Raw genomic sequence first — 134,864 nt, forward strand, 5'->3', positions numbered from 1 at the left:
ACACCCAGTTTCCAAAATGCAAAGGTTCTGCCTCTGTCTTATGCGCAGGGGCAGATCATGTGCTGATGTACAGTCACCATATGAAAAATGTGTAAAACTACATGCTGCATACATGTGCGAGACGCCCTCATTTCTGTGGGTCCCACCTCTTTTTTCCCCTGTTTTCTCTGTTCTGTTTAGTAAAATTAATAGAGGCGAACACATCTTAAAAGAACGAGGCCCCCACTGCCAAAGTGTTGCTCCTCCAGAGTTCAGCAGTGGAACCCAAAAGGAAGCTGGTGCCCAAATGTCAGGAGGGGGAGGGGAGGGGGCAGAGGCTGCAGCCATCAGAGTGGGCACTTCTTGCTTGTTCCAGTGTCTCCATCACCTGCAGCGAGATCCACTCCTCCTTTGGTGCCTGAGGAGTTTGTTAGAGCCAAAGTGGCACAGTGGTTAGAGTTCAGTACTGCCGTCTACTTCTGCTACCTATCGATTGCCTGCAATTTGGTAGTTCAGATCTCACCAGGCTCAAGGTTGACTCAGCCTTCCCTCCTTCCGAGGTGGGTAAAATGAGGACCTAGATTGTTGGGGGCAAGAGGCTGACTCTGTAAACTGCTTAGAGAGGGCTGTAAAGCACTACGAAGCAGTATATAAGTCTAAGGGTGATTGCTATTACTCTTCCTTTTCTCCTCCCTCCCTCCCTCCCATAACTCTAACCCACTGCCAGCAGTTCAATTCTCACCGGCACAAGGTTGATTCATCCTTCCCTCCTTCTGAGGTGGATAAAATGAGGACTCAGATTGTTGGGGGAAATGGGCTGACTCTGTAAACCGCTTAGAGAGGGATGTAAAGCTCTGTGAAGTGGCATGGAAGTTTAAAGACTATTGCTATTGCTTTCCAGATGCACCTTTAGCATATCCACCAGCTGGGATGCCGCCAGAAGCAAGGAGGAAGTCTGGGACACTTGGACTACATATTCCATTTCCCAACCTAACATGATTTCAGGCAGGAATGTAAGACATGGTGGAAGCTCTAGTCCAACAGAAGTGGAAGACGCCTCCCTCCCTCCCTCCGCTTCCTGAGTGTTGAGCCTTTGTCCAGGGTGAACATTCAACTCTACGGAGTAGACAGGCACCTGCCAAAGATCCAGGTGAGTGTTGCTGGCCTTCTCTTTCCCTTCCCAATTCCCTGCCCCTTTCGACCCTGGGTGACTGCCACGTTTCTTCCACCAAGAGAAAAGCACTGGAGACTAACATAACATAGATGCAAGGCATATATTTGGTTTATTAAGAACCTTTTTAAAAAGTGGGGAGATTGTGAACGCCTACATGATGCAGGAGAGGCCCGTTAGGCCAGCCCAACCGCCCTCTTACTTGAGCACCTGGGATGGGGAGCCACCGGTGGTGGTGGTGTTCCAAAGGGTGTACAGGTAGTCCTCAAATTCCGACCACAATTGGGACCAGCATTTCTGTTGCTACGGTGATTTTCACCCAATTCTATGACCTGTTTTGCCACCATTGTTAAATGAATCACTGCAGTTAAGTGAATCACATGGTCATTAAGTGAAACTGGTTTCCCCCTTGACTCTGGGTGTTGGAAGTCTGCCGGGAACGTCGCAAATGGTGACCACACGACCCGGGACTCTGCAACCCTCGAAAATACATGCTGGTTACTAAGCATGCAATTTTGAATACAATGAACGTTGTGATGGTCGTAAGTGCAAGGACTTGTTGCCAGTTGCTTTTCTTCAAGGCCGTTGGAGCTTTGAACAGTCGCTAAATGAATGGTTGTAAGTCGAGGATTAACTGTAGCATAAAAACTAAAGAGAGTGGCCCCATGACGCTGTGGCCTCACACGTCCAAACCCAGTGACGATTTCACTAGTCTGAGTGTGACCAGGATGACTCAGTTTCCCCCCATGTAGATTTATGAATCAATCACACTGGAAGGGGAAAAAGAGAGAGAACATTTTCTGCCTGGGGTTGGTTTTGGCCTTTCCAGACTAAGAGGTTGCATTCCAATAAAGGGGGAAGGAAGAGACAAAAATTAAGCTTGATTTATGAAAAGGCAACAGTACTTTCAATTAATAGCCAGAAGACAATCCTTTCCTAGTAATCCAGTAATCTGAGACCACGGAATTCTGTCAGCATTCCTGCAGAAGAAACTTGATCCGGAATCTATAAAGTGCATTGCCCCCCCCCCAAAAAAAAGTGGGGAGATGGACCCGGGAAAGAACAAGCAGATTCCAGTCATCCCAGTAGATCAAGGGAGGTTCAGCCCAGAGGAACAAGGAACAAGCTGCTCAGCCGCGTTCTGGTTTCCCAGTGTCCCAGGACCTTTTCCATCTTCCTGCCTCCCTCCATATGATGCAAGGAGACATTTTGGCACATGGCAACCGCAGGAGAAGTGGGGATGGGGCCTTGACTTGGGAGAAGGGAAGGGTGGTGCCATGGCAGCATCCTGAGGAAGCTGAGCCCTCTCCCATGCAGGCTCAGCAGTTTGTGCCAGCCTGCAAAAGGTGCCCGCCACTTTTGTATATCCCTTCCTTCTCCTGCCCCCTCCATGGACAGCATTCAGCCCGGCGTCCCACTGTTTCTTCCTTCAGCCCCGCCCTGGGAGCTGCTACAAACTGTCTCACAGCAGGTCAAGGGCAAGTCCACCTCCGATGCTCTCCAGAGAGATCCTTGAGACAAAGGGACAGCTGGGAGAAGAGTCTCAGGGGAAGGTCGGGCTTGCCACACCTGGAGGAAGGTCCCTGAAAGGGAACCAAACACAGGATCCCCATCTCTTAAGAGCCTTTCCCCGTCAGCCAGGACATGTCGCCAGTTCTGCAGAAAAGACAAAATGGGTTATGGCAGCCTCCCTGAAGCCCAGCAGAAAACAGCAACACTGGCCGAAAGGCCTGGCCAGGGGCGCAGGTGGACCAGCCAGTAGTTCAGCCAAAGCCTTTATTATATTATATTATATTTATTATATTATATTATATTATATTATATTATATTATATTATATTATTATTATATTATATTATATTACATTACATTACATTACATTACATTACATTACATTACATTACATTACATTATTATATTATATTATATTATATATTATATATTATATATTATATTATATTATATTATATTATATTATATTATATTATATTATATTATATTATATTATATTATATTATATTATATTATTATAGTATAGTATATTATATTATTATATTATATTATATATTAATTATATTATATTTTTATATTATATTATATTATATTATATTATTATATTATATTATATTTTGTATTGTATTGTATTGTATAGTATCATTTAATATTAATATTAATATTAATATAAATATTAATATAATATTAATATTAATATAATCCCAGTAAGGGTGTGGCTAGCTGATGAGAGCTAAATAGCTTGAAATAGATCTATACTAGTCTCCCCTTATTTATCAGCAAAAAGTGCAACCCACACACAGACACACACACACACACATATATATATATATATACACATATACACATATACATATACATTCATATACAGGGCGGGGCATAACCTTTCCTAGGGGGTCACAGCAAGATCGACAGCAGTTTACAACTTCCGCGACACCTCATTTTAAAGCCCATAAAAAACGAATTGAATGAGCTATAAATGTTAAATTTGCTTTAAGAATGGCTGGAAAATTCGATTCGGAAGAACAAAGGATCATTGAACAGAATAAAATGCATTGCCTTTCGAGAGGCTCGCGATGCTGGAGCCAGATCTCAATTCGCCAGATCTCAATCCGGCAGAGAACATTGGGGCCATAATTAAGGATGAAGTGGAAGCTCTGATGATTCAGGAGCGCAAGGTCAAAATCGATATTCGGTTGAAACTTTGAGAATGAATTTGGAAACTGTGTTGAAAAATCTGGAAAATCGAACGAACTGTTTGAAGATTTGTTGTGTTCTTATCCACCTCGTTTGAATGCTGTTCGAAGGGCTAATGGTGGTCATACTGACTATTAATCGTGTCAATAAACTCAGTTTTTGATGGGCTTTCAAATGGTGTATGACTTATTGTGTTGTTATTACAAGTGTTGCTGTGACCCCCTAGGAAAAGGTTATGCCCCGCCCTGTATACATATATGCATGCATACATGCATACATACATACACACACACACACACACATACATACATACATACATACATACATACATACATACATACATAAAACTAACAAAAAGAAACAAATAAATTAAATATAGTACAATATAACAAACTAACCCCCCAACTCCCTCACACGAGCCATTGAATGGGCTCCATCCTGCTCTGGGTTCCCGCGGCCCACTGGCAGAACCAGGTCTTCATGCCTTCCGGAAGAATGTTAGAGTGGGGGCCGTTTTAATCTCTGGGGGGATGATGTCCCAGAGGGAGGTTGCCACCACGGAGAAGGCTCTTCTTCTGGGTCCCACCAGGTGTATCTCCCTCAGGGATGAGACCCGCAGCATTCCCTGCCTCCCAGCTGTGATGGGTCGGGGAGATGTGACCGGCAAGAGACGGGTCCCCTCAGATCACCTAGTCCCCAGCCATGAAGGGCTTTAAAGGTGACAACCAGCACCTTGAATTGCATCCGGAAGCAAATCAGCAGTCATTGCAACTCCCGCAAGAGAGGTGATACATGTGCACACCGGGGTCTGCACAAAACCATGCGGCCCGTTGCATTTTGTACCAACTGGAGCTTCCCCACGTTGGGTCATGTTTTGCTCCCTGGCACGGCTGAAGACCTTTCAGGGAACCCGAGAAATTCTTGGCCAGGAAGGGGGTCACGGGAAGAGTGCTGCTGGGGGGGTGTGTGTGCATGGGCATGGCCAAAAGAGAGGACCTGTTTTCATGATTCATCATCTGATCAGCAGCCAGCCTCCCTGCCCCCCAGGAACTGAAAGCAACATTGGTGCTCCAATCCTTCCTTGGAGCCAAAATTGAACAACTGGCCCAAAACTACAATGGGCTTCCATCGTGAAGAGAAAAACCTGGACAGGCTTTCAAGTTTCTGTGATTAACTCTGCATCGATCAAGAGGAGAACTGTTACAAGAGAAATAAAGAGAGAGAGAGAGAAAATTTCTGGAATTTTCTGCCATTTCCCTCAATTTTCAAAGCTCCTCGGAGTTTCTTGTGTCCCCCTTGCACCAAGAGAATCAAGATGGGGTTATTTGAGACTCCTCCCTGAGGCTTGCTCAGGATGGAGGAGGGGATTTCTCCCTCCCTTAATGGCTCATCCTTCCTTCCATAGAGTTGTCCTTGATGTCCCTTACAACTCCCAGCCTCCAGGGCTGTTTTTTACCTCCAGAAGCACAGGTGTCAGGTAGATAGATAGATAGATAGATAGATAGATAGATAGATAGATAGATAGATAGATAGATAGATAGATAGATAGACAGACAGACAGACAGACAGACAGACAGACAGACAGACAGACAGACAGACAGACAGACATGATAAACAGGTGATAGATGATAGGTGACAGAGAGAGAGAGAAAGAGAGAGTGAGTGAGTGGTAGATAATGACTGGATGGATGGATTGAGGATAGATGATAGACCGACAGATGGACAGATACTGATAGGTAGATAAGTGGGTAGGTAATGGATGGATGGACAGATAAATAGATGAATGGGTGGGTAGGTAGGTAGGTAGGTAGGCAGCAGGCAAGCAGGAGGCAGGCAGACAGACATATCCGGAGCACACAGGTCTCTGCCTGTTCCCAGCTGAGCACTGAAGGATCCAGAACTCTGCAGAAAAGCACCCCTCTGGCCTCTTTTAACGATCACTGAATAATGAAGCTGTTCTGCACATATCCCTCTTTTTTCCTAATAAAAAGCAGAAAAGCTTCTCAACCCAAGGCAGCCCCTCCAAATGCCTCGGCTGGGCTGTGGTCCCAGGGCAAACATACATAGGCACATACATACCGGATGAAGAGCCTTAAATCGTAGCAGTAAAAGAGAAAGAGGAATGAAAGGAGAATAGGTCAGGGCCCCTTCCTGCATTGTGAAAAAAGAATCAAATCCACTCCAATCTAACACTGAATAGTATCAACCACTTTCTAAACCGGGGGGGGGGGTGGACCCCCGAATTCTCGGCAGCCACATATAGTCCCAGCGCCCTTTTTGTATTCTTCCCCCTCCCTCCCCCCATGAACTGTAGTGCCCCCAAAATTATGTAATGCTAAATTCTGTTGCCAAACTCTCAGTGCAAGTTTCTTATGCAGATATTTGTTGTGGCCTTGTTGGGTGGGGCGAGAAGAAAGCAAAAATGCAGAAGCCACTTTAGAAAAAGAGGGAAGAATTCAAAACTGGAGACCATTGTTCACTCCCTGTTCCTTCCGCTCCACTCTTCGGTCTAGGAAAGCTAACCATTCAAAAGCACCCCGCTCTCCATCACCCCAAACCTCACCTTGTCCCTGTTCTGAGACCCCAAAAGTAAGATTCCTTGGCCTCTTGTCAATTCTGCTCATTAGAACAGCTTATTCCAGACTTAGAATGAGGCACCCCCCAGGGCTGTCAAGCAAATCAAGGCCACCATCACCGCGCAACCAAAGCCCCATCCCAATTTTACACATGGGGTATGACTGAACAAGCACCCTCTTGGCTTGGTGCAGCCCCCACCCTCGCCTCCAACACGGAAAGGGGCAACTCGCTGCAGCCCACCTACCACGATCAACTCAACACGGGATAATTCACCATGGGACAATTTAGCAATAGCAATAACACTTACTTATATACCGCTTTCCAGTGCTTTCCAGCCCTCTCTTAGCGGTTGACAGTCAGCCTATGGTCCCCAACAATCTGGGTCCTCATTGTACCCACCTTGTAACAACCGAAGGCTGAGTCAACCTTGAGCTGGGTGAGAATTGAACTGTTGGCAGTGGGCAGAATTAGCTGCAATACTGCATTCAGGAAGGAAGGAAGGAAGGAAGGAAGGAGGAAGGAAGGAAGGAAGGAAGGAAGGAAGGAAGGAAGATAGCACTAGCACTTAGACTTATATACTGCTTCATAGTGCTTTTATAGCCCTCTCTAAGCGGTTGACAGAGTCAGCCTCTGGCTCCCAAAAATCTGGGTCCTCATTTTACCCACCTCAGAAGGATGGAAGGCTGAGTCAACCTTCAGACGGTGAGAATCGAACTGCCAGGTTGCAGGCAGCCAGCAATCAGCAGAAGTAGCCCTGCACTACTGCACTCTAACCACTGTGTCACCATGGCTCAATTATTCATTAATTAAATTGAATAATTGAATTAAATTCAATAATTAAATTGAATTTAACAAGTTAATTATTTAAAATGAATAAAAATATTTTCATTGTTGTCATTCACATTTCACTCTGTCCCTCCTTTTGCATCCTTGCTTTAATGATTCTGTCCCACCATTTCTGTAATGCTCGTGTAACTCTTGTCCCGGAGCAAGGTGTCCTGCGGTCAGTTGGCCATGGGAAATTGTCATACATCCCCACCCCCACCCCACATGTGCACACTCCTGATTCAGAATTAGAACAAATAATCCTTCAAATCTCCTTCTTTCCAATCTCCAGGCTCTCTCCTCGGGAAAAAGAGGTAAGCCCAGTGTAAAGTCGCAAGAATGATGCACTTGTGTTTCAGAGGGTCAGGGAAAGCCACAGGGAGAGTGGTATGGTGGCCTAGTGGTGGAGCTCTTGCCTCACAAACAGGAGGCTGTGAGTTCAATCCTAGTTAGAAGCAGATATTTCTCTCTCTGGGCACGATGAGAACATATCTACTGAAGAAAACTCCTCATCGGCAACAGGGAGGGCATCTGGCCAGTAAACACTAAGCTCCATTCAGTTGTTCAGACTCCACCCCACAAAGAAGTTGATGAGATGAGGGAGGGACACAGGAAGCTCACACTCGTGTTTGCCAAAGGCTTTTGACCCAACATGTCTGCTCCATGCGGAGTGGGAGTGGCGGGGCTGGAAAATATGCTGAGAGTTAATCTTTCTGTGGAGGAGGAGGAAGGCGGCAGCTACTCAAGAGGACTTACTCCACGTCTCGCTTGCGGATAGTCCTGCCAGAGCCCATGACGTCGGCCACCTTGGAGACCAGCGGGTCGTAGTTCATGCTGGCCACGGCCAGCACTTCGTCGCTCCTGGAAGAAAAGATCAAAGGCTCAGAAGTGGAGGGTAAAAACCGCTGCCAGCTGCCCAGGGTGCATTTCACACAAGGCAGGAGGTTCCAGTGGAACCCAAGGGAGCTTTTCCTAGGCGCTTTGCTTCTTTTGCACCCAGGTCTGCTGAGTTGATCCAACGAACTGTGATATGAATGGAACACAAATGCCGACTAATTATATTTGCATGACTCACTTCATTGACTCAAAGAACAAGCTGGCAATGGTGGCATCTCTGGGGGATGGTCAAAAAAATACAAGATGGCTTTTCAAACTCCCTTCTGCAGATGGCGCTGTTCGGCAGCAACAGGTAGGCTCCCTTCTAGGAGCAGCTGCTTTGCATCATTGGCTTATTTGAAATCTGTGGCCTACCAAGTACAACCGCTAAGCCAGGAACTGCATATCTTGTTTGTATTTAACTTTAGAACCTGACCCAAAGATGCTTTTTTCAGGAGGCATAACTGGACTTTCTTGTTTTTTCTTTGAAGACATTTCGCTTCTCCTCCAAGAAGCTTCTTCAGCTCTGACTGGATGGTGGGGAATGGAAGGATTGATATTCCTTGCAGACAGCTGGTCCTTTGCATCCTTTTGGAGGGTCGTTGATGCCACTTGGAGGTTTTATCTGTGTCCTCAGGGTCACCTGAGTAGTGCAAATGGTTCCTGTAGTCTGTAATTTTTCCTCTGGAAATTTAAAGGAATATAAATCCTTCCATTCCCCACTGTCCTGTCAGAGTTGAAGAAGATCCTTGGATGAGAAGCGAAACGTCTTCAAAAGGAAAAACAAGAAAGTCCAGTTATGCCACCTGAAAAAGCACCTTTGGAACAGCCAGGACCTGGATGGCTGAGGATCTCTATACACTTTTAACTATGCAATTTGGGATGAAGACCCTTGGAATGGTGTGGGGGGAGGAATGGATTTCCAGAAGAAAAAATGCAGACAGGAACCAGGAGCATCACTCAGGTGAACCTGTGGACACTGGGAAACCTCCAAGTGCTTCAAAAGGATGCAAATGGCCAGCTGTCAGCAAGGAGTATAAATCCTTTCATTCCCCACCATCCAGTCAGAGCGGAAGAAGCTTCTTTATGAGAAGCCAAACATCTTAAAAAGAAAAAACTAGAAAGTCCAATTGCCTCCTGAAAAAAGCACCTTTGGGACAACCATGACTTAGATGACTGAGAATCTCTACTGACTTTTGGAATCTGACATTTCTCCCCGCTGAACATAAACAGCGAACTGAATGCAGCCCAATATTCAAGTCAATTAAAATTCTTTGGAACTTTGGAAGCCTGGAATGGTCCTTCTTCCAAAAAAATTTTAGTACCCCTTTCTCGGGAGATGATCTTCGATCTCAGAATTCCCCAGCCAGCTATGCAGTCAGGAGAATTCTGGGAGTTGAAATCCACCCATTTTAAAGTTGCCAAAGTTGAGAAATACTGTAAATCTGGAGTTTCATGGCCCAAGTAATAAAATAAAATAAAAAGTTCTATTATTATTCTTTGAAGCTAAAATCGATTGCACAGATTCAGCCAGCTTTTGCAACACCAACAAGCAATACACAAACAGCTGTATTTGCTTATTATAAACAAACAGTATACCATAATTATGCAACCCCCATCATGGTGGCTTTTAAATTAGAGCTTTTCATGGGCACTTACTTAGTGTAAAAGGCTACAAATTTAAGTTCGTCTAGGTCTCCCCGAATAATCACATCATCAAATCCTTCTCCATGACCTAGAAAAGAAAAGCAACATGTCTATGTAGGAAGCACTAGTTTCTTTTTCCTATTTTAATCTGCTGTTTTGTTTCTTTTAAAAAGCATAAAATATATGATAAGAAACTAATTAATACTACACATGAATTTAGAGCATTTAGAGCATCTTGAAACAAACAGACATTTTTAAAATGTATTTCACCACATTTTTATGGAGCATTACAACGTGGCGAAAACAAAGAGAATTTTGCTGCAAAGTGCAGATGAGTCGACCAGGTGCAGAATTAGTTCCCTTTTGGTCAAGAGTGGAGAAGGTGACATTTTAAGGCACCCTAAATTAGATACTTTCTCCAGCCATTCAAATCTGGACTTAGTTTCATAGCACAAATCATACACAGACGCAAGACTTCTGCATTTTTTCCAAGCTTTCTAAGGAAGAAACATGATAGCTGTGGATTTTGCCAATCTGCCTGAGTGTATTCTTTTTTTAATTTATCAAATATATGTGGTTAAATAATGAGTGACTCTGGGCAGCAAACAATGAAATAAAAACAATAACGAACATTACAAGAGTTAAAAACAAAGTACCTAAGAATATCAAACAGCCCACCACCTCCCAAAAACCAGAAAGGCAACCAAAAAGCAGGTCTCAGCACCGCACACTCTAATCCTAAACTTTTCTTCCCTCACCTGCATAGCGAATGCTCTTGCCAAACATGGCTGTCCACAGGTAAGGGACGGTGCTGATTTCGGTCCCATAGGCCAGCATGTTCAGTGCTGCTATGCGCCCTGGGATGCAACAGAGAATGTAATAGAGAAGTCAATCAGGCATCTGAGTTAGGGTCTTTAGAGCATATCAAAACTATGTTTGTTTTGCCATCAGGTGGTTGTGTTTTTAACTATGGATTATTTTAGGCAAAAGGACACTAAACAACTTCAGTCAAATGAGAACTATGCTATGTTGATGATAGTAAACTCATTAAGAATCTTTGACCTCTGATATGAATATAAGTAATGACTGTGGAAGAGATGCACGAAAGCTAATTGTAACCAATTGACACTTTCTACAAGATGTAAGATTATTTTTTTGTATTGTTTATTTAATAAAAATAAAAATTTCTTGCAAAAAAAGCCCTGTTTGTTCATTATTTGAATGGTGTAAGCCAGGGGTCAGCAACCTCTGGAGCCGCACATGGCTCTTTCATCCCTCTCTGGTGGCTCCCTGTCACTGCTCGGCTCCACAATTGATAGGGCTTTCAGTTAGTACAGGTAGAGAAAAAAGAACACCATGCTAGGAGGGGACTCTATGGTGGGGAACTGGACTTCCGGTCAGCACAGGAAAAAGGACGCTGTGCTAAGAGGAGGCTCAATGGTGCAGGAACCAGACTTCCAGTTGGCTCCAGAATTGAATGGGGGTCTTCCAGTTAGGACCTTTGTGGCTCTTTGAGTGTGTAAGGTTGCCAACCCCTAGTGTCCATTGTTTCTCAACTCTGGTAACTTTAAGATGGCTGGCCTTCAACTCCCAGAATTCCCCAACCTGGCTGGGGAATTCTGGGAGTTGAAGTCCATCCATCTTAGAGGTTGCCTAGGTCAAAAAACAAACCATGTCTTCATTGGCTGTTGCATGCAACAAATCCATCCTCTGAGACAAGAACACTGCAGAGACTCTAGCAGGCCTTTTTATTATTGTGGGGTAAAGAAACAGCATCTCGGGATCCTGCCCAACTTTCTCCCTGTCCCATACACAAAACCGTAGCCATTTGGAGGGTCTTTTTCCTGCTTTCCTGTTTGTCAAGACTACTTAAAATCCTCTCTTAACAGCTCACTCCTACCTTCCTGTTCTGACCCCCCTCGTCCCACACCAACACACACTCCAAGCCGAAGATAAGTTACGGCATTTAATTAACAGACAGACAGGTTCTTGGCAGCAAACCAGCACAGATAAGACTTGGCAGCTATCCAGCCTCCCAAGCTCACAATAATGTTCTCCGACATTAGTTCCTGCGTTGACTTCTGCAAGAGGGGCATGTGCACAAGCAGTCCTTTTATAGTCTGGAGAGGAGCCTAATGACCACCAGCTGAGTGCAATTACCTCCTGTAATTGCATAATTGTTCCTTCTGCTTATTAGCTCTCCGATGCCGGGCATCTAGGAACAACTCCCTTGTCTCCTCCCCACTGCTGACGTCCAGATTACACCCCCTTGTCTCCTCCCCACTGGTGGCCAACCAGCCTCTCTGCGCCCTGCTCTGAGTCGGAACCCTGTCCAGGGTCCTCCACATCCTCCAAAGCCAACTCATAGGGCCCCTCGCTGTCGGAGTCTGGTGGCAGCTCCAACGGCTCCTGCTGGGCCACAACACTTCCCTATCGCCAAGTCCAGCTCTACACTTCTTCCCAAATGCAAAGTCTTAGACTCCAGTAGGGAAAATCTAAAGATTGGTTACAGTGACAGCCTTCTCTTTTTTTACAGCCCACCCTGCCCTGCTGTGCTTGGAGGTGGGTGGGTGTGACTTTGTGTGTGTGTGTGTGTGTGTGTGTGTGTGTTGTATGTGATGCATCAGTCCTGAACAAGGTGGAGCGAAGCAAGTTTTAAAACCAGAACAGAGGGAGGTTTATTCATAGGGAAAATGATTGGGAAAGGCGAAGCTGAACACCCAACTAGGCCTAGGACAGTCCTGGGCCTGGGAAGGGACCACAGAAGAGGTTGTTGTCCGTCCGTCTGCCCGTCCCCTCCCTCTCCGATATCTTGATTGTCCTAAACCAAGACAGGCTGCAGCTACCCACCCATTTGCTAAGGATTTCCCAGGGTTTCCAGAGGGGAAATGGAGACTTCTCCTCCACCACAACACCCACCGTGCATGTGAGCCATCTGCCAGTGGGGAACGTTGGTCTTCTTGTGGTTCCTCAGTGCCAAAGGAAAGGCCACCGCGTCGCCTGCAGCAAAAACTCCTGGAACGTTGGTCTGCATCATCTGGAAAGGAGAGAAGAGCTCTGTTGGGGGAAGGCCTTGCAAGGGGAGGGGGAACAAGGAATGGTCCATTGCAGGAGGGAAGAGGGAGGGAGGGAGGGAGGAAGAAGGAAGGAAGCACCAGCTGAGCAAGGAAGGAAGGAAGCAAGGAAGCAAGGAAGCAAGGAGCAAAGGAAGGAAAAAGCAAAGAAGGAAAGGGGGAAGGAGCGAGGGAGGGAAGGAAGGAAGGATGAAGGAAAGAGGGAGGGAAGGAAAGGAAGGAGGGAAGGAGTAAAGGAAGGAAAGAGCAAGGGAAGGAGGAAGGAGCAAAAAAGGAAAGAGGGAGGGAAGAAAGGAAGGAAGGAAAGAAAGAAGGAAGGGTGGATGCACTATCAAAAGATTTCAAAAGACAGGCAAAGCAACCAGACAGAATCATTTTCTTAACTTTCTCAGTAGCTTTGACAAATCTGATTATTTGTGTAAACTCTAAAAATGTAACAATAGTCAAGTGATGACTAGAAATAAAGATGCTGAGGAATACCTGGAAGCATCTTTAGGAACTGCTCCACAGCCAAGTCATTTAGTTTTTATACCTGTTGCATCCTGATAGTTTTGGCTGAGTTTTTAACGGACAGTCCCATGACACTTCCTGGTTTTCAGCTGCACAGGGGAAATAAATAATTAAGAAATGGTTTAGCTCTGACTGAAGGAAGCACAGCTGCCTTGTCCTCGTGCAAATATGGACAGTGAAACAGGGAACCCAGCCTGCTCCTCCTCTTCAGAGAGCCATATTCACATGAAGAGTGGATATCCTTGTATTCTAATATTTCATGCTTACACAAGGGTTGTAAATCTCTTCTGACTGATCTGACCTATTCCATAAATTGTGGGGTTATTAAGCCTGGTTTGTCCATTTTTCAGCTGATAGTTTTACTTAATATCCTTAAAGATGAAGCAAATCTCAAATGCAAAAAAGCAAAACAGGCAAAGCAGCTGATAGATTGAAAATGAGATGAAAGCAGAAATAACAAAGAGGAAGGGAAAAGTGCCCAAACTAAATGCAAGAAGAAAAGGAGTAAATTTAGAGTAATGCAGGGAACAGGTCATAAGGAAATCATAGAAATTAAGAGAAACGTTTATACAAACAGGGACTCTGTAAAACAATAAGGCAAAGATCTACTGGAAAGGTATGAAGAACAGGTGTGTGACTGTACAGATAAACCGTTAAAAAGATCCCCAAATAAAGTAGGAAGATTTTATCACTAAAGCCAGATGTTCTAGAAATAAAGAAAATTAGGTCTTAAAACACACTGCTAGCAACCAAACTGCAGGAGTTGGAGAAATTAGCAGCAGATCTGTTTAAAATCATATAAAAAATTGCAATTCAGCTAAGCAGTTGTAGAAAACACAGCAGTGGCCCAGGGACTGGAAAATATCCATTTATATTTCAATACCTGTCCTGTGATTGACCCACATTTTTTAATTAATACTTGGAAGAGAGGCTGCCCAGACAAACTAATCTTCCTATTTACTTTTGTCAGTTGCAAGATAAAAAAATCCTCCAGTTCTAACCCCGTCAGATAATTATTTCTCACTTTGGTCTTAGCAGGTGCCTAATACTGTTAATCCTCATTAATATGTAACCCTCCTTTGCTGATAACAAGGCCACTCCAGGGGTGGAGGTGGGGAGATGGGGGAGGGCTTTAAATCTTTCCCAAGGAAAGCAGCCCCTTTGCAATTCCTGCCCATGGCCCACTCCACAAGGGAGGCCCTCCTGGGGTGTATCCAGAAAGAAAATCTTTGCCATAAATAGAAGACCCCTCTTAATAAATCTTTTTAATTATGCCTTTAGGGTTCACCTTTTTTTGATATCCAACCTGCAACTGCATTAGCCAGCAACAATTCCCAAAAGACCAAGGCTAAAGAAGGTTGAACATACCCAACGCTTTCCCTTACCTGATATGCTAGGGAGTGTTTCCAATTCAGACCTCAAGAAAGGCAAGGGCTAGATGTGACATTAGTCAGAATAGAGCTGGAAGGGACCTTGGAGGTCTTCTAGTCCAACACGCTCCCTCTCAAGCAGGAGACCCTCTACCATTTCACACAGGTGGCTGACCAATCTCTTCTTGAAAGCCTCCAGTAATGAAGCTCCCACAAACTCTAGAGACAAGCAAGCTCTTCTCCCGGTACTGCACACACATCCACACACACTTCTACTCAGATAATTTCAAATGAAGAGACAAGAGCTCCACACAGAACAAACCACCTCAAGTTTGACTCAGGAAATAATCAGGGACTAAATTTTACTTTAAAATATGACATGGAGGTAGGGATGCATGCAAGCATGCATGTATGCATGGATGGCCACCCATCTTGCCTGAAACACTTCCACAGGGTGGAACTGTGGATTCCTTGGTGCCCTTTGGTGATTTGCGCACCCCACCCTACCACACACTGATGGTGTTCCCTAGTTGGGCACTGCAACGTCTGCAGGGAGAGCACCAGCACAGAGAGCATCAAGGACTCCATTTAGCCTACTGATTGAATTACCCAATTGCCGTTGGGGAGGGTGTTTATTATTTTATTATTTTTATTATTTCTATTTCTTCTACATTGTGTTTTTATTTTCTATAAGCCAACTAGTGTCACTGGGAGTAAGTAGGCAGCTATATAAATTTAAATGAATGAATGAAATGGATGGATAGATGGATGGGTAAAGTAGGTGGCTATATAAATTTGAATGAATGAATGAATGAATGAATTGGATGGATGGATGGATGGATTGAAGGGATGAATGGATGAATTTGATGTGATGGATTGATTGATTGAATGAATGAATGAATGAATTTGATGGATGGGTGGATGAATCGAATGGATGGATATATGGATGAATTGGATGGATGAATGAATGAATGAATTGGATGGATGAATGGATGGATGAACTGGATGGATGGAATGAATGAATAAATTGGATGGATGGATGGATAGATGGATGGATGGATGGATAGATAGATGAGTTGAATGGATAGTTGGATGGAGGAATTAGATGGATGGATGAATTGAATGGACGGATAGATGGATGAACTGGATGGATGAATGAATGAATGAATTGGATGAATGAGTGAATTGATTGAATGGAATGAATGAATTAATGAATTGGATGGATGGATGAATTGAATGGATGGATAGATGGATGAATTGAATGGACGGATAGATGGATGAACTGGATGGATGGATGGATGAATGAATGAATGAATTGGATGGATGAGTGAATTGATTGAATGGAATGAATGAATGAATGACTGAATTGGATGGATGGATGGATGGATGGATGAATGGATGGATGGATGAATTGAATGGACGGATAGATGGATGAATTGGATAGCTGAATGAATGAATTGGATGGCTGAATGGATGATGAATTGAATGGATGGATGGATGGATGGATGGATGGATGGTCCAGTGCTTAGCCAACAGCCCCCCCTGCCCCCGCCGCCACCACCTCCTCCCTGGCCGGCCTGTTTGGCTGCTTCTAGGGTACCTTGTTCACCACGATGTAACCTTTGGAGTCCAGATGGACACCGCTCTGCTTCAAAAAGCCAGTGGCTGGAGTGGCTCCTGCGCCAAAGAAGAAGGGCATTAGCAGTGGGAGGGACTCTTGACCCCCAGCCCCATTTATTTCAACCACAGAAATGACCATTATCAAATACTAATTACTCTTGACCACTCCATCTGCTTTATAAATCATAAAATGATAGATCATCCATATAAACTGGAGATAATACAAGTTTAAGTCCCAATTCAATTGGTGCTTTGCTTTAAGTCCCCCCCCTCTTCTTTCCTCTTCCCCCTCCTATTTTCCTTCCATATTACAGTTTTTTAGCTTGTAAAAAACTTTAGGTGATGGTTGCTCTTTGGTGGCCTGTAAAACATTCTGGCTTTTTGGTGGAATTAAAATGCTTTAAATAAACTAAAATGTAGCTTATTTTAAATAAATAGTTTAAATAAACTATTATTTAAAATATGCTATAGTTTAGTATCCCTAATACTGATAATTCCTTACTGTCAAAATCAAACACTTTTTGGGCTCCCCCATTATGTCATCACTTCCTTCTCACACTTTCTCATGGCTTCAGAAGATCCTGGTTTCTGTCATATGAAATAATTATCCTATGGAAGGATTTCTCGGAGTGGTGCGGTGGCCCAGAGGTGGAAACTCTCATCTCACAATCAGGAGGCTGTGAGTTTGATCCTAGGTAGAGGCAGATATTTCTCTCTGGGCCCAGTGAGACTATATCTGCTGAACAAAACTCCACATTGGTGACAGGAAGGGCATCGGGTCAGTAAACGCTCAGCTCCATTCAGTTGCTTTTTTGTGAATGAGCCAATGTCAACTATAATCTCTCTACTGACTCTTCTCACTCAGCTCTGTAACTTACTTCAGGGACAATTTTTGGGTCACCATAGAGAAGTATTTTGCCAGGGCCCCCTTTCCAACTTAATCATTGTTCTAGAATCTTCAGATGGTCCCCCATCCAAAAATCCCCAAAGTGGCTTTTTTTTTTCAAACTCAGCAAATGTCAGGTAAATGCTACCCCTGATGAACAGAAGAGCTGTATAATTAAAGTAAGGGCTGTCCTTGTGGGAAGGTCAAGGAAGAGTCCTCAAACATAGGGGCACTCAGGGACATCCCCAGGGGGTTATCTAAAAGCTTAAGATGTCCAAGAGCAACTGATCAAAGCATGTGTGATGTCTCTCTTGGACGATTCCTCCGATTCTTCCTTGGAGTCGGATCAAGGGAGGATGAGCTCATTCCTGGCATGTCAGGAAGTAGGTTATTAATGACTCTGAACAGCCTGCCAAAAGAAATTTAAAGGATGCTTCGGAGGGTGGCAGCTTGCAGGTGTGGATATCAGTGAAGAAGAGGAGCAGGAGCTGCCTTCTGCAGTAGATTCAAGAGCACGCAGGGCAGAGAAAAGACGAGAGCAATGGAGATCTTCCAGATTTCTTGGGAGAGGCCCTGCCTGTCTTGATGGGCTGCACTGGAAAGCTATTTATCATGGCAGGCATAGGGAGGCGTTGCTGGGAATAACACATTGGGTTTATGGCTGTGTGTATTTCCTCGTATGTCCTGCTTGACTTTGTACCTTGGAGACTTTGAACTTCTCTTACCAAGTGAGCTCTCGTAGATGTCCTTTCAGTTTTCCCTGGTAGATTTAAGTTTGTTTGGTGGACTTGGTTGGTTGGAGCAACTCTCTACTGTTTTATGGACCACCGGCCATTGCCTGGTGGACTAATCCTGGCCTGCTTGTGGCTGGATTGATTTGGGACAGTTCTGAGGTTGGGTGAAGGGAACTGCTGGGGAACATCAATAAACTCTCTATAAACCATACTTACGTGTGTGTGATGAGTGGGGGCGCAGCATGTGACACCTGTAAGAGTGAGCTTCGATTGGGCAGTCCTGGTGCCATTTTGATCTTCTTCAGTCCCCGCAAAGGCCAACCCAAAATACTCCAGCACTTACCTATGCCGATCACGCAGACGTCTGCCCGGAGTAGCCGCCACTCTTCAGCACTACCTCCTTCAGCTTTGGGGAAAGGTAAAATGCAGCAAATTAAAAAAAAAAAAAAACCCCTTCAGCTCAACAACATATTGAGCTGAAGCTAGAAACATTTCTGCTAGGAATTCTATCTAAAATTTATAATAAAGAGAATGCATATTTAATCATTCATGTATTAACCGCAGCTAGAATTGTATTTGCACAACATTGGAAAAGTGTAGAGATTCCTATTGATGTGAAGGTGATATGGTAAATATTAGACTGTACAGAAATGAACAGATTAACATTAGCAATTAAGGGGAAAGAGCAAACTGATTATTATATGATATGGGAAGTGTTTTACCAATGGTTGGAGAGAGAAAAAAGGAGTTTGGAAATGAAGAAAGCTAAAAAATAAGTAGGCAATAAACTTAGATAGATATAAATAAGATGAAAACTGTTAGTATGTGTATGATGAGAATTACGATGTTTAATGTTGATATGATATTATTACTAGAAAATATTAAGAAGAAAAATGGAGAGTTCTATAACATTTAAATGCTCAATATATTAATACTAAACTTAGGGAAATACTGTTAATATGAATGTGAAAGATGTGGCAAAAAAGGAACGAGGTTGCACAGAAATGTTTGTACCCAAATGACACATGGCATAAGGAAAGATGGTATGTTTATTTTTGTAATTAACAATAATAAAGCTCTTTAGAAAAAACCCAAACGCCTAAGTGATTTCTTGTTACAGTTCTGCTTGTCTGTGAAGATAGAAAGCTAGACACTGCTGGGTGTGGGAGGCTCCTCACCTCTCCTTGGGTGGGTGGGTGGGTGGATGTGGCTGGGGAGTTTCAAACAGAAATATCCTGGCTAGATTTGAGAAGGGAAAAAAAATTATATTTAACTATTTTTGGGTTTGCAGAAATACCACCCCAAGAAAATAAAAAGTAAGAACTGGAAGAGACAGCTACAACAGTAGAAAAAGAAAGAAAGAGGGAGGGGAGGAGAGGAAGAGGAGGGAAGGAAGACAGAGTTGCGGAGAGGAAGATGGAAGGAGAAGGAGAGAAGGTAGAAAGGGGAAGAGGAAGAGAGGAGTAGGGGAGAGGTAAGAGGAAGAAAGTGGGAAGGGAGGGGGGGAGAAAAGAAAGGGGAAAAGAAGGTGGTGTCAAAACAGGAGGAAGGGATGGTAAATAAAGCAACCCAAATAGTATGTTATAACCCTGTAAATGGAATGACAAAAGTATAAGAACGACGAATGTAAAAAAGAATAATAACTATGTGAATGTATACCTATAATTGTACATAGAGAACAAAAAATAAAAATAAAAAACTTTAAAAGAAACCAGAAATATCCTGGCAACCTTGCAAACTCTGAGCAACTGAAAACCATCAATTATCTGAAATATTATAGGTTCTCCTGCTTGAGCAGGGAGCTGGACTAGAAGACCTCCAAGGTCCCTTCCAGCTCATCCATTCTATTGTTCTATTGTTGTTCATCCTCCCCAGAGGCTCTACGCCTCTCTTCCACCCCTCCTCAGGTCCAAGGAAGTCTTGCAAACTGCCTCCCCAACTGTGGACTTCCTCACTCTGTACATGGGCAGAATCCTAAACTCTCAAAATGAGGCCAGTGGAGGGCTGGAGGACTTCCAGGTCTTGGCTGCAAGGGCTGTGGCTGGTGGGGCTGGCAGTCCTATCCATAACAGGGAAGTGCTAGGAGACAGTGGGCAAAGATGAGGAAGGGCTCTGTTCTTGATGTTCATATTTTTATTTTCTAACTCTCCCAACCTCCCTCCGAAAGAAACAGGAGGCTGCCAAGATGATGAACCAGGCATCCTGTCTAAAGAGCTGCCCTCCCAGGCTTCCCCCTTGCAAAAAGAAATATCTTTTTCACTCAGCGATTAATTCCAAAGCTTGCAAAGAGTCTTCTCCCCCCGCCCTGGCCTGGCCTCCCCAACCAGAGGCTCAATGGAGGGTTTTGAGGGGGCCCCAAGCCTCACTAAACTCCATTCAATCAATCAATAAAACTGGGACCTTGGAGGTCTTCTAGCCTACCCCCTGTCAGCAGGAGACCTATATATATATCAGAGTTCCCCAACCTTTCCGTGTTGGAGCGAGGAAGAGAAGGAAGGAAAGAGGGGATTATTTTATGGGAGGGGCAGGTGCATGTGTGCATGTGTGTGCGCGAGCATCTGCGAAGTTTGCAGCAATGCTCGTGTGAATGGAGCCAGACCCTCCGGGATGCTCGTGCAAACATCCATTGAGTGGGGATGTGCACGTGTGTAGATGTGATCCAGTGTCGATTAGGCCATAGCTGCGGCCCACAGGTTGGGGACCCCTGCCCTATACTATTTCAGAGAGGTCCCTGTCCAATCTCTTCTTAAAAACTTCCAGTGGTGAAGCACCTCATTGTCCTCCCTATTGGGAAGTTTCTCCTTAATCTCCTTGATTGGTTTCCATCCATTCTATCCAGCAAGAAGCAGAGCCAGCCAAATGTATAGGCTGAAAAATAGCTTTTATCCATCAGACATCTACACAACATAGCACCACAATCAGGTTTAATATGATAGATTTGCAGGGCCAGGGTAACATACATGTTTATACCAGTGTAACATAATATATTATATATATGTATGTGGTAATGTGTGCTAGTTATAGTTATTTGGGTTTAGGGATTTCTTTTTCTTTTCTTTATTGAGTTACTAGCCATAAACCTTGCATTGCCCAGGTATTTATTTATAGGGGGAAATGTCTGGACCAAACATTTCTAATGTTGGATTTTACCCTTACCAGAGGGAGCCCCCTTGTGGAGTATTGTGGAGTACTGTGAAGCAGTTACCATGGCAACTCCACTGTGCTGTACAGTAGAAGCCATTTTACAGCAGTACAGTAGAAGCCATTTAAGGCACAACAGGCTGTATCTTAACAGAACACCCACCTACCCATGAGGAGTTTTAAGGGTGTCTTATCCCCGCAATATTTTTTCAGTGTTTAAGTCATCTGTGTACCAAGTTTGGTTGAAATTCCTCGAGGCGTTCCAGAGTTATGCTGGAACATACACACACACACAGCCATTTTTACATATATGGATGGAGATGTATTTGGCGTTTTCAGGAGGGCTGTACCAAGGGAGGCTGATTCAATTTTATTGTACACATTGACAATAAAGGTTTGGTTTGATTGATCCATCCAACTCTACCTTGCCCTCCTGTTCCCGCAGTTCTGACACTTCGGTCTGCATGTAGAACTTCACTCGGTTGTTTTCAAACATCTGTCCCAGAGGAGAAGGGGAGAGAAGGTTGAAAGACATTCCACTCAAAACAAGGTTCAATCCTCCCCAAATGCCCCCTGCAAGGAGCTGCCTTGCCTTCATGATGGCTCGCCCAACCTTTCCCCAAAGAATTTCTTGAAGGGGGCTTCTTCCAGCTCCACCACCGAGACTGAGTGAGCCTTCTCCGAAAGGTAGGCAGCCACCTCCATCCCTGCAAAAGGCCAGAGGGAGCAGAAGGGTTAGGGAGCCACCGCAAGAAAGACCCAACACAAGCTGAGAGTGCAGCACAAAGGCAGACGATCCAGCTGCTGAAACAAGTCAACTTGGGCAAAACGAGGAAAAAACAGCAGCTAAAAACAGAGGGAGAAGCCCCCCTCCTCAATCTCCAACTTGGACACAGAATTTAATTTTCAAGACTTATTTAGCCTGTGTCCACATACTGTACTAAATCATGATTTCCTTAATCATGGTTTGTGCAATAAACTACAAACAGCAGGATCTGCTTTGCATGCTAAGTCATAAACCATAGATACCGGGTTTCCTCAAAAATAAGATCGGGTCTTATATATTTCATTTGGACCAAAAGACCTATTAGGCCTTATTTTCAGGGAGATCTTATTTGAGGGTAACTGCCAGCCCCCTCCCACCATCTGCTTGCCCGCATTCTCAACAGCTTTACAAGGCTTCCCAAGGCAAACACACTTTTGCCTGAATGGAAAAATGACTGAGACTTGAAGCTTTGTATGCTTGCAAGTGGGATGTTTTAAAACAGAGTAATTAGCAAAAGTGTCCCATTTGCAAGCAGAGAAAGCTTTGTCTCCATCTGGGCAAAAAGTGTTTGGGTGCTTAGACGGTGCTTGGGATTTGTTCCATTCCCAAGCACCCCATAGGAGCCCAAACACTTTTTGCCCAGATGGAGAAATGACAGAATACTGGAAGCTTCCTCTACTTGTAAATGGGATGCATGCAATTAGCAATAGAGTAGAGTAGAGTAGAGTTATAGAGTAGATAGAGTAAATAGAAGACCCTGTTTCCTTGAAAATAAGATCTCCCCAGATAATAAGCCTAATTGGGTTTTTGAGTGCATGCGCTAAAATAAGCCTTCCCCCCAAAATAAGTTGTCCCTGAAAATTTTCAACACAGCAGCAGCCATGAGGTGACTACCCTCACCGCCTCCTGCACCTCAAAATAATAAGACCTCCCCAAAAATAAGGCCAAGTGCTTATTTCGGGGGGGGGGGTTTCAAAAGAAAATAAAACCCTGTCTTATTTTTGGGGAAACACGGTAGAATTAGAATTAGAATAGAATTCTTCATTGCCCAAGGGTGATTGGACACCAAGGAATTTGCCTGTGGTGCAGATACATAAAAAGACAAGATACAATTGTCACGAATCATAAGGTACAGCACTTAATGATGGTCATAGGGTACAAATAAGCAATCAGGAAACAATATCAATAAATCATAAGGATACAAGCCACAAAGTTATAGTCCTGCAGTCATAAGTGGGAGGAGATGGGGGATAGGAACGATGAGAAGACTAATAGTAATAGGAATGCAGCCTTAGTGAATGGTTTGACAGTGGGGAAGGAATTATTTGTTTAGCAGAGGGACGGCATTCAGGATCTCTATTTCAAAGTATCCCGTTTGCAAGCAGATGGAGCTTTGTTTCCCTCTGGGTGAAAAGTGCCTGGTGGAGCCAGGCAGAGGAAGAGGCACAGGGGAGGCGATCCCAACGCACCATCCACTCTGTCCCACCATCTCTCAGCTTGCCCGTGGCTGCACTAGGCAGGCACCTGCTCGGAGTGGCGGGATCAGCTGCCTCTCCCCTCCCCCCATGCCTCTGCCTCCGCACTCGGACTTAACTACGCTGTGTCAAAGGACCAGCGGGCTGCTGCTGCTGCCGGACACTGTCATCCCCCCATGCGCTCGCTTCTTGTGCTGCCCCCAGGCTTATTTTTGGGGTAGGGCTTATATTAGGCCCACCCTAAAAATCAGACTAAAGCTTATTTTGGGGGCAGGTCTTATTTTCCAGGGAGACACAGTAGTAAACCACGCTACTGCATGCTAGACTCAGATGAAACAAACCACGTTGTGAATCAGGTGAGCTTCCCAGGGCGTCTAGGCAGCCTTTGCTCACCCAGGAAAGAGGCTCCCACCACCACAGCGTTTTGCCAGTGGCCACTTTGACCACCCGGTTGGCATCTTCCACAGCACAGATGGTGAAGACGTTCTCCACTTCCTTGCCTTTGCAGCTGAGCGTTTTGGGTCTGGAAGGAGAGATTGGAGAGGTCAGGCCAAGGGAGCCTCTAACGCAGTGTTTCTCAACCTTGGCAACTTGAAGATGTCCGGACTTCAACTCCCAGAATTCCCCAGACAGCATTCGCTGGCTGGGGAATTCTGGGAGTTGAAGTCCAGACATCTTCAAGTTGTCAAGGTTGAGAAACACTGCTCTAACGGTTGAAGAAGGGCAGGTGGGAAAACCAGGGAGGAAGTCTCCATTCCTGGCCCCAAGCGCCCCAAGCCAAGTTTGATCAGGAAATGACTAGAATTCTGGCTACCCAGTTAGAGTAAAAGGCGTCACATCTGAGAAAGGGAACTGCAGCTCCTGCTTCATCCTTTTCATCCCTTTTATTATTAGGTATGTTTGCCGCCTTGAGTTATTTATAAAATAATAAAAGTGGGATAAAAAAAATTAAATGACTAAATAAAATTGTTCAGTCTCCTCTTGTTTTATGGCCAGCATACACCGCTCTCATCCTACACCCGTGATGGCGAACCTATGGCACATGTGCCAGATGTGGCATGCAGAGCCCTCTCTGTGGGCGGGCACGCCATCTGCTCTTCTGCTTTCTGGCATGCCAGCCAGCTGGTCTTTGCAGGCACCAGAGCACTGGAAAACAGCTTAAAAATGGCCCCAAAACAGCCAAAAAAACAAGCATGCATGTGCTGGCCAGCTGGTCTTAGGGTTTCCAGCACTCTAGTGCACGCACATGCATGCGTGTTCCGGTTTGGGCACTCAGCGCCGAAAAGGTCCTGCATCACTGTCCTACATGGTCTAAAATGGTTTAGGAAGGCAAGCTGTTCCACTGGTTAACTGTGCCAAAGTTTCTCCATAGTTCCATGAAATTTCATCAGATTCCACAAAACTAATTTCAATTTCTAAGCCATGGAATCTTAGGCTGAAACCCACTGATTCATCTTGAAGATACCACAACATTCTGAAACGGTCTGTCAGACCCAAACAACCAGATCCACCCGTGAAGAGTCCAATTAGCTCCTTCATTACTCACGTCTATTACAGAGGAATCTTCTCAGACTTTGCACCCAGGACAGACTAGAGAAGGTTCAGTGGCATTCAATGGGGATCAGACCTTGCCTTCTTGTGATTAATTAAAGTTTCCAGACTAATTCCTCACTTGACTCTCCCCCTGGTTCAGCCAGTCTCTCTCCAACACATTTGGGGTGCATTAAACCTCCCGCACCTGAAAAACAAGACCTCAACACCTGGTGCAAAATCTTTAGGGCCACCTACGTGTTCCCTGTTGCCAGCAGCAGCTTGTTGTACTCCATCTTAAACCCATCCTTGAAAATGGCCGTCTTGTTCTTGACATCCACCGCCACCACCTGAAACAGGAAGGACGAGCCATTAACAGTAATTTCTTAGCTGTTTTTTTTTTGGTTTTTTTGCCCATCAGACCAACACACACCTACAGAGTTGTTGTGGCCTGTCGGCTGCCAGCCCCTCCAGCAGCTAATTTAGAGGGGAGGACGAGGAGGCGGCAGTGGCATGGGAGGCCCGAGGGGGAAGTGGGAATGGAGCTGGCAGAGAGAGGGGGGCAGAGGCAGAGCCTGGGCCATCCATCAGCTCTCAGATGGAGAGTCAACAGCCCCCAGGTCTGGAGGGGGGCGATGAGGAAGAGGAACAGCCGGGTCCAGTGCCTGATGCATGGATGCACAGAAGGCAGAGGAGAGGAGAGCAGTGGAAATCTATGGGCTGATCCTGGGACAGAAGAGCCACCACTGCTAGCAAAGCCCCCTCCTCGCCCGCAGTCCAGCGGAGACTCTGGTTGCTGCTTGGAACTTGGCAGCGACGGAGTCTCTTAACCGGATTGCGCCTCTACGGCCGCTCCGAGGCCGTGGATCCAGGAGGGCTCCTGGTTTACTAAGGAACTCCGGGAGAGGAAGCGCCAGAAGAGACGCCTAGAGCACCAATGGAGATCCAATAAATCCGAATCGAACCGAGCACTTTAACCATCTTGCATCAGAGAATACATCCGGGCACTCAGGACGTCGAAAAGAACTTACATTGCCACTCTGATGGCTTCCGCTGAGTCGCGCCCAAGCCGCCCTGTTCAGGATAACCCGCTCCCTCCTAAATAGGAGGGATAAGGGGGATCCTTTGCAGGGCAGGGCTGAGGATTACGTCCAGTTTCTCGCGGACAAAGTTGCTCGGTTTCAGACGGACTTGGACTCCAATTCTGCAGAACCAGCCGAGGCACTAAGGGATAATCTGGTAGGCCATCGCTGGGTTGAGTTCCAGGCTGTTGCCCCTGAGGACGTGGACAAGGCCATGAGAGCTGTAAGTGCCTCCACATGTGTACTGGACCCGTGCCCCTCCTGGCTGGTTGTTAACAGCAGGGAGGTGACACGGGGCTGGATCCAGGCGGTTGTCACCGCCTCCCTTCGGGAGTGGGTCTTTCCCCTGCTCTTAAGGTGGCGGTGGTGAGACCCCTCCTGAAGAAACCATCTTTGGATCAGCCATTCTAAACAACTATCGTCAGTCTCCAACCTCCCCTTTGTGGGAAAGGTTGTTGAGAAGGTGGTGGCCTTCAGCTCCAGCGGTCCTTGGAGGAAGCTAGTTATCTTGACCCATTCCAGTCTGGCTTCAGGACTGGCTACAGCACAGAAACCGCTTTGGTCGCATTGACCGATGACCTCTGGAGAGCCAGGGATGGAGGCCATGCCTCCATCCTGGTACTCCTTGACCTCTCAGCGGCTTTCGATACCATCGACCATGGTATCCTTTCTGCGACGACTGCGGGAGGTGGGGGTGGGAGGCACTGTTTTACAGTGGTTCTCCTCTTACCTCTCGGACAGGTCGCAGTCGGTGTTAGTCGGAGGGCAGAGATCGACCCTAGGCCCCTAACATATGGGGTGCCGCAGGGTTCGGTCCTGCCCCCCCTACTTTTTAATATCTACATGAAACCGCTGGGCGAGATCATTCGGCGGCACGGGATAAAATACCACCAGTATGCGGACGATACACAGTTGTATCTGTCCGCCCCGTGCCAACTCAATGAAGCGGTGGACGTGATGAACCAGGCCTTGAGGCTGTTAGAGACTGGATGAGGGTTAACAAGCTTGTGCTCAACCCAGATAAGACCGAGTGGCTGTTTGTGCTTCCCTCCCACTAATTTGGCAAGTGTTCATCTCTCAGGCTGGGGGTCAAATACTACGCCCCTCAGGACAGGGTCCGCAACTTGGGAGTCCTCCTGGACCCACAGCTGACTTTTTGAACACCATTTGTCAGCTGTGACCAGGGGGCATTTGCCCAGGTTCGCCTGGTGCACCAGTTGCGCCCCTACCTGAACCGGGTGGCTCTCACAACAGTCACTCGTGCCCTTGTGACCTCTAGGCTGGAGTACTGCAATGTGCTCTACATGGGGCTGCCCTGAAGAGTATTCAGCGACTTCAGCTAGTCCAGAATGCGGCCCGCGCGAGCGATCGTGGGTTGCCCTCGTTTCACCCCACATAACACCTATCCTCCGCGAGCTACACTGGCTACCTGTCGATCTCCGGGTACGCTTCAAGGTGCTACTTGTCACCTACAAAGCCCTTCATGGTAGTGGATCTGGGTACTTGAGAGACCGCCTACTGCCAATTACCTCCACTCGACCAATTAGATCCCATAGATTAGGCCTCCTCCGAGTTCCATCAGCCGGTCAATGTCGACTGGCAACCAGCGGAGGAGAGCCTTCTCGGTGGCAGCTCCGACCCTATGGAACGATCTCCCCGTGGAGATTCGTACCCTCACCACCCTCCAGACCTTCCGCATAGCCCTTAAAACCTGGCTGTCCCGACAGGCCTGGGGCTAAAGACCGCAACCCACCCGAATTGTATGAATGTTGTGCTTTTAATGATGTACTGTCTTATGTGTTTAATCTGTTTGTCCTCCCTTCCTTCCGAACTGTGAGCCGCCCTGAGTCCCCCCAGGGAAAAGGGCGGCATATAAATAAACTACCTAAACCTAAACCTAAACCCTAGCTCTGGGGATCAAAGGCAGGGGGTGGAGATGAATAGTTGTAGCAGACAACTATTCATCTCCCTGCCGGACAGACTTGTTAGCCTGCAGTGAGAGAGAACTTTTTGCCGGGGCTCCTAGTAAAGGAATCTTTCAGTTCACTTCAAAGGGTTTGTGTTGTCTGGGGAGCTGGGTCATAACAAGAGTCCACGCTGGGAAGAGGCTTCAGGGAGCCAAACGCACCCATCCTGCACTGTTTTCAGAGATGAAACCAGGCCAGGTGACATGACCTCCCTCCACAGGTCCTGGTTCAATAGAGCAGCTCTCGAAAGTGTGAGTTAAACCAAACCATCTCTGGATTAATAACAAAGTCCTTTTTACATCCACACAGACTCTCCCTTCACACATCCCACAAAGAGATCCAGGCCCTCTTTGAAGCTCCCCCCCTCTCCACAGAGACAGGACCCTCACCTGCATTTCAGTCAGGACCTCAATGTCGTTCGTGCGGAAGAATTCTTTTGGACGCAGAGCGATCTGGTCAGCGTGGGAATCCATTGACTGAAAGCAGAGGTCAGTTTTATGCTTAGATACTACTTAAGCGCCTTCCAGAGGTGTTGGAAGGGTTCTGAGAGTTGTAATCTCACCTACACCGAAGGGTGTCCATAAGAGGTGTAATGGTCTATGGCAGTGCTTCTCAATCTCAGCAAGTTTAAGAGCTGTGGACTTCAACTCCAGAATTCCCCAGCCAGCTTGGCTGGGAATTCTGGGAGTTGAAGTCCACAGCTCTTAAACGCTCTGTTGGAGCGACGGGTAACTGCATGCGCATGAAGTTGAACAGGTTGTTACACCGGTTAGGATCCCACCCCTGGTGGTAGCTTCTATATTAATTTGAGTCACTTTTAGGAAAAAGAGCAAAGATCAATATTAACTGTGCCCTTAGATGCCATGACTATTATCAGGTGGGCACTGGAGGGAGGATTCCATCCATACCTTCGGCCAGAGTGGGATCTCATATTCTACAACCTAGTTGGTAGATCTGATTTATGACACAGACAGAAGGGAGGGGATAGAGGGGTAAAGTTCAAACGCAATTAAGCGGAAATCAGTTTTGGCTCTCTGTGAAGTTCCCAGAAGATGACCTAATTAATTTACAAGCCTCAAGACAAAGTTCAAAAGAAATCCATTCATTTATTAGGATCAACATTCTGGCATATTCTTCTGCGGAGCCGAAACTGATTTCCGCTTAATTGTGTTTGACCTCTCTATCCCCTCCCTTCTGTCTGTGTCATAAATCATATCCACCAACTAGGTTGTAGAAATATGAGATCCCAGTCTGGCCGAAGGTATGCATGGAATCCTCCCTCCAATGCCAACCTGATAATAGTCATGGCAATGCTTTACAAGTTGACAGATGAGTGACAAGTTACATGGACACCCATGGACTGCATGAAAAGGAATTCTGTTTCATTTCAAAGACAGCATCACAGAGGCTCAACGCTCAGAGATGGAAAAGATGGAAAAGTGGAGCAGCACCCAGTGTCCTCAAGGAAGCCTTGGAGAAAATTCCTGGGTAAGCACCAACCTTGCTCAGCTTGGGCCTGTCGTAGGGCAAATGTCGATCGATTGTACACATCACAATCCTGTCCGAGAAGCCCTCTTGGCGGAGAGTCTCTGCACATACCAGCCCAGCAGGACCTGCCAAAGGAAGTGACTGTTGGTGGAAGCGCCCGTTGTTTGGTAGCTGAGAATTCCCCATTAGGTCTTCTCCACCTTCCTCCCAGAGTAGCAATAACTTATATACCGCTTCACAGTGCTTTCCAGCCCTCTCCGTTTACAGAGTCAGCCTCTTGCCCCCAACAATCTGGGTCCTCATTTTACCCACCTTGGAAGGAGAGAAGGCAACCTTGAGCCTGGTGAGGTTCAAACTGCCAAATTGATCTGAGGGTCCCAGGAAGTAGGAACGGCGCCACTCCAGCACAGAGGCACCAATTGGGCTGGACAACTATTTGATTTGGAGGTTTGATCCAAAAACAATTGTATAGATTCCCCAGACTGAATGGATTGTTCAGAATAAACGAGAAAGCCAATCTGAATGACTGAATCAAGGCTTCCACAATGGGGGTGTCCTTGTGAGTTTTCCCACAATTCTTTTAAAATATGGGCAAGACCAGATTCATTTGGGCATCCGAAGGGATGGGCAGACATCCCTGCTCCTTGAACCGTGCAGTGGCGTCTCCAGGAGGACACCCATCCAAGCAGGGCTCTGACCCCCACCCTGAGGCCTCCGCCCTTGAGCACCTCCTCTCTACACCAGCCAGTACCTGCCCCAATGATGAGCACATTGGTGCTACTGATGCTGTAGTTGCTCAGCGAGATGCATTTCGCCATCACCTTCGTCCGCTTCTGGGCTTGAAGAGCCTGGGGTGCAAGGAGGGGCCATGTCAACTCAGTCCCGAACTGATGCATGCAGCACCCCAATCCCTACACCTCTGGCCAAGTCCCCTCCAGCCAGGACTCTATCCAGAGTGGTGATAGAGCACCCAGCATTCTTGGGCTGGTGGGGGAAATCTGGATTTGAAGGCACTCAGTCTGGGAAAAGCTGCTCTGCACACAGTTAGTTAGTGAGTTGGTTGAAATTGGTTGGTTAGTTAAATTGGTTGGTTGGTTGGTTGGTTTTTTTGGTTAGTTGGTTGGTTACTAATAGCACTTAGACTTATATACTGCTTCACAATGCTTTACATCCCCCTGTAAGAGGTTTACAGAGTGAGCATCTTGCCCCCAACAATCTGGGTCCTCGTTTTACGGACCTCAGGAGGATAAAATGCTGAGTCAACCTTGAGCCAGTCAGGATTGACCTCCTGGCTATGGACAGAGTTTGCCTGCAGTTCTACATTCTAACCACTGCGCCCCATGGAAGGAAGGAAGGAAGGAAGGAAGGAAGGAAGGAAGGAAGGAAGGAAGGAAGGAAGGAAAGAAGGAAGGAAGGAAGGAAGGACAATAGCAATAGTACTTATATACTGCTTCAGTGCTTTACAGCCCTCTCTGAGCAGTTTATAGAGTCAGCCTCTTGCCCGTAATAATCTGGGTCCTCATTTTACCAACCTCGGAAGGATGGAAAGCTGAATCAACCTTGAGCTGGTTAGGATCGAACTCCTGGAGTCAGCAGTGAGTTAGCCTGCAGTACTGCATCCTAACCCACTGCCCCACAATGAATCCAGTTAGTTAGTTAGTTGAATTATATGGCTATCCATGTCCTTTTTCTGTGACTGTGGGTGGCTTACAATCAAATAATTAAAATACACAACAGGAAAAATAGAAACTACAAATCAAATAGCATTAATTAACCAGTCCTTACAGCTTACCTGTTTGCTTGCTCGGATGTACACTTTTTCCTTCTCAATTTTCACCTAGAAGGAGAAAGAACACTTCATGTTTCATGATGCAACTTTCACCTCATTAAAATAAGTGTTTCATCATTATATAAACCTAGCTGAGCTGCCCACCCCCGCCCCCCAATGAAAAACAAATTGTCTTCAGGGGGACGGTGTCAAGCGAGATGCCAGCCTGACCCAGCAGAGGCTCAGATTGCCTCCAAAGTCCTCCCATACCAAGGATCCAAGGTCATCCCAACACATGGTTGACTTCAGCTTCTTTTGGAAACCTGAACATGTGCAACATGTGAACATGTGTAAATCTGACATCTGTCAGAGGTGCTCCAGGCAATCATGCCCAGGTTGACCTCTAAGTTCCTTTCCAACCCTAGGATTGTACCAGTAAAGATCAAAGAAATGGTCTCAGAGCAAGAGTTGGCAAGACATTTGTGGGACAGCATCGGCTGCTATTCCAGACAGTGTTCCTTATGCGCCATTATGTCCATAGCCGCTGATAAGGAGAGAGTGTGTGTATGTGTTTTGTGTAGACTGCCATCTCCTTTCAGCCCTTGGCCTGCAGGACTGACAGAGTAGAGCTGCGTTCAATTTTTGGTCACCACATTATAAAAAGAGGTTGGGACTCTAGAAAGAGTGCAGAGAAGAGCAACCAGGATGATGAGAGGACTGGAGGCCAAAACACATGATGAACGGTTGTAGGAGCTGGGCCTGGCTGGTCTAGTGAAGAGAAGGACCAGGGGAGACAGGATAGCAGTCTTCCAAAATTTGAGGGGCTGCTACAGAGATGCGGGGGTTAAGCTATTCTCCAAAGCACCTGAAGGCCAGACAAGGAATAAGGATGGAAACTAATCAAGGAGAGATTCAACAGAAATAAGGCAGCCAGTTGGACTAGATAACCTACAAGTCGCTTCCAACTCTGTTAATCTAAGCTGGGCTACTGAGATACTGTTTGGGTCCCAAACTGCCTCCTTCTTGCCCATCCTGTCTTTGCCTTAGAACCTCAGTTGACCAGGTGTGTCAGGGGAAAAAAACCCTCAAAGGTCTTTGATAGCTCCCAGTTCAAGGAGTCCCAGTCTGTAAACTTTTCAAGATTTCTCAATCTTGCCTGCTTGAAGATGTATGGATTTCATGCTGCCTGGGGAATTCTGGAATTGAAGTCCATGCACTTTCAAGTGGCCAAGGTGAGAAATTCTGGTCTAGGGATTAAAGGGAGTGGCTTGCTGGGATATTTGCCAGGGACTCTGGTCAATAGACTGAAGGAGGGTAATTTGTCTGAAGTCATGCAAAGGGGAAGGGGGAGGGAGACACTGCTGCACATTCCCAGGGGCACGGACTGGGCGAAGATCACAGGGCATTTTCTTCAATGACCGGCTGCTGGCTTGCTGTTAATCTGCAGACCTCTTACCTGGAATTTGGGGAGACTATCCAGCCCTGGGAAGTCTTCGATATCGCCAGTGCCGATGTTGAAGCAAGCCCCGTGCCAGGGGCAACGGATCCGGCCTTTGGACAAGACTCCTGCAGAAAGAAAGCAACAGCAAAATTAGTCCCCCTCTTGACTGGAAATAGGCAAACGGTTGATTTTCGCTGCTTTGACACAAAAAGAGGTAGCTGAACAGAAAGTAAGGTTTGCCATGAGTTACACACTGCAGGAGGAGCTCTGAGCTAATTCTATAGCAGTGCCTCTTAACCTTAGCAACTTTAAGATGTTAGGACTCTCCAAATTCCCCAACCAGTATGAGTGGGTTCCTGGAGAACTCTGGGAGTTGAAGTCCATCTCTCTTAAAATGGCCAAACTTTACAATCTTGATCTTCAATCTTGATCTTCTATCAAGATCAAGGGAGGGTACTAATACCACACCTACAAAGCCCTAGTAAGATCACACCTAGAGTACTGCATCCACTTTTGGTCACCACACTATAAAAAAGATGTTGAAACTCTAGAAAAAGTGCAGAGAAGAGCAATCAGGATGATTAAGGGGCTGGAGGCTAAAACATACGATGAATGGTTGCAGGAACTGGGCATGGCTAGTGAAGAGAAGGACCAGGGGAGATAGCAGTCTTCCAGTGCTTGAAGGGCTGCCACAGAGAGGAGGGAGTCAAGCTATTCTTCAAAGCACCTGAAGGACAAACAAGGAATAATGGATGGAAACTGAACTAGAAATAATTTTCTGACAGTGAGAACAATCAACCAATGGAATAGAAGTTGCCTTCAGAAGTTTTGGGAGCTTCATCCCTTGAGACTTTCAAGAAGACACTGGACTGTCATCTTTCAGAAATTGTGTAGGGTCTCTTGCTGGGTGGGGGTTTAGACTAGATGACCTATAAGGTCCCTTCTGTTAATCTGTTAACTCTGTTAATCTTCAAATTTAACAGTTGGAGCAGGGGTCTCCAACAGTGACAACTTTAAGACTTGTGGACTTCAACTCCCAGAATTCTCCCAGAAGTCCACAAGTCTTAAAGTTGCCAAGCTTGGAGACCCCTGCACTGGAGAACAAAAGCTGCCCAAAGGTTTGCAAACAGAACTCCAGTCTGCCAAGGAATCATTCTGGCTTCTACGCAGACTAAGGTATTTGAGAGGCAGAATGGAGCAGAACAAGTGTGCTTGTGGATGTAGAACACACACTTGAACAATATCTCAAGTCTTTCAATCACACCCGGGGTACTTGTCTGAGCAGTGCTGACATACACTTAAAAAACCTTGATGGTGGCAGGTGAGCATCCATCCTCTTTGATGTGGAAGAGGCTCAGAATTACCTTGGCACTATTGCTAACTTTGGCAGAGATGGAGCTGCCGAAAGTTCTGGGAGCTTGAAAAATTGACATCAAGGGTATTTCAAAGGCTGGAAGGTGTTCAATGTTATTATTTCAATTTGCCATTGATGCGTAAGGCACTGGAAGAGAAAAGAGTCACTTCATTTCTGGAGTGGCTGACCACGAGCTCTTCCTCTTGAGAATATTCCTGTCAGATCCCTAAAAAATGATACTGCCATTCAATTGGGAGGAGGGGGGCCTTGGAGTCAATTTATTGGCAATGCCTGTGACAACTGATATTTTACAACTGGTTTCCTGCAGCCGAAAGGCCAGAGATCCCACCACCTTTTGGGGAATGTTTATGATGGCTGTGTGGGGTGTTTTACTTTAATGCCTGAAGATAGCCATGGGCAGTTGATAAAGGAAACGTCTTCACACTTGTATATTGGTTAGAATTTGCATGGGAGGTTTCACTACTGCTTTAATTCTACCTGCATTGCCTAAGGGGATTCAGATGTTGCTTTGCCTTTAATGGTTTCCATTCTTCTTAATTAAAGGTTCCTTTTGAAATAATCTGTTTCAAGAGTCTTTACTTTCTTATGTTAGGCAGCACTAAACTCCCAAAGGTGCTTTTTTCAACTGGTCTTTCTGGTTTTTTTCTTTGAAGACATTTCGCTTCTCATCCCAGAAGCTTCTTCAGCTCTGACTGGATGGTGGGGAATGGAAGGATTTATACTCCTTGCAGACAGCTGGTCATTGGCATCCTTTTAGAGGGTCATTGAGGCCACTTGGAGGTTTGTCTGTGTCCTCAAGGTCACCTGAATAGTGCAAATGGATGTGGAGCCTTTTTGGAACTGTTAAAAGGTCTCCTGTGTTGTAGACTGGAGATAGATGGTGTCATATCCCTCCCCCACTCTGTTGAGGAAGGACTCTTCAGGACCCGTGTGAACTTTGGACAGAGGACCACTGGTTTGAAAAAGGGGTCAAAGAAGCCTCCAAAGGCCAGACAAGGAATAATGGATGGAAACTGATCAAGGACAGATTCAACCTAGAAATAAGGAGGAATTTTTTGACAATCAACCAACAGAACAGAAGTTGCCTTTGGAAGTTGTGGGGGCTCATCCCTAGAGGCTTTCAAGAAAAGATTGGACTGCCATTTGTCAGAAATGGGGGACGGTCTCCCGTTTGGGTGGGGAGTTGGACTAGATTAGCTACAAGGTCCCTTCCAATTCTGTTAATCTAATCTTGGTCCCTTCCAATTCTGTTAATCTAATCTAATCTAATCTGAGCCCTCAGTTAATTCTCTCTTCCAGGTTACAGGGAGGTTTGAAGATAAGCCTCCTGCTGGATATAAAAATGGACCAATTTTGTTTGGGGGAGACAATTTTTCAAGGTTCTTGTAGACATCTCAGCAGGAATCCACCAAGGACCAATTACAGTCTAGAGCGGTTTTGCTCACCCATCTGGAAGAGGGGAGGAGAGGAATAAAGCCTAGGCACCAAGACTCTGATGTGGATGAAGGAAAAACCAGTCCTTTTGCAGTGATCACAAGAAAAATTTAAAACATAGGGAGACTGCGAAGCAGACAAACCAACATGCGATCAAACAAAGAGTGACAGGATCTTCCAGTGTCAGAGTCAGCTGCCCTTAAGAGTTTACTATTTTTAGAGCCTTGCAGGCTTCTTCTTTGGGCAAACAATTGTCAGAACTTCCCTCAGCCTTTTTCAGGCCAGTCTTCTGACCTAGGCTTCCCAAAGTCACGGAGCAGATTCCTTGTCCCAACAAAACCCCTTTTTATTAGGCTAATGTGAATTCCTCTCATTCACATCCAGCAAAGTCCCGGCAAACAGTCTTTCAAGGGTGAATTGACAACCATAGACATTATCAGGCTTGGAGAGCTGCCAGGCCATTATCTTCCAAACGCCACGCTGTAGAAGAAAATACTTGGCAAGAAGTTAGGAACAGATCTTCACTTGAATGAATTGAACTAATTGTCTCCTGCAAACTCCACTCCCCCTTTGCTCCTCTTTTATTTCCTCTGGGTGGGGCCATTCACCGTCCACCTGTGGCCTGACTCCCAGGTTGACCCCTGTTCTTTAGCTGTTCCCTTCTCCTGGCAGCTTTGTGCATGCACACACTGGGAACAGGCTCTAGCTGTTCCTCTGCCTCACTGATGTCTGACTCTGAAGGCAGCTGATAACTGGCATGTGGCCCTGGCCCTCTCTCTGCCTCTGATACAGAGCCCTCATCAGAGCCTTCCCCAGACTCCAGGACTAGCCCATGTTCCACCCCAACCCCCTCACTGTCTGAATCTGCTGCCAGCTCTGCCACAACACCATCTTCTAGCTAACTGCAACTCCTGCTCTGGGGCACATGGGGTAAAACACACCTTTCACCAGTGGGGCGCCGTAATGAGGACACTTGTGACCCATGGCGTAAAACTCTCCATTTTCTTTCACCAGCAGAGCCTTCCCACAGCCCAGATCGACTTCTCGCATCCTAGGGAGAACAAGAAGGAGCAATGCCATAAATGTCTTTTCCACACAGACCTGAGTTTGCCAGAAGCCCGGCAGAACAAGAACATGCAGAGGTGGGATTCAGCAGGTTCCAACAAGTTCTGGAGAATCAGTAGCAGAAATTTGAGTAGTTCGGAGAACCGGCAAATACTACCTCTGGCTGGCCCCGCCCCCATCTATTCTCTGCCTCCCAAGTCCCAGCTGATCGGGAGGGAATGGGGATTTTACAGTAACCTTCCTCTGCCATACCCACCAAGCCACGCTCACCAAACCATGCCATGCCCACCAAGCCACACCAACAGAATCGGTAGTAAAAACTTTTGAATCCCACCACTACCATGATGGGACCCACATGGAAGGAAATGGGCTTAAGCGAGAGGCCAGAACTGTCCGGCCAGCTCTCAGCAAACTTCCTCTGGATATCCTGCAAATCACGAAAACTGGATCCTGTTTTGACCAGCAAGGTGAAAAAAGCAGAGGCAAATATTAATGCGCAGAATGACAATGTGCAAGTTTATTGGTCAGAAATAATCATTGTACGGATAGAAGAGAATATTTGTCACAAGGTTGAACTGTGGGGTCCTTGGTGCTCTCTGAAATTGGTTAGTTTTCTTGAAGATGTTTCGTTAACAAACTAGGTAACATCATCAGAGCTAGTCTAGCATTGATGATGTTACCTGGTTGGATAATGAAATCTCTACAAGAAAACAATGCAGCTCAGAGAGCACCAAGGACTCTGCAGTCCTACTACTACTACTATTACTATTACTACTACTACTACCACCATAAATCCCACTCCTTTCTAGCACTGATGATATTACCTAGTTTGAGAATGAAACATCTGCAAGAAAATAACCAAACTCAGAGACCACCAAGGACACCTTAATATGACCTTAAGGAAGACACCTTAATGTGACTTCTAGTTGCTTGCTTCTTGCAAGCAACAACAAAAATCATCACCTACTGTACATACAGCCTGATAATACAGGAGAGGGGCAGTTTATCATGTTCCTCAGAGGGTCCCAAAGGATGATATGTTGCCTGAACCCTACCTCACCCCTCTTGCAATTTTCAGCATATTACAGGAACTCTGTCAAGCCATTGATTAACCTGACTCACCTGTTAAAACATACTTAAAAGTGAAATGTGTTAAAATGCCCTAACTCAGAACGCTGCCCCTCCGGGGAAGTGATGCCCGAGTGTCATCCTTGTGTCAAGTGGAGGTGGGGGATGTGCGGAAGGGGCTCTCGGCTTGATTCCTGACACAGCCTCAGAGTTCCCTTTCTGGGGTTCAACCCGTCTCCAGCTAAACCTTCCTCACAGGGTTGCTGCAGGGGGAATATCTTGTAGGTGTTCCCAGAAGAGAAGTGGAATTATGACAATGCGTAGCTTTCCCACTCTTAGGGGTCTGGAGTTTTGGATCCTTTTTGACATTGATTAGACGCCATTCTTGGAGAGTGAAGCAATCTTTTGAGGGACAGGAAGAGTTTGCAGAGAGCAGGCCTCCCCCCACCTCATTTTGATTAAAGCAGTTTTTCAGCCACTTAAAGATATGTGGACTTCAACTCCCAGAAGCTCTGCTGGCTGGGGGATTCTGGGAATTGAAGTCCGAATATCTCCAAGCGGCTGAGATTGAGAGACAGTTTTAAAACCCAAGAAAAAGCCCTGGGCCCCCACTGACTGTCCAATGTCCAGGTCCTTCACGTGGCAAACGAAGGCCTCCACCACATCCTTCACATTCTGGTAGGGGTTGGGGGCGACCGGGTGCTCCTCCAGCTGGTAATGCCGCGAGGTGCCATTGGCCTTGTAGACGATGGGGCTGGCCTTCCCGTTGGGCGATGTCTCCTCTTTGATGCGCTCCTTCTCTGGCAGCACCACCTCGATTTTCACTTCCACTGCAGGAGCAAAGAATACAAAGGCAGAGAGGTGAGAAGGACAGGAGAGCATCTTTGATGTGTTTGAGCACAACCAATTAAATAGTGCTAGTGGATAAATAATAAATAATTAGAGGATAACCAATTAAGCATGAGCCAACAGTGTGAGGCAGGAGCCAAAAAAGCCAATGCAATCCTAAACTGCATTAATAGAGGGATACAATCAAGAGCAAGCGAGGTACTAATACCACTCTAAAAGCCTTAGCAAGACCACACCTAGAGTTCTGCATCCAGTTTTGGTCACCACACTATAAAAAAGATGTTGAGATTCTAGAAATAGTGCAGAGAAGAGCTACCAGGATGGGGGGGGGGACTGGAGGCTAAAACCTACAATGAACAGTTGTGGGAACTGGGCTTGGCTGGTCTAGTGAAAAGAAGGACCAGGGGAGACAGGAGAGCATCTTCCACTATTTGAGGAGCTGCCACAGAGAGGAGGGAGCCAAGCTATTCTCCAAAGCCCCTGAAGGCCAGACAAGGAATAATGGATGGAAACTGACCAGAGGGAGATTCAACCTAGAAATAAGAAGGAATTTTCTGACAGTGAAAACACTCAACCGCTGACAATCAACCACCCAAAGCTGGCTGGGGAATTCTGGGAGTTGAAGTCCGCCAGGCTTAAAGTTGCCAAAGTTGGAGACCCCTGGCTTAAACAGCTACTGTGATTTATTTAAAAACTGTCACAAAAAGGTCATAAGGCAGGTCTCGTTTAACAACCACCTTGCTTAACAATGGACTTCTGTTCCCAGTCGTGGTCATAAGTCAAGGACTACCTGTGTTGCATCTGGTTGATTCTGACGCCTTCCTGTGCCCGTGTTCCTGGTCAGGGCCACGGCCCTGTTCATGCTGCCTCCCTCCCTGTTCCTCCATCAGTGTCAAGTATCATTTAACAGAATAACTGAGTTGGAAGAGACCTTGGAGGTCTTCTGGTCCAACCCCCTGCTCAGGCAGGGAGGCCTATGCCATTTCAGACAAATCTCTTCTTAAAAACTTTCAACGTTGTAGCATTCACATCTGGAGGCAAGTTGTTCCACTGGTTAATTGTCCTCACTGTTAGAAAGTTTCTCCTGAGTTCTAGCTTGCATCTCTTCTTGATTGGTTTCCATCCATTGCTTATTGTCCTGCCTCTGGAGAACAAGCTAACTCCCTCTTCTTTGGGGTAACCTCTGAGATATTGGAAGACTGCTATCATGTCACACCTGGTCTCTTTTTTCATTAAACTAGGCATAGCCAATCCCAGCCACTGTTCTTCGTTTGCAGCCTCTATATCGTTTTCTTGCTGCCATAGTAACAGGGAGGGAGGGGGTTTTGGTATTTGGCAGGGGAAGCATGCAGGAGGAGATATCTTGGGATGAAGAGGGAGTTTTGTTCTCACCATCTTCTGCACATGCTGAATGGTCTTGTTTAGGTCTGGTAAAGGTCAACCATCTCTGCATACTAGAGGGATGAAGCCACCTGAAGATGTGCCCCACATGACACCCTTGGAGGCTGGAGATTGGGTATTTAGCTTAGGGTTGTTGCAGGGAGGGCTTTGGGTAAACTTTTGATATGTACAATTTCGCACCTTTCGCTTCAGATCTCGCTTTACCTTCGTTGCTATCACTTCATATCCAGTAAAAGTACCTTTTCTCTAAAACAATGGAGTTTGGGGTTTCCTTTCTTGGATTTTGAAAGAGGCACGACTGACTGCCAGGCACAGGCAGGGAGCCCAAAGGCTGAGATGAGCATTTTGAAACCTGTGTCCATTCAACACACCTGGAGCTTTCCTGCTGCTGCTACGCCTCTCATTGGCTCCCTCCAGGCTTCAGCACTTCTGGACAAGACCACTAGGGGGCTCTTTCTAACCATGTTGGTGTCAAAAAGGCAAGTTCTATATATCAGGTTAGACAAGATGTGTTAGATCTCAATGTAATTTGACACCACATGTATACTGTTTCCCTTTTTTTTCTTTTTCTTTCTTTATCTTATATTTTTGTTACTATTACTATTACTATTTTTTTCTTTAAAAATAGGATAGGCTAAGTATATTGACATGTAGCGGAAATACACTAAGGAGAGGAGGAGTGGGAAAGAAGAAGGATGGGCAGGAAAGGATAGGAGAGAGGGTAAGGGGGGAAGATGAGAAGGATAAGGAGGAGTGGATTGTAGAGGGAGGAGTAGTAGAAAGGGAGGGGAAGTAGAGTAGGAAAGGATGATGGAGGGAAGATAGAAAGTTGGAGGGTGGTAGAAGAAAGAGGTGTATGGAGAGCAGAAGAGCTATAATGGGTTTCCTTTTTGGGGGGCATTGTTGACAAGAGAAACTGATGTAATTATTACTTAATACTATATGATATGGGCTATGTATAGTATACATGTGAGTGTGTGTTATGAAAAAGGAAATAAAAATATTTTAACCCCCCCCCCCCCAAAAGACAGAATTGAGTCAGTTGGCAATTAATCCCTCAATACTAGCTGAGCCCAGATGGAGAGAAACATTTCCAATTGTGCAAAGAGTCTGCTTTAAGGAACCTAGAATTTTATGGCTGGAAGGTACCTCAGAGGTTTTCTAGTCCAACCCCCTGCTTGGATAGGACACCCTATGCCATCGCAGACAAATGGCTGACCAGTGTATTGAAAACCTCCAGTGATGGCGCACCCACAACTTCAGCAGTGTTGACTCTGCCACCCAGCTTGATGTCGTCTGCAAATTTGATGATTACCTCTTCTATCTCCTCTTCTAGATCATTTAAGAAGATGTTGAAAAGTACTGGGGCTAAGGCAGCACCATGGTGTACCCCACTGTATGCTTTCCTCCATGTTAATGTAATTCTATTGAGGACTACATGTTTAGTGCAGTTGGTCAGCCAGTTGTGAATCCATTTGATGCTGTCTATTCTACATTTTTCTATCTTATCCAGAAGTAGACTGCGGTCTACTTTGTCAAATGCCTTACTGAAGTCTAAGTAAACCATGTCCACGGCATTTCCCTTATCCGCTAAGTTTTTAAAAAGTTCTATTGCTGTTGGCTTTTGCACCATCAGCTTGGCAAGAATCGAAACTGCTCAGCTGGTGGAGCTGGAGTTGGCTCAGAAGGGTTACTTTAGCCCTTTCAGCAGGACCAAAGAGAGCAAATTTTCTCACCCTTTGATCAGATTTGGATATCTTCTTGGCAGGTTTTCCTCCTGTACAGGTCCCCCCTCCCCAAACAGCCCTGCTCACCCAAGGCCAGTCAAGATCAGAAGACCTGCAAGAGCTTAGTTGGCAGAATGAAAAGCTGAGAGATTTCATATCTTCCTGAAGACTTGCTGACTCGACATATTCCGCCCCCCCCCCGCAAGGAATTTAATAAACATGAGGGCTTTCTAAACAACCCTTTGCAACAGGAATGGTTACTGCACCGTAAGGTTGTAATGATTAGCATTTAAATGACAACTTTTCAATTCCCATGAATTCTCTCCGGGAACTTTTCCATTAGTCCCATGAAGTAAGCAACTTTACGACCTCTCATCTTACTCCTTGTTTTATTATCTTTGAAGGTTGGCAACACTGCAACATCACTATCGGCTCCTTGGATAAACGGAGCCGATGGCTCAAAATAGCAGATTCAGCCCGGCTGACAGGAGGACCTGACAGAGGTGAAACCGGGCAGATGGTTTGCCTCCTGAAAGGGTCGCCCAACGCAAACTTCAGCCTGGTGCGCCAGGAACCATCACCAGAAAGTGTGCCAACGGAACTCAAGTTGTTTTCCTGACCACATCACAACAGGGCTGCACGTTCCTTATTTTTCCAGATGTTTGTGCAGCTTCTCAATCTGGATCTCAGCCTCAATTCCTTCCTGGAATTCCTTTCTTCGGCTACATGCAGTTCTCAACTTGTGACCACAATGGAGCCCCAAATTTCCATTGCTAAGCGAGACATTGGTTAAGCGAGTTTTGTCCCATCTTACGACCTTTCTTGCCGGAGTGGTTAAGGGAAGCACTGCAGTTGTGAAGTTAGTAATACAGTTGATAACTAAGCCTGGCTTTCCCATAGACCAGTGTTTCTCAACCTTGTCAACTTGAAGATGTCTGGACTTCAACTCCCAGAATTCCCCAGCCAGCATTCGCTGGCTGGGGAATTCTGGGAGTTGAAGTCCAGACATCAAGTTGACAAGGTTGAGAAACACTGCCATAGACTTTGCTTGTCCGAACATTATAAAAGGGATCAAGAGACACCGGAACACTGTGACCGTCATAAATATGAACCAGTTGCCAAGTGTCTGAATTTTGATCCTGTGACCACGGGGATGCAGCAAGGATTGTAGGTGTGAAAAACGGGCATAAGTCGCTTTTTTCAGTGCCGCTGTAACTTAGAATAGTCACTAAATGAACTGTTGTAAGTCGAGGACTACCCGTAGTATTCTCAAATAGAGTTATTAAAATATTTAAAAGAATTAATAGAACACAGAATAGAATGGAATGGAATGGAGTGGAGTGGAGTGGAGTGGAGTGGAGTGGAGTGGAATGGAATGGAATAGAATAGAATAGAATAAGAAATGGAATAGAATGGAATAGAATAGAATAGAACAAGAACAAGAACAAGAGAAGAAGAAGAGGAGGAGGAGGAGAAGGAGAACAGGAAGAAGGTGGTGAAGGAGAAGGAAAAGAACAAGAACAGAACAAGAACAGAACAAGAACAGAACAAGAACAGAACAAGAACAGAACAAGAACAGAAGAAGGAGGAGGAGAAGGAGGAGGAGAAGGAGAAGGAAAAGAACAAAAAGAACAAGAACAAGAACAAAAGAAGAAGAAGAGGAAGAGGAGGAGGAGGAGAACAGGAAGAAGAAGGTGAAGGAGAAGGAAAAGAACAAGAACAGAACAAGAACAGGAGGAGGAGGAGGAGGAGGAGGAGGAGAAGAAGAACAAGAACAAGAACAAGAACAAGAACAGAACAAGCTGCAAGGTCTTCTAGTCCAGCCCCCTGCTCAAGCAGAAATACCTAACTATTTCAGATAAGTGACTGTAGACTCTTCTTAAAAACCTCCAGTGATGAAGCACCTACAATGTCTGGAGGCAACTTCTGTTCCACTGCTTAATTGTCCTCGCTGTTAGGAAGTTTCTCCTTAATTCCAGGTTGCTTCTCTCTTTGATCATTTTCCATCCATTGTTTCTTGTCCTGCCCTCTGGTGCTTTGGAGAATTTGACCCCCTCTTCTTTGTGGCAGCCCCTCAAATACTAGAATACTGCTATCATATCACCCCTAGTCCTTTTCTCTAGGCTAGCCAAACCTAAATCCTGCAGCTGTTCTTCACATGTTTTAGTTCCAGGCCTTTGATCATCTTAGTTGCTCATCTTCACTTCAATCAGTAGATAATAGAGCAAGAGTGGGCAACAATGAATGGTCCTTTACACCCTATGGACTTCAACTCCTAGAATTCCTGAGATGAGGTGTTTGGCTAGTTGAGGAATTCTGGGAGTTGAAGTCTACAGATCTTAAATTTGCCAAGTTTGGAGATCCTTGTTCTAACTCATCTCTCCTCTTAAGTCCTCCCCCCCCCCCCACTGCCTCCAGCCTGAATAACTCAGCCATAAACAAGAGTCAACTAGATTTCCCAGGACATACCTTTGCTCAACCCTCAACCTGGTCACCAAAGAAATCCATTTTCAGAGTTGGGATGATACATAGAACCTCAAATTCATACAGTTTATACAGTTCCACCATTCTTGGAAGCTGGTGGACAGGTGAAAAGGACAGGATTCCTCAACAGGTGATGGCATGTTGCTCCACCTGGCTTCTTCTGGAAGCCAAAATAGGAGTGAAGCATTTGGGAGAGTGAGAAAGGGGAGGGGAGTGCTCTCAATGCAACCAGACTAAACAACTTCTGCGTGGTCTCCAAGGATTTCCTTCCTAAGTGCATGGATCCAACTGGTTTAAGCGCTTGTCCACTTCAGGATGGCATACTCCCAAGCTGCAGTCATTTTTAAAACAGGATGCCTTAACAACAGCCACTCACACTTTTATTACTTCACAGCTGGATTACTGCAACATGTTCTTTGGGCCACTGCTCTTGAAGACTATTTGGAAACTTAAGAGGGGGCAAAGCACAGCTTTATTGATTACCAATTTGTTTCCAGGTGGAGTTTAAAGGGCTAGTTATTACCTGTAAAACCCTACGTGGCTTAGCTACAAGCAACTGACAAGATCTCCCCCCAAAGTGATCTAACCCTCCTGTTCATGAAGAGATACTCTGGGCTTCAAGGGATCCCAAAGATCCCAGGGTGGATTCTTTTTCCCTTTGAAATTCATATGTTCCACCTCTCTCCTCATTTAAAATATTTAAAGTAAACGTAAACTTGAAATAAGTAAAATGCTTATACTCTGCTATTTCTTATTTGATGCTGTCATTTAGAGGCATTTTTATATTATGATGATTATTTTCACGTACTATGTTATAACTGATGTTAGCTGTCAGGAACTTTTGTAACTGGGTAAGATATAAGTGTTAGCAAATAAATAGTTTGTTACAAATAATAGTTAATTAAATAAACTGCATTTACACAACAATCCAAGACATAGAAACATCTAACCCAGGTTAAAACTAAATAAGTTAAGAGAACCTGGAATAGGTTCGATGAAGGGCAAAAAAGATGGTCAGGACCCTGCCAGAGCTGGGACTGCGGAGCCCTGGGAAGACCAAGGAAGGATCACCCATTGACTCCTCTCCCCTCTAGAGTATAGGACAAGGAATCACAGAGCAACCAAGATGGTCAGGAGACTGGAGGCTAAAACATATGATGAACGGTTGCATGAACTGGGCACGGCTAGTCTAGGGAAGAGAAGGACCAGGGGAGACATGATAGGTGGATCCCAATATTTCAGGGGCTCCAAGAGAGAGGAAGAGGGCAAGCTATTTCCCAAAGCACCCAAAGGCCAGACAAGGAATAATGGATGGAAACTGAACAAGTAGCAATTCAACCTGGAAATAAGGAGAATTTTCCTGACAGTGAGAACAATCAACCCATGGAACAGAAGTTGCCTTCAGAAGTTGTGGGAGCTTCATCACTTGAGGCTTTCAAGAAGAGACTGCACTCCTGTCGGTCAGAAATGGTGTAGGGTTAGACAAAAAGACCTACAAGGTCCCTTCCAACTCTGTTATCTGTTATTTAAGCTACAGGAAGACAGGTTCCAGCTGAATGCTAGAAAAATATCTTATGTTTGAAGGCTAGATTAGTTGGTCAGCCGGACCAACAGTGGGAAGAGTGAGTAGTTCAAGTGGAACAGAAGAAGCTTCTTGGATGAGAAGTGAAACGCCTTCAAGGAAAAACAAGGAAGTCCACTTGTCTTTTGAAAAAGCACCTTTGGGACAATCGTTACCTGGACGACAGAAAATCTCCCTACACAAGTGGAAGGTTGGTGACCCTTCATTCAGGGCCTGGCTTTAATAGTTGAGTGGACCAGAGGTGGATTGCTCCCAGTTCAGTCCGGTTTAGCCAAACTGATAGTGGCAGTGGTGGGAGGCTCCACCCGCCTGCCCAAACACTTCTGCGCATGTGCAGAAGCGTTGCGTGCACACGAGAGAGAGAGAGAGAGGCCGTGCACAAGCGAACCGGTAGTAAAACCGGTACAAACCCACCATTGGAGTGGACTCTGAAAACTCACGTTTTCTGGTTCACTCGATGTGCAAGAGATTTGCAGAGAAATTCCTTTGCCTAAACTTGCTGTCTGTGTTTGGGAAGTGCCACCTGCTTCATTCTAAGGTTTTCCTGCACTGACATCCAGCCCTAATAGATGCCCAAGTGCCAACTTTAAAAGGGCTTTACTTTACTTCCCCCCAGCTTTGGCCTCTCTCTCTCTCAAGAGACTTGGTCTCCGACTGCTCTTCCAGAAAGACCCCTCCCTCCCCCACGGGAGCTTTGCTCCCCACGGTTTTCCAGGAAGAGTTCTTAATTTTCTATTAAAGAATTATGCTTGCATGAAATGAAGTTTCCAGGGGATTAGCCAATCGCTTTAGCAATCCCGCCACGTTGAAATTCTCCACTGACTCCCTTGGCACTAAGGCCTCCGGCATGCCTGACCTAGTTTAATCACGGGTCTGCACAAAAGAGGCCCCGTTTGGGCCACGGAGCCAGGAAGCTTTGCTTAAAGAAGCTCACCTGGTTTGGGTTTGGAGAAGCATCCTCCCATGGCGAGTCAAGCAGAGGAAGCTGTCCGGCAAGGGAAGCACCGAGGGGGAAGCGGCACCTTCAGCCCAGCCTCTGGGCAGTGGAGACCTCCAAGCCAACCAACAAGCGAGGAGAGATGTGGAAAGTCACCGTGGCGGCTGCTGCTGAATGGCTTTCCTCAAAAGCAAACGTCTTCTTGCTACTTTGGTCATCTTGTGGCTTCTTGGGTAACCTGCGTGGGATTAAAAAATGCAATGAGTTGTAACTGCCAAGTAAGGTTATTTGAAATCTTGACCCCGTCAGATTCACCCCCTTCGGCTTGGCGTCTTGCTGGCATTCTGCTATCCACCGGGGAAGGGAGAGGGGAACAAATGGGCAATAAAGCTGTATACCTTTATGATGGGAAATTAGGAGGGGGAATTGGCAGTTTTTAACAGATTAACAGAATTGGAAGGGACCTTATAGTCAACCCCTCCCCTTGCCCAAGCAGGAGACCCTACACCTGTGATGGCGAACCTATCGCATGCATGTATGCCATTGCCAGCTGCTCTTCTGGTTTCCCAGCCAGTTGGTCTTTGCGGGTGCTGGAGCACTGGAAAATAGCCAAAAACAGGCTGTTTTACGGGCCATTTTTCTGAGCCATTTCCAAAAACAGCCTGAAAATGGCCCGAAAAATGGTCAAAAACAGCCAGTAAACAGGCATGCATGCGCCAGCCAGCTGGTCTTCGGGTTTACAGCACTCTGGCACGCACACACAAACATGTATTCTGGTTTGGGCACTCGGTGCTGAAAAGGTTCTCCATCAGTGCCCTACACCATTTCTGACCGAGGACAGTCCAGTCTCTTCTTGAAAGCTTCCAGTGATGAAGATCCCACAATTTCCAAAGGCAACTTCTCTTCTGTTGGTTGAGGAAAATCAGAGCGTTTTGGAATCCGATTCGTGCTGGCAACTTCAAGGCCGTTTGCCCTGAGAGTGAGATTTCATCAACCTAAACACCCAAAACATTCCCCAAAACATCTTGGCAGTGCCGGATTGGTTGTATATGGAGGGACCATGGGGGGAGGGCTCAGGGGAACCAAGGGGTTACTTGTGTATTCATGCATTGGAACTTCAGATTCCGCCTGATTCTCCTGCGATCAACATCTCTTAGTAAAAGTGCATTGTCACCGCAACCAAATGGGAGTCGAGAGTTTTACTTTCCTAGGAGGCAGACTGGGGCAGGTCTGACAGATCCTTTCTCGCACAACCAGGATTTGGGGCCTGCAGAATTGTCACACTGTAGTCCTACAGAAACTCCTAATGCCAGTCTTCATAACCTGTCAGCCTTGTCAAATGCCTTCTCAGCCACTACACAGGCTCTCAGGGTGTAGAGGGAGGCAGTGCCCTTGTGCTGCAGTCAAGGGCAACAGCTGAGTAACCTTCTGGGGAAGGTTGTTGAGAAGGTGGTGGCCTTCCAGCTCCAGCGGTCCTTGGAGGAAGCAAACTATCTAGACCCCTTCCAGTCAGGCTTCAGACCCGGTTACAGCACAGAAACCGCTTTGGTCGCATTGACCGATGATCTCTGGAGGGCCAGAGATGGAGGACATTCCTCCATCCTGGTTCTCCTCGACCTCTCAGCGGCTTTCGATACCATCGACCATGGTATCCTTCTGCGACGACTGCGGGAGGTGGGAGTGGGAGGCGCCGTGTTGCGGTGGTTCTCCTCCTACCTCTCGGACAGGTCGCAGTCGGTGTTAGTGGGGGGGCAGAGATCGTCCCCTAGGCCCCTAACTTATGGGGTGCCTCAGGGCTCGGTCTTATCCCCCCTACTATTCAACATCTACATGAAACCGCTGGGTGAGATCATTCGCAGGCACGGGATTAGATACCATCAATATGCGGACGATACTCAACTGTATCTGTCCGCCCCGTGCCAACTCAATGAAGCGGCAGACGTGATGAACCGCGGCCTCGAAGCTGTTATGGACTGGATGAGGGTTAACAAGCTCGTGCTCAACCCAGAAAAGACCGAGTGGCTGTTGTGTTTCCCTCCCAGAGATTCGACCAATATTCCATCACTCAGGCTGGGGGGTCAAATTCTACACCCCTCAGAGAGGGTTCGCAACTTGGGAGTCCTCCTGGACTCACAGCTATCGTTTGACCACCATTTAATGGCTGTGACCAGGGGGGCATTCGCCCAGGTTCGCCTGGTGCGCCAGTTGCGACCCTACCTGAATCGGGAGGCTCTCACAACAGTCACCCGGGCCCTTGTGACCTCTAGGCTGGAATACTGCAACGTGCTCTACATGGGGCTGCCCTTGAAGAGCATCCGGCGACTTCAGCTAGTACAGAATGCGGCCGCGCGAGTGATTGTGGGTGCACCTCGGTTCACCCGCATAACACCTATCCTCCGCGAGCTGCGCTGGCTACCTGTCGATCTCCGGATGCGCTTCAAGGTGCTATTAGTCACCCATAAAGCCCTACATGGCAGTGGATCTGGATACTTGAGAGACCGCCTTCTGCCAATTACATCCCTGCGACCAATAAGATCACATAGATTAGGCCTCCTCCGTATACCATCGGCCAGCCAGTGTCGGCTGGCAACTACAAGGAGGAGGGCCTTCTCAGTAGTAGCCCCGACCCTTTGGAACGAGCTCCCCGTAGAGATTCGCACCCTCGCCACCGTCCAGGCCTTCCGCACAGCCTTGAAGAACTGGCTCGCCCGTCAGGCCTGGGGACAAGGATAATTCCCCTCCCGAATGATGAATGTATGTTGTTTATTATTTTATTATATGTCTTATCTTAATGTCTGTATCTTCCCTTCCCCGATTTTATGTGAGCCGCCCTGAGTCCCCTCAGGGAAAAGGGCGGCCTACAAATATTAATAAATCTCTCTAAATCTCTAAACCATTACCAACCCCATCCTCCTTAGGATTTGGGAGACTACCAGAGCTGGAGGCTAGATTGGGAATCCAAGGAAACACCTGTTCTGACCCAGGCTCCCTTAAAAAGTAAGCAGCAGAGTCTTGGTCCCGGCAAAACCCCTTTTATTTACACGACTGTGAATTCCTTTCATTCACAGTCAGCAAGGCTTAGCAATCAGTCTTTCAGAGGAATATTTATCCACACGAACCTTATCTCCCTTGGAGAGCTGCCAGATAACTAGTTTCCAAGTGCAGGGCAAGGCAAAACTTGGCACAGAGTCTCTTATAGTCACATACAGTACTTTCCACTCTTGAAATGAAGGAACAAATGAATTGTTTCCTGCAAAATCCCCCTCCCCATTCATTCCTCTTTTGTTTCCTCTGGGAAGGGGGGACCAATCACTTCCAAGGTGTGGCTTTACTCCCAAGTCAATCCTGCTTTCTTAGTTTTTCCTGTCTTCTGCCAGCTCTGCACATGCGCATACTGGGAACAGGCTCCAGCTGTTCTTCTGCCTCACAGCTGTCTAGATCCTCCTCTGCCTCTGACGCAGAGCCCTTATCTGCGATTTCCTCAGCCCCCAGGACTGGCCCATGTTCCTCCCCAACCTCCTCACTGTCCAGCTCTGCTGGCCGCTGGCGGGCCACAACACCCTAGAAATGGCCAGGGAAGAACATTTCCACCAAGATGCCCCCCTTGAAGAAGAGAGGTTGACTGACTTTGAGACCACCAAGAAAGACCCAGGCTGGAGAAATTTATTAAAACCCTATTGCTTGTGGAGTGTTTGTGGCAGTGGGTGGTAGGGGGAAGACACCAAAGGTAAAATGATGGCCACAGTTTGCACAATGCCAGTGAAGCCCTGGATGCCCTCTTGATATTTAAACCCCAAATATCCATTTTGTTCCCTAAGAACAGCAGGGAACTCAAGACCTGTCTGAAAAGAATGAATGACCTTCTCAATTATTTTTCAGTCATGGCCTTATTTATAGATTCCTGTGAAACATTCCTGTGAAAACAGCTGTCTTGCAAAAGGGGAGAGACAGAGAGAGAGAGAGAGAGAGAGACAGAGACAGAGACAGAGAGAATGAGAGAGAGACTCATCCAGTATGAGGTAAGATCATGCTTGGAACTTGGTCACCACAATACAAAAAATATGCTGAGACATCATGAAGTGTGCAGAGAAGAGCAACAAAGATGATTAGGAGACTGAGGAGTTGCAAGAATTGGGCATGGCTAGTCTAGTGAAAAGAAGGACTAGGGTTGACATGATAGCAGTCTTCCAATATTTGAGCGGTTGCCACAAAGAAGAGGGAGTCATCCTATTCTCCAAAGCACCTGAAGGCAGGAGAAGAAGCAACGGATGGGAACTAATCAAGGAGAAGACCAACCTAAAACTAAGCAAAAGTTTCCTGTTAATAAGAAAATCATTGTTGGTGCTCTATCACTGGAAGTTTTCAAGAACAGACAGGACAGCCATTCTTCTGAAATTTTATAGGGTCTCCTACTTGAGCAGGGGGTTGGACAAGATGACCTCCAAGGACCTGTTTAACTCTGCTATTCTGAACTTCCCTCTCTTCTCAGGGAAGGAATCAATGTAACACACATCCCTATTCAGAGCTTAGTTCTGGGAGAGATTTTCTCCTCACAGACAAACATCTAGGGGGAAATAAAAGCCAGAAAGAAACCCCAGCCAGGGCGAGGGCTGAGCTCTGCTTCCCATTCCCCTCACAGAGACACTTTGCCCTCCTTTGTGGTTGCCACACATCAAAGAAAAAAGCCATCCAACAGCTAGTAGCATAATCATCATTAGATGACCCCATTCTCTCCCACTCCACAGTTTAATGTTACCAGGATATCCATGGGGTCCAGTAAGTCAAGATGGCGGCCCACCAAGGGATAAAGGTAAAGGTTCCCCTCGCACATATGTGCTACTAGTCCATGGTGCTCATCTCCATTTCAAAGCCGAAGAGCCAGCGCTGACCGAAGGCATCTCCGTGGTCATGTGGCCGGCATGACTCAACACCAAAGATGCATGGAACGCTGTTACCTTCTCACCAAAGGTGGTCCCTATTTTTCTACTTGCATTTTTATGTGCTTTCAAACTGCTAGGTTGGCAGAAGCTGAGACAGGTAACAGGAGCTCACTCCATTATGTGGAAGGGATTCAAACCACTAAACTAAATTAAGGTAAAGATAAAGGTTCCCCTCGCACCTATGTGATAGTCATTTCCAACTAGGGGGCGATGATCATCTCCGTTTCAAAGCCGAAGAGCCAGTGCTGACCGAAGACGTCTCCGTGGTCATGTGGCCGGCATGACTCAACGCCAAAGGCGCACGGAACGCTGTTCCCTTCCCACCAACGGTGGTTCCTATTTTTCTACTTGCATTTTTTATGTACTTTCGAACTGCTAGGTGGTTGGCAGAAGCTAGGACAAGTCACGGGAGCTCACACCATTATGCGTCCCTACCATGGCCTAAGGAAAGCTTTTTCCATTTTAAGGGCATTGTGATGCACACAAAAATGTTCAGAGCTTCAACTTTTATTTATTTAATTGATATGCCACACATCTCACCCCCAGAGTGACTCTGGCTGCCATCTTGGCATTTTAGACCATATCCTGAGGCAACCCCTGAATTTAACAGGGAAAAAATATTTTCTCTGCTGCCTTCACATAATCCAGTGGTTTATACACCATGTTTGTTTGTTTATTACACGCATATATAGCAGTGGTGAAGTCTAATTTTTTTGCCACCGGTTATGTGGGCATGGCTTGGTGGTGGCAGGTCATGTGACTGGATGGGCGTGATCAACTTTTTTTCACTTTTTAAAGCATTTTTTCCTACCTATTCACCCAAACTGGCAGGGGTAAAATGCTTTAAAAAGTGGAGAGAGAAAACGTTCCGACGATTGCATGGCTCACAGCTGATCCATGCGATAGTCATAAACTTTCCCCCGCACTTTTTAAAGCATTTTTTTACTACCGGTTCCGGAATAAGTAGGAAAAAATGCTTTAAAAAGTGGGGGAAAAGTTTCCGTGGCAATCAGCTTTGCTGTGCGATCGTCAGAACCTTCCCCCTCCCCCCACAAACACTTTTTAAAGCTTTTTTTTTTTGCTACTGGTTCTAGTAAACTGGTCAGAACCGGTAGCATTTCACCCCTGATATGTAGCCATTTCACAGTCAAGCAACTCGTTTTGGGCTGCCTGGTGGCTGGTCCTGGCCTTCTGAACTGGGCTGAATCCATATTTGCTTTTATCTCTGCTATTGCAACCAGAACCAAGAAGAGGCAGAGAGGGAGGGAAGGAGGGAGGGAGGGACCACCTTCCAAGAAGTCACATAGGAATCTAAAGACCCTTAAGATAAAAGACGCAGCCCTGAAGCACGGCTGGGCCTGCCTCTTCCCCCAAATTGCCCTTCAGGGGCCTTTGGGCCGGTTGGTGCGTACCTGGCTAAGCCCTGGGTCATTCCACCCTCAGCAATCTCCCGATGTAACTTATTTCCACCCTTATCTTTACAAGAAGCAAATGGAAAAGGTAACATAAACTTTGAGCAGGAAAGGAAGGGGGGGAGGGCTGTGAGGTTTGCCGTGTCATTGACCCAGCCTTTGGAGGGCAAAAGGTAACACGGTTTTGACTAATCAGGTTACATTCATCAGTTTGCAACCAAACTGGAAGAAAGGAACAGTCTTTGAAAGTTCCCTTGATGAGATGGGTAGACCTGCCCTTCCCTGGAGCAACATGGTTTTAAGCGTGTTTTTAACATATTTAAAAATGCTTGGGCCTCTCTGCTTTTTCTCCAAGGCATCCATGTTGCTGCTAATGTCCCTAGCAGTGTTTCTCAACCATGTCAAACTGAAGATGTTTTACAGATTAACAGAGTTGGAAGGGACCTTGTAGATCAACTAGTCTAATCCCTCACCCAAGCAGGAGACCCTACCCCATTTCTGACAGAGGGCAGTCCAGTCTCTTCTTGAAAGCCTCCAATGTTGAAGCTCCCACAACTTCTGAAGGCAACTTCTGTTCCACTGGTTGATTGTTCTCACTGTCAGAAAATTCCTCCTTATTTCCAGGTTGAATCTCTCCTTGTTCAGTTTATTCCTTGACTGCCTTCAGGTGCCTTGGAGAATAGTTTGACCCCCTCCTCTCTGTGGCAGCCCCTCAAATATTGGAAGGCTGCTATCCTGTCTCCCCTGGTCCTTCTCTTCACTAGACTAGCCATGCCCAGTTCCTGCAACCTTTCATTGTATATTTTAGCCTCCAGTCCCCCATCATCTTGGACTTCAACTCCCAGAAATCCCCTGCCAGCAAAGAATGATGGGAGCTGAAATCTACACATTTTCAAGATGACAAGTTGAAAAACACAGCACTAAAGCATGATGACCCAGCACTGAAGTGAAGAGAATTGAACACCAAAATTCTCTTTTGGTGTCCAATTCTCTCTCTCTCTTGGAAGCCTTTGTGTCCTTTTGCTCAATCCCCAGGGAAGATGCCAAAGAGGGACCCTCCTGGGAAGGAGGAAGTGAAGTAGGTGCCCCCTCTTGGGGAAAAGCTTGTCCTGGAAGAACAGTTGGCGCTTGGCTCCTTTCCCTGGAGATCCTCAGGAAAATCCAGTTTTGCCCTCCAAACGTTTGGCAGAAATTCTGGAAGGCCACTTGTGTTCCAGGGTCATGAAAACGAGGTTGGGATGAGTTCCAACTCAATGAACTTCTAATCCTTGCTGGACCCCGATTCTAACCACTATGCCTCTCTTCCGGTTGCTAAGAAAAATTCCTTGGATTAAGGCAGCTTCCTGGCTTGGGAAAGGCACCTCAAAGGCTTCTGAATAAAATTGTGAAGCCTTCCCTAACTTTTCCAACAAACCCCATGAAGACCAAGTCCAGGCCGGAAGAGATCAAAGCTCAAATTGGTTGATCAGGCAAAACGCTGTTTCTTTAGCCAGAACTGGTTGCATTCAACTCAATAGGCCAGGATCCTGCAACACTACAAGCCACTAATCTGTGTGTATTGTCTAGAAGTGAGTTGATGTTTCTGTTGGTGGTCAGCTCAGAGAGAATTTCCTCTCAGGCTGGGGAGGGCCAGCAAGGGGGGGGTCCCAGCCAAGATCAGGAGGAGGGCCATTGACCAGACCAAAACTAGATCCAGCCCTGGGAAATAGGTCCTCCGTGACACTGAGGACCCAAATGAAGACAAGATAGTTGTGTCCTGGCCATCGGATGAAGCCACAAAGATGGGGAGGGAAAGGTCAGCCAAACTGGCTTGGGGAGGGTTGGGGATACTGAAGTAAAAGGACAGAAGAAGACAAGCTCAGGCCCATCAGAGGTTCTCCCAGGAGGTTCTCCTGCACAGCTGCCCCTTCAGGTGAGGAGAGAAGGAAGAGCCACTGATTTCAGCCTCCCTCCCTCCGCAGACTCAAGAAGACCAACTACCAGAAGGGGCAGGGAACAACCCTTGCCCTCCAGCCCAGTCCTGCCTTCTGCTGCTGCTGCTGCTTCAGCAAATCAGTCTCCAGATTAGATCTGCTGAAGGGGAAGCCTGGCAGGGGAAGTCCTGAATGGGCTCTTTCCGAGGGGAAGACAGACAGCCATCCCAGATTAATCATTAAGCAAGAGGCGCAATGAAGATTTCAAAGGTGCATCAATAAAATGCTGATTAATTCCTCAAGGGCTGAGAAAGAGATTTCTCAGCTGAGGAGAGAGGGGGGAGGGGGGAGGGAGGAGAGGGAGGGAGGGAAGAGAGAGGGAGGGAGGAGAGGAAGAGGAAGAGAAGGAAGGAGGGAAGAAAGAAAAGAGAAGATAAGGGGAAGGAGGGAGGGGGAGAGAGGGAAGGAGGGAGAGGGAGGAAATAATAGAAGAGAAGGGAGGGTGGAGAGAGGGGGAGAGGGAGGAAGGAGAGGAGGAGGAAGAGGAAGGGAAGGAAGGCAACCATGACAAAGACTTATAAAGATGGAGGTGATAACGTTTTTCTCTCCAAATACCAAAATTCAGATTACCACCAAAGGCACAAACTACAGTCAGGTAAACTGTCCTTTCCACAGCTGTTACCCTCCAGGTATAATGTTGGGTTCAAATCCCACCATCCCCAGTGACTGGGGTGGGTGGGGGAGCAACCAAGGGCCCCTCTTGTCCAGATGTCTGTGCCTGCAGCACGCAGTCAGAGGCCCCATGGATGTTCATAAACTTCTATAGCAGCGGCTGCTCAGCTGGTTTCAGGGAGGGGGGAACCCAGAGATCACTTAGCTGCCCTGAGAATATCCCCTCTCCAGAATTGCAGCAAAACAGACTCCCCAGCCAGAGCCCATCCCTGGCTTCCTCCATCCAGATGTTTCCCTGTGCCCTGCTGTCTCTCTCCCCTCCTTGGTAGCGACCCCTCCTCAAAATGCCTTCTTGATGAGTCCAGGGGCTCCAGTGCCCCAGGGACCCAACTGCTCCCACCAGACAGAGCCTTTCCAGGGGTGGCCCCTGTGGGTGGGAAACTATTCCTGGGTCCCTCGTAAGGCAACCAAAAGACTTTCCGAAGGCTTCTTGGGCTCTGGTGCCCCCTGCTCTCCCTTCCCTTCCCTTCCTGTCCCCAAAGTGCTTTTTCAAGAGGCAACTGGACTTTCCGGTTTTTCTTTGAAGACGTTTCGCTTCTCATCCAAGAAGCTTCTTCAGCTCTGACTGGAGGGTGGAGAATCCGTTCCCCACCATCCAGTCAGGGCTGAAGAAGGTTCTTGGATGAGAAGCGAAACGTCTTCAAAGAAAAACCGGAAAGTCCAGTTGCCTCTTGAAAAAGCACCTTCGGGATAACCAGGACCTGGAAGATAGACAATCTTCATAGACCTGTGATGGTGAACCTATGGCATGCGTGCCAGAGGTGGCACGCCAAGCCCTCTCTGTGGGCATGCGTGTCATTGCCAGCTGCTCTTCTCGTTTCCGGCATGCCAGCTGGTCTTCGCAGGCGCCAGAGTCCTGGAAAACGGCCCAAACCAGCCAAAAAACAGGCCTGTGCACGCTAGCCAGCTGGTCTTTGGGTTTCCAGTGCTGCGGCATGCACCAAGACCAGGTGGCCGGCGTACCTGCGCATGCCAGAAACCCAAAGACCAGCTGGCCGGCACACACATGCGCACCGGCCTGCTGGCCTTTGGATTTCTGGTGCTCCAGTGCTCCAGCCCTCCAGTGCACATACATGCACACACATGCACCTGGGTTCCGGTTTGGGCACTCAGCGCCCAAAATGTTCGCCATCCCTGCCATAGACAGTTCAATATTACGCATCATCACACGGATCGTTGCCACCCAGACTCTCAGGGTGTTTTGCCATCCGGCCTGCATCCATCATTCCCAGAAGGCCCCCCCACCCGGCCTCCGGAGAAGAACTGCTGTGCCAAAAGCCATTCAATAATTCAATGCTCTTTGCTCTTCCATGTGCTTCAAAGGGCCGAGTCCCCAGAGGAGGCACACAGGAATACATAGGGAGGCTCCTCCTGCAGGTTTCCTCCTTCCCCACTGGCCCCCCCTGAGATGATGCCTGGCCTTTTCCACAGTCCAGAGGCTGGGGGCGGGGAGGGTCCTTTGTAGGGATTCCACGATAACCAGCTGCCCACAAGTCAAGAGCAAAACTTCCCTCTGGATGTGGGAAGCAGCATCTGAGCATCCCACCGCATCTCTGCCCCTTGTAGAGTGTAGAGTATCATTGCGCGCACATAAAAAAAGAAGGGGAACGCTTCACGCTCCTTTCATCAGCCTGGCTTTCTGGCTACCCTGTGGCCTGCTTCAGTCCAGATGGTATTCTTGATTAGGAATACAAAAGGATTTGCCCCATTTTCTTCTAGCATTTCTTTCTGCACTTCCCTGAGTGTTGCTGGTTGGTCTCCTGTCCCATCCCATCTTTAGCAGACCCAACCCTGCTTGCTTGATTTTATTTTATTATTTTATTTTATTTTAATTTTTAAAAATTTTTAATTTTATTTATTTTATTATTTATTTTATTTATTTTATTTATTTTATTTATTATTTTATTTATTTTATTTATTTTATTTATTTTTTATTTATTTTTTTATTTTATTTATTTTATTTATTTATTTTATTTATTTTATTTATTTTATTTATTTTATTATTTTATTTATTTTATTTATTTTATTTATTTTATTTATTTTATTTATTTTATTTATTTTTTACCTGAGAGAACGCCTCCTGCCGATTACCTCCCTCAGACCGATTAGATCTCACAGGTTAGGTCTCCTCCGGATTCCATCTGCCAGCCAATGTCGGCTGGCGACCCCCCTGGGGAGAGCCTTCTCTGTTGCAGCTCCAGCCCTCTGGAATGATCTCCCTGTCGAGATCCGGACCCTTACTACCCTCCAGGCCTTCCGCAAAGCCACCAAGTCCTGGCTGCTCCAGCTGGCCGAGGGGCCTGTGAAATATCCAGCCCCACGGAAATTGTGAATGTTGTGGTTTTGTTTTTAAAGTGTTGTCTTTGTCTAGTTTTCCCCCTTTCCCTTGTCTATTGTGAGCCGCCCAGAGTCCTTCAGGAGTGGGCGGCATACAAGACAAATCAAATCAAATCAAATTTTATTTATTTATTTATTTTATTTATTTTATTTTATTTATTTTATTATTTATTTTATTTATTTTATTTATTTTATTTATTATTTTATTTATTTTATTTATTTATTTATTTTATTTTATTTATTTTATTTATTTTATTTATTTTATTTATTTTATTTATTTTATTTATTTTATTTTATTTATTTTATTTATTTTATTTTATGTATTTATTTTATTTATTTTATTTATTTATTTTATTTATTTTATTTATTTTATTTATTTTATTTATTATTTTATTTATTTTATTTATTTCATTATTTTATTTATTTATTTATTTTATTTTATCTTTATATTATTGTTTTATTTTATATTTTATTTTATTATTTTACTTTATTTTACTTTTTTACTTTACTTTATTTTTTATTTTATTTATATTGCTGCCTATTTGCATATGGCAATTCCAGGCAGCTTACAGAGTATAAAATCCCATATAAAATTAATAAAACTAATAAATTAATATACTAAAATCACTCCCCACCACGGCGACAGCAGATCACATGAGCCACCACAGCGACAGCAGATCACATGAATGGGCTCCATCCCACTTTGGGTTCCCCAAGTCTGCAGGCAGAACAGGTTTCAGCGCCCTCCGGAAGAGTGTGAGAGTGGGGCCTTTTTAATCTTGTGGGAGGGGGTGACGTGATAGAGGGGAGCCCAAAAAAGGCCGGGGAGAGTCTGCCCCCTGCTGAGCTATTGGGCTGCTTTTAGGAGGGCAGGCCAGGAGCCCTCCTAGGAAGAGGCATCAGCCAAGTTGCCCGCTGCTCTCTGGGAAATGAGTTGCCATCAGCTGAGCTTCTCTGAACCAGTGCACAACCAGCTCTGGCAGGGCACAAATCTGCCACATCATTTCAATGTATTCAAAATGTGCATGATTCAGGCTTCCTCTACATCAAATCACAGCCCCCGTCAACTGAAAATGTGCTGCTTCAACTGGCTCACAAGATGTCTGGAAGCCGGTATGTTAATGATGCTCCGCTGAATGAAAATGAATTTACAAAGCAAATAAATGCTGAGAAATGCATTGCAAAAACTTTGAAAGGTGGAACAGCCAGTTCTGTATCTGCAGAGGGTGAGACCGATGGAGCTAAAATGTGCGGATGTGTTGCAGCACAAACATTATATAAGAAACCACTTAAAAATATGCATGAGGCTTGTTTGAGCGGCCCGATTTCCCACTGCCGTAGAAGAAATGAAAAATACATTCAGCCTTGGCTGCATTTAAGCAAGGTTGAACTTGTTTAGAAATTGAATGGGAAAGGTTTTTTTATTCACTATGCCCTGATGACACCTTTGCACAACATACTAAACCTGAAATAGCAAGAGAGGGGTGAGCTTGCTTCAATCAATAAGCTCTACTATGCTTGGAAAAGATTGCCAGTTTCACCCCATATGCCAAGATCCTCACAAATGCACTGAAAAAAAATGCACTTTTATTTGCCCAAAATTAGAAAGCTGAAGAAATTCCTGAAGATGAAAATGTGATTAAAGAAAATATTAGATTGTGCAGAAATGAGTAGATTAACAATTAAAGGGAAGCAAGAACCTGATTATTATAATATATGGGGGGTTATTTTATCATTGGTTAGAAAATGAATGTGGATAAAAAGTATAAAATTAAATAATTTAGGAAGTTAAATATTATAACAGGAGATATGTTAAGTTGTAATGTTAAAATAAGAATTGATATAAATAAAGAATTTGGTGGTTAAGCTATAACTATTATGACACAAAAAAGTTTGTACTCAGACAACACACTGATTAATGAATGATGAAATATTTGTTTTAAAAGAAAAAAAAGAAAAAACTTTTACCAAAAAATTATATATGCATAGAACCACAATTTTTATCTAATCCAGTGAGTTATGTGAATGGTCCTGGAAAGAAGGTATGCCATAAGCTGTGAAAGTATTCATTGCAGTTGGAAGAATTCCCTTGTCAAGCAACTTTTCCAGTATCCTGTTTTTCCGTTCCCTTTCAATTTCTTCTTTCAATTTCTTCTGCGCGTTTGCTCTGAACCTGCTTTCCCACAGTCCTCTTCCTCCCCTCCAGTCTCACCTGCTAGCAAGGGGTATGGATCAAGGAAGGGGGAGGGGCTGAGGGTCACAGAGCCCCTCTTTGGCTGGCTGGCTGGGACCCCTGGGATTTTCACCCTCAACCTGGGGCGGATGGGAGGGGCAGGAGGAGATAGGCTTTTCAGTTAAGACATTAAAAAGAGAAAAAGAAGAAAAGGAATATCCCCTTTCCCCAGTACAAAACTGTAGGGCAACCTGTGAGCCAGTGGTCACCAGCAGGTGGTGGTCCATGAGAAAATGTTGGTGGTCCACATAAATTTTTATTTTGCACTAAATACTTTTTTTAAAAAAAAATCATATTAGTGGTCCCTGGGATTTAAAATTGTGAATTTAGTGGTCGCTGAGGTCTGAAAGGACCCTTGCTCTAAGTAGCTCCAAGTTTCATTCAACATCACGCAATCTAGAGTGGGATGTAGGATGGAAAAAATAGTGAAGGGTTTATTTGCAGGATTTCATTTACTTTTATTTCATCTACATCTCACCTTGCTCCAATTAAAATAAGCACAGTTAATAGCATCACTGCTGTTTGCCATTTTCTCCTTCCAAAAATTGTTTTAGTCCATGGTAGGCAAAAAGAGGAAGCATTTAAAATGGATTTAATTCGAGAAACTTTTAAATCTGGAAAGATGCTACCAGACCTCAGGTTTTTTTTTAAACTTCCAAAATGGCAACCTTGGGAGATGGGGAGTGCTGCACCTCCCCCCTCCCTTGGACCTGCAAATTATGCACACCTGATTGTCCATGGGTACAATATCTGGAAAGGAATGGAAACCCCCATTGCTCTTTTAGAGGACCCCAGAAAAAAACCAGAGCTTAACGTTTAAAACTGTTTTCCTCCAGGAAAGCCCTGGGATCACCCGACAGAATTCCCAGGATCTGTAAACAGGCTGTACAATATATTTCTATTTTGATAACTTTTGATAGGACCAGAAGAGGCTTTCCTGAGTGCCTGCTGCTGGTGGCACAGAATCTGAACTCAGGGCCTGAACTGCTCCCCCCCCCCAATTTTCTCTCTCTCCAAGGATTGCCTCATTTCTCCAGCGAGGCGAGGGGAGGAAAGGATTACCCCATTTTTAATGAGCCAGAAATTCCGCCTTTCTCCTGCACAAGAAGGGGCTTCCAGGCTGCCAGGTACGCGCGTGGGGCTGAGATGCCCAGGTGGGCACCGGCGGCCCTTAACAGGAGCGGCCGGTTCTGGGGCTGCCCGCAGGACGCGCGGTGCGTTCGCAATCGTCAGGACGGGCCAGGAGGAGGGGGGGGCATTTGAAAAAAACCACTTCCCCCCCCGCCCCTCCCGCACGCAACTTTGCCCCCCCTGCAGTCACTTCCTGGGGGGGGAGCGCTGTTCAGTCACTCCCCCCCCCCAGCCGCCGCACCGAAAGAGCCGAGGGGAGCGGGGTGGGGGGTAGGGAGAAGAACGAAGGGGGCTTCGTGGGGAACGCAACTCTTGGGCAGAGCAGCTGGCAGGATGGAGCCCGGGGTGGGATGGTGGGGCACTGCAGCCCCGGAGAGCATCTGCAGCGCTGGACCAGCTTCTTCGGATCCCTCCGCAGATGCCAGCAGCGGTTCTATTCCGCAGGGCTGCAATTGCACCGGGCGGGCTGGAGGAAACGCCAAGGACCAGGCGCCCCCCCCCTCCCGTTTCTTACCGAGCCAGAGGAAGAGCCGCAGCTTCGGAGCGGCTGTCCGGCGGGGTCCCGGGGCCGGCGGCGGCGGCCGGGAAGGCTTCTTGGGCAGCAGCTCAGGGCCTCCTTCCGGTGCGCCCGCCCCTCCCCGCTCCGGGCTGCCCAGCAGCCCCCAAACTTCGGGCTCGGCGACGCCGCGGCTTCTGCCTTGCCGGCCGGCCACTTCCCGACGCACCTGCCTGGCGCCGCCCCCGCCCCCGCCCCGCGCTCCTCCGCAACGGACGGCCGCTGGGACCAGATTGGGGGTCCGCACTGGCCCCCTGCCTCCCGCTTGGGCGGGGGGCGCCCCTGGGTTGGTTTCTGCGCTATGCCCGGCCGCTTTGCACATACACACCAAACTCCGCGTGGAGCCCGTGCGGGCCCTTCTCCCACCCCGAATTCTGCGTGGCGCAAAAGCAGCCCCCCCCCCCACGGCCCCCTGGCAATAAATTCCGCCTTTGGGCTTCTTGACTTGGTGCCGCCGCTTGGAGTCCCGAGCCAGAAGGCGGTGGGGGCTGCTGTGCTTCTCCCCCCCCCACCTCGCCCAACGCAGGTGAATGACTGCAGGATCTGCCCGCTCCGTGTTCAATGCACCCCCCCCCCAAATGGGCATCTAAGCCCGTGGGCTTTCAGGGGTCGGGAGAAAGGCAAGGCGAGAGCTGAGCTCGCTGCCAGGCAGAGGCGGCCGCGGGAGACTCGCATGGAGGAACGAAGAGTTGCGCTCCGCCCCCACCCCCCCCCAAACCGGCTCATTCCTAACTTTCAGGGCTTTTCAACTTTTCGGTTTGTGTGTGTGTGTGTGTGTGTGCGCGCGCGCGCAGCAAGCCTTCATTCTTCACTCTGGAGCTTCCCAGGTTGTCTCTGGGCAGCTCCTGAAGCCCTGGTGATTGCCACCTGGATAGGGCACCCTCAAGGCAGGCAGGCAAGAGCCACTAAAGGAGCACAATTGCTCAACTTTTCTAGAATACAAATGTGAATATTGTAGCCGAGTTTGGATTCCTTGAGGGGAGGGGTAGGTAGATCGCAGTTCGCTTTGCTTGGGGGGGGTGTGTGCAATGCCAGGGAGGATTAAGTTCGCCCCCCAAGTTCTTGGAGCCCACACAGATTAGCATTGCTAAAACCTGAATACAGGTTTTACATTTGCACATGGGAAGCCTATGAAAAGTGTTAGTTCTAAAACAGATTTTTTTTAAAAAAAATCAATAGCTCAATCTCTCTCTCTCTCTCTCTCTCTCACACACACACACACAGAGAGAGAGAGAGCCCTCTGCCGACAGGTACAATGTGTACAATGTGAGTGTACTTTGTGGCCCTCAAGCCTCCTCCCTCCCCCACTACCAGGACCACGTTTATTCATCTCTGATTCATTGTGGTTTATTTAACAAGCAACAATTTACAATAGTCCTACTACATTCTGCATTATTCAGGCTCCCTTGTGAGTCACTTTGAAAGGCTCAGAAAAAATCAAGGGGGTGGGGAGAAGACCAGAGAGTTGGAAGCTGCCCCATATAGAGTGGGCTGCCTCTGAGGGGGGGGGGGTACGAGGGCCCTCTGCACTAAATAAATACATCTTTTAACTAGACCTGTTTTCTGATCCCAGAAAATGGGAACATGCCTTCAAACAACAGAAGAAAAAACTTAGTTCAGTGTCAGGAAAAGTCCCCCAATTTACCCACAAAGCCCACTGAGCCAGGGAAGGGATGGCTCCCCTTCTCCAAATTCTTTCTGGGGTACCTTGCTGAGAGCCATCTGTCAGTGGCACTTTGCATTTGGATTCCTGCACTGAGCAGTGGGTTGGGCTGAATGACCTCCAGGATCCCTTCCCATTCTGATTCAAGCTAAGCTTGACTGATCTAGTATTAAGGCAGCTCTATTTCCTAGACTAACAGCCCAAATGCTGGCTCAGGATAATGAGAATTGTAGGACAACACATCAGGCGGTCAGTGCTAGTTTCCAGAGCTCAAGCCATTGAAGTACTGGCAACTGGGAAGGGGGGGGGGAGCTAGCTTGCCTATTGCCCACCCTCCTGGGTTGCAACAGATCTTGAAGCCCTGGGAGATGCCATCCTCACTGCCCCCCCCCCCCCCAGGAAGATCCAGCAGGAGAATAAACTCTGGTCAGAATCTTCAGAAATGTGACAAAACCCCTGAAAAGAGGTGGGGGGAGGCAGATAACGGGCCCTTTTAGATAGCTCAGTGGCTAAGACACTGAGCTTGTCGATCAGAAAAGTCGACAGTTCAGCCGTTCTAATCCATAATACAGGTCTCTTGCCCTGAGCAGGGGGTTGGGCTAGATGACCTCCAAGGTCCCTTCCAAGCCTAATCCTGTTTACCAACTTTTAGGAAACCACGAAATCTCCTCGGGAGCAAACGCCCCCTTCCCATTGGCCCTGTAGATGCTGCCCAACCCCCCAGAGGACAGGGGAGGGAGGGGAGCCTGGCCTCGGGAGGACCCCGGGATTGCCCCGAAGCCGAGCTAAAAGGGACTGCCTCCAACTGGGAGATCGCCCCGCACCGGCTGGCAGTCAGTCCCTCGGCTTCACCGCAACTGCTTTTCCAGAATGTCCCGCTCGGGCGGGCAGGGCTTGAACGAGCCGATCTGGCCCTTGAGCCCCGCCACCTGACTCAGCTGACCGAGCGGGGCAGGCTCCTTCCTCGCCCGGCCGGTCCTGAGCTCACAAAGCACCCGCAGCGCCCAGGCTGGCACGCCGGGTACGTGTGTGTTTGTGTGTGTAAGGGAGGGGGGACTGCGGCTCTCCAGCGGTGGATTGTGGGAGCTGTAGTTTTTCCGGGACGAGGTTCCCCCCCCCCCCAATCCCGGCGGGCTGCCCTCCTTCTCGCGGCCGCCGCTCACGCGCCTGGCGCGGAAGGAGAGGTGAGCATGCCCGGGTTGGGGTTTTGGGGGTGGAGGTGGGTCGTCTGAACGGGCCAAACCCGCCAGCAGGGTTGCGCAGCGCCTGCCGGAGTATGCACGCGCCTGCCACCCACTCCGCTCCCCAGGGCGTCGCGCGCAGCCCGTGCACGCGCACCGGGGGTAGCGGGTGTCATAGTGGGGCAGAAGGATTCCGGCGCATTGCACGGCTTTCCCTAAGCGGCGGTGGGCTCGCTTTGCAAAATCGCAGCAGAAACCCGGGAATGGCTGAGGAAGCCTCTGAGCCGGGCTGACCTTGTCCTGGCCAGCGCGACCTTCCCCCCAGCTGGCTCCTTTCTGAGTCCTGCCAGGGATGGGCCAGCAGCCAGGCCAGCATTACAGGTAGTTCTGGAGTTATTTCAGAATAGAATAGAGCCGGAAGGGACGGTGGAGGTCTTCTAGTCCAGCCGCCTGCTCAAGCAGGAGAGCCTATACAATCTCGGATAAGTGACTGTCTAGACCAGAGGTCTTCAAACGTGGCCACTTCTGCTGGGAGTTGAAGTCCACAAGTCTTAAAGTGGCCACGTTTGGTGACCGAGTCGTTGCCCCAGCTCAGCTCCACCACACATATGTGCGTGCTTCCCACCTGCTAATTGGTGTTTGGGTCTCTTGCCACTCATGCGCAGGTCACGTGCAGGAGATGTGCACACATGCACGGGGATCGCACGCACATGTGCAGGAGTGCATGGGGCGGAGTGCATGTCAAGGGGGCGGGGTACACACAGGTCCTGCACACATTGCATTATGGGTTCACCTGCACACGTGCGCTTTTGACACACAGCAAAAAAGATGTTAGCCATCACTGGTCCAAACTCTTCTTAAACACCTCCAATGATGGAGCACCCATGATTTCTGGTGGCAAGCTGTTCCAATGGTTAACTGTCCTCCCTATTAGGAAGTTTCTCCTTAATTCCAGGATCTCTCTTTAGTTAGTTTCCATCCATTGTTTCTTGACCTGCCCTCTGATGCTTTGGAGAATAAGTTGACCCTCTCTTCTTTGGGGCAGCCCCTCAAGTACTGGAATCCTGCTATTGTGTTCATTAATAACTCAAAGCCACTAATTTACCCAATGTTCCGCCTATTTTCTCCCTAACAACCTTGTGAGGTGGGTTGGGCTGAGCGAAATAACAGGTCCAAAGTCAGCCAGCCAGTTTTCATCCTGGTTTCATCCTTGTTGCTGTAGCCATGAGACAAAACTGGCTCACGATGTGTGCTTGCCTCAGTGTGGTTTTGCACCCTGTATAAACATCACCGTTGTGTTTCACAAGCCACGTTTATATCTTGGAGAGATCTAGACATCCAAGTACACTTTGGTTAACCATGGCTCATCACAATCTGTGAACTACTCAAACTCTGCCTTCCTTTCACTACTGGACAGCAGGAAAAGGGAAGTTTTTCTACCCCACCAAAATGGGTAAAAAAAAAAGTCAATGTCTCCTTGAATAGTTTGGAAACCTGTTTTTTCCCTCTTCTTCCTGTAGATGAAGTTTCTTCCTGTCCTGAAAAGCTGGGAAGAATGGCTGGTTCCTCGACTCCACCATTGGGCCTCCCATGCCTCCGTGGGCCAGGCTGCCCCCTCCCTGACATTCGTTCCAGCCAGCCCTCCTCCAGACGCTGCAGCAATAGAGAAACTCCAGATGTTTCTTCTACGCTGCCAGAGGCTCTTTGTCTTGACCGGAGCAGGAATCTCCACCGAATCTGGCATCCCAGATTACCGTTCCGAAGGCGTGGGCCTCTACGCCCGGTCTGACCGGCGGCCTGTCCAGCATGTCGAGTTTCTCCGCAACGCAGCAGCCCGGCAGAAGTACTGGGCCAGGAACTTCGTAGGGTGGCCCCAGTTTTCCTCCCACCAGCCCAACATGGCACATCGGGCTCTGAGCAGCTGGGAAGAGCAGGGGAAGCTGCACTGGCTGGTGACCCAAAACGTGGATGCCCTCCATGCCAAGGCTGGGAGTCGGCGCATGACTGAGCTGCATGGCTGCACACACAGGTGGGAAGGGGGAAGGGGGCGCCAAGCCTGACAGGGAAGGTGCCTGACGTTGCAAGTGCCCAGCACATCTGATGCCTGCATTTCATGCCCCAGCGCTGGCCTGGCCCTGGGGCTCTGGGTTTGAATGCAGGTGGAAGTTGGGGTGGGGGTGGCATGGCTTCCCTTGGGCTGAAAGTCACCACAGCCTCTGAAGGGCCCTGCTTGAAATGGGACGGCATTTGGAATATATATATTTTTGTTTTATTAAAAAATACCACTCTATAAGGGTGGTTTGGAGGGAGGGAGCTACATGCAATATTGAAGTTTAAAGCCTATATGTTAAGAAGTCAAAGAATGAGGTGTATTGGAAAGTTTTGGTTTTTTTTTTTTAAAGGATTTTTTGTGAGTTTTTAAAAAGTTTTGTACTTTGAAGGAAAGAGGAGGATGAGAAAGAAAAGAAGGGGCTTCCCCAGCCCCCTTTTTTTCTCTTCCTTTTAGTAAGGTAAGGCCAAAGAATTTGAAAGAATACAATAAAGTTTGTAAATAAAAATGGTGACAACTCAGAAAGATTACTAGTTGCAAATGGAAATACACACTTTTTCCATAGCAAGGGAAATAAAGCAGGAATGATTAATCTGACTATTTAAAGAGGAAAATATGTTCTTTATTTGGATATCGCTTCTGGAATTTGTGCTTAGGAAGAAAAAAAAACTTTGATTGTGCTTTTGTTGATTAGAAAGATTTGGGGTTATAGGAATAGCTAGTTATATATTAATGTGTAAAAGCCAAAAGTGTGTTTACCTTGTACTGTGTTGGAAGTGAGTGTCCCCTTTTCTTTCTTTTTCTCTTCCCCCTTGTATTTCACACCCCCTTTCCCCCCTTCCCTTTCCCTCCCTTAATTTCCTATTGTCTTTTCTTCTTTGTATTTTATATATATGATGAGAATTCTTAAGAAATGTGGCAACATTTAGGATGAGCAATGGGGTGAGTCTGGTGGACCTTTGGTGGGTTGTGAGTGCCCAGGAGCATCTCTTCAGCATTTCTGCCTGCCATAGGCCAGAAAAAGCAGGCGTGGGCAACAGCTTGCCGTCCTGAGCCCCCTGCCAATTCTTTCTGCTGGAGGTTGGAGCTCCCTGCTGCCTTCCTGGGTCATGGAGGACATGATTCTTCTCCCACACGTAGCTGCAACCGCTAGCAATTTATTATAATATCCGTGGAGTGTGCAGGTCTGCGACGAACAAGCGTTATCTTGCCAGTCTGAGCAGGCGAGTTCTGCTCATCCCACAGATTCCTTTGCCAAAGAGAAAAAGGGTATATGGGAGCATTTTTTGGGTGATGCAATACAAAACTAATCAAACGAAAGGAGAATTTAATTCTGCTCATAGGTTGCAGAGCTTTTAACTCTATTGGGAATAATATTATCAATATTAGAAAAAGAGGAAGCAGAGAAGAATGCTTTGCGCTGCTTTGCAATGTGGGAAAATGGCATAACCGTGTGGCAGCCATCATCACCACCTGTTTGGGCAGGGGGTTGGACTAGATGACCTACAAAGTCTTTTCCATCTCTGTTAATCTGTGCCAAGGCCGTAGGAGTAGAAGCCGTTCATTGATGATTTGTATATGTCCCTTTGCTCTGTCTTCCCCTGAGTTCAACAGAGTGGATTTTGGCTGTGACTCTCATAACGGAAAAGACACCAAAGTCAAGAAGCGGCAAAAGTCAGGAAGAAAACGGGCTTCAGGGTTTGTGGGAGAGGCTGTGGGGCCAGCAGTAGGCAAGGGATGAATCTGCAACTGGGCTGGGGGGCTAGAGAGCTTAGATCCCTGCCTGCTCTCCTCCAGACGCAGCAGAGAGGGGCTTCCATGGTTGCTAGTCAGGGATGATGGCAGAGGCCTTTCTCCAGAAGGCTCCAGAACAGCCCCCATCAAATAAGAATAGGCTGTTAAATGTATTTTGAGCAGCAAGACCTAGAGTGGTCCAGCTATGGAAAAGGAATGATTGAGGGGACACCTTTGACCTGGCATCTGCTGCAATGCTCACGTCTCATCTAAGAAGGAAGACTTGGCATCTAGTATACACACCAGGGGTGGGTTTCAACCGGTTCGCGGCGGTCCCTGCGAACCGGTTGGTCGGCGAACCCGGAAGTAAGTAACTTCCGGGAACGGCGAAGGGCTCACCCGCCCGCCCGCGCTCCTTACTCGGTTTTGACGAGTTCTGCGCTTCCACGCATGCGCAGGACGCATACAGAGCCTGCGCGATCCTCCAGGAGCAGCCGGAGCATCGCACAGACACTAGTACGCATGCGTGCGCCATGCGTGCGCACGAGGACACCGCCGGCCCCGTTCCAACCGAACCGGTTGGAACGGGGCAAGAAACCCACCCCTGATACACACAATATGGGGCGCAGTAGCTCAGTGGCTAAGACACCTGGCTTGTCAATCAGAAAGTTTGGCAGTTCAGCAGTTTGAATCCCTAGTGCCGCATAATGGAGTGAGCTCCTGTGACTTGTCGCAGATTCTGCCAACCTAGCAGTTCAAAAGCACATAAAAAATGCAAGTAGAAAAGTAGGAACTACCTTTGGTGGGAAGGAAACAGCGTTAGTCAGGCCGGCCACATAGCCACAGTGGCATCTTGGGACAGTGCTGACTCTTTGGCTTTGAAACGGAGATGAGCACCGCCCCCTAGAGTGGGGAACAACTAGCACGAGGGGAACCTTTGCCTTCACCTTTATACACACAATGATGTTGATTTGGCTCAAATTCAGCCTTGCAAATGATGTGAATCCAGCCTCTTTTTGTGGCTAGTACATCAAGATTTATGAATAATAGGAAGGCTGGACCCAACTAAATTATGGTCTGCAAAGCAGAGATACTGACCTTCTTTCTCCAGCCCTTGAAGGATCTGGGTCAAAGGCTTGCACGCATTGGGAGGTGTCCCCCCCCCCCAAGTACCTCCTGTCTCCGGTCCTTTGCAAGTGTGGGCCTTGGGATTCCACCAGATCTTTGAGCTAATGGAAGTTGGGTGCTCCAGACCTAAGGTGTTGTGGGAACCATCATCAATCATAAAGCTTTTTTATTTTGAGGTTTATGTGTGATATCTCCCCCGTTCCTTCATATTCACTCAATAGATAACAGTTTCCGGATGACCTTCTCTGGGCTTGAAAACTAAGCGAGGTCAGGCCTGATCGTGAGTTAGAGGGAGACCAGGAGTAAATCTGAGAAATTTCAGCTAGACTACCAAGTTGAAATAATACCATAAGAAATACCATAAGGAAGGCTGAGCACGAAAGAATGGAAGCCTTTGAACTCTGGTGCTGGAAAAGACTCCTGTGAGTCCCTTGGACTGCAAGGCCATCCAACCTGCCAATCCTAGAGGAGATCAACCCTGACTGCTTTTTAGAAGGCCAGATCCTGAAGAGGAAACTCAAATACTTTGGCCACCTAATGAGAAGGAAGGACTCATTGGAGAAAAGCCTCATGCTGGGAACGATGGAGGGCAAAAGAAGAAGAAGGAGACAACAGAGAAGGAGGTGGCTGGATGGAGTCACTGAAGCAGTTGGCGTGAGCTTTAATGGACTCCAGAGGATGGGAGAGGACAGGAAGGCCTGGAGGAACGTTGTCCATGGGGTTGCGATGGGTCGGACACAACTTTGCAACTAACAACAACAACCAAGTTGAACAGAATCCGGTAGCAAGGCAGCAGGCAACCTCTTGGTGCTCCTGCAAAAGGCGCCTTCTGTGCAGATGCCAGAGGGCTGGGGGTGTCTGATCGTGTCCCTCCCTGGGAGAGCCTTAAGCCTTTTGCTGCCTGGGGGAGCCAGACAATGCTGACACCACCCACCTCCCCCTGGCATGTTAGTTCCCAGGAAGTGTTCACAGCAGGGGAAAACAAGAATAATATCCTTTTGTCTGGGCCAAATCTCTCAGACAAAAATAAAGTCTTACACTTAGGCAAGAAAAACCAAAAGTACAAATATAGACTTGGTGAAACCAGGCTTAATAGCAGACACTGTGAGAGGGATCTTGGACTCTTAGTGGACCAGCTAAATTAGTGGACCAGCTAAATAGGAGCCAGCAGTGTGCAGCAGCAGTCAAAAAAGCCAATGCAATCCTAAATTGCATTAACAGAGGGATACAATCAAGATCAAGGGAGGTCTTAATACCACTCTATAAAGCCTTAGTAAGGTCACACCTAGAGTACTGCATCCAGTTTTGGTTACCACACTATAAAAATGGTTAAGTCTCTAGAAAGAGAGCAGAGAAGAGCAACCAGGGTGATGAGGGGACTGGAGGCTCAAACATATGATGAATAGTTGCATGAACCGGACATGGCTAGTCTACTGAAGAAAAGGACCAGGGGAGACATGATACCAGTGTTTCAATATTTGAGGGGCTGCCACAGAGAGGAGGGACTCATGCTATTCTCCAAAGCACCTGAAGGCCAGACAAGGAATAATGAATGGAAAGTGAACTAGAAAGGAGAAATTTTCTGACAATGAGAACATCCAACCAATGGAACAGAGGTTGCCTTCAGAAGTTGTGGGAGCTTCATCCCTGGAAGCTTTCAAGAAGAGACTAGACTGTCATCTGTCAGAATTGGGGTAGGGTCTCCTGCTTGGCTGGGGGGTTGGACTTGATGACCTCCAAGGTCCCTTCCAACTCTGTTAATCTAATCTCAAACCTGAAGCATTGACCTCAACTACTTTTCTATTTTCTTATTTTATTTTCTTATTCTCTAATGGAGGTGGGATGGGATTTAACTAGGAATCGTGGGATAGTCCCTTCCTTCTCCCCGAGCTTAGAAATCCATCTCTCCAGTGGGTCCTGAAAGCCTCTTTCTCCACAGGGTCGTGTGCCTCAGCTGTGGGGCCCAGGTCTCCCGCGAGCATCTCCAGGAACATTTTGAGGCCTTGAACCCGACGTGGACTGCTGAGTCTCATGGTGTGGCTCCTGATGGAGATGTCTTTCTGCCAGAAGAGCAGGTCCGCCATTTCCATGTCCCATCTTGCAGCAAATGTGGTGGGGTCCTCAAGCCAGATGTGGTTTTCTTTGGGGACAACGTGTGCAAGGAGAAAGTGGACTTTGTGTACCAGCGCCTCGAGGAGTCCGATGCGATCCTCGTGGCCGGTTCTTCCTTGCAGGTATGCGTTTGAATCTGCCTCTGAGGTGCCCGGCAAGGGGGGTCTCAGCCTGCAGGCTGACTCGGCCTTCTCCAAGGATCATCTATACCTTCTGGGTATGGATGATGTGTCGGAGAATAGAGAAGCGTAGTGTAGAAATGGAATAGGAATTGAATAGAATAGCATATGGAATGGGATAGGATAGGATAGAACAGAGAATGAAATGAGAATAGAATTAGAATACAATTCTTTATTAGCCAAGTGTATTGGACACACAAGGAATTCATCTTCGGTGCATAACCTCTCAAGGTACATTAAAAATACATTTATCAAGAATCATAAGACACAACACTTGTTGATAGTCATAGGATACTAAATAAGCAATCAAATCATACTAGGAAACTAAATAAAACAATATAAATCATAAAAGATACAAGCAACAAGATTATAGTCATAAATAATAGTAATACAGTCTTAGTAAATAGTTTGACAGTGTTGTGGGAATTAGTTGTTTAGCAGAGTGATGGCATTTGGGGAAAAACTGTTGTTGTGTCTAGTTGTCTTGGTGTACAGTGCCCTGCGGCGTCATTTTGAGGATAAGAGTTGAAACAATTTATGTCCAGGATGCGAGGGGTCTGTAGATATTTTCACAGCCCTCTTTTTCACTCGTGCAGTCTTCAGGTGCTCCATGGAAGGCAGGTTGGTAGCAATTGTTTTTTCTGCACTAAAGCCTTGGAAGCTGCTGAGGGCTCCCCAAAATCTGGACTGTATCACCCTGGTTAGCTGATGGAGACATCGATTTAGAGCAGAGGTCTTCAAACTTGGCAACTTTAAGACTTGTGGACTTCAACTCCCAAAATTCTCCAGCCAGCATAGAATTCTGGGAGTTGAAGTCCACAAGTCTTAAAGTTGCCAAGTTTGGGACTCCTGATCTAGAGCTTTGTCTTGGAAATCTGATGCTTTGAGGGTGCTAAGCAGTGGTGGGTTTCAAAAATTGTTTGAACCTACTCTGTGGGTGTGGCCTCCTTTGTGGGAGGGTCTTGCCACCCATGTGACCGGATATGAAGATGCCGACGACACTTGTCAGAACCACCTTAAATTACCTCACACACAGCACTGGCATGCATAAGAATAGGATGTACACTTGTTTTTTAAAAGGCATCTTTGGTTTGCGTTAAAACAACTTAAACACACGCAATGTTCTGATTGCACCACAACCGCAGTAGTCATCCTTACCTTTCACAGAGGCACTGAGTTTTATAAATATGAGCATGATAGTGTAGAATAATCATATCCAAGGACCAATGGTGGGTTTCAAAAAAATTTGGAAGCTCTTGTGTAGGTGTGGCCTGCTTTCTGGATCCACTGGTGGAACCTCTCATAACCAGTTCGGTAGATTTGACGAACCGGTTCTACCGAATAGGTGCGAACCCACCTCTGGTGCTAAGGCAATGTCGCAGGAATACAGTCCTGCTTCCGAGCATTATAATGGGTCTTCTTAACATGTTTCCCAAATCGTCCTAACCCTGGTGCATTGGTGACCGTTTCTGTCTCTATAATCCCCCACTTCCTGCTATAACATCCTTAAACCCCACCCAACCTGGACCTTGCTGGCTCTTAGTGGCTACCAGGCAATATTAGACCCCGTGGGGAGAAGGGAGAGGGACACCCGTGCCTCTTTTCTGCCAGAGCTCCTCACTAGGCATGACAAGCTACGAGAAAACTGGGTCCAGGCTAATCCTTGATGGAATTTCATGGTCTTACTTGAGTAACTTTTAATGTTACTCAATAAAAACGTGGCTTAGCCCATCTGCAGATTGCTCTACAAATGAAGTAGTAAACTACTTTGTTTACTTGGAACACCATCTTCCAGGTCTCCATGTTGCACACCCTCACACGCACCCCAAGTCTTCCTGTTTAACAATGTTCAGTGTTTTCTCAACCTCAGCAACTTTTAAGGTGTATGGACCTCAACTCCCAGAATCTCTCTGCCAGCATGCCTGGCTGGAGGATTCTGCGAGTTGAAGTCCTTCTTCTTGTGCCATATCCGTCTTCGGACATTGGTGATCAGTTTGGCAATCCTGTTTTTATCAAAGCCACACAAAAAAGTGCTGCGGAGCTTTGTCCAAACTGCTCCCTTATATTTTGAAGCCACGATCTTCTTCTTCTGCCTGGACCTCATTTGCCTTCAATCTTTCCCTGGAGGATTAAGTGAAGGATGCAATATTTTTCCAGGTGTCGCATCCCATGCCCAGAATATTCTAACATTCATTTTTTAATGGTTTTGATGATTTCCCTTGGCTTTCCCAGCCGGCTTATCACCCCCTCATTCCTGATTTTGTCAACCCAGCTTCCTGTAAATCCACAATTCTTTCACAATGCTTCTAGTCTAGTGATGGCTAACCTTTTTCTAAAGGTGTGCCAAAATTGTGTGTCCACCACCTGTGCATGCACGTGTGACCCCTTGCGCATATGTGCATGATTCTCCCCTCCCCCACATGCAGGAGGGGGGAGTTTTCACCCTCTTCAGGCTCCCGAGGCTTCCCTGAAGCCTGGGGAGGGCGAAAACGGCCTCCCCCAACCTTCCGGAAGGCCAAAAATCAGCATGCGCCGAAGCTGAGGGCTGCAATGCTGGCAAATATGGCTCCATGTGCTACTTGTGGCACGCGTGCCATAGGTTCGCCATCCCGGTTCTAATCTTTTCAAGTGGCTTTCTGTCTGAGACCAACTCTCCACTACATAGAGCAGGATAGAAAAGATGGAGCATCTGACAAGCCTAAGACTGATTTTCAGTCTTAGGCTTATGTCGTGACTGCAGAAGACTTTTTTCAAGGTCTGCACAGGGACAGTATAGGTGGTACCTTGCTCAATAGTAGTAACTGTGAAAGGGATCTTGGAGTCCTAGTGGACAACCATTTAAATATGAGTCAGCCGTGTGCAGCAGCTGCCAAAAAAACCAACACACTTCTAGGCTGTATAAACAGAGGGATAGAATCAAGATCACATGAAGTGTTAATACCACTTTATAAGGCCTTGGTAAGGCCACACTTGGAATACTGCATTCAGTTTTGGTCTCCACCTTGTAAAAAAAATGTGGAGACTCTAGAAAGAGTGCAGAGAAGAGCAACAAAGATGGTTAGGGGACTGGAGGCTAAAACATATGAAGAATGGTTGCAGGAACTGGGTATGTCTTGTTTAATGAAAAGAAGGACTAGGGGAGACAGGATAGCATCTTCCGATATCTCAGGGAGGGAAGAAAACGGAGTCAAACTATTCTCCAAGGGTAGAACAAGAAGCAATGGGTGGAAACTAATCAAGCAGAGAAGCAACTTAGAACTGAGGAGAAATTTCCTGATAGTGAGAAAAATTAACCAGTGGAGCAACTTGCCTCCAGAAGTTGTGAATGTCCCAACACTGGAAGTGTTTAAGAGGATCTGGATAGCCATTTGTCTGAAACGGTATAGGGTTTCCTGCCTAGGCAGGGGGTAAGACAAGAAGACCTCCAAGGTTCCTTCCAACTCTGCTATTCTATTATTGTATTTTTGAAGTCCACACAAAGTTGTCGGGATTGAGAAAACACTGCCTAATCCTTAGACGCTATTGGCCCAAGGTTGTGCAGGCCCAGAGCCTTGGTGTCGTGTGTGAGCACATCCAGAGGGCACCCAGTTAGGTAGGGAGAGCATGTCAGCCATATGCTTCACTTCATCTGATGAATGTTTGTTTTGTTTCCGGCAGGTCTTCTCAGCTTACAAATTTGCCCTGGCAGCCCGGGACAGGAAGCTGCCGATTGCCATTGTTAACATTGGCCCCACGCGGGCCGATTCCTTGGCTTCTCTAAAGCTGAATTCCCGCTGTGGGGCCTTGCTGCCTTCTATTCTCCTTTGAGTGACCTGGTGGGCATCCAGACAAGTAAAGATTCAAGGGTAACAACGGGGAAACTGTTGGAGTGGGCTGGTTTGAGGTCCAGGGGGCTAGGTTAAATACTACAAAGATAGCCAGAAGGACTGAGTAATTCATGGCCTAGAAATAACTTTGTAGAACATAGAATTATAGGACTGGAAGGGACCTTAGAGCAGGGGTCTCCAACCTCAATAACTTTAAGCCTGGAGGTCTTCAACTCCCAGAATTCCCCAGCCAGCTTTGCTCCCAACCGACCAGCAGCCTGTGAAATCAAGGTAGTAATTCAAGCAGGATTGTGCCAAGGGGAACACGAAAAATCTAGATCTTGTCTTATCTTACTTTGGCTACTAAGCCAGCAGGCCATGTAGACTCTCAGCTCCACGGTTCAATGGCATTTTGCCTTTTTAGGACTGAAAATATTATATACTCAAGTGGGCCCGTTAGCCCCCTCAAACCAACCCCTCAAAGAGTCTTCTGCAGGGAAGAAGGCGGGCTTAGCAGTGAGAAGATGGAGTTTCAGGCTACTCCTGAAATTCCTCTATACCGAAGGATTTTTGGACGGGTTCTTTGAACCCTAGCTGTCCCGGAGAAGACAGTGAAGGTGAGGAGAGACCCAGGACCTCAGAGATACCCGCAAATCTCTGGGGGGGGGGGGTATTAACTCCTCGTGCCAATTCCTTTCTGGATTAGCTGCGTGCTAACTGAAACTGCAGGTTGCCCCTAAGAATGCTAGAAGTGATGTCATCTGGTAAGCTGATTTTATTATCCAAGAGAGACTGTTCGCGTTAAAAACTTAAGATAACTGAAACCAAAGAACAGGGAAATTTAGCGGCGAATTGGCTTTTTCTAATGGATTTATGGCTGGTGGTTACTTTACTTTTTAAATGCTTCAAGAAACTCCTCAACACCCTCCCCCCTCTGAATCTCCTTAAGTGGATCGTAAAATTTATTTCCTACTAATTAGCCCGTCACGATTCGACACTTTTATTACTTTACTACTCGGCTTTGTTTACAATCACAGCCTGTGAGAGACTAAGAAGTCTGTGGAAAAAAAAAAAAAGAGTTTGCAATTTTTAACTGCGACACACATCATGGCGTCCCAAAATACCTCTAAGATTTCATTTCAGAGACTTTTTTCCGCATGTAGAGGACTCTTTGATTCTTATCAAAGACTGGAAAGAAAATTGGATCATCTGATTTTAAAATATGAAGCAAAAACTGAGATTGTTGAATGTTTAAATGCTCCTGAAATACAAACGGAAAATGTGAGAAATGGTGTCTGGTCTATCTCAGAGGAAGAAAGGAGGGGGGAAGCTATAAAGAAGACTCATTTAAAAAGACAGAGTGCAGGAGGAATGGAAAATCCACCCTTGAGAATTAAAGTTAATTTGGAAAATTTTACAAGCCCAGGACAACATTATTATTATTTCATCACTGACATTCAGAGTCCAAAGGTGCCAAAATATCTTTGTCTGGATTTGATTATGAAAACATTTGGTAAATTTATCCAACGCGTGGCAATTGGCTGGAGAGGATCTTGCTATTGGAGAGACACTGGCTGATAGATGGAATGGATAGTAATATATATAATTTGGAACTGGCTGATAGATTGAAGAACACAATTGAAAACTAGTTAAACCTAATTGCTTTTTCTTGTAACAGATATAGTTGAATAATAATTGATATTGATAGTAATGTATATAATGTGGAGTTGATATGATAACTAACAATTGGAAGATTATACATAAAGAGTATTAACTACAATAATTATCACTATTAAAAACTAAATAAAATACATACAACCAAATGTTAATCAATACTGGGGAAATGTTATGGTATATGATATAATTAAATATTATGGATGTCCAGCTAAAATAGGATATGAGGATTTGATGATAATAGAGGATTTTATAAATAAGTAAATGAATTGTCAGCATGTGTTATGGATTAATTATGTAATGCATAGCTAAGGATGAAGGATGTTTAAATAACCATAGGTAATTAAAACTGGAGGTATAATGATGTTGATATGGTAAATATTCGAGTTAAGATATTTGAATTAATATGAGTTAATGGAAGAGAAGCACCAAAGCATGTTGTAACCAGTTGATATACTTCTTTTTTTTTTCTCATGATAGACACCTGTGTTTTGTTTCGTTTTCCTGCCTTGTCTCTTGTCGTTTTTGTCTTTTTTTGTATTTTTTGTATTTTTTATTTTTTATTTTAATTTTTATTTTTTATCTGTCCTTTTTTATTCTTTTATTTTTTATTTTTTCCTCTCCCACCGGTGTGGGCAGGGATTGTTCAAGATTATTACTTTCATCAATATTGCTAAATAATAATTACAGTTAAATGAAAATGGATATATAATAATGCTTGAGTTAATATGAGTTATGTTGGTTGACTGTGGAGGAGATGTACCAAAACTTATCTGTAATTGATTGATATATTTTTTACAGATGTAAAGAAAGATGTGTACCTGTTTTAAACTAAAATTAAAAAACATTTATTTAAAAAAAAAAAGAGTCTTCTGCAGCCTCAGATGTCCATGACATTGAACTATGCCTCTCCTGCAAATCAGCTCCACTGTTGTTGTTTTTTTTTTTAGGGGGAGGGGGCAGACCAAATAAAGGCACCTGTTTCAGATAAATCTTCTCTTCCTTCCTCAGAAGCATAGAAAAGTCACAGGACTCATTTTACTTACCTTGGAAGGAAGGAAGGCTGAGTCAATCTTGAGCCGGTCAGGATCAAACTTCTGGCTGTAGCTTGCAATACCTGCATTCTAGCCACTGTGCACAATGGATGGATAGATGGAGGGAGAGAGGGAGGGAGGGAAGGAAGGAAATAGCAATAGCACTTATACACTGCTTTATAGTGCTTTACAGACCATTTTGTTTACAGAGTCAGCCTATTGCCCCCAACAATCTTGATCCTTTGAAGGATGGAAGGCTGAGTCAACCTTGAGAAGGTCGAACTCCTGGCAATGGGCAGAATTTGCCTGCAATACTATCTTCTAACCACTGTGCACCATGGAAGGAAGGAGTGAAGGAAGGAAGGAAAATGAACAATAGCAATAGCCTTTAGACATATGTCACTTCACAGTGCTTTACAACCCTCTCTAAGCACTTTACAGGGTCAGCCTCTTGCCCCCAACAATCTGGGTCCTCATTTGACCCACCTCGGCAGGACGGAAAGGCTGAGTCAATCTTGAGCCTGGTGAGATTCGAACTGCCGAATTGCAGTCAGCCGGCAGTCAGCAGAGGTAGCCTGCAGTACTGCCTTCTAACCACTGCACCACTGCAGCTAATAAAAGATAAAACCAGAGGTGCTACCTCACCACAGATGAAGGGTGTGGGAGAGGAATCCAAGAATAAACGAAAGGAACAAAGTCGGTTTAAACTTAAGCCTTCCACACAAGGCAGCAGGGAAACCTGAACCTTTTGCCATCGGAACTGATTGCCACAAGACCAGCTTTCCCACTTTCAGATCTCCCGATCCTCCCGATCATATGAACTCCATCCCAACATTTTCCTTCTCCCACCTCATCTAAGCTTCCTTTTATGTTGTATGATGAAGTGTTATGTACAATACTTGATTTAGTGACACTTCGAAGTTGTAGCGGCAGTGAAAAAAGTGACTTATCCCTGTTTTTCACTTATGACTGTGGCACCATCCCCATGGTCATATGGTCAAAATTCAGACGTTTGGCAGCTGATTCACATTTATGACGTTTGCTGGGGGTCACGTGTGACTTTCTGATGATCAAAAGTCTGGGGCAAAGCCAGATTCACTTTGTAACTGTGTTTAATAACTTAATGACTGCAGTGATTCACTTAATAACATTGCAAGAGAGATTGCCAAATGAGGCAAAACTCACTTTATCAACTGTCTCGTTTGGCAACATGACATTTTGTGTTTCCATTGTGGCTGTTAAGTCCAAAATTGAAATTTGGCATTTATTACTCTAGAAAAGCCTCTGGGATAGGTTCCAAATTTGGGAACTTTTAAGACTTGTGGACTTCAATGGACTTGTGGCTGACTGGGGAATTCTGGAAGTTGAAGTCCACAAGTTTGGACATCCCTGCTCTGGGAGCTCTATCCAATCAAACCAATCAATTTGGCCCACTGACCCAGGCCCAGAAATCTTCCCCTCCCTCCAGAGAAGAACCAGTCAGGGGACCCTGTGAAAGGCTGGCATCAGGATTGCTGGGGTGTTCATGCTTTCTACACACACAGTAATGCAAAACCTGTGGCCAAAACCCCCTCGGGCCAAGGCCTCCCAGGCAACTTTTGAAACCGCTGTGATAATTATCTTGGATGGCTGTCAATACCTCCGTCCTGGAGAGAACCCGAGTCAGCAAAGAGGCACCGCCTCCCTTATCCCCTTGAGCCTTGCCCTGATTGGGCGCCACCAAAGCCTCCTGTCTTTCATCAGAGCTGGGAAAACTCCCTTTCTGAACTTGGCGATGTGCTTGCAAAGAAAAAGTGCGTGAAGCTTCATGAGAGAGCTCAGACGCTGGCCATGGCGCTCCTCAAAATCCTCGTCCCTCTGCTCATCGGCTTCTGCGCTTACTATTACTACCCACAGGAAAATTTCTCTGCAGGTAAGGAGGGTAGATTCCCCCCCCCCCATGGGGAGGCCAGGCCATTGCTGTGCTTCTGCCTTTTTTCTTTTCTTTTTTAATTACCCTTTTTTTCCATTTAATGGGAAAAGAATGGGCTTCCCTGGAGAGGGGGAAATGTGGGTGAAACTCCTGCATGCAAGGTGTGAAGAAGGCGAGCTGGTTTTGGTCTCGCCAGGAGGGCAGCCCATTTGTGGTGTTCCTACAATGTGCTTGTACCTCCACACTAAAGAAAAGGGTTGGGGGTCGCACAACACACCCCAAATCCAGCATTGAGGCAGACGTCATCCATCTCTTTAAGCCCATTGCCTGGACACCACTGATGAGCACATGCGAACATCCCTTTCTTCCTCTGTGTGATTTTCTCTGTACCCTCTCGTGCGCCCTATTATTCAGAAAATCTCTCCCCCCCCCAAGGGGAAACGGCACGGCACGTCGGATAATCTCCAGATTTCAGATTGGGAAGGGGATGTGGGTTTCAGGAAGTAGAAAAGGGCAGGATGGAGATCAGGAAGGCTGTCAGAAGTCCTGGAAGCATCAGCTTTGCATTTCAGCTACATCCGAGCTCTCGTGGCAAATGGTGCCACACACTGGATTCTCTGCTCACACAGTCCTGTTGCAAGAGAAGGAATCCATTAGCAAATGGTGGTGCCTTTCAACAGATGGAATCTATTGCCCAGGGCTGAGCAGCCAGCTTTCATCCCTGTCCCAGATACCTGGATGGGTCACCTCAGAGGAAGAGACGGGGAGCTTGAGGTTGAGCCGACCTCTGCCCAGCCCCAGGGCACCTGGGTGAGCCCCCATCCTCCACCTACCCCGAAGCAGCAGCACTGATGGAGTTTGAAGTGGCACCTTGGCAGTTCTGCAGTCCCTTACCTGCAATTCTCACCCACCTGGTGGGAGGCTGAGCATCCCTGATAGTAAGTGTAGCTGGTGGCCAGACATATTCTACTTAGGCGGCAGTTAGGAGAATGTAGAAAGACCCAGGTTGAGGTGGGCAATGCACCGGCCAGGAGGAATTCTGGGAGTTGAAGTCAAAGTCTCTGAAGTTGAGAAATTCTGCCCTCCCCCCTTGCAGGAGCGAATTGCAGAAAATGGTGCTGGGGAATCCTGGGGGCTGAAGTCCATAGATCTTTAAACTTGGCTGGGTTGGGAAATTCAGGCAGTGCAGAATCTGGGGAATGAACTTGGGGGGAGAGATGGGGGGGAGTAGAATTTGGGGCTGAGAAAAGATGCAATTAGCCCAAGAAGGAAAGAACCAAGTGGGGAGAACCAGACAATCCTCTTTCTCCACCGAAACCTGAAAAGCCCCATTAAATCCCACCCACCGAGAAGGAATTTCTCTGCCATCAGCTGGTTCCACAAGTGATTAGGTTAGGGGGAGGGCTGCCCTGCTCCTATTGACAACTGAGGATCCCCCCTCAGTTTGGAGGGCTGTTTGTTCTCCTTCGGGGCGGGGTGTGTGTAACTTTTCTCCATGCCAAAATGCCCTCCTCCCTCCCTACTTCTCTGGCCAAGCCGCGGAGCATGGGAGGTGGATGCTTGCTGGGGTCTTGGTTGCTTCGCTTCGACGTGGGTTAGCAAAGGGTGGTGGGGGGAGCAGCAGACCGCTGGCATGTCCCGAATGACCTGTGTCCCCGATGAACGGGGTGGGGAGGGAGGGGCGCTCTTGGAAGTGAAGCCTTTCGTTGGAATTTGCCCCGAGAGAGAGGAGAGGCGGCTTGATGGGGCTCTGGTGGGGAATCGAGTAAGGGTCCAACGGGAGGGGGAGGAGGATAATGCTGTCACCCCTCCCCGACCCCTTATTTGATCCTTTATTCACTTTCCTGCCCAAGGAGGGGCTTTCAGAACTGCGCCCATTAGAACCGTCCCTTTTAGACGACACACAAAATTGAATAAAAAGAGGAAATGTAAACTGCTTCCAATAAGTGTTTGAAGCGGTGAAGCTTGAAGGAAAACTCAGAAAATTCACAGAAGGGAACAGAGAACAATACAAGAGGGCTGGAAGGGACCTCGGAGGTCTTCTAGTCCATCCCCGCTGCTCAAGGCAGGGAGGTCCACGCGTGGGGCCGTGGATCTCTTCCCTTAGTTAAAGACCTTCAGCCAGCCTCGTTTTTCTGGCAGCGACATCCACGGCCGTCTCCTCTTCTGCCCGCAGAGATGGTGCGTGGGATGCGCGTGTTGGTGACGGGTTCCAGTTCGGGCATCGGGGAGCAAATGGCCTACGAGTTTGCACGGATGGGCGCCCACCTGGTGCTGACCGCCCGGAGGGAGGAGCAACTGCGGAAGGTAAGCGGAGAGACCCAACCTCGGTTACAGGAAACCGAATGTCACGAAACAGGCAGGATGGGGGCTTATAATAAGCATGAAAGTTAATCCTGCTGCCATCAACTGCTCTTGACCCCCCCCCAAGGTGATTAAAAAAAAGACGGTAGCCACGCATCTTGACTTTTGTTGTTGTTAAAGATTAGTAGAGATTCTTTTATTTCTATTTTATTTTTTGTTAGAATTTTTCAAAAAGCATGCAAAATTAAAAGATTTTTAAAAATTTATGTGAGGGAAAATTTTTAAAAAAAATTAAAAAGAAAACATAGAATCATGATTCCTGCCCTCTTTTCTATTACATAGTTGCCATCTAAATTCTTTCACCTTCCTGTTTAACTTACTTTTTAAATCCCCAATCCATAAATCATCCGTTTTGTCTTTGTCTTTCAACAAATATCCATGTAAGGTTTCCAGTCTTTCAAAAAAGCCTTTCTTTGATCAAACTAGTCAGTTTCATTTTTTCCACAAGTTTTCTCATCAATATTACAAGTCATATTTCCTGTTTCATTTCATTATTCCTTTATCTTTGTGTATGCAATAATCTCAGCGCAGTTATCATAGATACAATATGAAATTTACAATATGTAAATTTCTGACACTTATTTTCTAATTCATTGTCCATAAAACCCCATTAAAACGATTCCCGTTCCATCCTAATATAAAGATTAGGATTAGGATCGCACAGATTAGGTCTCCTCCGGATTCCATCTGCCAGCCAATGTCGGCTGGCGACTCCCCGGGGGGAGAGCCTTCTCTGTTGCAGCTCTGGCCCTCTGGAACGAGCTCCCTGTTGAGATCCGGACCCTTACTACCCTCCAGGCCTTCGGCAAAGCCACCAAGTCCTGGCTCTTCCAGCAGGCTGCTGGGAGCTGAGAAGCATCTACCTCCACAGAAATTGTGAATGTTGGTTTTGTTTTTAATATGTTGTCTTTGTCTTGTTCCCCCCTTTCTCTTGTCTTTTGTGAGCCGCCCGGAGTCCTCCAGGAGTGGGCGGCATACAAGATAAATAAATAAATAAATACCTAAATAAATAAATAAATAAATAAATAAATAAATAAATAGATTCACAGAGATTCAAGCGCAGTGTCATGGCCACCATTGTGACTTTTTCAGCCAAACACCAGTTCTTGCGAGTCCTTTCCAACCCTTTGCCGCCTTTTTCCCTTCCTCTTCAGGTGGTGAAGAAGTGCCAGGACCTGGGTGCCAGTTCTGCCCACTATGTGGTTGCAGACATGGGCAACCTGACCGCTGCCCAGATGGTGGTGGAAGAAACTAAGGCCAAGTTGGGTAAAGACGACTTTCTCCATTTCACCCAGGATCAACCCTTGTGACTCCTGGGGTGGGGTGGGGTGGGGTGGGGTGGGGGGAGAGACAGATTGAGGGATTGGATCAGAGGGGGTATTCAGCCGGTTCAGACAGGCTTGCCCGAAAGGATAGTGGAAATCGTGAGTGGATCCGCTTGCTTACCCTGGCTCTATGCTGTCCTACTTAAGCATGTTTTCAAGCCGCGTGCATGGGTGCAAGCCACATGTGCAATCAAAGTGCATTCTAACCACTGGGCCATCAGGCCTCCTTGCATTCCAGAGGGATGAATTTAATGACAATAAAGTGAGCAGGAAAAGCAAGGATGGCCAGCAGTGGGGGGAGGGTGCTCATTCCTGTCCTGGAGGATCAACCATTTTGGCTCCTGGCCTTACAGAGGCCCAAGATACCTCAATATCTAGCCCTGTGCCGGCCTGGCTGGCCAACCTTCACCTGCACTAGGCTCCTTCCAGTGCTGACCTGTGATGTCAGGATACAGCCCCTTTGCAGACCTCTGTGTGCCCATGCTGGAAGACACCCTCCAGGGATGGCAGCAGGCCAGCACCAGAAAAAGGTCAGTTTGCCCCTTGTGCCCTGAATGCTCTCTGTCCTTCGCTCCCCCAGGAGGCCTCGACCAACTAGTCCTGAACCACGTTGGGGGAAGCTCCTTTGGTCCCTTCAAAGGAGAAATTGAGCCTGTGATCAAGTCGATGACGGTGAACTTCTTCAGCTACGCCCAGATGACCATCTCTGCCATGGATCTTCTGCTGGAATCTAAGGGGAACATCGTAGTCGTCTCCTCCATGAGTGGTAGGCACCGCAATCCTCACACAGGGCTGGCATATGGGTGATGCCGCAGTGGAGCATTCGTTTGTGCTGACGGAGGGACTCTCCTGCATGTGACCCTACCAGTTCTCAGTTTGATGACAGAGGATTTGCTTCCAGGTGTCATCCCAGCACCAGCCCCTCCATTTCCCCATCCCTTTCTCTCCTTGCATCCCGTTCTTCCTTGTATTCCTTCTTATACTCCCATTCATTCATTGCCTCTTATTCCCCAGATTTCTGGTCTCTTTCTTCCTGATGATCTCATCCACTCCATCCAACCATCATTTCTCAATCAGTTCGTTCCATTTAATTAATCAATCAATCAACAAACCAACCAATCAGAATAGATGTTCATATTTCACTCTTGGTTTTTATCTGCCCTTCTCATTGTAAGCGCTGTAACTGACTTTCTTCTCCAGAAGACAGCTACAATAAGCAGGCTTTAACTGGCTGCACATCACCTTTGGGGTTGGGTTTCTTTGCAATGCAGAGATGCAATCAGCTCATGCACAAGCCATTAGCTATGTTCTACCCACACATCCCCGTCAAGTCAAAGTGACAGGTATTGGTCACTTAGCAACTGTTACAATATAGACCTACCTTGAAGGTCGTTGCCACTTGGATTCAAAGTTCCAACGGTCCCCCTCCCCCCACTCATGGACCCATGGCCAAAGGTTGAACACCTGTGGCCATTTGCAGCATCCCACAGTCACCTGACTGCATTTGACAAGAGTTTTGCCAAAAACGGGCACTTCTGGTTTTCTCCAAAACCATGCCCATAGTAAAGCGTTGGTTTGCTGAATGACTGCTGCAAAAAAAAAAAAAGGATTGCAAAATCAACCTGATATTTACAGTCATGGTGGGCACTGGGCGGGCTCCAGAGACTACTTGTATTAAAGTAGATGTGGAAGGGCAGTGAAAGAAGTGCAAGAGTGGAAGAAGAGCCCAGCAGAGATTATGCTACCTGAGACTTCTCAGGAAACAATAACTGAATGGAAAACTGCTGGTGACCTTCTAATGCTGCACCATAGAGGGTATTTTAACTCGTGACCTGACAATTGCGCGATAGACATATGCGTGCCAACAAAATAGCGCCGATTAAAACGCGACGTCAGAATTGCGCCCACAAATTCGCGACATCAAAATTGCGCCAACAAAAGCGCGATGTCAAGCACAATAAAAAAAAAATTAGGGTTAGGGCTAGGGTTAGGGTTAGGGTTATAACGTACGTATATGTGTCCCACTATGTTAAAGGCCCAGCACACTCACTGGGCTGTCTATAGTTTGTTGATGACACGATTTTGTTGTCGCTCATTTGTCATCACAAAATCGCTAAAAATCAATTAGCGATTTTGACGTCGCGGTTTTGTCGGCGCGCATATGTCTATCACGCGTTTGTTGGTGAACCATTTTAACTAACTCTGCCTGTGTAGGGTTTGCCAATTGCACAGTGGCAGATAGGACAGTGCTCCGGAGGGTTAACTTCATTGCCCAGAGGATCATGGGTTGCCCCCTCCCCACTTCGGAAGAGCTTTATAGCACCTGCTGCCTTAAGAAAGTTCAAAACATTCTCAAAGATCCATCTCCTCCTGGGCACCCTTTTTTGGAACTATTACCATCTGGCACATGGTACAGGATAATAAAAACAAGAACAATCAGGCAGAAAAACAGCTTTTATCTCAGGGCAGTAACTGTACTGAACTCAATTGCATAGTGCAATATTAATGCAATATCAGGGTTTTTTAGTTCAATTGTATAGCATGTGAAGGATGCGTGTTTGTGTTTTATTTTTATAGTTATAATGTACACTGAATATGGCATTTAATTTCCTTGTACAAGGTGCAAATGACAATAAGCTAAACTAAACTAAACATATGATTGGGGAGAGAGATTGAGGGAAGGGAGAGAGGGAACAAACAGTGGGAGCAAACCATTTCTCTGTCCACACCAACCTCTCCCTCCCAGGACGTGTCCCAGGCCCCTTCAGTGTCTCCTACTCAACAGCCAAGTTTGCTGTGGAAGGATTCTTCACCTCGCTGCGTACTGAGTTGCGCCTGCGGAACATGGACCTGCCCATCACTGTGGCTGTGCTAGGCTACATCGACACTGGTGAGTGACACGTCGAAACCCTCCTTGCCCAAATCCAGCACCCTCCTCTCGGGATGACCACTCAACTCTTTCCTCCTTTCTGCAGAAATGGCTGTGAAGACGGTGGGAAACAAAATCACCCAGAGGCCGAGCCCCAAAGAAGATTGTGCCCGGCAGATTGTGAGGGGCGGAGTGTTGCGTTACCGTGAAGTCTTCTATCCTTACTTGGCGCTGAAGCCTACCCTGATCTACAAAGAGCTGCTGCCCGAACTTTTGGACCAAGTCATAGGTTACGGCTACAGGCTGGAGAACATCCTCTAAAACTCGCCATCCATGTCTCCCAAAGATCGGGACTGTTATGTAAGATCCCCGTTGGGAGAGTGAGTATGTTCAGAGAAGCGTTGTGAGAGTTGTGTTGGAGAACACACAAACCAGCATACAGAGACACCGCAGTTTAAATAAGCTTTTACTTTTGTGGAAATAGAGGAATCAGAGTCCATCAAACAGTCCAAGTCATACACGGATAAGAGTCAGTCATCAATGTCTTTCATTTAAGGGATAATCCAAATAACATAGTCCATAAACATACAAACAGTCCGGTACTCAAAGTAGCATTATCTGTAATCAGTGATTGGATCAATTTAACTAATGATAGGATACTTAATATTGAAGGACATGACTTGGTATATGGCTGGCATGCTTACCTGTTATATAACAAAAAGTGGACAAAAATTTTAAAAGTCATATTTTAAGGAATGCTTTATTGCGGGTTTGGGAAAAATATTAATACAAATTAAATGACAAGATACCCATGTGGGCAATTCCTAGACATGCAATGGAAAATATGAACATAGCACAAAAACAGGATAGAATTACTTACAGACAGCTTTTTACCCTGGAAAGGAGGGGGGGGGGTATTACAACTAAAACCCTTAGATGTATTAAAAGAGGAAAAGGTAATTCAAACATGGTTCCAGTATGGGCAGTTACAGGCAGGGTGGAAAATAGATCAAAAAATTGGTTTTATCCAAGTTGAGGATAATCTATTTAAACAAATAAGAGATCAAAGTTTAATGCATATAAAGAGGATATACAATGTATTAGTACAGATGGATTCCGAAACAGAATTAGTTAAAGATTGTATGATAAAGTGGGCTCAAAATATTGAAGAATTGAAGAACCAATAATGTTGGATACATGGGAAAGAATCTGGGTAAGAAATGTGAAATTTACACAAGCCCAAAACCTGAGAGAAAATGTTTACAAGATGTTCTATAGATGGCATTTAGATACTAAAAAGTTGGCTTCTATGTATTCGAATTTACAACCCAAATGTTGGAGATGTGGTTCTCTTGATGCTACATATTTCCATATATGGTGGACTTGCCGAAAGGTTAAGGCATTTTGGATAAAAATATGGTGGATTATACAAAATATTCTTTAAAAAAGGATAAAGTTTACTCCTCAGTTATTTTTGTTAGATATAATTACTGACTGCACAGCGGTAGAGGTTAACTTGATTTTGCATTTAATAATGGCAGCAAGACTGTTGGTGGCGCAATACTGGAAGAAGGAAGACTTGCCTACAATCCAAGAATGGACATTGAAAGTCACAAATTTAGCCGAGATGGCTAAAATATCTGCATATCTTAAAGACAACTCAAATGAGAGATATAAACGAGACTGGAAAAAATGGATCGATTATATACAAAATAAAGACGGGACTAAGAAATTCCAGATAGTCTATGCTTAAGATCAGGAATGATTTAAATTGTTTAAAGTTAGTTTAGCAAGGAGGAGCTAAGTTCAATGCAAAGATGTTATTAATTTCTTATTCTTTTTTTTCTCAATATATCTTAGACTGTGTTTGTTAAATATCTATACCATGTACGGGTTCTGGGAAGTCGGGGGGGTAGGTTGTGGGGGCTCGGGGGGGAGGGTGGGAGGGGGGAAATATATTAGGCCTGACGAGGGAGGGTAGATTTTAAAGTAATATGATTGCACATGTATACTGTCTTCTCTTACAACATGATATTGTCTATGTAATAGTATACATGTGATTATATGTTATGAAAATGGAAAATAAAAGGTAATTGGCAAAAAACAACAACAACATACAAACAGTCCGGTACTCAAAGTTTGCTAGCAGTTGCAAAACTTACAATAGCTCACAGCACTTTCTAACATCCAGCTTCCAAAAAACACTCAGATCAGATCAGCCCAGCATCTAATAAACAGAAAGCTAACAGTCATTCTGGCTCCCTCTTATGGCCAATTGAGAAAAACAGCAACCAATCACATTTTACAGTATGATTTAAAGAAAACATTCACGTAGCATCTTCCCTTTAGGGCTGGCCATTACTGGGGAAGGAGGGCTCGCTACGTTACAGAGATCCCTCCTTCCGGCCCTACGAGTCCCACTCCAAGGCCAGATGGCACGAGTAATCAGGACCCTGGTCTCAGGCTGCTGTCGCTAAATGCCAGGTCTGTAGTTCACAAGGCTCCCCTCGTCCGGGACCTAATATTAGACGAGTGGGCAGACCTGGCATGTATTACTGAAACCTGGCTGGGCCCGGAGGGAGGAGTCCCCCTCGTAGAGATGTGCCCAGAAGGCTTTCAGGTGCTTCATCAGCCGCGATCTCAGAGAAGGGGTGGGGGTGTGGCTATTGTTATCTGAGAGTCTTTAGTACCTCGTAGGATCCCTGCTCCGGAGCTTGTCGGGTGTGAGTCTCTGCTGGTGAAGTTGAACCTCAAGGGTCAAGTGGGTCTGCTGTTAACGTACCTGCCTCCCAACAGCGAGTCGGTAGCCGAACTGGCAATTGAGTTTCCCAGGCTTATAGTTCTGGGGGATTTCAATTTGCTTTCGCTCGGTGAACACTCTGATGGGGCGCAGGAGTTCATGGCTTCCATGACAGCCATGGGCTTGACCCAAGTAATTCGGGGCCCAACTCACTCAGCGGGTCACATGCTCGACCTCGTATTCCTCTCGGAGCAGTGGAGTTGTGATCTTGGTTTGAGGGGTAGTGAGATCTTACCCCTGTCATGGTCGGACCACTACCTACTGAGGCTTGACTTTCAGAGACCAAACCCCCACTGTAGGGAGGAGGAACCGATTAGGTGGTTCCACCCCAGGCGACTTATGGACCCTTTGGGCTTTCAGACGGAGCTTGGAGTTATTTCTGATACCCTCGTCCGCAGTCCGGCGGAGACTCTGGTTGCTGCCTGGAACTCAGCAGCGATAGAGGCTCTTAACCGGATTGCGCCTTTACGGCCGATCCGAGGCAGTGGATCCAGGAGGGCTCCTTGGTTTACTGAGGAACTCCTGGAGATGAAGCGCCGAAAGAGACGCCTAGAGCAACGATGGAGATCCAGTAAGTCCGAGTCAGACCGAGCGCTTCTAACATCCAGCATCAGAGCTTACCTCCGGGCAATTAGGACGACTAAAAGAACACACATTGCCTCTCTGATTGCTTCTGCTGAGTCGCGCCCAGCCGCCTTGTTCAGGATAACCCGTTCCCTCCTAAATAGCAGAGCTGAGGATTACGTCCAATTCCTCGCGGATAAAGTTGCTCGACTTCGGGCGGACTTGGACTCCAATTGCGCAGAACCAGCTGAGGCACCAGGGGAGAATCTGGCAGGACATCACTGGATTGATTTTCAGGCTGTTACCCCTGAGGACGTGGACAAGGCCATGAGAGCTGCAAGTGCTTCCACATGTGTACTGGACCCGTGCCCCTCCTGGCTGGTTGCTAACAGCAGGGAGGTGACATGGGGCTGGATCCAGGCGGTTGTTACCGCCTCCCTTCGGGAGGGGTTCTTTCCCCCCGCTCTAAAGGCGGCGGTGGTGAGACCCCTTCTGAAGAAGCCATCTCTGGATCCAGCCGCTTTAAACAATTACCGTCCAGTCTCCAACCTCCCCTTTGTGGGGAAGGTTGTTGAGAAGGTGGTAGCCTTTCAGCTCCGGTGGTCCTTGGAGGAAACCGATTATCTAGATACCTTCCAGTCAGGATTTAGGCCGGGCTACAGCACGGAAACCGCTTTGGTCGCATTGATCGATGACCTCTGGAGAGCCAGGGATGGAGGTTATGCCTCTGTCCTGGTGCTCCTTGACCTCTCAGCGGCTTTCGATACCATCGACCATGGTATCCTTCTGCCACGACTGCGGGAGGTGGGGGTGGGAGGCACTGTCTTCCGGTAGTTCTCCTCTTACCTCTCGGACAGGTCGCAGTCGGTGTTGGTCGGAGGGCAGAGGTCGACCCCTAGGCCCCTGAAGTATGGGGTACCGCAGGGATTGGTCCTGTCCCCCCTCCTATTTAATATCTACATGAAACCGCTGGGTGAGATCATTTGACGGCACGGGATAAAATACCATCAATATGCGGACAATACACAGCTGTATCTGTCTGCCCCGTGCCAACTCAGTGAAGCGGTTGACGTGATGTGCCAGGGCCTCGAGGCTGTTAGGGACTGGATGGGGGTTAACAAGCTTGTACTCAACCCAGATAAGACCGAGTGGCTGGTGTGCTTCCCTCCTACTAATTGGCCAAGTGTTCCATCTCTCAGGCTGGGGGAGTCAAACAGTACGCCCCTCAGACAGGGTCCGCAATTTGGAAGTCCTCCTGGACCCACAGCTGACTTTTGAACACCACGTGTTGGCTGTGACCAGGGGGGCATTTGCCCAGGTTTGCCTGGTGCACCAGTTGCGTCCCTACCTGAACCGGGAGGCCCTCACAACAGTCACTCGTGCCCTTGTGACCTCTAGACTGGACTACTGCAACGTGCTCTACATGGGGCAGCCCTTGAAGAGCATTCGGCAACTTCAGCTTGTCCAGAATGCAGCCGCGCGAGCGATTGTGGGTGCGCCTCGGTTCACCCACATAACACCTATCCTCCGCGAGCTGCACTGGCTGCCTATTGGTCTCCGGATACGCTTCAAGGCGCTAGTCGTCACTTATAAAGCCCTTCATGGTATCGGACCTGGGTACTTGAGAGACCGCCTCCTGCCAATTACCTCCACTAGACCGATTAGATCCCACAGATTAGGCCTCCTCTGAATTCCATCCGCCGGCCAGTGTCGACTGGCGACTACCCGGAGGAGAGCCTTCTCTGTGGCTGCTCCGACCCTCTGGAATGAACTCCCCGTGGAGATTCGTACCCTCACCACCCTCCAGGCCTTCCGCAAAGCCCTTAAAACCTGGCTGTTCCGACAGGCCTGGGGCTAAAGAGCTGTTGCCCCCGTCTCGAATGGTATGACTGTTGTGTTTTTAATCATGCATTGTTTATGTTGTTTTAATTCTTGTTTGTACCCCCCCCCCTGGTTGAGTTGTAAGCCGCCCTGAGTCCCCTTCGGGGAAAAGGGCAGCATATAAATAAAATAAAACTCAAACTCAACCCATACACGAAAAGGCATCTTGGGTTCAGTTTGGCCCCGCTTTCTGGGCCTGAAAGATAGCAATAGCAATAGCCCTTGGACTTCTGTACCGCTTCACAATGCTTTACAGCCCTCTCTAAATTGTTTGCAGAGTCATCCTCTTGCCCGCAACAATCTGGGTCCTCATTTTACTGACCTTGGAAGGATGGAAGGCTGAGTCAACCTCGAGCCGGTCAGAATTGAACTCTTGACACTGGGCAGTCACCTGCAATTCTGCATTCTAACCACTATGCAACAAGGAAGGAAGGAAGGAAGGAAAAAGAAGAAGAGCAATACCACTTAGACTTGTATCGCTCCGCAGTGCTTCACCATCCTCTCTAAGTGGCTTCCAGAGTCAGCCTCTCACCCCCAACAATCTGGGTCCTCATTTTACTTACCTCGGAAGCTGGTCAGGATCAAACACCTGGCTATAGCTTGCAATACCTGCATTCTAACCACTGTGCACAATGGATGGATAGATGGAGGGAGAGAGGGAGGGAAGGAAGGAAGGAAGGAAATAGCAATAGCACTTATACACTGCTTTACAGTGCTTTGCAGACCATTTTGTTTACAGAGTCAGCCTATTGCCCCCAACAATCTTGATCCTTTGAAGGATGGAAGGCTGAGTCAACCTTGAGAAGGTCGAACTCCTGGCAGTGGGCAGAATTTGCCTGCAATACTATCTTCTAACCACTGTGCACCATGGAAGGAAGGAGTGAAGGAAGGAAGGAAAATGAACAATAGCAATAGCCTTTAGACATATGTCACTTCACAGTGCTTTACAACCCTCTCTAAGCACTTTACAGGGTCAGCCTCTTGCCCCCAACAATCTGGGTCCTCATTTGACCCACCTCGGCAGGACGGAAAGGCTGAGTCAATCTTGAGCCTGGTGAGATTCGAACTGCCGAATTGCAGTCAGCCGGCAGTCAGCAGAGGTAGCCTGCAGTACTGCCTTCTAACCACTGCACCACTGCAGCTAATAAAAGATAAAACCAGAGGTGCTACCTCACCACAGATGAAGGGTGTGGGAGAGGAATCCAAGAATAAACGAAAGGAACAAAGTCGGTTTAAACTTAAGCCTTCCACACAAGGCAGCAGGGAAACCTGAACCTTTTGCCATCGGAACTGATTGCCACAAGACCAGCTTTCCCACTTTCAGATCTCCCGATCCTCCCGATCATATGAACTCCATCCCAACATTTTCCTTCTCCCTTCTCCCACCTCATCTAAGCTTCCTTTTATGTTGTATGATGAAGTGTTATGTACAATACTTAATTTAGTGACACTTCGAAGTTGTAGCAGCAGTGAAAAAAGTGACTTATCCCTGTTTTTCACTTATGACCGTGGCACCATCCCCATGGTCACATGGTCAAAATTCAGACGTTTGGCAGCTGATTCACATTTATGACGTTTGCTGTGTCCCTGGGGGTCACGTGACTTTCTGATGATCAAAAGTCTTCTGATTATCAAAAGAACTTTAAGACTTGTGGACTTCAATTCTCAGAATTCCCCAGCCAGCATGCTCTGGGAGCTCTATCCAATCAAACCAATCAATTTGGCCCACTGACCCAGGCCCAGAAATCTTCCCCTCCCTCCAGAGAAGAACCAGTCAGGGGACCCTGTGAAAGGCTGGCATCAGGATTGCTGGGGTGTTCATGCTTTCTACACACACAGTGATGCAAAACCTGTGGCCAAAACCCTCTCAGGCCAAGGCCTCCCAGGCAACTTTTGAAACCGCTGTGATATTTATCTTGGATGGCTGTCAATACCTCCGTCCTGGAGAGAACCCGAGCAAAGAGGCACCGCCTCCCCCACCCCCTTGAGCCTTGCCCTGATTGGGCGCCACCAAAGCCTCCTGTCTTTCATCAGAGCTGGGAAAACTCCCTTTCTGAACTTGGCGATGTGCTTGCAAAGAAAAAGTGCGTGAAGCTTCATGAGAGAGCTCAGAACTGGCCATGGCGCTCCTCAAAATCCTCGTCCCTCTGCTCATCGGCTTCTGCGCTTACTATTACTACCCACAGGAAAATTTCTCTGCAGGTAAGGAGGGTAGATTCCCCCCACCCCCATGGGGAGGCCAGGCCATTGCTGTGCTTCTGCCTTTTTTCTTTTCTTTTTTAATTACCCTTTTTTTCCATTTAATGGGAAAAGAATGGGCTTCCCTGGAGAGGGGGAAATGTGGGTGAAACTCCTGCATGCAAGGTGTGAAGAAGGCGAGCTGGTTTTGGTCTCGCCAGGAGGGCAGCCCATTTGTGGTGTTCCTACAATGTGCTTGTACCTCCACACTAAAGAAAAGGGTTGGGGGTCGCACAACACACCCCAAATCCAGCATTGAGGCAGACGTCATCCATCTCTTTAAGCCCATTGCCTGGACACCACCGATGAGCACATGCGAACATCCCTTTCTTCCTCTGTGTGATTTTCTCTGTACCCTCTCGTGCGCCCTATTATTCAGAAAATCTCCCCCCCCCCCAAGGGGAAACGGCACGGCACGTCGGATAATCTCCAGATTTCAGATTGGGAAGGGGATGTGGGTTTCAGGAAGTAGAAAAGGGCAGGATGGAGATCAGGAAGGCTGTCAGAAGTCCTGGAAGCATCAGCTTTGCATTTCAGCTACATCCGAGCTCTCGTGGCAAATGGTGCCACACACTGGATTCTCTGCTCACACAGTCCTGTTGCAAGAGAAGGAATCCATTAGCAAATGGTGGTGCCTTTCAACAGATGGAATCTATTGCCCAGGGCTGAGCAGCCAGCTTTCATCCCTGTCCCAGATACCTGGATGGGTCACCTCAGAGGAAGAGACGGGGAGCTTGAGTTTGAGCCGACCTCTGCCCAGCCCCAGGGCACCTGGGTGAGCCCCCATCCTCCACCTACCCCGAAGCAGCAGCACTGATGGAGTTTGAAGTGGCACCTTGGCAGTTCTGCAGTCCCTTACCTGCAATTCTCACCCACCTGGTGGGAGGCTGAGCATCCCTGATAGTAAGTGTAGCTGGTGGCCAGACATATTCTACTTAGGCGGCAGTTAGGAGAATGTAGAAAGACCCAGGTTGAGGTGGGCAATGCACCGGCCAGGAGGAATTCTGGGAGTTGAAGTCAAAGTCTCTGAAGTTGAGAAATTCTGCCCTCCCCCCTTGCAGGAGCGAATTGCAGAAAATGGTGCTGGGGAATCCTGGGGGCTGAAGTCCATAGATCTTTAAACTTGGCTGGGTTGGGAAATTCAGGCAGTGCAGAATCTGGGGAATGAACTTGGGGGGAGAGATGGGGGGGAGTAGAATTTGGGGCTGAGAAAAGATGCAATTAGCCCAAGAAGGAAAGAACCAAGTGGGGAGAACCAGACAATCCTCTTTCTCCACCGAAACCTGAAAAGCCCCATTAAATCCCACCCACCGAGAAGGAATTTCTCTGCCATCAGCTGGTTCCACAAGTGATTAGGTTAGGGGGAGGGCTGCCCTGCTCCTATTGACAACTGAGGATCCCCCCTCAGTTTGGAGGGCTGTTTGTTCTCCTTCGGGGCGGGGTGTGTGTAACTTTTCTCCATGCCAAAATGCCCTCCTCCCTCCCTACTTCTCTGGCCAAGCCGCGGAGCATGGGAGGTGGATGCTCTGCTGGGCTCTTGGTTGCTTCGCTTCGACGTGGGTTAGCAAAGGGTGGTGGGGGGAGCAGCAGACCGCTGGCATGTCCCGAATGACCTGTGTCCCCGATGGGGGAGGGGCGCTCTTGGAAGTGAAGCCTTTCGTTGGAATTTGCCCCGAGAGAGAGGAGAGGCGGCCTGATGGGGCTCTGGTGGGGAGTCGAGTAAGGGTCCAACAGGAGGGGGAGGAGGATAATGCTGTCACCCCTCCCCGACCCCTTATTTGATCCTTTATTCACTTTCCTGCCCAAGGAGGGGCTTTCAGAACTGCGCCCATTAGAACCGTCCCTTTAGACGACACACAAAATTGAATAAAAAGAGGAAATGTAAACTGCTTCCAATAAGTGTTTGAAGCGGTGAAGCTTGAAGGAAAACTCAGAAAATTCACAGAAGGGAACAGAGAACAATACAGGAGGGCTGGAAGGGACCTCGGAGGTCTTCTAGTCCATCCCCGCTGCTCAAGGCAGGGAGGTCCACGCGTGGGGCCGTGGATCTCTTCCCTTAGTTAAAGACCTTCGGCCAGCCTCGTTTTTCTGGCAGCGACATCCACGGCCGTCTCCTCTTCTGCCCGCAGAGATGGTGCGTGGGATGCGCGTGTTGGTGACGGGTTCCAGTTCGGGCATCGGGGAGCAAATGGCCTACGAGTTTGCACGGATGGGCGCCCACCTGGTGCTGACCGCCCGGAGGGAGGAGCAACTGCGGAAGGTAAGCGGAGAGAGGGAGGGATACCCCCCATCGCCTGAACAGGGCCAGCCCTGCACGGTTGGCAGCCTCCTCTTCCCCTCGGCCCATGCGCTGCCTCGCTCACTCTTCAGCAAAGAACTGGACCGCTTTCCCTCGCGAAAAAGAGAACGAGCCCCTCTCCACGCTTGGAACTGGGGAGAGATTCTCTCCGTATACCAAGGTGCTTTTTCAAGCGGCAACGGGAGTTTTTGGGTCTTCAGCTCTGAGAGGATTCCATTCCCACCATCCAGTCAGAACTGAAGAAGCTTCTTGGATGAGAAGCGAAACGTCTTCCAGGAAAAAAAAAACAGAAACTTCCGTTGCCCCTTGAAAAAGCACCTTTGGGACAGCCATGACCTTGCATGATGGAGAATCTCCATAGATTCCCTCGCCAGCTTCAGTCTCAAAAGGGTGCTGGGTGCTGGGTGCAAATCCAGCTCCTGCTTTTCAGAGCTGGGGCAGCTCCCTTCCTGCTTGCTGGGGCACACCGATGCCACACACAGACACAGACACACAGACAGACAGACAGACACACACACACACACACACACACACACACACACAAGCCATTCTGGAGGGACGCTCTGATCAACACCCAACCTCGGTTACAGGAAACCGAATGTCAGGAAACAGGCAGGGTGGGGGTTTATAATAAGCATGAAAGTTAATCCTGCTGCCATCATCTGCTCTTGACCCCCCCCCCCCAAGGTGATTTTAAAAAAAAGACGGTAGCCACGCATCTTGACTTTTGTTGTTGTTAAAGATTAGTAGAGATTCTTTTATTTCTACTTTATTTTTTGTTAGAATTTTTCAAAAAGCATGCAAAATTTACGTGAGGGAAAAATAAAAAAAATTAAATTAGAAAGAAAACATAGAATCATGATTCCTGCCCTCTTTTCTATTACATAGTTGCCATCTAAATTCTTTCACCTTCCTGTTTAACTTACTTTTTAAATCCCCAATCCATAAATCATCCATTTTTCTCTTTGTCTTTCAACAACTATCCATGTAAGGTTTCAAGTCTTTCAAAAAAGCCTTTCTTTGATCAAACTAGTCAGTTTCATTTTTTTTTAATAAAGATTTTTTATTTTTGTTACATAGACAACATATACACACAACAATAGAGAAACAAAAACAAAAAAGAAAGAAGAAAAAAACACACAAAAAAACCCCATCATCACATACAGCATGTCGTTTGGTTACAGGTGTTTTAACATTTATCATTCTTATACATTTATTATTTCATTTAATAGGTTATAATTTAGTATCATTTCTTATTCCCCTACCTGTGGCAATCCATCCCAACTACATTTCCCCCCCCCACATACCGTATCTCTCTGTTATATATATATTTAATACACACAACAACAATAATAAACACACACACACACACACACAAAAGAAAAAAAACACAAAAAGAAAAAAAACCATCATTACATATAGCATGTCATTTTGTTACAGGTGTTTTAACATCCACAGCCTCAAATAATATTTACCATCTCAGACTTTTCATCTAGTATAACTAAATACCTCACTTTCATTCTACAATATATATTCAGTTACCATTAGTATTATTTTTTCCCAGAAAATATACTTATGTTCATTATTATCCTTGTACTTCATACTTTCAAACAGAGATCTTATTCCTTCATTTTTCAACAAAACGTCGCTACATATATATACCAGTTTTCAATTATTCCCTTATTAAAATTATTTATCAGCAGCAGAATATTATTATAATACGTTCTTAACATTATACATTATATCACCAGACCTCTATTAGATATACATAAAATCATTATTATCCTTATCCTTTTTAAAGCAAAAAATTCTAAAATATTCAATTCATTGATATATTAATTTTTCATTGTATCATTGTTAGTTTATTTCACAGCATAGTTGTATCATCATTTAACTTCTTCAATTAAAGCATAAGTATATCATTTTTCATTTCCAAGTTTTTTTTCCCCCTAGCCACCAATAAAACAAATCCCATATCTTATAAAATTGTTCATCTTCTTGTTCTCTAATTTCAAGTGTCAATTTACTCATTTCAGCACAGTCCATTATTTTTCGGATAACTTCTTCCTGTTTTGGTATTGTTTCATTTTTCCAGTTTTTTGCAAATACAATTCTGGCTGCTGTTAACACATTTACAATCAAATATTTTAAGTCTTTGTTGTAGATTTCTGGTATGATCCCCAATAAAAAGACTCTGGTTTAAAGTCTATTTGTTTGTGTGTCATTTTCTCCAACCACATGTGGATTTTAGTCCAGTATCTTTTAGCTTCAATACTACATGTGGTAGTATGACCCCGGTATCTGGTGACATTTCCAACACTTTTCTGATTTATTCTTGAACATTCTTGCAATTCTGGTTGGGGGTAGATGCCACCTGTAAAACATCTTATACAAGTTTTCTCTATATGCAGTAGACATTGTCATTTTATAATTTTGAGACCACAATTTCTCCCAATTCTCTAAGTCAATCCCATACCTAAAAAAATTTCCCCAAGCTATCATAGTTTCTTTAACTTGTTCTTCTTGCAATTTAACCTCCAATAAATATCCATATAGTTTTTAAATTACTTTTTCATCAGTACCTGTTAAAATTTTGTCTAACTCAGTCATTTTATTGTAAAAACCTTTGGTTTTTCTATCTTCATTATATCTAGATTGTATCTGTACATATGAATACCAGTTCATTTCTATCCCTTCTTGTTTCAACTCTTGAATAGATTTGAGTTCACCCTCTGCATTCAATAATTCAATATATCTAACTGTTTGTTCCTTTTTATATATTATTGGATATGAAAATGCTTCAATTGTTGATATCCAGACTGGAATTTTTAAGTAGTGTAATCTTTTTACCTTTTCCCAGTTTAATAACAACACCTCCCTTATATAATGTCTTCTAAAATAACCATGTACTTAGTTCCCTTATACCCTAAGAAAGCATGCCATCCCAACAATAAATCATGATCTTCTACATTCTATAATCTAGAGTTTTTAGTGATATCCACTCCTTAATCCACATCAAGTTTGTTGCTTGGTAGTATAGCTCCCAATCAGGTAGGCCAAATCCTCCTCTAGATCTAGCATCTTGTAGCAATTTAAGTTTTATTCTAGCTTTTTTCCCTTGCCAAATAAATTTCAAAACTATTTTATTTAAATCTTGAAAAAAATCCTTACCCAATCTGATTGGGATTGTCTGAAACAGGTATAGAGTTCTAGGTAAAATGTTCATTTTAATTGTAGAAATTCTTCCCATCATTGATAAGTGCAGATTTTCCCATTTCTTCAGATCAATCGCTATTTGTTGTTTTAGTCTGGTGTAGTTGTCCTCCTTAAGAGTGCTACATCTAGGTGATAAGTATATCCCCAAATATTTAACTTTACTTGTAGTTTGAATCTGCAAAGTTTCTGACAGCTCTTCCTTTTGTGTTGCTGGGATATTCTTTGTCATAATCTTTGTTTTATCTTTGTTTATTTTCAAGCCTGCTACTTTTCCATATTCCTCTATTCTTTCTAGCAGTTTAGGTGCTGTTTCTAGTGAATCTTCAAGAATAAAACTAGGTCATCTGCAAACGCTTGTAGCTTATACTCTTCTTTCTTAATTTTCATTCCTCTTATTTCTTCTTCTTCTCTGACCTTTCTGTTTAGGACCTCTAATATTAAGACAAAGAGTAGTGGTGATAATGGGCAACCTTGTCTCGTACCTCTCTTTATTTCAATAGGATCTGTTAATTCTCCATTTACCATTATCTTTGCTGCTTGTTTCTGATATATCATTCGTATAGTTTGAGTAAATTTCTTGCCAAAATTCATCTGCTCCAGTTGTAAAAACATAAATTGCCAATTCACATTGTCAAAAGCCTTCTGCGCATCGAGAAACATCAATGCCATTTGTTTTTCAGGGTGGGCCTCATAGTATTCCAAAGTATTCAAAATCATTCTCATGTTGTCTTTAATTTGTCTTTTAGGTAAGAAGCCATTTTGATCTGAGTGGATGAAGCCATTTAAATATTTTTTAAGTCTCTCAGTTAGTATAGATGCAAATAGCTTGTAATCTGAATTTAATGAGGAATTTTTTTAGGAATGTAGTGTGAATGGTATGCTTGGTTGATGTTTGCACCCACTTTTTAAAAATTCATACTGTTGTATTTTCTGTGTTTAACTTATTTCGTGGGGACTGCATGGGTGAGCGGCTGCGTGTGTATGAGAGGGTTGAGAGTATTGCCTGGTGTCTCCTCCACTGAGTGCCACTGCAAAAGTGGTAGGGGCCCAGACTTACTTCCCGTCCTAGAATGAGTGTTAAGGATTGCCTGCTGGATGGTGCGGGAGCTGTGGGGGGGGGGGGTTGTGGGGTCTACGGTAGCGGGGGAGGGCCGCAGCATTACGGTCACTATGGGGAGGGGCAGGTATGACGGGAACTTCAGGGCTGGCCATTACCGGGGAAGGAGGGTTTGCTACATCACAGAGATCTCTCCTTCGGGCCCTGTTAGTTCCACTCCAGGGCCAGGTGGCGAGAATTGTCAGGTCCCTGGTCTCAGGCTGTTGTTGCTAAATGCCAGGTCTGTGGTTCACAAAGCTCCCCTTGTCCAGGACCTAATTTTAGACGAGGGGGCAGACCTGGCATGTATTACTGAGACCTGGCTGGGCCCAGAGGGAGGAGTCCCCCTCACTGAAATGTGCCCAGAAGGTTTTCAGGTGCTTCATCAGCCGCGACCCCAGAGAAGGGGTGGAGGAGTGGCTATCATCGTCCGAGGGTCTTTAGTTCCTCGTAGGATCCCTGCTCCGGAGTTTGTCGGGTGTGAGTCCCTGTTGATGAAGCTGGACCTTGGTGGTCAAGTGGGTCTGTTGCTAACGTACCTACCTCCCAACAGCGTTACAACAGCCCTCCCCTTGCGTCTTGAGTCAGTAGCCGAGTTGGCGGTGGAGTTCCCCAGGCTTATGGTTCTGGGGGATTTCAACCTGCCTACACTTGGTGAACGCTCTGATGGGGCGCAGGAGTTCATGGCTTCCATGACAGCCATGGACTTGACCCAAGTAATTCGAGGTTCGACTCATTCAGCGGGTCACACACTTCACCTTGTATTTCTGTCGGAGCAGTGGAGATGTGATCTAGAGTTGAAGGGCATTAAAACCTTGCCCTTGTCATGGTCTGATCACTTCCTGCTGAGGCTTGACTTTCAGAGGCCAATCCCCCACTGTAGGGAGGAGGAACTGATTAGGTGGTTCCGCCCCAGGCGCCTGATGGACCCAACGGGGTTTCAGACGGCGCTTGGAGAAATACCTGACACTATCGTCCACAATCCGGTGGAGTCCTTAGTCGCTGCTTGGAATACAGCAGCGGCGGGGGCTCTAAACCGGATTGCGCCTTTGCGACCTCTCCGAGGCGGCGGATCCAGGAGGGCTCCTTGGTTCACTGAGGAACTCCGGGAGATGAAACACCAAAAGAGACGCCTAGAGCGCCGCTGGAGGGCCAGTAAATCTGAGTCAGACCGAGCACTGATGAGAGCCTTTATTAGAGCCTATCTCGTGGCAATAAGGGCGGCGAAATGTTCGCATTTTTCCACCCTTATTGCATCCGCCGAATCGCACCCAGCCGCCTTGTTTAGAATAACCCGCTCCCTCCTGAAAGGGAGGGATGCGGGTGACCCTCTACAGGGTAGAGCTGAGGAATTTGTTCAGTATTTGACGGATAAAGTCGCTCGGATTCGGACAGAGCTGGACTCCAATTGCACGATACCAGCCAAGGTACCGGGGGAGGGTCTTGAGCATGCTTTATGGATTGAGTTTCAACAGGCTTCTCCTGATGAAGTGGACAAGGCCATGGGAGTGGTGAGTGCCTCCACTTGTATACTGGACCCGTGTCCCTCCTGGCTGGTCTCGACCAGCAGGGAGGTGACACACGGCTGGATCCAGATGATTGTGAACACCTCTCTCCAGGAGGGAATCTTCCCACCCCTCCTAAAGGATGCGGTGGTGAGACCCCTCCTGAAGAAATCGTCTTTGGACCCAGCCATTTTGAGCAACTATCGTCTAGTCTCCAACCTTCCCTTTGTAGGGAAGGTGGTTGAGAAAGTGTTGGCCTCGCAACTCCGACGGTCCTTGGATGAAGCCGATTATCTAGACTCTTTTCAGTCGGGTTTCAGGCCTGGTTACAGCACGGAAACTGCTTTGGTCGCGCTGATCGATGATCTCTGGCGGGTCAGGGATAGGGGTCACCCCTCTATCCTTGTGCTTTTTGACCTCTCAGCGGCCTTCGATACCATCCACCATGGTATCCTTCTGCGACGGTTGCGAGAGGTGGGGGTGGGAGGCACCGTTTTGCGGTGGTTCTCCTCCTATCTCTCGGACAAGTCGCAGTCGGTGTTGGTCGGAGGGCAGAGATCGACCCCAAGGCCCCTCAAGTATGGGGTGCCACAGGGTTCGGTCCTGTCCCCCCTCCTATTTAACATCTACATGAAGCCGCTGGGTGAGATTATACGCCGGCATGGGATTAAGTATCACCAATATGCAGACGATACGCAGCTGTATCTGTCTGCCCCGTGCCAACTCAGCGAAGCAGTAGAAGTGATGTGCCAGTGCTTGGAGGCTGTTAGAGTCTGGATGGGAGCAAACAAGTTGGCACTCAATCCAAACAAGACCGAGTGGCTTCTGATGTTCCCTCCCAAAGATTGTCCAACTGTTCCATCTCTCAGGCTGGGGGGCGAAATTATACGCCCCTCAGAGAGGGTTCGCAATTTGGGAGTCCTCCTGGACCCACAGCTGACTCTAGAACACCATCTGTCGGCTGTGACCAGGGGGACCTTTGCCCAGGTTCGCCTGGTGCACCAATTGCGACCCTACCTGGATCGGGAGGCCCTTCAGACAGTCACTCAATAATCAAGACTGGATTATTGTAATGCGCTCTACATGGGGCTGCCCTTGAAGAGTGTTCGAAGACTCCAATTAGTCCAGAATGCAGCTGCGTGAGCGATTGTGGGTGCACCAAGGTACACCCACGTTACACCTATCCTCCGCGAGCTGCACTGGCTACCTATTAGTCTCCGAATCCGCTTCAAGGTGCTGGTCGTTACCTATAAAGCCCTACATGGCATCGGATCTGGGTACCTGAGAGACCGCCTCCTGCCGATTACCTCTCTCAGACCAATTAGATAGCACAGGTTGCGTCTCCTCTGGATACCATCTGCCAGCCAATGTCGGCTGGCGACTCCCCAGGGGAGAGCCTTCTCTGTTGCAGCTCCGGACCTCTGGAACGAGCTCCCTGTTGAGATCCGGATCCTTACTACCCTCCCGGCCTTCCGCAAAGCCACCAAGTCCTGGCTGTTCCAGCAGGCTGGGGGGAGCTGAGAAGCATCTACCTCCACAGAAATTGTGAATGTTGGTTTTGTTTTTAATATGTTGTCTTTGTCTCGTTCCCCCCTTTCCCTTGTCTTTTGCGAGCCGCCCGGAGTCCTCCAGGAGTGGGCGGCATACAAGACAAATAAATAAATAAATAAATAAATAAATAGGTCTATAATTCTTAATTTGTGTTACTACCTTCCTTAGGTAGTAATGTAATGTACGCTTCTGACCATGACTTCAGTATTTTGCTCTCAAACATCATTCATGACTTGTAGGAATGGAAGGGTCAGTGTTTCTTCAAATGTTCTGTAAAATTCCACAGGTAGTCCATGTGGTCCTGGGGCTTTCCCATTGTTTTGTTTTTTAAGTGCATCTGTTATCTCCATCATTGTTATTTTACTTTCTAACATTGTTCTAATTTCATCTGATATCTGGGGGAGATTAGCATCTTGTAAGTACTTTTTGACTCGTCCCTCCTCCACCTTCTCTTGTTCATAGAGCTTAGCATAGTAGTCTGTATAATACTTTTTTTCTCAATATTTCCATACTGAATTTGTCCTTGTTTATCTCTTAATTGAAATATTTTCTTTGTTTCTCTCTTTTTTTTCAGCTTATATGCCAACCACCTGCCTGGTTTATTCACATTTTCAAAGTAATTCTGTTTAGCACCTCTAATTTTTTGTGCCAGTTCTTCCTTTTCTAGTAGGTCCATTTTATGTTTAATTGTGTCCATTTTTATTTTGACATCTTTTTTTTGTGGCGCTCTCTGTAGTTCTCTTTCAAGTATTTTATAATCATTATCTAAAGCTTTATGCATTTGTCTTTTCTTTAAGTTTCTCTTCCTTGTGTAGTCCATTATTGAACCTCTAATAATAGCCTTCATTGTGTCCCAGAGATTCTGCAGTGATGTATCTTTTTTCCTATTTTCTTTAAAGAAAAGGACTAGCTCTTTTTCCATTTTTTGTACAAAATCTTTTTCTTTCAATATAGTATTATTTAATGTCCATCTAGGTCTTGCCCTTTGGCCTTTCCATTTAGTTGAAATTGGATTGTGGTCCGCCCAGGTACTTGCTCCAATCTCAGTTTCTTTTATATTACAGCTCAACTCTGCTGAGGCCCATATCATATCTATTCTAGAAAATGATGAGTGTCTATTTGAATAGAAGGTGTATTATTCTTTTTTAGCATTTCTTTCTCTCCATATATCTTTTAGATTTACTTCATCTATCATCCTAAAGAAGGATTTCGGCAGAAGCTTTCTATTTAATTTTTTTGTTTTGTGTGTTTTATAGTCCATATTTTGATTCACAATGCCATTAAAGTCTCCCATCATACAAATATCAACATAGTCTAAGTCCAAAAAAAATTTATGTAATTTTTTGTAGAATTCGTCTTGCTTTTCATTGGGGGCGTAGATTCCGATTAGGAGTTTTTTTTAGTATCCATAATTTCCACCATCAGAATTCTTCCCTCTTCCTCTGCATAGATTAATTTTGCTGGAATGTTGCCTTTAATATAGAAGATCACTCCTCTTTTCTTGCAGTTCGCCAGTGATGAAAACATTTTCCCAAGCTTTGGTTGAATTAATAAGTGTTCATATTTTTTTGGGATATGTACTTCTTGTAGGCAAATTATGTCAAGTTGTAATTTCTCTAATTTATGAAATATTTTCTTTCTTTTAGTTACCGAATTAAGTCCATTAATGTTAATTGTGATCATTTTTCTTTCTTCCATATTTATACTTTATATACAGGGTTTATCGTTCTAGTAGATTTAGGTTCTCGTTTTTCTTTATAGCTCCCATCCCCCGCCGCCCCTTCTTTCTCAATTCCACCTACTGCTCCTTCTATTTTTTCGGTCGCGGTTATAGGTAGTTCCAGTAGTTGTGCCACCGAGTCATCTTTCCCAGTTTTCTCAGCCATTTCTCTAAAGTATTCTGCGTAAAAAGCTTCTGCCTTCTCGATTGTGTCTATCCTGTGTCTTTGTCCTTGCCATGTACATAGTAAACCTTCCGGTATGAGCCATCTGTAATTAACACCTTTTTTTATCAATACTTTGGTCAGGAATTGGTATTCTCTTCTCCTCTCTCTCACCTCTCTAGGAATTTGTTTGAGAACTACAATCTCCTTACCTTTATATTCTAATTTTCTATCTCTCAATTTCTGTAAGATTTGTGATTTAATTGTTTTCTTAGTAAATCTTACATGTACTTCCCTTGGGAGAGCATTTTTCATTGCATATCTTGTATATACTTGGAAGCTTTCATCTATTGTTTCTATTATCTTATCCTGAGATCTCTCCAGAACATCTATCAAGATCTTTGAAATTATCTGAACTAAGTTCTCTCCTTTTTCTTCTTCTATGTTTTGAAATCTTAAGAAAAATTCAGACCTATCCATCTCCCATCTTAATATTCCACTACTCTCTCTTTCAACATCGCTTAATCTGCTCTCTAGCTTCTCAGTTTTCTTCTCTCCTTGGATTTTATTTTCAATTTTTTGAATCCTGTCTTCATATTTCGTCATCCAGTTGTGCATACTTTCAATTTTCCCTTCCATTTTATCAACTTTTTGTACTATGCTTTGGTTTTGTTGTTCCATTACCTCCATTTTTTCCCCATACTCTCAAAACTTCTTTACAAGGGTGTCTAACTTGTCATCCTTACTGTCAATTCCTGCTTGTATTTTCTGCATCGCTTGCATGAGTGTTTCAAAGTTTGCTCCTTTCTCTTTTTCATGCTGAAGCATTGACTGTGTTGTCCTCTGGCCTCCCGCAGGTGAGGAGGCAGAAGTTGATGTAGAGCCAAGAGGGGCTGCTTTTCTACTCATAGTCAATTAGTATTAGAGGGTGGAAGATTATAAGTACAGTGGTTGAAATGCATAGGGGACAAAAGAGAGAAAAAGGAGAGATAAGGGAAGAAAGAAAAAAAGAAAGAGAAAGAGAGAAAGGAAAAAAAAGAAAGAAAAAACTCTTCAAACTATTTTGCTCAAAGTTTAAAGTGAGCCATCTATTGATGTCCCAATGTCTTCAAAAAAAAATACAAAAAGAAGACATAAAGTAAGAGAAGAAACCCCCCCTCCAAAAAAAGGAGGGGTGCTTCAAGCCACAAGTGGAAAAAAAGTGTAAGTAGCCAAAAGGTCAAAAAGAGTGATCAAAAAAAAATATCAATGTCAATATCTCCCCAACAAAATGGTATGAAAATAATGTTGAAAAGAGAAAAGATGCCACCAAGCTAAAACAAATAGTCTTTTTAGACTCTTTTTTCCCCCCTAAGATAAAAGTCTTTCCAAGGTCACTCTCAGCTCCATCGCAGCTCTGTTATTTAGTCTAACAGAAGTCCAGATAAGGAAACAATAGCATCTGTGTAAATAGTTGGTAACAATAGTTCAACTCCGCTAGATGGCAGTATTAGCTTGTAGCTTGTAGCTTATAGCTTGCATTAACTCTGTTAAAACTTCCGTAGCGATTGCTAATTACTAATTGTTAAAACGCAACCAAAAAGCTAAAAGAAAACAAAGGACAGATCTTCAAATCACTTTAGGTTTAAATTCAATGTCCCCACAAGATTCAAAGTTAGAAATATCAACAGCAAAAAGAGGAACACAAAAAGCCGATTTAAATTACAAGAAAGTCCAGCCCGGTTTCCAAAGATAAAAAAAGGAACAGAAAAGATAATCGTTCAATTGGCAACGTTTATACTCGCCGCTTTTCTCACTAATCAGCCTTATTTTAAACTAAGTTTCCAAATTTAGAGTGTTCTCTTTCCAACAAAAAAAGTTTTAAAACTCACACCAAACGACATGTTCTTATCCAGTCTCTTTAGGGCTATCCGCAGTTTCAGCAGCCTTGTGGCTGGTCCGGAAATCACTGGCAAAGAGAGGTTTCCCTAGGTCCCCAGAGACCTTGCGAACTGGATTTCCCTCTACCTTTCACTGTCTCTTCGGGACAGCTTAGGTTCAAAAAAGAACCGTCCAAATGACCCGGTTAGATGGTCCCTCAGGAGCTGCCTGAAAGTCCGTCTTCTCACTGCTAAGCCCCACCTTCTTCCTCATCAGTTTCATTTTTTCCACAAGTTTTCTCATCAATATTACAAGTCATATTTCCTGTTTCATTTCATTATTCCTTTATCTTTGTGCATTTCATCGATACAATATGAAATTTACAATATGTAAATTTCTGACATTTATTTTCTAATTCATTGTCCATAAAAACCCCATTAAAACGATTCCCGTTCCATCCTAATATTAAGATTCACAGAGATTCAAGCGCAGTGTCATGGCCACCATTGTGACTTTTTCAACCAAACACTGGTTCTTGTGAGTCCTTTCCAACCCTTTGCCCCCTTTTTCCCTTCCTCTTCAGGTGGTGAAGAAGTGCCAGGACCTGGGTGCCAGTTCTGCCCACTATGTGGTTGCAGACATGGGCAACCTGACCGCTGCCCAGATGGTGGTGGAAGAAACCAAGGCCAAGTTGGGTAAAGACGACTTTCTCCATTTCACCCAGGACCAACCCTTGTGACTCCTGGGGTGGGATGGGGTGGGGTGGGGTAGGGGAAGAGACAGATTGAGGGATTGGATCAGAGGGGGTATTCAGCCGGTTCAGACAGGCTTGCCCAAAAGGATAGTGGAAATCGTGGGTGGGTCCGCTTGCTTGCCCTGGCTCTATGCTGTCCTACTTAAGCACGTTTTCAAGCCGTGTGCATGGGTGCAAGCCACGTGTGTGATCAAAGTGCATGCATGGAAGGCCAAACACATGTGTGCAAGCGAAGCGAGGGGCATGCTCCAATTTGCAAACCAGTAGGGAAAGTAAGTGCCTATTGAATTGGATGCTCTGTGTGAATGTAGGTAAGGCTGTCTTCAGCTTCCCTTACTTATCCCAGCCGCGACCACCTGCCCTTCCTAGCATCATTCATTCCTCTCTATAGGAGTTGTCTCCCCCACAAGCGCTTTGCTGTCCCCTACATTCCTGCATGGGGAAGTGAACCCAGAGAGGTCATGTTTCCATGGCTCCTCCAGAAATGGGAGAATCCATGCAGCAAATGTGGAGGGGGCATTACAGTGGCCTAGAGGTGGAGCTCTCGCCTGACAATCGGGAGGCTGTGAGTTCAATCCTAGGTAGAGGTAGGTATTTCTCTCTCTGAGCACATTGAGAATATTATCTGCTGAATAAAACTCTGCATTGGCAACAAGAAGGGCATCCGGCCAATAAACACTCAGCTCCATTCAGTTGCCCCAACTCTATCCCGCAAGGGATTATGGGGTCATTAAACGTCAAAGAAGAAATGGGGTGGGGGGGCAACTTCTTTGAAGGCCAACGAGCAATTCAAATCTTTGTGGTGCACTTGTGGAGACACTTTTTCTGGACTTTGGGGCTGTACATAGAGACATGTTTGGTCTCTCGGGGGTTTGTGAGAAGGGCTTCATGTGCTCTGCATCACATGTAGCCCTTAGAATCCAGAGCTGGCCACCGATATTAGGCAATGTGAATAACAGAATAACACACAAGTGGGAAGGAATCTTGGGAGGCTTCTAATCCAACCCCCTTCTGAATAGCAATAGGACTTACTTATACACTGCCCCATAGTCCTTTACCGCATTCAGTGCTTCAGCATTCATTATCTGCATGTTGCTCCCAACAATCTGGATGAGAGGCTAAGTCAATATTGAGCCAGTCAGGATCGAACCCCAGGCAACGGGCAGAGTACTTGCAATGCTGCAATGCTGCATTCTAACCACTGGGCCATCAGGCCTCCTTGCATTCCAGAGGGATGAATTTAATGACAATAAAGTGAGCAGGAAAAGCAAGGATGGCCAGCAGTGGGGGGGAGGGTGCTCATTCCTGTCCTGGAGGATCAACCATTTTGGCTCCTGGCCTTACAGAGGCCCAAGATACCTCAATATCTAGCCCTGTGCCAGCCTGGCTGGCCAACCTTCACCTGCACTAGGCTCCTTCCAGTGCTGACCTGTGATGTCAGGATACAGCCCCTTTGCAGACCTCTGTGTCTGCAAAGGGGCTGACACCCTCCACGGATGGCAGCAGGCCAGCACCAGAAAAAGGTCAGTTTGCCCCTTGTGCCCTGAATGCTCTCTGTCCTTCGCTCCCCCAGGAGGCCTCGACCAACTAGTCCTGAACCACGTTGGGGGAAGCTCCTTTGGTCCCTTCAAAGGAGAAATTGAGCCTGTGATCAAGTCAATGACGGTGAACTTCTTCAGCTACGCCCAGATGACCATCTCTGCCATGGATCTTCTGCTGGAATCTAAGGGGAACATCGTAGTCGTCTCCTCCATGAGTGGTAGGCACCGCAATCTTCACACAGGGCTGGCATATGGGTGATGCCGCAGTGGAGCATTCGTTTGTGCTGACGGAGGGACTCTCCTGCATGTGACCCTACCAGTTCTCAGTTTGATGACAGAGGATTTGCTTCCAGGTGTCATCCCAGCACCAGCCCCTCCATTTCCCCATCCCTTTCTCTCCTTGCATCCCGTTCTTCCTTGTATTCCTTCTTATACTCCCATTCATTCATTGCCTCTTATTCCCCAGATTTCTGGTCTCTTTCTTCCTGATGATCTCATCCACTCCATCCAACCATCATTTCTCAATCAGTTCGTTCCATTTAATTAATCAATCAATCAACAAACCAACCAATCAGAATAGATGTTCATATTTCACTCTTGGTTTTTATCTGCCCTTCTCATTGTAAGCGCTGTAACTGACTTTCTTCTCCAGAAGACAGCTACAATAAGCAGGCTTTAACTGGCTGCACATCACCTTTGGGGTTGGGTTTCTTTGCAATGCAGAGATGCAATCAGCTCATGCACAAGCCATTAGCTATGTTCTACCCACACATCCCCATCAAGTCAAAGTGACAGGTATTGGTCACTTAGCAACTGTTACAATATAGACCTACCTTGAAGGTCGTTGCCACTTGGATTCAAAGTTCCAACGGTCCCCCTCCCTCCACTCATGGACCCATGGCCAAAGGTTGAACACCTGTGGCCATTTGCAGCATCCCACAGTCACTTGACTGCATTTGACAAGAGTTTTGCCAAAAACGTGCACTTCTGGTTTTCTCCAAAACCATGCCCATAGTAAAGCGTTGGTTTGCTGAATGACTGCTGCAAAAAAAAAAAAAAAAAAAAAGGATTGCAAAATCAACCTGATATTTACAGTCATGGTGGGCACTGGGCGGGCTCCAGAGACTACTTGTATTAAAGTAGATGTGGAAGGGCAGTGAAAGAAGTGCAAGAGTGGAAGAAGAGCCCAGCAGAGATTATGCTACCTGAGACTTCTTGATGTCAGAATCGCGCCCACAAATTCGCGACATCAAAATTGCGCCAACAAAAGCGCGATGTCAAGTACAATAAAATAAAATAAAAATTATGGTTAGGGCTAGGGTTAGGGTTATAACGTACGTATACGCGTCCCACTATGTTAAAGGCCCAGCACACTCACTGGGCTGTCTATAGTTTGTTGATGACGCGATTTTGTCATCGCTCATATGTCATTGCGATTTTGTCAAAAATCAATTAGCGATTTTGACGTCGCATGTCTATCGCGCATTTGTTGGTGAACCATTTTAACTAACTCTGCCTGTGTAGGGTTTGCCAATTGCACAGTGGCAGATAGGACAGTGCTCCGGAGGGTTAACTTCATTGCCCAGAGGATCATGGGTTGCCCCCTCCCCACTTTGGAAGAGCTTTATAGCACCTGCTGCCTTAAGAAAGTTCAAAGATCCATCTCCTCCTGGGCACCCCTTTTTGGAACTATTACCATCTGGCACATGGTACAGGATAATAAAAACAAGAACAATCAGGCAGAAAAACAGCTTTTATCTCAGCGCAGAAACTGTACTGAACTCAATTGCATAGTGCAATATTAATGCAATATCAGGGTTTTTTAGTTCAATTGTATAGCATGTGAAGGATGCGTGTTTGTGTTTTATTTTTATAGTTATAATGTACACTGAATATGGCATTTAATTTCCTTGTACAAGGTGCAAATGACAATAAACTAAACTAAACTAAACATATGATTGGGGAGAGAGATTGAGGGAAGGGAGAGAGGGAACAGACAGTGGGAGCAAACCATTTCTCTGTCCACACCAACCTCTCCCTCCCAGGACGTGTCCCAGGCCCCTTCAGTGTCTCCTACTCAGCAGCCAAGTTTGCTGTGGAAGGATTCTTCACCTCGCTGCGTACTGAGTTGCGCCTGCGGAACATGGACCTGCCCATCACTGTGGCTGTGCTAGGCTACATCGACACTGGTGAGTGACACATCAAAAACCTCCTTGCCCAAATCCAGCACCCTCCTCTCAGGCTGACTACTCAACTTTTTCCTCCTTTCTGCAGAAATGGCCGTGAAGATGGTGGGAAACAAAATCACCCAGAGGCCGAGCCCCAAAGAAGATTGTGCCCGGCAGATTGTGAGGGGCGGAGTGTTGCGTTACCGTGAGGTCTTCTATCCTTACTGGGCACTGAAGCCCATCCTGATCTACCGAGAGCTGCTGCCCGACCTCATGGACCAAGTCATAGGCTATGGCTACAAGCTGGAGAACGTCCTCTAAAACTCAAATCACCCTCCATGTCTCCCAAAGATCGGGACTGTTATGTAAGATCCCCATTGGGAGAGAGAGTACGTTCAGCCAAGCGTTGTGAGAGTTGTGTTGGAGAACACACAAAGCAGCATACAGAGACACTGCAGTTTAAATAGGCTTTTACTTTCATGGAAATAGAAATATCAGAATCCATCAAACAGTCCAAGTCATACTGTCAGCGTTCCAAGTATCATGCAGAATTAAATCAGAGTCCAAGGCAAAATGATCCTTAAAGTTCCAATTTAATACGTCAGACATCTTAGCATATCTATGGAAATCCCAATTCTGAAAACTTCCTGGGATTCCACCCAGTTGAAAGTTCATGATCTTATCCCCACACCCATAAATCCATCACATGGTCCAATCTTCTTCGGCCACGCTGGCATCTCCACCCAGCTGGTTCCGGTCAGATGCAGAGGTGCAGAAACAAAAGATGACCTTGGCTTCCAGAAAGGAATGACAACAACACATTCCACAATTCTACTCCTTTTTATTCCCCCCTCCCAATTACTACACTAATGAAACAGCATAGTGAAATAATAGAAAGTGTGGCAGGCCAAAGATCCTGAAAGGAACATAACTACAGGCCTTCCTCAGAAGAAAAATGTTTTCTGAAAAGAGAACAACATCAAAGTTAGCAATAAAAAAAAATAAACATCTCTTCCCCACCCAAGTGGCTTCGGCAAAGGGTACCCCTTCCAATGCACTAAATACTGTAAGCGACCCCTATGTAGCCTCAAGTCTAAGATTTTTTCACCTCATAATGTGTTTCTCTTCTAGAGTTTAGAGTTTTAGAGTTTTATTAATATTTGTAGGCCGCCCTTTTCCCTGAGGGGACTCAGGGCGGCTCACATAAAACAGGGAAGGGGGAATACAGACATCAAGATAGAAACATATAATAAAATAGTAGGCAACATACATTCATCATTCGGGAGGGGTGGCTATCCTTATCCCCAGGCCTGACGGGCGAGCCAGTTCTTCAAGGCTATGCGGAAGGCTTGTACGGTGGAGAGGGTACGAATCTCCACGGGGAGCTCGTTCCAAAGGGTCGGGGCTACTGCTGAGAAGGCCCTCCTCCTTGTAGTTGCCAGCCGACATTGGCTGGCCGATGGGATACGGAGGAGGCCTAATCTATGAGATCTTATTGGTCGCAGGGATGTAATTGGCAGAAGGCGGTCTCTCAAGTATCCAGATCCACTGCCATGTAGGGCTTTATGGGTGATTAATAGCACCTTGAAGCGCATCCGGAGACCGACAGGCAGCCAGCGCAGCTCGCGGAGGATAGGTGTTATGCGGGTGAATCGAGGTGCACCCGCGATCACTCGCGCGGCTGCGTTCTGCACTAGCTGAAGTCGCCGGATGCTCTTCAAGGGCAGCCCCATGTAGAGCACATTGCAGTATTCCAGCCTAGAGATCACAAGGGCCCGAGTGACTGTTGTGAGAGCCTCCCGATTCAGGTAGGGCCGCAACTGGCGCACCAGGCGAACCTGGGCGAATGCCCCCCTGGTCACAGCCGTTAGGTGGTGGTCAAATGACAGCTGTGGATCCAGGAGGACTCCCAAGTTGCGAACCCTCTCTGAGGGGTGTAAAATTTGACCCCCCAGCCTGAGTGGTGGAATATTAGTCAAATCTTTGGGAGGAAAACACAACAGCCACTCGGTCTTTTCTGGGTTGAGCACAAGCTTGTTAACCCTCATCCAGTCCATAACGGCCCCAAGGCCCCGGCTCATCACGTCTGCCGCTTCATTGAGTTGGCACGGGGCGGATAGATACAATTGAGTATCGTCCGCATATTGATGGTATCTAATCCCGTGCCTGCGGATGATCTCTCCCAGCGGTTTCATGTAGATGTTAAATAGTAGGGGGGATAAGACCGAACCCTGAGGCACCCCATAATTTAGGGGCCTAGGGGACGATCTCTGCCCCCCCACTAACACCGACTGCGACCTGTCCGAGAGGTAGGAGGAGAACCACCGTAGTACGGTGCCTCCCACTCCCACCTCCCGCAGTCGTCGCAGAAGGATACCATGGTCGATGGTATCGAAAGCCGCTGAGAGGTCAAGGAGGACCAGGATGGAGGAATGTCCTTCATCTCTGGCTCTCCAGAGATCATCAATCAATGCGACCAAAGCGGTTTCTGTGCTGTAACCGGGTCTGAAGCCTGACTGGAAGGGGTCTAGGTAGTTTGCTTCCTCCAAGGACCGTTGGAGCTGGAAGGCCACCACCTTCTCAACAACCTTCCCCAAGAAGGGAAGGTTGGAGACTGGGCGATAGCTATTAAGAACAGCTGGATCCAAGGATGGTTTCTTCAGGAGGGGTCTCACCACCGCCGCTTTCAGTGCGGCGGGGAAGTTCCCCTCCCGAAGGGAGGCGGTTACAACCGCCTGGATCCAGCCTCGTGTCACCTCACTGCAGTTCGTAACCAGCCATGAGGGACACGGATCCAGAACACAGGTGGAGGTACTTACAGCTCTCATGGCCTTGTCCACATCCCCGGGGGTAACGTCCTGAAACTCAACCCAGAGCTGTTCTACTTGGTCCCCCTGTGCCTCGGCTGGAACTGCGGGGGTGGAGTCCAAGTCCGACCGAAGCCGAGCAATTTTGTCCGCTAAGAATTGGGCATACTCTTCAGTTCTACCACTACAGGAGGAGGGGGAGCTTGGGTGGATGGTCTTATGCTGGACTCAACTACTGGTTTCAACAAGCTACAATGAAATACTGGGTAAATTTTCCCTAGAATTCTGGGTAGACTGAGTCGAACTGTAACTGGGTTAATTATCTTTTCTATAGGAAATGGACCTAGAAATTTGGGGCCCAATTTCTTCCTAGGCATTCTTAATCTTATATATTTGGTAGATACAAAAACTTTGCCCCCCACATGAAAGGGGGGGTTGGAGCGAGCGGTGTTTATCAGCTTGCTTCTTGTAGGCTTCTGCCGCATCTGCTAGAGCCTTCTTCGTATTTTCCCATCCTTTCTTTAGTGTGTCCATCCATTCATTCAGAGACATGGTTCTTCTGCAAGTATCATGCAGAATTAAATCAGAGTCCAAGGCAAAACGATCCTTAAAATTCCAATTTAATCAGTCAGATATCTTAGCACATCTGTGGAAATCCCAATTCTGAAAACTTCCTGGGATTCCACCCAGTTGAAAGTTCATGATCTTATCCCCACACCCATAAATCCATCACATGGTCCAATCTTCTTCGGCCACACTGGCATCTCCATCCAGCTGGTTCCGGTCAGGTGCAGAGGTGCGGAGACAAAAGATGACCTTGGCTTCCAGAAAGGAATGACAACAACACATTCCACAATTCTATTCCTTTCTATTCCCCCCTCCCAATTACTTCACTAATGAAACAGCATAGTGAAATAATAGAAAGTGTAGCAGACCAAAGATCCTAAAAGGAACATAACTACAGGCCTGACACATACATGGATAAGACAGTCAGTCATCAATATCTTTCAGTTAAGGAATAATCCAAATAACATAGTCCATAAACATACAAACAGTCCGGTAGTCAAAGTTTGCTAGCAGTTGCAAAACTTACAATAGCTCACGGCACTTTCTAACAGCCAGCTTCCAAAAAACACTCAGATCAGATCAGCCCAGCATCTAATAAACAGAAAGCTAACAGTCATTCTGGCTCCCTCTTATGGCCGATTGAGAAAAACAGCAACCAATCACATTTTACAGTATGATTTAAAGAAAACAGGTATAGCATTGTTACATGATTTATATATTGCCAACCCAACCGTTAGATTATATTCCTAACAGGGACTGCTCGCTAGTTACACCTGCAACGTTTGCAGTGAATACAATGCCATGGTCAAAATGGCACCATTTCCTCCTACTTCCCTCAGCTCACCTTTACTCTGGTGCAAGATTTGGAGTCCTGGCCTGTTATCTAGAACAGGGGTCACCAGCCTTTTGGACCTCAGGGACCACTAAATTCATAATTTTAAATCCCATGGACCACTAATAGGAACTAGTGACGGGATGGGGTCCTTCAGGTACTTAGCTTGGCTGCTTGTTAGCGGAGAGAAGTGCCTGGAGTCAACCCTAGGTTTGCTGTCCATTGCAGCTAGGAATCTCAAATACGGCCAAGAATGAATGTTTGTCTTGTAGCCAGGCCGGGAGCTATTTCAGCCCTCTGCAAGCTCTGTCTTTGGAGGCGCCCGGCTGAAGTTTCGCGCACCGCTCACTGAAACCGCTGGACTCCCAGGGAGAGAGGGAGGGAGGGAGGGAGGGAAGAGCTGGAGCTACTTAGCCAAGCTAAGTGCCTGAAGGACCCCATCCCATCAGAAGCGGGAATAATTGTTTCGGCGGGCCGTATCGTATTTGAGGATCCCTGGTTCAGTGCAATATAAAAAATGCAAAGATTTTTCTGCAGACCACTAAAATTTTCTCGCAGACCACCAGTGGTCAATGGACCACCAGTTGGTGACCGCTGATCCAGATGCAGTGGTTGCATTGTGTAAAACCCAGCAGCAAATCAACCACTTCTCGGGTGCCCATTTTTTCAAGCCCGGCAGGGAATCTGGAACCAAATACTTACTGAACCTAAAAAATGTGATCATTGCAGAGGTAAGTGTAGTATGTATATTACATACCCGTAGTATGTGTAAAGGAAGTCACACCACGGTGGAAATGGTGCAACATCCTGTTAGTAAACTTGACAAAACAGGGGGAGGAGGGAATGAGACCAGTCATGCTTCTTTAGCCACCAATCTATCACAGGTATCATTAATATAAAGCCACATGCTGTATTTCCTGAGTCAAAGGCCAAGGCAAATAGATCGATGCAACCATTTAATCAAAAGCTGGATTCACACAATACATCAAACCTCAATGTAGCTGATCCCTGTTGAATGCAGAGGGTGCAAACCCATCTCATGTACTCAATTAGGGGAACATGGTGCTGGACAAGCCCAGAATATTGAACTGTTCATGTAATGTTCAGTAAATCAAAATTACCCCAACTGGATGTGCTATCCTGAGCTGCACATTCATTTATTTTTTAGTGACGAAACCAATAGAAGTGTCTTATGCTGCTGTCACCGTACCCATAAATCCCTAGATTTGCAGCCCAGAATGGCTGGGGTGAGGCACAGACCTGCTCAGCAAGGGCTGTGGGCGATCTCTGCCCACAGCATGTGGCTCTAGCAGTCACAGAAACAAAATCTTTCTCCACTTTTGTAAGTGGAATTTTGTAAAATTCCAGGAACATTTTTGGCCACATTTGCAATTAAAACACCTTCTAGAAACCCCTCCCACAACAGAGTCTCATTTCACATGAATCTTTTTCACTCACCGTGACAGCCTCCTGGGACATCCAGGTAACCTGGTCATCCTTTTCCACTTGCCCTGATCGCCCTTCCATTTTCAGATACAGATACAGATACAGATACAGATACAGATACAGATACAGATGCAGAGAGAGAGAGAGAGAGAGAGAGAGAGAGAGAGAGAGAGAGAGAGAGAGAAAGAGAGACCCACACCTGTTGTGAGGAGCGTGCACCAAACTTTTTATTCACGTAGCATCTTCCCATACACGAAAAGGCGTCTAGGCCCCTGCAGAGTTTGGATCGGGGCCTGGGCTTCCCTTGTCCGCCTGGTCCTCCTTGTTGCCTCTGAACCTGGCCAGCACAGGTGTGTTGAACACGGAGGTAGGGCTGGAAGGGCCAGAACTTTGGGGAGATGAGTTGGGGGAGCTGCTGGCAGGAACCCTGGAAGAAAGCCCCATCGGCAGTCAAGACTGGCTTCCAGAGCCCCTCCTTCCGCCAGAAGAAGGGCCTACAGTACAAGACTATCCGGTTGAACCCTGAGTCTTCCTTCCCAGAAGGGCCAGGAGTTGACCTTCCCAAATGCGTCTGACAGACTCTCTCAACATCCTTGAGGCAAACAGTGGAAAGAAGACGGGGGGGGGGGGTTCTCAACCTCTCCTCCACCAGCAATCTTCTACTCACTCGGTCCTGGCCCACCTCTTGCTTTAGAGCAGGGGGCTCCAATCTTGGCAACTGGCTGGCTGGGGAATTCTGGGAGTTGAAGTCCACAAGTCTTAAGGTTGCCAAGTTTGGAAGCTGCTGCTTTAGAGTATTTTAGAGATATTAAGAATCTCCTCCTCCTCCTCCTCTCTATAAACCCCACTCCCTTCTAGCACTGATGACATTTCCTACTTAGGTCATGAAACATCTGCAAGAAAACCATTAAGTTCATAGAGCACCAAAGATCTCAACATTCAATCCTGCTATACCACCTAGTGTCCACGCAACACCCCATCTGGCTTCTTTCCCCTAGTGCCAGAGGTAGGTTGCCAATTTCTTTACTACTGGTTCAGGCATGCTCCCACGTACGCTCATCCAACACTTCTGAGCATGTGACAGAGGACAGAACCTCCTGCTGCTGCTACTACCGGTTTGGTCGATCTGGGCTGAACCGGCAGAAACCCATTTCTGCCTAGTGTCAACCCCCTCCTGAACAGAAGGCTCACTGTCTTTACCTTTCAAAATGCAAAAAAAAGGGGAGAATTTCAATGTCTCTTCCTCTGGGCCATGTGTGGCTAGAGGCTTAATTCCTCCCCCTCCCCAATATTTCAGAGAAAAATCAATCTCACAAGCATGAATAAAAATTGAAGAAAGAATAAAATTGTTCTCTTTAGCTCAGACCAACCTTTCTCAACCTTTCGGCCTTGGAGGAACCTGTTTTTCAGACCTTGGGGAAATCCTGAACATTATAGGTCAGAAGGTACAAAATTATTATATTCATTTCGTGTGTAGGTAAACGTAAAGATTCCCCTCGCACATATGTGCTAGTTGTTCTTGACTCTAGGGGGCGCTACTCATCTCTATTTCAAAGCAGAAGAGCCAGCGCTGTCCAAAGACGTCTCTGTGGTCATGTGGCCAACATGACTCAATGCCAAAGGTGCACAAAACACTGTTCCCACCAAAGGTGGTCCCTATTTTTCTACTTGCATTTTTTATGTGCTTTCGAACCGCTAGATTAGCAGAAGCTGGTTTACAGCCTTCTCTAAGCGGTTTACAGAGTCAGCACATTGCAAACTCCAACAATCTGGGTCCACATTTGACCAACCTTGGTAAACTTGAGACAACTTTGAGCCGGTCAGGATTGAACTGTTGGCAATGGGTAGAGTCAGCCTGCAATACTGCATTCTAACCACTGCACTACCAGGGCTGTATTATATGCATTGATAGTGTTTTTCAAGTAAAGACCAAGAATGATTTTTTCCCCCTTTCCCTCATCTCTGGTTCCCTCCCCCTCTCATGGATGGTTCCTGCTGCCCCCTGCTGCCCAGGTCAAACCAGGCCTAGATGACCTACTCTGAGAGGGAGCCCCTCAGTCCACTGCACCAGTAGAAAGGCAGGCTGGCAAGCGGGCACATTGACAAGGACAGGCCTGGCACCACGGTTGAGAATCCTGACTTAGCCATTAAAGTGCAAAAGCTCACCTTATTGGATCCACTACCAGGTCTGCCACCTTAAAAGAAGGGAGGGTGGGGGAAATGCTCCAAGGAAAATCAAGGAATGTATGAAGTACCTTGGGAACGTATATTTCAGCCGGTGGACAGAGTTGCTTGCAAGAAACGAGGGACGAAATCCACCAGGATTCAGCATTAGAGGGCGTAGGTCAACCATGCTGTGAAGGATGGCAAAGAGGAAGCAGGAGTCTTACAGAGAATGTGTCCCAGAGCCTACGGGGGAGGGGGATGGGACCTCGCCACCTGGCCTTCTCTTAGTCTCCCCTGGGTATTGCTTTTTTGAGGGAGACCAGGTCCTTCCTGCCCCCTCCCTCTCTCCATCACCACAAGGTGTCAGGCTTGCAGCCATTTTTCTTGTGGATCTTTGGCCTGCCACAGTTTCTAATATTCTATTATGCCGTTTCTATTGTGGGAAAATGGGTTGGGGGATTGTATGGAGTTAGATGCTATGTAGCCATAACAAAATTCTTTCTAGAAAGCCAGGGTCATCCTTTATCTTTGGCACCTCTGCACCTGACTGGAATTGGATGGGTGGAACTGTTAGCATGGCAGTGGAAGATTGGACCAGGTGATGGATTTGTGGGTATGGGGGCAAGATCTTGAACTTTCAACTGGGTGGGGAAAACCGGGAAGCCTTCAGATTTGGGTTTTCCCAGATGTGCCAACATGGCTTTCTTCATAAATTGGAACTTTGCTTGGAAGGAGGGAGGTGACTCGTTCTCCATCTCTTCACTCCCCCCTCCATCAAATGGTGTTCCTCCATTTCAGGGGCCTCTCAGTGGCTCCTAGCCCAGTCCCTCCCACACTGATTATCTTCCCTTCCATGCTGGCCAACCCAATGTTGATTGAATGACCTCTTCCCTCCCTCTCCTCTTTCTTGTAGCTGATTTATATACCATAAAACCACGGTATGCAATACCGTTCTTTAGCTTTGGGTATTTTGCCCTGGGAGAACTTGGTTAAGTTGACCCCACTACTTAGATTCACATGACCTGAAGCATATTCCGATCCTGTGGGGCTGGTTTTCCAGAGCAGGGGATCTTTCCAACCTTGGCAACTTTAAGCCTGGCGGGCTTCAACTCTCAGAATTCCCCAGCCAGCAAAGCTGGCTGGGGAATTAAAGTTGCCAAGATTGGAGACCCCTGTTCCAGAGGAAAACTCTAACCCAGCATTTCTTAACCTCAGCAACTTTAAGACTTTATCGAAGAAATAAAAGCACATAGAAAGTACTTTTTAAAAAGGCGAAAAGATACAACAAAGAGGGAGACATCATTTTAGCAGTAAATAGTTATTCTATGTATACCTATCTAATGGAGTTAATATTCAAGTACAACTATATGTCTTAGATGTATATAATTTCCATGTTTTCAGCCTACTATACTTGATAAAACAGTTGCATATTTCATTATATTTGTCCATGTATTTGTAGGTAATCCACTCATTGGTAGCAAGTGTCATCAGCTCTTCAATCCAATGAGTAAAATCGACCATACATTTAATTTTCCAATGCCTTTCTCCCAAAACTTGTAAATGTATGATATTGTAAAAACATGTGTTTCAAAGAATCATTACTATTATTAGGTAAATAGTAATTTGAAGCCCAGTGACAATCAAACTCGCAATAGAGGAATTTCTAATTCTTTGTATGTCCAACCACACTTGGCCAATAAAAAATTCTATTCTGTTCTGTTCTATTCTATTCTTCTTCTATTCTCCTTCTGCTCATTCTTATTCTATTCTATTCTATTTCCTCTCCTTTCCTCTCCTCTATTCTATTCTGTTCCGTTCCATTCCTGTTCCTATTCTTATTCCTATTCTATTTTTCTTCTGTTCATTCTTATTCTATTCTATTCTATTCTATTCTATTCTACCTTATCCTACCCTACCCTACCCTATTCATTTCTTAGCATATGCACATCAAACTGATTTATTGATAACAAGTACCTTTAAAAATGTAGAGTGGTATTTTTAGTTTCAAAAGATTTAACAAGTTGTTCTAATGTGTCGGATGTCTCAGGAGCTGAAAATACTGCTGGTCCAATGTTGTTAACAAATGTTGTAGCTGTAAATGTTGCCAATGAATTACAGCTGATAATTATGTCTTAACACAATACATGCTAAAAATTCACTATCAACCTCATCAATCAACCAATCCAAAGTCAATATTTCCACTTCCATCCAATTTTTCCATTTCCATATTTTTCTCCTCTTTTTGCCTTTTTTGTTACTTTTAGAAAGCAATAAAACAATAAGTAATTTTAAAAAGATGTATGGACTTCAGGATCCAATCTGAGTCTGTCACCAGGACCAGAGGTTTTGTCTTCCGAGCTTTTGGACTCGTGCTGGAGCCCATCCTCTGGGAATTTTTCTGTCTGGTCCTGGTAACCGACTCAGATTGGATCCTGCAACATTATCTTGGGACACGTATATTTGTCTTCGTCCACATGGACTTTAGTTCCAAGAATCCCTTGCTTTCTAGGGACTTTTGGTGTTGAAAGTCCAAATATCTTACAATTTGCTGAGGTTGAGAAACATTTCAAGCCCACAGGTGCCTCAGGACATTCTGTGAAGGCGACAATTCTACCTCATTTCTATACAACTTCCTCCTCCCCATCTGGTTTCTGACCTCTTTTGATTGACAGGTGACATGCCGGCCCAAAGCTGCTTCAAGTCTGTATTGTTTCTCTCCATCTGTCAGGGTAGAGAGCAGCAGCTTATATTCAATATACAAGGAATGATCTTTCCTGGGGAATTATGAAAAAGTTGCTACATCTGAGGACATCCCCTCTCTTTTAAAAGTCCACATGAATGGAAAGCACAATATATTAACACATCCAGCAATCCACTGGATTTGCTGAACAAGCCAGAGTCAATCCTAGAAATAAGAAGTTTGCTTGGGCTGTTTGATGTTTACTTCTGAACATAAACTCTCAAGGTAGACATTATACAAAGTCCACTTTTCTGAGAAGAAGACAATATTTGAAAGAGTGCAGAGAAGAGCAACCAGGACAATGAGGGGACTGGAGGCTAAAACATACGAAGAACGGTTGCAGGAACTGGGCATGGCTAGTCTGGTGAAAAGAAGGACCAGGGGAGACAGGAGAGCATCTTCCAATATTGGAGGGGTTGCCAGAGAGAAGAAGAGACAAGCTATTCTCCAAAGCCCCCGAAGGCCAGACAAGGAATAATGGATGGAAACTGAACAAGGAGAGATTCAACCAAGAAATAAGGAGGAATTTCCTGACATTGAGAACAATCAACCAAAGGAACAGAAGTTGCCTTCGGAAGTTGTGGTAGCTTCATCCCTGGAGGCTTTCAAGAAAAGATTGGATTGCCATCTGTCAGAAATGGTGTAAGGTCTCCTGGTTGGGAAAGAGGGTTGGACAAGATGACCTACAAGGTCCCTTCCAATTCTGTTTTATTCTGAATCTATCTAAGATGATCAAAGGTCTGGAGACTAAAACATATGAACGGTTGCGCGAACTGGGCATGGCTAGTCTAGTGAAGTGAAGGACCAGGGGAGACATGATAGCAATGTCCCAGTATTTTAGGGGCTACCACAAAGAAGAGGGGGTCAACTTACTTTCAAAAGCACCAGAAGGCAAGAAAGAAGCAATGGATAGAAACTGATCAAGGAAAGAAGCAACCTGGATTTTTTTAAAAAAATGTCCTGACAGTGAACAATTAATCAATGGAATGACTTGCCTTTAGAAATTTACAGATTACAGATAAACAGAATTGGCAGGGACTTTGTGGGTCATCTAGTCCAACCCCCCCTCCTGTCCAAGCTGGAGACCCTACACCATTTCTGACAGATGGCAGTCCAGTCTCTTCTTGAAAGCCTCCAGTGATGAAACACCCAAAACTTCTGAAGGCAACTTCTGTTCCATGGGTTGATTGTTCTGTCAGGAAATTTCTCCTTATTTCCAGGTTGAATCTCTCCTTGTTCGGTTTCCATCCATTCTTCCTTGTCTGGCCTTTGGGTGCTTTGGAAAATAGCTTGCCCCCCTCCCCTCTGTGGCAGCCCCTCAAATACTAGAACACTGTTCTCATGTCTCCCCTGGTCCTTCTCTTCACTAGACTAGCCAGGCCCAAATTGTGGGGGTGCCATTACTAAAGCCTTTTAAAAGAAAATGGAGGAAGATAACCAGTTAAAAATTAGAAGCAGGAGCAGTAAACCCAACATAAAAAAAAGCCACAGAATATTTAAGATAAATATGAAACTCTCCCCTGACTCTAAAAAGGCCATCATAAAGACTCTGGGTCCAGCCCACTCTCTGGGGGCCACCACCAAAAAGTCCCTTTGCTGGTAAGTAATGCTTCCCCCCTCCCCCCAATGCAGAGGGGCCACATCTGGGAAGGCAAGAGGCTGCAAAGACGAGAAGCACATACCTGCTTTGGGAAAGAACCAAAGATTTTGGGCATGACTGGAAGGCCCGAATCCCAGAGCTTGGCCTCCGACTGGCTGAACCCTCCCATCAGGAGAGGCCTCCGGACCCTCCTCTCGGCCGGCCTCCAGGATGAGGTCTTGGCAGCTGAAAAGGAACAAAGTTTCACTCTCTGCCACTTCTGCCCCCCACCTGTGCCCACGTTGTGAACGATTGGGGCTTTGGGGGCTAAGCCATGTTGGGACCTGGTTTGCCAATGGCTCCCACCAGGTTGCAACCCTCCCCTGCAGGAGGTCAAGAAATCCAAAATGACAGCCACAACCATGTGAACGTGGTCCTTCTAATGCACAAAAAGTGGTGGGGATTTCTTTGCATGGTTGTGGCCACCATCTTGATTTTCTTAAACCCCCACCCCAAGCTCCCCTGCTCCCCTGGCTCCCTTTTGTCCTTTGGCTCGTATTGGATTGTATTAAGCTGTGTTTTGTTTTTACTTCACATGAGACAAGGGCATGCAATAAAGCAAAGATTTACCAAGGTGTATCTGTACACAATTTTTACTTCCTAAATCTGGAATGCATTCTTTCAAAATAAACCTGAGAGGCGCCCTTAGCAAGGAAAAAGAGCACAAGGCTCTTAGCAAGGAAAAAGAGCACAAGGCACAAGGTCAAGCCTTGCGCTCCCTCTCCATTTCAGGGCCATAAATTGGGGTTGCCAATGGCTTTTTTCAAACCTTTGCATCCACCTGGGGCCCTGAGTACCTTAGCAGGTCACATGGATGCAGTTCCAAATGTCTGTAGAGATTCTCCTGCATCCAACTCATGGTTGTCCCAAAGGTGCTTTTTTCAAGAGGCAACTGAACTTTCTTGGTTTTTTTCCCTGAGGACATTTTGCTTCTCATCTAAGAAGCTTCTTCGGTTCTGACTGAATATTGGAGGACAGAAGATTTATCTTCCTTTCAGTCATCTGGTCGCTAACACTTTTTCTGAGAGTCGTTGAGGCCACTTGGAGGCTTTATCTGTGGTTTCAGGGTCCACATTCTAGACAGAGAAATGTCTGTAGAGATTCTCCATCATCCAGGTCATGGTTGTCCCAAAGGTGCTTTTTTCAAGAGGCAACTGGACTTCCTTGGTTTTCTTTGAAGATATTTCGCTTCTCACCCAAGAAGCTTCTTCAGCTCTGACAGGATGGTGGGGAAGGGAAGGATTGATATTCCTTGCAGACATCTGGTCATTTGCATCCTTTTGGAGGGTCATTGAGGCCACTTGGAGGCTTATCTGTGTCCTCAAAGACACCTGAGTGGTGCAAATGGTTCTTGTAATCTCAGGAGGATGATTTCTGCCCTGTGTCCCTACAGAAAGCACAGCTCTACAACACAGTCCTTTCAACAATTCCAAGAAGGCTCCATGCTCATTTGCACCACTCAGGTGACTCTGAGGACACAGGGTTTTCTTAATTAACAAGCTCTGCAGCCTGAAAATGCCTGAAACCCACTGAGGCGTGTGAATGCAGCCAGTGATATTGTGTGAATGGTCTTGGGAGTTTTTCTGGAAGGACAACACAGAAGGTGGCCCCTCCTGTCAGCATGGTGGCTCCCTCTGGTCCCGCAGCTATTCAAAGTGTCCAGGGGAGGGTGGGAGGGGAAGCAGGCAAACACTTGAACACAAAATACAAGTACCAGTGAGAGGAAAGGAAAGGCAGAGTTACCGCGGGCGTAATCGTTGGCCTTCTCCATCTCCCGCTTGAGTTGCTCAACTTTTTCTTCCATCTCCATTTCCCCCAGTGTGTTGTCGTAATTCACATCACCCTGCAGCAGGGCAAAAAACTTGGCCTGGAAGAGAGCAAAGCAATAGCACTAGCAGACTTATATACCACTTTACAGACCTTTACAGAACTCTCTAAGTGGTTTACAGAGTCAGCCTCTTACCCCCAAATAAGGGTTCTTATTTTACCCACCTTGGAAGGATGGAAAGCTGAGTCAACCTTGAGCTGATCAGAATCGAACTACTAGCAGTGGGCAGAGTTAGCCTGCAATACTGCATTCTAACCACTGCACACCAAGGCAGGCAGGCAGGCAAGGAAGGAAGGAAGGAAGGAAGGAAGGAAGGAAAGAAAGAAAGAAAGAAAGAAAGAAAGAAAGAAAGAAAGAAAGAAAGGGAAGAGCAAAGCAATAGGAATAGAACTTACAGTATATACTGCTTCATCGTGCTTTAAAGCCTTTCCTAAGTGGTTTACAGAGTCAACCTCTTGCCCCCAACAATCTGGGTCCTCATTTCACGGACCTCAGGAAGATAGAAGGCGGAGTCAACCTTGAGCCGGTCACGATCGAACTGCCAAACTGCTGGCAGTCGGCAGTCAACAAAATTAGCCTGCAGTGCTGCATTCTAAGTACTGCCCCACCATGGCTCTTGGGGCAAATGGGGTGAGGGAAAACCAGGAACAGGGGAGCAGAAGAGAGTTTGAGGGCAAAGAAGGCGAAGGGCAGCCGAGTGGGGTGGCTCAAAACACAACATTCCCAGCAAGGAGAAAAGTAGAGGAGCAGATTTAAAGGCAGTTCTACCCCTCTCATCCTTGCTGGGCTAGATTTCCACCTGAAGGGAATAGGCACCTTAAGGCAGGAGGCTGGAGCCCCTCCTCTCCAGGTGGATCAGGTGGGATCTGTTATTGGATCTGAACTTCTGAGGGACAATCAATCAAACTAAGCTGAGAGGACATGGCAGAAGCCAGCCTGTTGACTTCTTCCTTGCAGGACACAGTTCCTGTCTTTCTCAGGGCAAGAGCAGTCGAGAGCACAGCCTGGGGCTGGTTGGACCATAACTCCCATCATGCTGGCTGGTGATCATGGGAGCGGTAATCCAGCACAGAACATCTTATTGGGCATGATTGACACAGCCTGCGATGTAGGGATGTCCAAGCTCTCCAGAGCGCTGTCCTTCACCCAGAGCTCCTGGGATCCAGATCAGTTTAAGAGAGTTGGAAGAGACCTTGTAGGTCATTTAGTCCAACCCCTCCCCCTCCCCCATCCAGCCTCCAGTGATGAAGCTCCCACAACTTCCGAAGGCAACTTCTGTTCCAACGGTTGATTGTTCTCACTGTCAGGAAATTCCTCCTTATTTCCAGGTTGAATCTCTCCTTATTCAGTTTCCATCCATTATTCCTTGTCTGGCTTTCAGGTGCTTTGGAAAATAGCTTGCCCTCCCCCTCTCTGTAGCAGCCCCTCAAATATTGGAAGACTGCTATCATGTCTCCCCTGGTCCTTCTCTTCACTAGACTAGCCATGCCCAGTCCTGCACCCGTTCATTTTATGTTTTAGCCTCCAGTCTCCTAATCATCCTGGTTGCTCTTCTCTGCACTTTTTCTAGAGTCTCAACCTCTTTTTTATAGTGTGGTGACCAAAACTGGATGCAGTACTCTATGTGTGGCCTTACTAAGGCTTTATGGAGTGGTATTAGTACCTCCCTTGATCTTGGTTGCAATTTAGGATTGCATTGGCTTTTTTGGCTGCTGCTGCACACTGCTAGCTCATATTTAATTGATTGTCTACTAAGACTCCAAGAGCCCTCTTCCAGTCACTGCTATTAAGCCTGGTTTCACCCAATCTATATGTGAATTTTGTGTGTGAGTCCAGCAATGTGTGTCTCTCTGTCTCTGGAGGAAAAGAGCTGGGGCCGAGTGAGGGCCAGGGCCTTTGGGTTGGGCACTTGCTCCAGCTGGGCAGAGCGAAGCACCAGGCTCTCCTGCAGGCAGAGCTGAGCCTTTCTGCTATGGAAGGATGCCTGAGCCACAAACAGCTTCTCAAAAGTGATCAAAGCCAGGGAAGGGTGGAGAAGAATCAAAAAAGTCAAGCGGGCAGCCAGGATGTGTGATAGCCGCTCCCCCTGTTTTGGAAGGTGCATTGCTGACCCCCTTGAGACCCCTGGGCTAAATTCTTTGACCCTGCCCTGGACCAAAGCCTCTGCTGCACTCCAACCAGGTGGGGATGGCACCCCTCTGCCCATCCCAGGGTCCCTTCTGGTGACCAGATGCCTCTTTCCCCTCAACCAGCTGCAGCCTCACCTTGAAGTATTGCCCCAGGCTGCCCCTCTCATTCTCGGCCTGTTTCCGCTTGCGCACCACCCTTTCGCAGATGCTGGGCTTCCGCTCCATCTGGGTGAAGAGCTCCTGCAGGGAATTCTGGGTGTAGCTCAGGCCTTGGCCCTCGTAATCCTGGGGGGAGATCCGCTCGCAGAAGGACAGGACAAGCGGGTACTCACTGTCGAATTCCTCCAGGGTCTCCATCTTGCACTCCTGGGCCAGAAGGGAAGAGTCAGGCACAGAATAATTCAGCCCACCCACCAAACTGTCAACTGCCAGGGAAGGTTACCTTCTGAGCAAGTTTAGAGAGCAAATAACAGCATGGCGGGGGTGGTGGTGGTAGTAGAACATGACAAGACCATCTTTGCTAGGGTTTTCAGACCCCAAAAGGGGCACAGATCCCACAGCCCACAACCTCTGCCTTTCCAGATAGAATAGAATAGAGGTGGAAGGGACCTTGAAGGTCTTCTAGTCCAACCCCCTGCTCAAGCAGGAGAACCTAGACCATATCAGTTTAGTGACTGTTTAGTTTATCCTTAAAAACCTCCAGTGCAGGCTTTAACAGATTAACAGAGTTGGAAGGGATGACCTTGTAGGTCATCTAGTCCAACCCCCACCCAATCAGGAGACCTTACACCCTTTCTGACAAATGGCAGTCTAGTCTCTTCTTGAAAGTCTCAAGTGATGAAGCTCCCACAACTTCTGAAGGCAACTTCTGTTCCATTGGTTCCATTGTTCTCACTGTCAGAAAATTCCTCCTTATTTCCAGGTTGAATCTCTCCTTGTTCAGTTTCCATCCATTATTCCTTGTCTGGCCTTCAGGTGCCTTGGAGAATAGCTTGACACCCTCCCCCTCCCAATTCTTTGTGGCAGCTACAGATGTGAGACTACAACTCCCAGCACCCTTTATCATGACTCGTGGTCCCAAAGGGATGTTCAGCTCCTACATTTCGCAGCCCCCCCCCCCGCCGGGGTGCCCCAGGGCAGGGGTCTCCAACCTTGGCAACTTTAAGCCCGGCGGACTTCAACTCTCAGAATTCCCCAGCCAGCTGGCTGGGGAATTCTGGGAGTTGAAGTCCGCCAAGCTTAAAGTTGCCAAGGTACCCTTGCCCTAGGCGGCTTCTTGCCCCTGGGTGCTGAGCCGCCCTCCTGCTCGGAGCCCCCCAGCCGAGGTGGGGGAGGCAACTCTCCGTCCCCGCCGCTCCAAGAGCCCCTCCGCTGGTGCTCCAACGCGGCGCCCGCGAGGGCTGGCCAGGAGGAGCGTTTCCGAGGCGAGGGGCGTGGCTTGCCTGTCCCCGAAAGCAGCTGGCGCGGCTGGTGCCCGGCGGATTCGCGGCGCTGCTGGGCTCCGGGCTCTGCTGCCGCCGCTCAGCCGACCCGTCCCGTCGGGCGGCTACATTGTGACACGGCGCGGCGGGAAGGGGAGGATTGTGCTCTCCCCGCGGTCCGCATCTCCTCCCCCGGCGCAGGCTGGCAGTGGGCAGCCCGGGAGGGAAGCGGCGGCGGCGGGGGGTCCCGCAGCCATGGTGGCAGCCGAGGAAGGCGCGCCCAAGCCCGTTTGCTTTAGGCATCATAAGACCATCTTGACAGTGAGTCAGGGGGTTGTTAAGCGATTCCGGCTTCCACTATTGACCGTCCTATTAGCCCTAGTCCTTCTCTTCTTAGATTAAACCAGGGGTCCCCAAACGTGGCCACTTTAACACTTGTGGACTTCAACTCCCAGAATTCTCCAGCCAGTTATGCTAAACATACCCAGTTCATGCAACTGTTCCTCATTTGTTTTAGTCCCCTAAACATCTTGGTTGCTCTTCTCTGCACCCTTTCCAGGCTCTCAGCATCTTTTTTGGTATTGTGGTCACCCACACTGGATGCTTTCAAATTGTGATGTTGCAGGAGACTCTGGACCGGAGCCCCCTGGCTGCAGTGAGATCCCAGCAATCTTTGAAAGGAAATTAACCCTGATTGTCCTTTGGATGGACTCAAAACACTTTGGCCACCTAAATGAGAAGAGAGGACTCCTGGGAGAAGACCCTGGTTTTGGGAAAAGTTGGAAGGCCAAAAGATAGTGAGATGATTAGATAATGTCAGGACACAATGAGCTTGAGCTATGGTGGCGCAGTGTTTAGAATGCAGTACTGCAGGCTACTTCTGCTGACTGCAGACTGCCAGCAATTTGGCAATTTGATCCTGACCATCCTTCCATCCTTCTGAGGTTGGTAAAAGGAGGGCACAGATTGTTGGCGGTCTATAGGCTAACCCTGTAAAGCACTTAGAGCGGGCTGGAAAGGGATATAAGTCTAGATGCTATTACTATTCCTTTTCTCCTTCCACTTTTCTACTGTCCATCTATCTGTCCATTCATCCTTCCTTCCTTCCTCTGCCACTGCCAGCAGTTTGACCCTGACTGGCTCAAGGTTGACTCAGCCTTCCATCCTTCTGAGGTCAGTAAAATGAGGACCCAGATTGTTGAGAGCAATGGGCTGACTAAGTTCTATTGGACAGACTCCAGGAGACAGTGGAGGGCAGGGGGCCTGGCATGCTGTGTGATCAGTTGGGTCGTGAAGACACCAATTATTGACTGAACAACAGACCAAAACTGGACACGGTACAGGTAATCCTCCACTTAGACCACAATCGAGCCCAAAATTTCTGTGATGAGACATTGTTAAGTGAATTTTGCTTCATCTTACAGCTTTCCTTGCTATTGTTAAGTGAATCACTAAAGTTGTTAAGTTAGTAACACTGTTGTTAAGTGAATCTTGCTTCCCCGTTGCTGATCAGAAGTTCACAATAGGTGATCACATGACCTCGAGACTGCAACCGTCATAAATATGAGTGAGTTTCCAGGCATCGTGACCATGGGGATGCTGTGACAGTTGTAAGCCTGAAACAGGTCATAACTCACTTTGCCCCCTTTGAATGGTCACTAAATGAACTGTTTTAAGTTGAGGAGTACGTAGTTCTCCATCCAGAGGGGGAGTCTGGAGGGATCTTTTCTGACTAACAGATTCAATTAAAAGATATTACATTTTTTGACCTGCAGCTCCCATAATCCAGTGTAGAAGAGTATTTCTCAATCTTGATCACTTTAAGATGGGGTGGACTTCAACTCCCAGAATTCCCCAGCCAGCACTTTTTGAGTTTTGATCAAGTTTTGCCTTCTGGTGGCTTCCAAGTATCTTCAGCACGAAAAGCCTTTTCTCATCTGAATCTCATCTGATTTTTTTAGTAGTGAACATTTTACCCCATCTGGAGGAAATGTACAAAATGTTATGCTGCATCTGAAGGTTGTGGTATAGAGACTGACATTCTCCATCTGGGAGGGAGGCCTTCTGAGATCTTTCTGCTGGCAAAGGAAAAGGATGGATTGTGCGAAAGGGAGAAGGGGAAATTCATCCTAAATATGACCCTGGAAAAGACTGTAAACACCAATGAATGAAAAAGTTCCATTAAAAGGCAAAGATGAACACGCTGTGTTGCATTTTTTGCAAGATCTGGTTTACACAATATATACATATATCTTTATCATCTATCATCTAATCTCTTTATGTATGTATCTCTCATCTCTTCATCTATTGGTGTCTGTCTACTCATCTATCATTATCTATCATCTACGTGTCAACTACCTACCTCTACCTACCTACCTACCTACCTACCTACCTACCTATCTCTCTCTCCATCCATCAGTATCTATCTGTATTTATCTATCAGTCTCTCTCTGTCTCTCTCTGACATCCCTGTAAAGTTTCATTTATTTTTGACTCATTGACTTTTGCATCAATGCATGAAGACTTGAGTTTCATTCCTCATGCAGCATTCAAGGCACCAGGAGCTCTTGCCGATGACTGGAGCAATCCCTCCCTCACCCCACATTTGGGCAAGCTACTTTGTGGAAATGCTCCCCCACCAGGGACTTAAATCCAATGGCTTAGCATTTGAAGCCTTTCGCAGTCTCTGTAGCATCACAGCAACTTACACCAAGGTAGAGAAGTCAGAGAAGAGCCCCCTATCCCATGTGGCTGCTCCTCCCCCAAGGACACCTGGTCTGCTCAGGCACTTCTGCTCAATACCAGCTGCACCCAATGTTCGGCCATTACGGGACGCATCAAGCCCGGTGTGCCTTGAGCCCGTCCTCATCTGGTGACCTGCTTTGAGCTCCGGGTGGCCCTTGAGGGGTGAACTGGTCAGGCTGCTGCTGGGAATCCATTAGCACCCCTGAATCGTGGCCCCAGAGATGCCCTTAGTGTTAAGGTGGGCTTCCCCTGCTTGCTTTTGCTTGGGAGATTCCAAGGACGGGGTGCAGCACTCTTCAGACGTGGCCGAATTTTGACTTTTGGCTGAACCTGCAGCTGATCGAACCTTTGCAATTGAAGCCACAGACTGCACACCCACCCATGGGGCCCACCTTGGAAAAGGCCCCTCCCCAAGCATCTTGAAGCCCTCACCTTTTGCAGATCACAGAGCCAAAGCTGTTTTCAAATAATTTATTAGGAATTTAAAACAGAAAAATCTGGAAGAAAAAAAAGGGAGGGGGGGGTTACAGGTATGGCGAGAACAAACATTGACATATAATAAAACCGGCTTAATAAAAACACAGCTTTATTTTCGTTTAAAAAAGAAGGTTGGCATAGAAGTAGCCCAGCATGTGTGCCAAGGAGGAGATACAAGAGTGCCACTCGACAGTCACGTCCCCTGCTCCCCCCCAGCCGAAGACTAGAATAAAAATAAACCCCTTCCCATCAGACATCCCCCCAACCCGGAGCCCCCCCTGCTGGCAGGGGATGAGAGGCGCTGCACCTGTCCTCTCTCCAGGGGCACCAGTTTTGGGGGGCTGTGATAGATTGTGGCTGCTTTTTTATTTCTTCTTTAGAAAAAAAAACCAGACAAACACACTCATCTGAGTAACAAAAATTATTGCTTTGTGTTTCCAGTATTAATTAGCTGAGTTTCCTCCTTCTTCTGCCACCAAGGAAGCTCTCCCAATATTTTTCACGTCGCTTAAGGGGGGTGGGGGGATTCTGCCAGTGAGTCTGGGGCCCAGACTCTGCGAAAGGAGGAAGGTGAAGGAAGGAGCCAAAGGATCTGCAAGGAAAAGTTAATCCCAAAAGCTTTTCCCAGGATTCAGGCAAGAGGCAAAACCCAGCAAGCTAAAAACTTGAATTAAAATGAACTTCCAACTGAATGGCAGACAGGAAACTCGCATGCAGGGAATAAGATTCATAAAGGCCAGAGTCCTGATGTTATTTTCTCCTCCCCTGCTCCCTCAATCTGACACTGGAGAGACCCACAAAAAGTTTGACACTGCTAACTGCAGACCCCAAATCCCTCTTCCCACGACCCCTCCCTTCTGCCCTTGAAAGCGATCCTGGGCAGCACCAGCAGTTGGTATGAAGGAAAATCTTGTCCTGGACAATTTTCACTGCCACCATCAACTGAAAGTGAGGCAGATGGGATGTTTGCTGCATTTGCCTTTTGCCCTCCCCACACTGGATAAAAACCGTAACCTCAACTGCCTTCCCCAGCCCAGTGCAATGGCGTCAGGGAATGATCTTGGCCAAAGAGGGATGCTACCTATGAAACAACCAGAGAAGAAAGGCAGGAAGCCCCAGTTGCTTAAGTGGAAGTCATTGATCAAGCATTTAAAAGTGGTGATAGGAAGTTTGTGCCTTCCAACTTGCAAGTTCTCTGAATCTTCAGCCTCGTCATGAAGTCAATTTCATCTGCCTGGATTTCCTGCCTGGTTTACCCAGCGTTTGCATGCCTTGTTCGGTTTGCCATGTGCCAAATTCCTCGCTTGCATGAGCATTGCATTTAGGAAGTCTGGGGTAGGAAAAATGAGCCTCCCTAATGCAGTAACCAGAGCTGGCCACCATCTGGACAGAGTCCGGGGCAAAGCAGGAAGAGACAGGCCTCTTGCGGCACCTGGGGAAAATCTGTTTGCCTGTTTCATTTTTGTGTCAGCAAGATTGTTGAGACCCTTGGCCAGGGATGGCTAACCTTTTGGTTGTTGGGTGCCAAAAATGCGAGGGTGCACATGCAATAGCGTGTGGGCATGCCAGCACCCATAATGCAAAGCGTGCCCCCATATGCACATGCACGCACAACCCACACATGCTCCCCCCCATGCGTGCCACACTACTCGCTTCCAAGATGAGCTTGGTATTTCCTCCGGAGGGCTGGGGAAGCTGTTTTCGCCCTCCCCAGGCTTCAGGAAAGCCCCCGGAGCCTGGGGAGGGCGAGAAATTGGCCCAACAGGCCAACCAGAAGTTCGGAACCGGAAGCCGGAAATGGATCGTTTCCAAACTTCCAGTAGGCCCATTGGGCCCCCTTTTCGCCCTCCCCAGGTTCCAGGGGCTTTC

The 134,864-nt window shown here is 46.6% G+C and overlaps 4 protein-coding genes across 5 annotated transcripts; 3 read left to right on the forward strand and 1 right to left on the reverse strand.

The window, feature by feature from the left end:
• Positions 1-1,287: 1,287 nt before the first annotated feature.
• AIFM3 (apoptosis inducing factor mitochondria associated 3) lies at positions 1,288-61,932 on the reverse strand. The gene is given in 23 exon segments (XM_032228912.1): positions 1,288-2,806; positions 8,017-8,121; positions 9,796-9,871; positions 10,542-10,640; positions 12,703-12,820; positions 16,338-16,414; positions 18,321-18,359; positions 18,362-18,383; positions 21,543-21,614; positions 21,711-21,730; positions 21,733-21,825; positions 23,753-23,785; positions 23,788-23,882; positions 25,148-25,239; positions 28,328-28,414; positions 29,439-29,551; positions 30,178-30,274; positions 31,219-31,263; positions 32,651-32,760; positions 36,386-36,495; positions 38,194-38,407; positions 46,555-46,795; positions 61,770-61,932. Coding segments are annotated over 22 exon segments (1,788 nt in total). The 5' UTR covers positions 46,586-46,795; positions 61,770-61,932; the 3' UTR covers positions 1,288-2,766.
• A 2,638-nt stretch (positions 61,933-64,570) lies between these two features.
• SIRT4 (sirtuin 4) lies at positions 64,571-76,084 on the forward strand. 2 transcript variants are annotated; one of them, XM_032229901.1, is made up of 4 exons: positions 64,571-64,658; positions 66,176-66,684; positions 71,507-71,801; positions 75,516-76,084. In XM_032229901.1, exons 2-4 carry the CDS (start codon positions 66,176-66,178, stop codon positions 75,663-75,665), a joined length of 954 nt encoding a protein of 317 aa, XP_032085792.1. In that variant the 5' UTR covers positions 64,571-64,658; the 3' UTR covers positions 75,666-76,084. The 2 variants fall into 2 exon arrangements, with proteins under 2 accessions (XP_032085792.1, XP_032085793.1); XM_032229902.1 differs by lacking the exon at positions 64,571-64,658 and adding an exon at positions 64,690-65,036.
• A 2,938-nt stretch (positions 76,085-79,022) lies between these two features.
• Positions 79,023-87,276, forward strand: LOC116516816 (hydroxysteroid 11-beta-dehydrogenase 1-like protein B). Its single transcript, XM_032229443.1, has 7 exons — positions 79,023-79,068; positions 80,027-80,284; positions 82,461-82,591; positions 83,803-83,914; positions 84,554-84,739; positions 86,720-86,863; positions 86,949-87,276. The coding sequence occupies exons 1-7, from the start codon at positions 79,023-79,025 to the stop codon at positions 87,161-87,163; spliced, it is 1,092 nt and encodes a 363-aa protein (XP_032085334.1). The 3' UTR covers positions 87,164-87,276.
• Positions 87,277-94,131: 6,855 nt separating this feature from the next.
• On the forward strand, positions 94,132-112,638 carry LOC116516462 (hydroxysteroid 11-beta-dehydrogenase 1-like protein B). The gene is made up of 6 exons (XM_032228949.1): positions 94,132-94,289; positions 96,455-96,585; positions 108,319-108,430; positions 110,063-110,248; positions 112,076-112,219; positions 112,305-112,638. The coding sequence occupies exons 1-6, from the start codon at positions 94,208-94,210 to the stop codon at positions 112,517-112,519; spliced, it is 870 nt and encodes a 289-aa protein (XP_032084840.1). The 5' UTR covers positions 94,132-94,207; the 3' UTR covers positions 112,520-112,638.
• The last annotated feature ends 22,226 nt before the right edge of the window (positions 112,639-134,864 follow it).

The sequence above is a fragment of the Thamnophis elegans genome, chromosome 13 (genome assembly GCF_009769535.1).
Source record: "Thamnophis elegans isolate rThaEle1 chromosome 13, rThaEle1.pri, whole genome shotgun sequence".
Lineage (NCBI taxonomy): Eukaryota > Metazoa > Chordata > Lepidosauria > Squamata > Colubridae > Thamnophis > Thamnophis elegans.

What these genes read in the sequence shown, in the direction of transcription:
- SIRT4 (XM_032229901.1), top strand. Translation starts at nt 66,176, where the DNA reads ATGAAGTTTCTTCCTGTCCTGAAAAGCTGGGAAGAATGGCTGGTTCCT. An exon ending in CTGCATGGCTGCACACACAG is followed by an intron (nt 66,685 to 71,506) that starts GTGGGAAGGGGG and finishes CTTTCTCCACAG; the next exon opens with GGTCGTGTGCCTCAGCTGTG. An exon ending in TGGCCGGTTCTTCCTTGCAG is followed by an intron (nt 71,802 to 75,515) that starts GTATGCGTTTGA and finishes TGTTTCCGGCAG; the next exon opens with GTCTTCTCAGCTTACAAATT.
- LOC116516816 (XM_032229443.1), top strand. Translation starts at nt 79,023, where the DNA reads ATGAAGGGTGTGGGAGAGGAATCCAAGAATAAACGAAAGGAACAAA. An exon ending in ACAGGAAAATTTCTCTGCAG is followed by an intron (nt 80,285 to 82,460) that starts GTAAGGAGGGTA and finishes TTCTGCCCGCAG; the next exon opens with AGATGGTGCGTGGGATGCGC. An exon ending in AGTCGTCTCCTCCATGAGTG is followed by an intron (nt 84,740 to 86,719) that starts GTAGGCACCGCA and finishes TCTCCCTCCCAG; the next exon opens with GACGTGTCCCAGGCCCCTTC.
- LOC116516462 (XM_032228949.1), top strand. Translation starts at nt 94,208, where the DNA reads ATGGCGCTCCTCAAAATCCTCGTCCCTCTGCTCATCGGCTTCTGCGCT. An exon ending in AGAAACCAAGGCCAAGTTGG is followed by an intron (nt 108,431 to 110,062) that starts GTAAAGACGACT and finishes TCGCTCCCCCAG; the next exon opens with GAGGCCTCGACCAACTAGTC. An exon ending in AGTCGTCTCCTCCATGAGTG is followed by an intron (nt 110,249 to 112,075) that starts GTAGGCACCGCA and finishes TCTCCCTCCCAG; the next exon opens with GACGTGTCCCAGGCCCCTTC.